The sequence below is a fragment of the Peromyscus eremicus genome, chromosome 13, assembly GCF_949786415.1.
Source record: "Peromyscus eremicus chromosome 13, PerEre_H2_v1, whole genome shotgun sequence".
Lineage (NCBI taxonomy): Eukaryota > Metazoa > Chordata > Mammalia > Rodentia > Cricetidae > Peromyscus > Peromyscus eremicus.
The window spans coordinates 61,438,907-61,583,085 of NC_081429.1; the positions used below are offsets into that span (position 1 = coordinate 61,438,907).

Here is a 144,179-nt window from a genome sequence, read left to right on the forward strand (position 1 = left end):
CTTTGGCAGCACAGGCTGTGTTTTTAACTTAACTGGAATTCACCAGTATTGGTATGTGAAATGAAAGCAAGTTTAAAAACAAAAACAGCTCTTATGTTCTTAAGTTTTAAAGAAATGTAAATTCACTTAAACAAACATACCATTTTCTTCCAAAAATATGTTCAATCCATTCACAATTTCTTGCCTGTTTCTTAACTTGTCATTCATCTCTATGATCTAAATTAGAAAGCGCAATTAAAATAGCTAACAAAGTTCTTAAAAAAATCAAGGAAGTCTAGCTTTAGTGATCACTGGGATTGCCAGTCACTATGTATTAAACATCTCTAAATAAATGCTACCCATAAAGTATTTGAATATTTAATCTCTTATTATCAGAGAACTATTGCCTTCAAGGAACAGCTACAAAGTTTAGGTTGGCTTCCAAAAGACTCAGCTTAAAATTTTTAAACATGTTCTAAAATGCGGTGTACAGCATGGGCTTCCTAGCCTGTGCCGCCCTTAGGATGGTTAGCGGTTCTAGGGTCTCTTATCATCATCAACGGGGGAGCAGAGGAGGCCTCTTCTCCACTTACCTTGCTTCAAGTACCTGTGGAACCTAAATGGAAACACCTGTAGGGTGTTGACGGCCTCATCAGTTCTCATGTGGATTTTGTTTCCACGGAGCCTTTACCCCCTTTTGTTTGGTTCCCTCAAACTCTCTGAATTTTCAAACGTAACTTCCCTAATAATTTAGGTAAAGTGTCCTCGATCTTATTTTGCACTTTTAGTACTTTTTATCAGCTTCTCCCAGTTAGTAGAAAACAAGCCTTCCCAGTTCTTCCAGGCCTCAGGCATTCTCTGATGAGGTCCTGCTGGTGGTGATAACGCAGTTTCTGTCTGTACCAATCCTCGAACTCACCGAACACTGGTGTACACTCTTGTCCCTATCCCCAAACCCGTTTTTTCTCCTGGGTGATTCCTATCAACCTTGTTCAACCACAGAGACTCTGGACTTAGGGAGCTTGCATGGGATCCACTTAGGCCCTCTGCATGTGTGTGACAGTTCTGTGGCTGGTCTGACTGTGAGGCTCCTAGCAGTGAGATCAGGACCTGTCCTTGGGGGTGCTTAGCTGGCTTTTGGGAACCAGTTCCCCATGCTGGATTACTTTGACAACCTTGATGCAGGCAGAGGAGCTCGGTCCTGCCTCAACTGGATGTGCCATGCTTTGTGCTCACACCCGTGGGAGGCCTGCCCCTTTCTGAATGGAGACAAAGAAGAGGCAGGAGGAGGGGGATGGGAGGAGGGGAGGGAGGGGAAACTGCGGTCGGTATGTAAAATAAATGAAAAAATTTAATTAATAAAAAAAGAAAAAAATGTTGGTTCAATAATTTCTTCGATAGGTCTCTTTGCAGTGGCAGTGCATGAACACCCCCTGTGCATGCACAGCACACATTTTATAACGTCACCAGAGCACTGGCATCCACTGTTTGGCCTCTCTAGAAGTAAGGTATGCCTTCTCACTGCACACCAAGTATGGCACTGGTGCCATTCAAAGAAGAGATGGATATACAACCGAAGATCGAGAATTTGCTACAATTTTGAGTCATACTTGAGGACAGTGGAAATCTAGATTCTCTGATAATTTAAAAATTTGTGAAGAAGGTGACCTAATTCAGAGGAATTTTAAGTACAACTAATAATATGGTTAAATTTTGCCTGGGGGAAAAAAATCCAAATCCTGAAGTATGTTCAAGATCAAGTAGAGAGAGTCACCTTACAGACTGTTAGAATGATCCTGGACTTTGGGATCAGGTTCACATCTGAACTTCAGAACTTAGCAGATGCCGTCTATCACAGCATAGTTGGAATGAGACCTTTTAACTCCTACTTTGAATTTTATTTTAGATAGTGGACTTCAGTGGTTCAGCAAGAAAAAAAATAGAATTAAAGAAATGGATGCAATATAGAGTTTATCCAAAAAAAAATAAAAAATAAAAAAAGGCTAAAGAAGCCGTGAGACTCTAAGGGACTCTGGGTTTACACAACAGGGCAGTGCCCCTCCACAGGCCGCATTTTCACCAGGAGCACTGGCATCACCCGGGAAGTTGTCATTCCTTAGTTTTGGTCCTGTCCCATGTGCCTACCCTCCCCCTCCCAATTTGGAACTCTGGATTTAACAAGCCCATTGCAAGAAGCCCAATATTGATAAGTACTGATACAAGATTTTAAAGTCCCGTAAGACTGTGACCCCCCAGTCAATTAAACAGATAAAGAAACCTAGAGTGGTGGCCTAAGAGTCACAGCTGGCTGCTGGCTTGTTAGCATTTCTGATCACAGTGAAGGTTTTGAATTACACACACACACACACACACACACACACACACACACACACACACACTAGCAGTGTATTGGGAATTAAATCCAGGGTCTAACATGTGTTGAGCTGTATTCATATGCCCACCCCTCTTTGTTTTAAACTTTTGGAGACAAGAGTCTTGCTAATTTGCTCAGGCTGGCCTTGAACTTGTTTTGTACCCAGCCAGACCTTGGGTTTTCAATCTTCTTGCTTCCTCTTCCTGAGTAACTGGGGTTACAGGCTTGGTAGCCCAGACCCAGCTTAAAGCTAACTTTTGATTATTCGTGCTAATGAATGTAAGAAGCTGTTGACAATCTCAAGCGTTTTCATTAGGCTCTGCAGTAAAAGTGACTATTTTCTGTTAATACCTCTCTCTGTTTCACTAATGATAACATCAACAGGAGAAATGGAGTGTGCACTCAATTCTCTTAATCCTCTGCACTTCCATTTTCTCATGTGTACAACTGGCTGGATAGCTTCACAGATCCTTAGGACTCCATGCACACTCTTTCCTTGGGTATCTAATCTATTTTTTGGAGGGGATGGGCATGTTGGGGATCAAATCCAGACTCTTGATCATTTGTGCATGTTAGGCAATGCTCTACACTGAGCTCCGTCCTTTTTTTTTTTTTTTAATATCCCGGTAAGTTAGCCCGCAGCGTTGGTGTCTCAGAGCATTTTCCGCTGCAGTTGGAACTGTCAAGAGTTAACCTATTTTGTATGTGTAAACCCTAAGCTCAATTTATTTACCCGCCCTCACTCCCCTTTTCCACCTTTCAAGAGAAGAGACTGGAGGGATCTTGCAAAAATATGAAAAAGGGAAAAACGTTTTATTTATGCTTTTAGTTAAGAAATGTAGGATGTAGAGGTATGGGTTCCAGTAACTGCAACCTAAGCCACAAAATTTATATAAAACCACAAGAAAAGCAATGATCTGTCCATCTGAATTGGGACCCAACACTTTTCACTATATAAATAACCTAAAACGCCATAGACATGCCTATACCATTCCTGGCTTCTGCTCTGGCAAAGTATTTGTACAAAAGGGACCCACAGGCCTCACCTCCAGCAGGCCTCACCTCCAGCAGGCCTCACCTCCAGCAGGCCTCACCTCCAGCAGGCCTCACCTCCAGCAGGCCTCACCCCCAGCAGGCCTCCATGTGGGCCTCTACACCCTGGCGGAACTGACATGCCTGTAAATAAAACATTTGGGCACCAACGGTGCTCTGGGAAAAGGACATTTGAAAGTCTTCCCTTTCTCTAGCCGAAGAATGAGTAATTTCGGACCTTTCTCTCTGGATCCTTCCACCCTGTCCTTACCTCCCCTTCTCCCAGCCTGCAGCCTGCAGCCGTTACCTGCATCCGGGGAGCCAGGGCCTCTCCGTTGCTGCCTGCTCCAGCCATGTTGTCCAGGGCTCGCGGGAGCTGCCGGGACTGAGGCAGGGCTCGTGGGGGGATGGGGAGCTCCTGGAGGGTGGGCTACAGGCGACAGGGCCGAGCGCCCAGAACAACACAACCCACTCCCATGTTAAAAGCAGGCCGCTCAACCACCCTGCTGCTCCAAAGTCAGAAAGATGTGGGCCCCAGCTCATTCGTGCAAAGCATTTGTCAAAGTGGAGCCCCCTACTGTAAAGTACTTGTACTTGGTGGACCCTAAGGCCTCTTTAGACCCATTTTTCATGGTAAGTCATCTGTTTAAGAATGCTCAACCTCAGGATTAGTGTTTAGAGTATCTGCAGTCCTAGACTGATGCACAAATGAGCTAATACAAAAACGAGTTTCTTCACTCAAGAGACTAGGTGTGGTAGGACCAATCTGACTTACTGAAAACGAATCTACTTTTTTTTGTTTAGGGCTGGTGTGCATGTATGATGCAATTTCTTCCTGTTTCTTGGTAAGCTGTTACCTCTCATTTTGCCCAATTAAAAAGGATTAACTTGGCTTGGATGATGGCTCCGGGTATGAGAATGTGAGTTCTGATCTGGAGCATCATCACTGCCTCAACACACACAACAGGGGAAGAAAAGCTGGGTTGGCAGCGTGGCCTGCACACCCAGCAATGGCCCGATAGCCTGGCAGAAAAATCAATGAGATCAATGTTCACCAGGAGACCCTGTTAGAGGAGATCAACGCAGAGACCAGTATTGCAGAAACATTGCCCTCCTCTTCCTGCCTCTGCATGTAGACAAACCCATACCAATGGGCACATACACCACAGACACATACAGTGTCAGCAAGATGCCCCAAACTTGCAAAGTGAGTTAGAGAGGTAGGTGTGAGGCAAGCAGTATTTGGGTCATGGGAAACCTAAGTTTGGTGGGGAAACAGACTGAGCAACAGGAATAACTCCAGGTATTATAACTTGTATATACATACAAAGATTAAGAATTTATAGATGGCCAGGTAGTGGTGGCGCACACCTTTAATCCCAGCACTCGGGAGGCAGAGCCAGGCGGATCTCTGTGAGTTTGAGGCCAGCCTGGTCTACAGAGTGAGTTCCAGGACAGGCACCAAAGCTACACAGAGAAACCCTGTCTCAAGAGAGAGAGAAAAAAAAAAGTATTTATAGATGACTTATGAGAACTGTAGATGGTGTGTGGAGACACCATACCCACTACAACATATCTTACTTTAGACACCAAATGCGCTCATTAAACAAATTGTGTTCTAATTTTTGGTAAAGTACTGGAACACTGACCTGGTTTGTGAATGAATACATGCGAGGGAAAAAAAAAGATTGTAACCTAATTTTTCTGTTAAAAATGTTGATCTTCCCGTGCATACTCTCTGACAAAAGCTAAAATATTCTCAAATTGGAGAGGCAGCAATAACTTATTGTGTCATGTTCTCATTCTCTACCTCTCCACCCTACTTTAAAACTGGGCAGAAAACTCCTTTATGATGTGCCAGCTGAGCTGTGATGGGTAAATTCTCTCTAAACAGCTAACCTCATAAGTCAGGTGCCCAAGAGCACACCTGTTCTCTCCTGTGGAGCTACAGCTTACAGTTAGTTTCAAGACTGGATATGAGAACAAAATCAATACTGCATTTTATTTATTTATATATTTTACAACTTTAAAACACTATACAAATAAGCTAGTAAATCTTCATTTATAAAATAATCATTTTGATACACGGTAATACAAAAATGGTTTAAAAACTAATTTCAACAGTAACTAATTGTCATAAGCTTAATCATGAAGTTTCTGGAAGATGGGTTAAATGGTGAAAAAATGGGCGGCCATGAACACATCCTTTAACTTCATCTCCAAACTGGCGCTTCATTGTATAGATAAGGTCTTGGATGTCCTCTCTTGGTAAGTACATGGGTAGCTGTCTTGACAGACGGACTGCTTCTCCCTGTGAAAAGAAAAGTGACATATTTCATCTCGATAGACCCTGAAGTAAAAACACATTATTCTGGAAGATAAAAACTGGATTTTATTGACTCAAAAAATATTTATTAAGCACCAACAATGCTTCAGATTCTGGAGATAAAGTAGTGGCCAATCTTCTTGTGAAATTTACATTTCAATGCAGAGAAACAGAAAACTGAGGAGACAAAAAAACTGTGAGTAAATACCATACACACAATGAACTGGGCAGTAGCAGCGACTGTGTAAATGGGACCGCTTACTCAGAGATGACATTTAGGCTTTTCAATTAACATGCAAATGTCATGAGCAAAGTAAAGCATTTCAGAGAAGGGAACGTTCTGTATGGGTGTGGCCCAGAGAGAAGGGGACCAGACGGAAGTTGACCAGGTCACCACCCTCCAGGACAGGAGCACTGGAGTTTTTCTGGATACATGGAGAAGGAACTAGAAATTACGGAAAGCCTGCCAAGTGTCTCACATGTCATGTAGCAGCCTGGCTGCAGTGGGAAATGGGGTTTGAGGCTGACGGCCACTGTGATGCTGGTGAGCGCTGTGGCTTCGGTGACAGAGCTGCCATGGACGTCTGCCTTTCAGGTGGTTGGTGGACCGGTTATGAGGCCTGCACAATCAAAGGGAACGTCCTCAGGTTTGGTATAGAAATGCTCATTTCCGATACAGGAAGAATGGCTTAGGGGAAAAGAATTATAAACAAAACTAGCTTCTTTTAGTATTAAAAAAAATTTGCTCCCCAGAGTTGTTGCATTTTAACATTATTCTCTTTAGTCACAGGTTCATCACCCTTCCAACCATTCTACCTCTGTATTCCAACAGAATCTGTATTTCCTTCCCTTTGATCTTTAACCTCTCCTTACTCTCAGACTCACAAGCCTCCCTGTAGCAGGAATCTTAAAAGTTCTTATTAATAAAAACAAATCCGGGCCAGGTACTGGGGTGAACACTGGAAGATCAGAGAGACAGAACAAGCCACAGCTAACCTCACCTGGCCAACTTCTCAGCTGATCTTGTTTCCTCAGACTGGAAGCCTCTGTGTCCTCATATCCGAATGGTTCTCAGCTGAACTGTGCTGCTAGAAGCCTGAAAGCTTAACCAGCCAAATGCTTCTAGTTTCTGGTCCTCACGCCTTATATACCTTTCTGCTTTCTACCACCACTCCCTGGGATTAAAGGCTCGCTTTCTGGAATTAAAGGCGTGAGTCACCATGCCTGGCCGTTTCCAATGTGGCCTTGAACTCACAGAGATCCAGAGGGATTTCTACCTCTGGAATGCTAGGATTAAAGGTGTGTGTGCCACCATTTTCTAGCCTTTGTATCTAGTGGCTGTTCTGTCTCTGACCCCAGATAAGTTTATTAGGGTGCACAATATTTTGGGGAACACCTCCCTGGAACATTTTTCCCTCCTGAGGTCGAGTAGTGAATGAACTCTTCAGAATCCAGCACTGGGGCTGACTTAGCAAGTTTTTGGAATACAGTGTGTTCAGGTTTCTTTCACCATATCCAACTTTCTAATTCTTAGTGCAGGGTAAATTCTACCAAACAATACTGGAGTCATGCCACTAACTGCTGTGGTCTGACCCAATACAAATGTCAGGTCTTAAGAACCCTCAGTGACACCTGGAGATTGTTCTGTTCCTCCTGGGACGGTCCTTTCTTTTACTGTACCTGTTCTCTTGGTTTCAGGTCTGTTACACTGTTTCCTTACCCCTTCACTCGCAGGAGGGAGTGTCTCATATACCTTCTCATTTACCTAAAACTGTTTCCTTTTAGCTAGCCTTGACAGTGTACACTTGTAATCCCAAGTGCTTGGGAGGTTGAGACAGGAAGACTGGTATGAGTTTGAGACCAGTCTGGGTTATATACCGAGGTCTTAAAACACACACACACATACACACACACACACACACACACACACACACACACACAAAAAAAAAAAAAAAAAAAAAAAACACCAAAAAAAGAAAAAAAAATTCATTCTTTTTTTCGGCTCTTGATACAGAGACCATTATGCATGTCTTTTCTAACGTTTCTCCATCACACTGGAATATTTACCAATCTCTTTTGGTTTTTCCAAACACGGTTTCTCTGTGTAGCCCTGGCTGTCACAGAACTCAGTCTACAGACCAGACTGGCTTCTAACTCAGAGATCCCCCTGCCTTTGTCTCCCAGATTCTGGGATTAAAAGTGTGTGCCTGGTCAACTTCTTTTTTGAAAGACCATTCCCCATAACAATCATACCTAGTTACTCCAATGTGGTTCAGATCAGCAAAACCATTTAAGTCTAGTCTCAATTGCTTTTTTCTCCATTATTTCTGAAACCTTATTTCTTGTCCACATGTTTTTTTTTTTTTTTTTTTTTCCTCTTAAGAAAAAGACTTCTTTGGAGGTCCCTGAAACCATCCATGCTGAATTGCCCTGGCAACAGGCTGGGAATTTCCACAAGACGAAGCTCCCAAGGGGTCAGCAGCGTTGGTCTGAATGTACTCTCCAGAGTCACGGGGACGGGCATGCCCTGTGTCTGAACACCACAGACAAGAAGGAGAGTGAAAACAAAGCCCAGGTTTGTTCTGAAAATAACACCAGCTGACTTTAACGAGGGACAAAAGTCGTGGTCCTTCATCGACACTGGGATGGGCTTAGCCCTCTTCTTTTAAGTTCTATTTCTGAGACAAGGTATGTGTCCTGGTTGTCTGCAAATCTGTGCTCCTCCTGCCTCAGAGGTCTGTTGAGTGCTGGGGGGGCAGGCCTGTCATCAAACCCACTTGCTCTAAACATTCTTTTTTTTAAACTGAATTTTGCAATTCTCATTTTGGTAGATGAGATAAAGTGTTATCAAACTAAAACTTCCATTTATTCAACAATTTAGTTCCATTTTTACAGTAATTTAGATATTTCTTTTCCTTTTGAAGAGCTCAGGAATTAGAATCTTAATACAATGTTTTAGACAAATAATATGGGATAAAAATTGAACAATTTGGAAACCATTTTGAGATTATGCATGAAATTAATAGAAGACAACCCTACAGAATGTTTTATAAATCAAAGTGCCTAAAAACTGCATTATAAGGATCTCTCACAGCATTTATCACAGTTCTATGCAGTGAAATATTTTTATTAAAATTTTAAAAATAGCAATTTGTGAAAACAAACGTTTTAGAATCTACTCTTTTAAACATTTACTACTGGGCTAAATGCGTGACACAGCCCTTTAATCCTAGCATAGGGTTAAAGAAGGAGGCAGAGGCAGCAGATCTCTGAGAACTCAAGGCCAATCTGGTCCACAGAGTGGGACTCTATCTCAAAACAAAACAAAAAGATTTGATGAAGAGCTGTAAAACTGAGGCCACCCATGTGAACAACGAGGCACACCTCCAGATAACTCGTCACCTTCCGAGGTCTGCACTCAGAGAGCTCCTTCGCATTTCTGTCCATTATGGCATTAAGAATTTCCTTTAAATCCATCACGCCATAGAAGGGCAGACACTTAGCCATGCCTTCTATTTCCAAGTAGTTTTCAGTACTGGAAACTCCTGAGAGAAAAAAAACAAAAACACACAGGGGCATAGTTAAGTTAGCTAAAATTCTATTCCAGAACATATCCACTGGAAACAAAAATCACTGTTAGAACATTTAGTGAGGACAGTTTTGTTCCTTCATGGAGAACAAATAATAATTTCCCAGAAGACTTCAATTAAGTCATAGGTGGTCAGTGACACCACGTGTGCTTTATATAATTTAATTTAATCTCAGTTCCTACTGGTCTTCTTCGAATTGCTTAGAACATTGCTTACTTTGGAGAGAGAATGAAGTCCCATGACATTTATTAAAATCATGGTGGTTTAAGTGTTTTATCAACTGCTGCCTGTACTTCAAGTCTAGCCCAATGGCCTTAGATCTACTTTAAAGACCTCAATTATTTTAACTTACCAAGAATAAAAACAGACACTGTATCTTGTTACTATAGAATTTCGGGAAATAAAAATGCTAGTGATTATTCAAAGATTCAACTAAGAAAATTGCAGAAATTGGTGTTATTTATTAAGCTGTATTAGGTAACTTAGTCATTAAAATGAAAGGCCACATGACCGGATGTGTAACTGGGTAGAACATCGCAACAGTGTATATTCCAAAGCATCATATTAGAGAACAGAAGGTACTCATCCTGTTTGAGTGACAGGATCCTTAATATGGAAATCAATATCATGTTACCCAGAACTGTGGAAACAACAGGAGTGTGGCAGAACTTGCAGGGTTGCAGATCTAGGGACCTGAATGATGTACTCTCTAACCTGTCCTAGTTTCAGGTCCAAATGGAGGATGCAACAGTGGCAGACGGAACAGTAGGAATGCTAATGTTCTTCCCAGGAAATAACTGAGGAAAGATGAGATACTGTATCATCAAGCACTAAAAGATGAGCTACAGAGTTTAATAAAGGGAGATGGAGTGAGTCTGAGAGCACAAGGTCCTCAAGAGGGACCCGAAATCACCAAGCAAGAGGAGGAGGACGCAGCAGACTCTAGTCCACCCTTAGCTATTTATACAAATGTGAAGAAAAGACACCTTCCAGCAACACAAACAGAGCGCTCTCTCTCTCTCTCCCCCCCCCCCCCACCATTCTTCACACTTCAAATTTTCCAATTAAAAGATACCAGAGGCCTCAAGGAAAAGCTCCCAGTTCAGGTCTGAATAGGAGGCTGGAGACTGGAAAAGGATTTGAACTTGTAGCCATGCTACTGCAGAGAACTAGGCTTACTTTTTGTTTGTGTGCTTGTGTTTTGGGACAGGTCTCTCTATGTAACCCAAGATGGCTTTAAACTCACTATATACATGAGGCTAGTCCCAAATGTGTGATCTGGACATGCAATCTCCATCTCAAGTATAAGCAGCTGGATCCATGGAGGCAAGGCATTCCCAGGAAGTGTCTTTACCTTCAAACTGAAAATCAAGTAAAATTTGAAGTTTGGAACATTGAAACATTTTTTTTTCCAGATATCCAGCTCTGTATTTCTGTACATTGTTGTTATTTATTTTCTTTCTAAAATTTATTGCTATTATTTTATGTGTCTGTTTTGTCTGCATGTATGTCTGTGCACCATATGAAACATGAAGATGACAAGGTTGTCGGATCCCCTGGAACTGCAGTTACAGATGGCAGTTACAGATGGCTGTGAGCGGCTCCGTGGATGCCCTGGAAAAGCAGCCAGTGCTCTTAACTGATGAGCCACCTCTCTGGCCCCCACTTACTGTCTTCTGTGCCTCTGTGAAAGGATTCCTTAAAAAAAAAAAAAAAAAAAAAAAAACCTTTCCTACATTTTGGGTGTGACAATTTAGGCTCTGGAGTCTCCCTGCATGGTAGCTGTGGCACTGGACAGGGGAAAAAGGGGAAGTAACAGATGGGCTAACCCAGGGGGCTAGGGCAGTATGGAAACTACAAAAAGACAGAGAAGGATCCCCAGCAAAGAATCCCCAAGGCAGATACATTCTTCTCAATCTATCTGGCAAAGCCATGGGATCCAGACATTCATGGGAGACAGCTGATGCTCCATGTCACTTGGCAAAACAAGTAAATACTTCTAAACAGCAAGAAATGGCCATTTTCATTAGACCATCCCATTATTCCACAAACTTGTTTTGTCGAAGAGCTCTGATTGCTGAGTAACACAAGAAGGCGGCTGGCTGCCATGTCAGAAGACAACAGGAAGTGCAGTGATCACCTCAGTGGCCCTCAGAAGGAAGTCCACTTCTGCACACCTGACAGCGACTTTCAGTGAAATGAAAATACACCCGAGAACTCTGAAAGCCAAATGCAGCTCTTGGGAAAAGGTCTTCAAGTCAGAGACAGTACGCCACATTACTGTACCTGGTATCAGTCTGATATTGAAGCCATTTGCTGTAAGACGAGGGTCACTCAGGTAAGTTGGTCCACTGCATCTCTGCTCAGCTGTTGACATTTTACGTAACACCTCTAAATAATGAGACCCATTAAAAAGACTGAAAAAGAAAGAGATTATGGTTCTTTATGTTAAATATTCAGATTGAAATAAGAGGATTCATGGGAGCTAATCCAAGGGTGTTTGGAAAAGTGTTACCATTCCTGGAAGTGCCGAGCTCTGTGAGAAAGCATCTGCCTTCTGTTAGCATTGTGTAAGAGACCCACTGTAGAGCAGGCCCAGAAAAGAGGAAGGGCAGATATAAAGGACAACTTGTCTCTTCCAAAATGTTACAAATTCAATGAGAAATGTAAACAGTAGTTCTCTAAATATAATACAAATTAAAACTTGACCCACAATAAATACCTTTAAAGTAGCTATCACAAATGAAAAGCACACCCTGAGTCAACAAGCTACTCAAGTAGTTATACTTAAAATCAAATGCTACTCGAGGTTTCTTCAACAACAAGAAGGTTAAATAGATTTTTTTCTTCCAAACACTGATAAATTTTTAGATCAAATCTTGGGAGAGATTCTTTCAGTAAGCACAGCGTGCTTGACAAAGGTGCCTCAGCAGAGTCACTACAAAAGAGGCCTACCACAGCAGAGAGGTCTACTTAGTCAGAAGAGTCACTACAAAAGGCTACCACAGCAGAGAGATCTACTTAGTCAGAAGAGTCACTACAAAAGAGGCCTACCACAGCAGAGAGGTCTACTTGGGTATACAACAAAATGCCAGGTGATGGTGCAGTATGTTGTTACAGATACATTCCCCTTGGAAAACAAATGAAGTCTCTCAATCACTCAGAATGCTGAGGACTCCACTGATGGTGAGAGCAGATGTCACAGAATGCTTTGGCTGTATTTCTAGCTTGCCTCACCAACTCTGAAATCAATCTGAAAGCTTGTGGTAAGGATGAAATGCAGGTTCCATGGGTCAGCAGTCTGTATTAGAATCCTGGGTGATCTTAACCATTTCCCCTTCCTGGGGCGATCCATGTGTGACCCTCTTAGGGTCTTCCTTTTTACCTAGCTTCTTTGGGGTTGTGGATTGTAGCCTGGTTATCCTTTGCTTTGTGGCTAACATTCACTTATAAGTGAGTACATACCGTGTTTGTCTTTCTGGGTCTGGGTTACCTCACTCAGGATGGCTTTTTCTAGTTCCATCCATTTGCCTACAAATTTTATGACATCTTGTTGTTTTTTTGTTTTTTTTTTTAAACCACTGAGTAATACTCCATTGTATAAATGTACCACATTTTCTTTATTCATTCTTCAGTTGAGGGACATCTAGGTTGTTTCCAGGTTCTGGATATTATGAAAAATGCTGCTATGAATATAGTTGAGCAAGTGTCCTTGTGGTATGATTGAGCATCTTTTGAGCATATGCCCAAGAGTGGTATTGCTCGGTCTTGAGGTAGATTGATTCCCAATTTTTCTGAGAAACTGCCATACTGATTTCCAGAGTGGCTGTACAAGTTTATACTCCTACCAGTAGTGGAGGAGAGTTCCCCCCACTCCACATCCTCTCCAACATAGGCTGCCATTAGCATTTTTGATCTTGGCCATTCTGACAGGTGTAAGATGGTATTGCAGAGTCATTTTGATTTGCATTTCCCCGATGGCTGGGTAAACTGGGAGTGGGAGGGTAGAGGAGGGGATGGGGGATGGGAACACGAGGGATCTAGTTGGAGGAGTGACAGAGAAGAAAAGCAATGAAAGAGATATCTTGATCTCTTGATATCTTGAGCCATTATGGGGTTAGGGAGGAACCTGGTGCTAGGGAAATTCTAGCTAAGGATGACCCCAGCTAAGACTACTAGCAACAGTGGAGAGGGTGCCTGAACTGGCCTACCTTGGTAATCAGATTGGTGAATGTACTAATTGTCATCATAGAGCCTTCATCCAGTAACTGATGGTAGTAGATACAGAGCCAAGCACCAGGCTGAGCTCCTGGAGTTCAGTTGAAGAGAGGGAAGAGGGATTATATGAGCAAGGGGGGCGGGTGTCAAGATCATGATAGGGAAAACCACAGAGACAGCTGACCCGAGCTAGTGGGAGCTAAGGGACTCCGGAATGACAGCTGGGGAACCTGCATACAACCAAACTAGACCCTCTGAATGTGGGTGACAGCTTGATCTGTTTGTGGGGCCCCTAGCAGTGGGACCAGGCCTGATACATGAACTGGCTTTTTGGAGCCCATTTCCTATGGTGGGATGCCTTGCTCAGCCACGGTGCAGCAGGGAGGGGCTTGGTTCCTGCCTCAACTTGGTATATCAGGGGGTTCGTTGTCTCCCTGAGGGAGGCCTTATACACTCTGGGGGGTAGATGGGGGTGGGGTGGGGGAAAGATGGGGAAAGAATCCTGGGTGTGTGGCTTCCTGACTGACTGAGTAAGCACACCTAAGAGCTGTCCTGTTTGTTAATGCATCTGTGAGGTGACGAACCAGCCCTGTAAGATCACAGCAGTTTCCCTCATCCAGTCAGGGCTCAGCAAACAGGAGCTGTCTGTTACATACACAGTTCACTTACTCCTTTCAGATGCAGGCTACACAACTGGCATCAGAATTCTGCTGAGAACACTGGATCCAGTCCATAACTACCCAGTCACTACAGTGAAGTACTCAGTTCAGGACTCCATTAGCAGAGCAGCATTAGCTGTGAAGGGGACCTTCGGAACCATACTTTTCTCAGTGTCGACACTTGGTCAAGAAAAGTTTGCTTCCCTTCAAGCATGGGCAAGAAAACAACAGCTTTTAATGCATCTCCCTAAACAACAGATGTCACTCAGAGAAACATGTTTAAGAAGCTGTATTTTAGACAGGGACAAGGTTTCTTGAAAAGTAAATGAAAATCTATAAATATCATTGAGAAAAGCAATTAAGTTACGAAATTAGATGTGTCCTGGCTGTTCATGAGGAAACAGGGAGAAACTGCTGTCAAGTTATGAGCAACTGCATCCAGGTCCTCCTTTGGTGAGCTTCCTGAGTCGGTCTCTAGAAATGCTGTGGATGGTCCTAGGTTTTTGTCATGTGGTCACTGCTGCCTTACTGAAAATGCAGACTGGACAATGTTCTCCTGTGTTCGCACCCTGTTGTTTTTCATTAGATGGCTATGTCCTCAACCTACCCACACACTGACACCGCTCTCTTTATTCCTGGTCCTTCCGAAGTTATCTAGTGATATACCCTATCGAGAACATTCTTACCAGCCTTTAAACTGCAGAGTTTTAGCTACTTTGTCCTAGTACATCAGTCTGTGTCAGACTAGAAACTAAGCATAAAAAAAAAAAATAGTTTACAGGTTGGTTATTACTCATTTGTACATAAAGCAAGTTACTCATAAAAGACAGATAAAAGAAGCACCCCATTTACAATGAAAAATACAACTAATTCAGGCAACAATCATCAGCTGATTATTAGATATTGGATAGAGAGGAAGTTGGGGAGTTTTGAGAGGGAGAATCACCTTCGTCCCACAGCTAGTGAACCGTGCAGGGGAGGTCTGAAGCACACCTTCCTCCTGGGAGCCAGCCCTACCTGCTGGAGAGCAGAACCTAAATCTCCCCGTCTTCCTGGGGTTAACTTCCGGCTAAAGACGGGAGGAGAGAGGTGAGCACCATATCAGGTGCTGGAGAGACGGCTCAGTGGTTAAGAGCACTGGCTGCTCTTCCAGAAAAGACTGGAGTTCAGTGTCTAGCACTCAAAGCTGGTTGTTCACAATGGCCTGTAACCGCAGTTTCAGGGGTCTGATGCCCTCTTCTGGCATTTAAAAGCACCTAATCATATGTGAGTTATACACACACACACACACACACACACACACACACACACACACACACAAAAAAAAAAAAAAAAAATTAAATAAATCTTAAAAAAAAAAAATCCCAAACCAAAAAACTCACTGCCAATCAGAAAGTAAAGAGATAAAAGAATATTCCAGTGATTGTTATATAGTAAATCAATCACACAATAAAAAATACAACCATATATAATATGTAGAACTTACATATAGAAATTAAATTCAAAATTATAAAACTAAAAGCAAAGCAAAACAAAACAAAACCCTTTGAAACAATGAGGAACAATTCTAAGCTATTATTATTGAGTAAGGTATTAAAAAGACATTTGTGATTAGGTTAGAAACTAATCATTTTTATGAGTATATGAAAGGACTAAGAGTAAGAATTATTCTCACATACTTTAATGAATGAAAGGAAAACCTGTCTGTGTACACACTTGTATATGGGCAGAAACAGGACGGGGCAAAGAACCTTGGCAATGACTGCTACAGGTACTCCCTGTGTAATTCCACTCTGGTGTATGTTTGACAATGTCACAGCAGTGTAATAGCAAAGACAGCCACAGCACTCTAGCTGTCAGTCACCCTAGAGAAGCCACAAAGGTACAGGAGAAACGAGCTTGGGATTCACTGAGTCAAGATGTGAGCCACTTATGCCTACTAGAAAAGAACTTTCAACTTTTAACATTAAACATCAAAAAGCCTCTTACTTCACCATACCTCTCTGTTAATATAATTGGATTTTCCAGTGGCTCTGCAGGCAGCTTATGATTCTCAAGAAGTCTCTTAAATAGCAGTGCTTCCTCCACTCTGTATGGGTTCAGTAACATGACATCTGTTCCGGACGCGACCAGCCATGCATCGGGAAACTTGAGACTGTGGATCAGGCAGATCTCATCCTTCTCTTCTAAGTCAACTTTCTTTTGTTTCTTAAAATTTGCTTTTAAGTTTTCCATAGAAAAGGGGACCTCTGCTATTTTAATATTTTCACTCTTCTTTTTTTCATTCTGGGACTGAAAGAGCTCATCAAGTTTCGGCTGATTAGATAATGAGGTTTTCAATTTGTGTTTTTGTGTCAAGCCCCATGCACTGGTGGCCTTTATCTTTTTCCGGCCATCTTTTAATGATACTTGTGGCTCCTGTTCAATAGCTTTCTTCATTTGATTATTGTATCGTTCCAAGTCTTTTTTAGCCTTTTCTTCATATCTAAGAACAGAGAGAAAACAGGACTAATGAGCTCAAATAAAAACATAATAATCTGAAGTAAATTTTATTAAGAATAATGAACTGTTATTCAATAATGACAAGGAAATGTGTATTAGAGCGACCCTCCTGTGTGTGCTTAAGATAAACTCCAAACAGAGCACAGAAATTGGCTTCTCAAAAGCAGTCAAAAGCAAATGGGAAGGACTTGCATTTGCATTTACGGAGCTCTTATCCAGCATTAGATGGTGGGAGCATCAGGAACTTAGCTAGAAGACAACACCAACCAGCCTGCGTCATCAGAACACAGATCCTTGCTTCCAGTACTTGAAATTGAGAGAAAATCCCATGTGTGGGAGCCCTCAGGAAACATTAAAAGGCTAATGAGCTGAACAGAGTTTCCAGCTGCTTCCAGTGCAGGGGAAACAGAGTCTGGTGTCTGAGTTACATGTGGGGCTTTGTAAACACAATGGGCTTCCAATTAAAACTAGAAGAGGGGCATATCATAGGAGGAAACACTCTACCCCCTAGAACTGAGTGAATCTCATCATCCTTCAATGCAAAACAAAATCCCACAAGCTCAAAGACATCTGAAGTGAACAGGCATCACCCATAATGGCCACTGCACAATTAAGTTACCACCCAAGAAGTAAAACAGAAAAATGTGAGTCATGGCCAAGGGGAGGAGAGGTCAGGAAAAGCCACCTTCAAAGAGACTCAGATTTATAATAAATAAGAAGTTTTGTATACATGTTTTGGGAGTCTGGGATGAGCAATAGAGAAAAACAGGGAACAGGAGGGCCTGAAGGGGAAAGCAGAATTTACATGTGCACATGGAAAGATGTGAAAAGCACAGAACTAAAAACAGTACCTAGATGGAACATTCTACAGAGCAGAAATAGAAACGACAGACAAGCCAGTGAACCTGAGGTAAGAGCTACAGAAATGACCACTGTGAGTAGAAAGAAAGGGGCCCAAGATCACTGAAGCAGCCTGGGGCTCGTGCACAAGCATCCCAACACGTGAAGTGTCAATCAAAAAAAAAAACAAAAAACAAAAAACAAACAAAAAAAACCTACACTTAATGACAAGTCAACAATCTACGAAACACAAGTCCAGGCAGGTTAAATGCAAACAAAGCCTGTCCGATACACCAGAAGCAAGCTGGTGAAAACCAAAGGTGAATTCCCCAAATCAGTCAGCCAGAAGGAAACCAAGAGGACAGTGCAACGCTGGCTGAATGTGCAGCTTCACATCTACCAACCACAAATGTCCTTCACAGGGATAATTGAACAAATACCTTCAGATAAAATAAGTTTTCTGCTAACATAACTGCACTCTTAAAAGAATAACATAAGCATGAAATCAATTACATCTGTGGGCTTTTAGGTTTATGTGAGACTGTGTGGTATTAACTTTAACTGAAGCATCATAAAAGGATGCATGATGTATTAAGCAAAGCAAGCAGGAGTATGAATTAGATGTTAAAATGTATTCACTCAAACCTTGAATACCTCTGCAACCGCTCTGAGGAAGACAGGAACAGGCAACAGGGGGCAGGGCAGATCTAATGCCAACAACGTCCATTATTATATTAAATCTAACTAAAGGACAGGATTCCTAGCTTTATGGGCTTTAAACAGTCACACTTTTACACAGGTAGCATGGAATGAAAAATGCATACACTACACAAACAGAAAGAGTAAGAAAAGGAGAGACTGACAACATTACATGAAGCAGATCGAAATGCCAAGTTATCGGAGTTGAAGGGGCCACTAGGGAGCCTGACACTCAAATGTGTGTGCCTTTCTTCTTCTGATCAGTGGCATAAACAGACTACAAGATGTCAGTGAAATGACAGATCTGAGCAACATTGCTAACCACTTCAACTTAAATGATTGGCAGAAACTCTGCTTCTTTATCTGTGAACACAGAACATTAACCAGGACAGGAAATATGATGAGCCAGACATGGCAAAAGGTGAGTGAAATCTAACTTTCTGTTCATGTTAAACTGGAAACCAAGTTTATTTTTAAAAGCCTCAAATATCTGAAAACTAACCAACACAGTAGCATTCACACTGGCCTCAGTGTCCAACAATTAGAGGTTGAATTAACAAACCTTATTATTCTTATAAAACTAGACATTACCACTTAAAAATGATGTGTCATGGAAATATTGTTGAAAAGTCAGAGATGTCAAATAGTTATTTAAAGTTTAAATACTGGTAAAACCAAGGTAATATAACAGAAATAAAAAAAAAAGTGTCTGCCTGTGGAGGTTGTTGGGATGAGGGAAATGCATGTTTTCATTGTGGTGGATATGTGTATTTCCAAAAATGCACTGAACTATACTGCCAAGATCTTTGCATTCCACTGTAGGTAAATGTTACCACTTTAAAGAATGATTTAAGAAAGTGCTGGGGAGCCAGACATGGCAGCATATGCCCACAGTCCAGGCACTTGGAAGGTAGATGAAGGAGAATCACAAGTTCAAGGCCAGATTATTCTATAGAACAATTTCATTCCAAAATCAAATAAATAATAAAAAGACTACACAATAAAGCCATTAAAATAGCAGACGGAGTAAAAAGCACACCATTTAATCCATCAGTTAATGTTAATTTTTTTATTCTCACTTAAAGTCATCAGGTGATACATAAATTCCAGTAAATCCAACATATCTAAACTATGTAACTCAACTTCAACAGTATAAACGATGGGTATTTCAAATTTATAGTGGAATAACAGTTAGAGGGCTTTCCTTTTTTCTCAGTTATAAAACGAGTTAAAGGAAGCTTCTAGAGCCAAAGGCAGTCCACCACAGTGGCAGTGCCAAGCACATTGTGAGGAACTGAGGTGCCTGGCTTCCACGCTCAGGCCTGGCTGACACTGGATGGCTCTACTTGAACACTCCACACGGATTCTGTCGCATGAGAATTAACTGCTCCTTGTTCACCTCAGGGAGCAGTGCCCAATGGACCCCAGAGAGCCTGGTGTCCTGCTTGGCATATTCCTGCTGCCTAGAAACCATGTAAACTTAGTGCCAAGTACTTTGTTCTGCCCCTCAGGGTATTCATTTATAGTATGTGGGCTGCGTACATCCACTGCCTAGCTCTGTAATCAGCATTGAGTTGCTTGGCACACTGTAAAAGGCGAGGCTTACTCTAAGTTGCGGTCAGGAAGCCTATGTGCTGGCTGGGGCTGTACTCGGTGGCAGAGTCCATGCTTAGCACACACAAGGCCAGGTTCAATCCCCAACACAACAAACACGAAAACAAAAAGACTACAGCTGGAATGAGACATCTGACCAAAAGTTGACAAGTTTTAAACTTGGTCCTAGAGAACTAAGGTTATTTCTGGTCCTGTAAGAAGCTGGTTTAGACTCTACAGAATGTTTCTTGTATGTATGTTATACAGTGAGGCCAAGAAACAACAGACTAAAACATAGTGTGCAGTTTATAGCCACAACATGTTTCTGAATAAAGAAATGCGAGATGTTAATTGGATAAGATTGCAAAAAATGTCTGTTTCATTGTAAACTGGGTGAACAATTAATCATTTACTTCTCATATTCATGCTTTTCAAAGTTATTTTTTTACAATTATACCTAGAACATGAACACATGGGTTAGTTACACAAAACACATGATCTTTAATAGTTTACTTTCACAGGCACTAGAAATAAGTCTATTTTTAGCTCTTAGACATCAGAACTCCAGACTTTTCCTATGGGGTGGAAAATGAGTTCAAGATAAAGGTCACCATTTGTAATTAATTATAATGTGCAAATTTTTGCATATGGTACTAATCTTTTGATTTATTCAAGAAGTCTATTTAATTAGTTCCTTTGGAAACATAAAAAGTTATGTCCAAAATAATACGAGGTAAATGTTAAGTAAGAGCAGATGCTACCTCTGTATTTAATGCCATTAAGGGACTTAGCAGCTTGAATGGAAAGTATCCACACTGACTTGACTAACCAGTCAGGTCAAATGATGTTTCTGAGACTAAAGGCTACATTGAATTATAAAGTTTTTTATCATTTCCAGTAACATCCAAATTGCTACATCACTTAGTTATTTTAAGTAGGAATATACTTATATATTGCAAATGAAAGCTCAAATTAAGACCCTTCTCTGAAGGATCTGAAGGGTCTCTGAAGGACCCTTCTCCTCTGAGTGGCAGGGGAGGTACACGGTTCACACCTGGATTCTAACCCACCAGAGGAAGGTAAGGAAAAAAGAGGACAAAAAAATCAGAAGAGACCTAAGCATCCCTATCCAGAGTCCACCCTACCTTCCCAGCAGACGCTGCAACTCTGGCCAGTCCTGGACTTGCCCCACCTTCCCATCTCTCTTCAGCACATCCTCACCTGTGCCAGAGTCTCTTCACTTCCTCAGCAGCACTGTGTGCTTTCTCCTGCGACAACTCCTTACAACCTTCCCGGTTAGTTTTATACAAGGAAGCCATTTTCTGTCCCATATATGGGACAGCTGCTAAGTCTTCTCCCAACTCTCCATATTTCCCTTTCCTTAAACGCATCAGTTCTATGATGAAGACTTCTACAGTTCTATGTAGAAGGCACCGAACAGAGGCCGACGATAAACAACGCTCACAGCGAGACTGTGGAGGACTCAGGCCTCCGTGCAGACAAGGAGACCTGACGATTGTCAGAGGCAGAGGGGATGGAGGACTCCAGGAAAGCAGTGTCTTCCAGACAACAGGAATGATTCAGATCTGAATTCAGAGACTGTGGAACATGCACAGGGCCCGCACAGGTTCAAGGCAGGTGGGGCCCAGCACTGAGAGAGGGGTGTGGACATGAACTATATCCACCTGTAAGGAAAAAATCAGTTTTCTCCGGTGTATATAAACCACACCTCAGGGTAGGTCCCATGCCCAGCAGTAGATGGTCAACACAAAACGGATTCTGTTTGGGCTTTTTGGGGGGGTCTTATTAGTCTTTTCCGTGCGTATTTTGGTTTCTGTTTTTGTGCTTTTGTGACTTGTGTATGTGTTTCTTGATTCTTTGTATTTTAAAGAGAGAGATAAAGAGAGACAGAGAGCATTAAGTTGGATGGGTATGGGGTGGAGATCACTGTGAGGAGTTGAGAAGAAACCATTACCAGAATACATTGTAGTAAAAAGTAAAATTTCAATAAAAAACTCATAAAATTCTATCATCACTAGACGGCAAACTGCAGAGGATTCTATTTATGAGTAGAAATGTATGTTATTTTTAACTGAAGCGACTAGCCAGAATACCCTTAACTAGTATTTCCTAAAGGAGGGAAGGAGATGGAAAGGAGGGAGGGAGGAAGAAAAAGGGGAGGAAATGTGAAGAGCAGGAGGGGAAGCTCTGCAGAAGGGTCCACCCCGGTGGTCGGGACGCAGGCCAGGTCCTCAGGAGAGGTGGAGGCCCCCTTTGTGACAGTGGGTACGGGAGCCAGGAGGGTCTATGGAGGTGGTCCTGGGGACAGAAGCCAGGGACTCACAGAAGGCAGGCGGTGCTCTGCCACTCAGCTGTACTCCCAGGTCTCCTCTTGGGTCACTTTCTATTCTTTGCAGAACTGAGGATTATAGAAAGAAAGCTGCGGGAGAACTAACAGGCCCGATCCAGTGGATCACGGTGCAAGGGCCCCGATCCAGTAGATCATGGTCCAAGGACCTCTGGCCCTGAAACCTAAACATTCTGCTTTTTAAAAAATCATTTGTGCGTCTGATTCCAAGACATCAGTATTTTCTAGGCACCTTTGTGTTTCTGGAACCCATGTCAATTGAACTGACTTAGAGCAAATGAAAACTGCCATTTACAACACAAAGTTTCATGTCACAGCTTAAAAGCCCCAATCACACTAACCCAGAAATCACTCTCTACACAGTAGACAAAGCCCTGTGCTGTAACAGCCATTACCTCGCCTGCTCCTCACAACAATGAGAGACAAACAACCAACAGCCAGCAGAGAATGGCTGTCTGCAGGTCCCAGGTGCAGTCCCTGAGGCCTGCTCTAAATGTATTCCATAACACTGCTAAAGAAAACTTCAGAGGAGGCTTGTTTGACAATTTGGGACTCACAGGCAGGATAATGTTGACTACCCTCTTCACGCCGCAGGCTGAGAGAAACTCCTGGTTCCTGAGTTTGCGCAGTGCCACACCCCCAGAAACCAGAAGTATGTTTGCTTTCTTAGACAACTTGACACAGGAGAACTACACACATTTATGGGGTACCATGTGAAGTTTCAAAGAACTCACTCATCTTTAAACTACATAACCGTATCATTTAGGTAAAACTGAAGACAACTGGAATTGTGTGAACCTATTTGTACAGTAGTCCAAAATAAGATTCTAAAAATCTGACATTTTATGAAATAATTAGTATTGTGAGCAGTGGCTATTTCATGTACTAAGTCGAATTGTTTAAAAAGTTATGAGGGGCTAGAGAGATGGCTCCATGGTTAAGAGCACCAGCTGCTCTTCCAGAGGACCTGGGCTTGATTCCCAGCACCCACATAGAGACTCACAATCCCAGGGGGTCTGACATCTTCTGGCTTCCATGGGCACTAGGCGTGCATGTGGCACACAGACATACATGCAGGCAAAGCATCTGTACATATGAAACGATGTTACAACAATTATATTATGGTTATTCCTAAAATATGAATGTATACCTTCATTTCTTAAGGATACATACACACATATTTATGAAGTTGATGTGCCTCAGACTGGCCTCAGAACCATGAGGGGAAGGAGGGATGATGGGGGAGCTATTCACAAAGCGGAACTGAGTATGGGATGATGGGATGAAATGGGGTAACAGGTTCACTGCATCTCACGCTGATAAACATTTGGAACAGAACAAGGCACAAACACACCCTCCCCTAAACACGATGTCATGTGTGTGATATTTAAGAAGAGAGCAAACATTTGATCTTTGCTGCTTTTAGTAACAGTTTTCTAATACAGCTCAGTATCTTACGTGTTAATAGTCATCACTATTATTTGTAACTGACAGTTTATTCCTAAAACTGAATTAATTGAAGACATGGAAAAGTTAACCAACTACTTCATTTATTTAGAATGAATTTTAAACCAGAAGTGATGGACTATATTTAAATATTTCTCCAGATATTTGACAGAGATTTGAAATAATTAGATAATAATAAGTGATTGGAAGTCTAATTTTATTCTTCATTTTCTGGTGGGCCAGATAATTCAAAATACAGCATTTTGCACTGATATACTGATATACATGTACAATTGCACATGATATACACCCATGCAGGGTGACGGCCATCGTCTTCACCAGAGCAGCTGTGACTGCTTGCTAGCGAGCCAAAGCTGAACCTGCTGACTGTCGACATTCCCTTATGGAGGAAGGAGTAGGAGGACCATCAGACCCTCACTGAGCCTCCAGACTGGCTTCCTTCACCTCTCAGCAGCTGTGTGCAGTTCTGACTTAACTGCATATGACGTCACTGTTTCAGGAGGTGGAAGGAATACAAAGGAATAAAGAACACAGAGGGTGGGAGGTGACCTGAAGGGGACATTCCATCTGTACAGCTATGCTGGAGTCAGACGTTTTGGTAGTGCAGCTAATTTGGGCCACTGATCCTCCTGTAAGTAAGCCTCATCCATGCTCTTGTAATTAAGCCCAATAAACTTACTGGTCCCCTGAGATGGACTTTGGTGGAACTGTACTTAGGTTTGGCTTTGGTGCCTTATAAGAAAGGGGATCCATGTTTGTTTATGTCTCCCAAGGGAAAAAGTTCCCACAAGTGCAAGCCAGCTAGAAATACGCATTCCATTGTTTTGGGACATATACTTACCTCTGGAGATACAAATAATATTTTAATCAGCTCAAATCACTTATTTACGTGCCCCAAACACTCACTACAATTTATAAATTGGCAACAGATAAAACTTAGATGCCACATATTACACTGAATATAGGCAGAAATGCAATAATCCGGTTCAGCACCTACAGCGCGGTCCTTCGTACTGTGTCTTATTTCAGGGACCGATTAAAAGGAGGAACAGGCAAAATATTTATAAAAACGACTCTAACACAAAAGCTTGAAAAAAAACCCTCTCCAGACTTCTTTAACATAAATAAAATAAAGAAAGGGGAGAGTCAAACTGAGACCAAAGAGGCTACAGCACACAATACATAAGGAAGTAGTAAACATGACAAATGTTTTCAAAACAAAAATTAAAAATAATATACCCCTATTCTCAAAAATAACAACAAAAAAATGATACCAAGAAAGATACTTTGGTCAAGCCAAGAAGCATTTTCTATTTTTGTTATTCATAAGTGTGAAGTTTAGAAAGCTTTTAACCTGTGAGTGATATAGAATGGAAACAGCTGAGCGTCGGGGCACAGGACGCTCTGGAAACTTACTTGAGTTTTTCCTCTTCACTCAGTGTCTCCCACAGTGCCTCAGCTTGAGCTGTTGCAGCCTCCAAACCTGTCTTGGGATTTTCTGCGAGGAACTGAGTGCGATGGTCCTGAATAAACAGGGCACTCGCTGACATGGGCTTCCGGACTGCTCGGTTGCTAATTAAGTCATAGGCTGTAAGCTGTCCAGATTTGTTATCTATCACATTGGATGTTTTGCTACAAGGACCATCACTGAGATCCTTTGGGCTAAGGGCTGGGTGACTATCATTGCTAACTTTACATGCTAAACTTTCCTGTGGCACTAAAATTTTCACAGGTTCTATATTCTCTCCAATCGCATTAAACACATTTCCCTTGCTCCAGTCATCTGAACAGATCTCCAGAGATTTCTCAGGAAATGCTTCTCCCCCATCTCCCCCACGTTCTTCTGTCCTGTTCCTGCCATTTTCTCCTTGGATATGCTCATTGGAACCTGCAAGGTTAGTCTTACTATATTTACTCTGGACATCCTCTGATGATAAATTATTCATGGGGATATTTTGAAATGTACTTCTAGTGTCCTTATTAATGCCAGAGTGCTCACTACTAAAATGACCACCACTGTGGTCATTTACATTTATCTGTTGATTTGAATAATGATTACTGTCTTTTCTAGATTCATCATTTTGGAAGTGAACAGCTGAAGTGTCAGCATTTGGATAATTATTTCCTGATGGTTCCATTTTATTTAAGAGCACATCTGTTTCTGCTGTTTCACAAGCGGCCATGTTGGCTGAGGAAACATCTACTTTGTTATTTTCACAAGACTCTGTACTTGGTAGTGGTCCATAGCAGGTCATCATCAGATTTTCAAGAGCAATTAAAACGGATTCCTAAGAATACAAATGAACATATATTAGGGGCACACTGGGAAAAAAGGACAATATCTAAAATAATAACAAAAATATAAAAAAGTCTTTTTAATAGGGGAGCAGTTAAGACTTGTATAAGTTTATAAATAGCATAAAGACATAAAAATTTTATTTGAAAAAAGTTACCTTATTCTGTAATAATACTTGACTTTTATCTGGTGTTAGATTTACATCCAGCTCAGCTGAAGGAACATCAATTTTCAGAAAGAAAATGGGATACAACCGAGTAGATTCCTTTAGGCACTTCAGATTATAATAACGTCGAATTAGCTAGAAATACATGCAATGAATAAAAGACAAAAGTGCCTTGTTATTACCAACTGTAAATGCTACCGAAAGTGTGAATTGACAAGTTAAGTAGATGTGACGAGGACAGTCCCACAGAGGCCCTGACCCTGCATGGAGCGCAGGCTCTCCTAAGATGTACACACTCAACGCACTTGGCGTCACAGTTAACCACAGCGCCATGGAGATCTGAAGGCCTAAGGTACAATGACCCCCTGCTACTTTCTGGTTACTTCCCTTCAGGATGTCATTTAATAGGTGTGGTGATACATGTACCATTCCAGTACTCAAAGCCAACCTGGACTAGTAGCAAGATCCTGTTTCAAAGGCATGAGCAAAAGAGTGAGTAAATAAATACTTTAAAAACCATCTAACATTTTCTTCTTCACTCATATTGGGGCTGATAATGTATCTTTGAGTTGTGAAAAGTAAATGAAACATAAGTAAAATACCTGCTTGATGAAAGGGATTTCATTTATTTTCATTTCCTTATTTTAAATCAAGTTCTTAGAAGTGGTCCCTAACAATCTGACAAATGACAGAGTTAAGGTTTTTAATTTTGGGGGCTGGGAAGATAGTTCAGCGATTAAGAGCACTGGCTGCTCTTCCAGAGGACCCAGATTCAGTCTCAGCACCCACATGGTGACTCAGAACCATCTGCAACTCCAGTCCCATGGAATCTGATGCCCTCTTCTGGCCTCCATAGGCACCAGGCACATAAAATAAAACTTAGAAAAAGAAAAAATTATTTAAAAGATATTAAATTCCTGATCTATATTTTTCTTCCTAAAAGTGATTACCTTTAATACATCTTTCTGATGTACTGGTCGACTATTAATAAAGATGAAACTTCTCTCTGGGGTTGAAAGACTTGTGGAACTGTGGTCTGCATCAAGCTTTGGAAAGAATCCACTTAGGTAAATCTATAATTGTGATACAGAAGTACAGAAGATGTAATGTCAACAATAACGTTCCAGAGGTCTGATTATATACAACATATTAGAAGGCATACAAAATAACACATGAGATTTGTAACTTCAGATCACATATATGCTGATAAGCATGACTTGAGAATTAATGCTGAGTAAATACTGAAGAGTACTAAATCAGGTTCTCTGCTCTAACTCATTTTGTAATTCATTTGTGAAAAAATCTTTATGAATGGCCCTAGTTTCAAATGTTTAACTATCATACTACAAGCACCCTTACCTCATTTTAAAATTTCCTTCTTCATACACTCATACAGTCACACACACACACACACACACACACACACACACACACACACACACACACCGCCCCTGCTTACTGGCTGTTTGTCTTTTTCCCTTCAACTATTATTTCCCACAAAAAACAGCTGTTTCTACCTTTGTTCTGAACATATATAAAGCTAATTGCACTGGGTTTTCATTGCTGTGTTTAAGGAAAAAAAAAAAAAAAACTTTTACATTGAATTAAATCCTTTATGGCTAAATACTGGCCATACACTATATGTTATCTTCACGAATGCTTACATAACTTCACCATGAAAATTTTCATGGTTATTTGCAAACACAGACTTTCCCTAGTCTAGAAACATATCAAGAAAAGGAAAAATCTGAAGTGTTGTGGAATATTGTTGAAGATGTGTTACATTCGTTTTTTGCTGTGGAACATTTGTTTAATGATGCAAAGATGTGCTGCAATCTTTTATGTTGCATTTGTTTAACTCTGTGAAGCTGTGATACTTTGCCTGCCTAAAACACCTGATGGTCTAATAAAGAGCTGAATGGCCAATAGCAAGGCAGGAGAAAGGATAGGTGGGGCTGGCAGACAGAGCGAATAAATAGGAGGAGAAATCTAGGCTCAAGGGAAGAAGGGAGGAGGAGGCCAGGGGCCAGCCACCCAGCCACCCAGTCACTCAGCCACACAGCCAGCCATAGAGTAAGGAGAGAAAGATACACAGAATAAAGAAAGGTAAAATGCCCAGAAGCAAAATGTAGTTAAAGAGAAACGGGATAATTTAAGTTAGAAAAGCTGGCTAGAAACAAACCAAGCTAAGCCCGAGCATTCATAAGTAAGAATAAGCCTCCATGTATTTATTTGGGAACTGGGTGGTAGGCCCCCAAAGATTAAAAAAAAAATCAACTACACTGAAGGGTACTAGAAAAAGTGACCAGAAAGAAAGAGTGATTTAAGGAACAAAGGCAGAGTATGCGCCTGCTTCTCCCTCCAGATAATCAACATAGCATAGAAAAAAAACTGTTAGATTTCATTGACTGTCCCTTCCTCCCCCTTTACATTCATGGGGTGTGTGTGTGTGTGTGTGTGTGTGTGTGTGTGTGTGTGTGTGTGTATACACGTGTACAAGCTTGTGTAGGCATATGTATATTCTGGCATGTAACTCATCTGAAACAAATCAGATGTGTTATGAACCCAATGAGCAGCTCTAATGGTAAACATCCAGCTTAGGTTAAGGAGAGCAAATATGTGAGTAAGGTGCTATTTATAGTCAAGCAGTAACCATGACGCCCCTTAACAACACAGCCTGTAGGCCGTCACCTATGTCTACGGCTATCCCTGCACTTGCAAGTAAGTGCTTAAGGAGTTGCTGTCCCAATTTTAGAACACTAAGTGCTTTACTGTCCCAGTGCCAATGTGCACCAATTTGAAAAAATAAATTAATAAATCTGGATAATCCATTACAAGATGATACCACTTAATTAACTGTAAAACTTCACAGCATTTGTAAATGGTTGTATAATTTACCAGGTAACACGAGCCTCTTCTTAAAGCTGGGCACTGGGAGAGTCTGGTTAGCCTCTGAAGGACTTACTGAGTATGTGGATTAAAGAAAAGACACAGATGAGGAGAGCAGAGAAAAGAGAAGAAGTTCCCCCGTGCCCTACACAGGAGACGAATGGAGAAAACGAGGTACAGCACAAAGCCAGTGGGCTCCTTCCTCACTCCTCCGGTTGCCATGGTGTAACCACTGTTACTTCTAGACACTGGGCTTTAAAAATGAAGATAATCTGGAAAACTAACGAAGCATGCGAAAGTTACATGGAGAGTCAAGTGGCCACAGTGTGTGCAATGCTATACAGACTAAACATCGGACTAGTCCATAGAAAAAGAACAAAAAAACCCAGGTCAGTTCAATAAAGAAATAAAGCCTGACAGACTATAGAGACTCTGTGCTTCCACTTAAAAAGGAAAACAAAAACCCCCTCAAAACACAGTAAATTCCATCCTCTCAGTTGCTCCTCATGTGGACCTCTCTTCTCCTCCAGCCTCCTTTACAAACCAGCATCTCTTTCCAGGCACTGTGTAGCACACCGTTAATCCAGCACTCAGGGGCAGTTTTGAGGCCTGCCTGATCCACACAGCAACAAGGGAATTTCCAGGCCAGATGGGACTATGGAGGGAGACCCTTCCTCAAGTAACAACAAACACCCAAACACACCGGCTTTTCTCTCAGTAACTAATGCAAGCTCGTTTGTTCTTGACTGTGTAGGCCTGACATCAATGACAACTCCTTTAAGAAGATCTACCAAATGAACTGCCTTCCAGCGCCTTCTGGACTGTCTGCCTCCTTTGTGACACCTGTGTTTCAGTCTGAGCCCTGTCCCTTTATTTTTGTCCTTAAGGAGGAGTGTGGTCCTCTAAGTTCCATGTTTAGTCCCCCTTTGCTCAATAATTAATTTCTAAGGAATTTCGTTCTCATCTCTAGTTCAAAGTTACCCATCACTGATACTAAGACAGCAATGTTGTAGTTATTTCTTGCATAAGTAGCTGTCACAGAAATGAATTTGCCACATTAAAATGTTGTAAGGTATTTTATCTCACTTTTACCCCACTGTCCAACCAACAACTTTTGTATTCTTTTTTTTTTTTGGTTTTTCAAGACAGGGTTTCTCTGTGTAGCTTTGCGCCTTTTCCTGGAACTCACTTGGTAGCCCAGGCTGGCCTCGAACTCACAGAGATCCGCCTGGCTCTGCCTCCCGAGTGCTGGGATTAAAGGCGTGCGCCACCACCGCCCGGCTTTTTTTTTTATATATCTTTTTTTTTTTTCCAAAGATTTATTTATTATGTATACAGTGTTCTGCTTGCATGTATCCCTGCAGGCCAGAAGAGGGCACCAGATCTCACTACAGATGGTTGTGAGCCACCATGTGGTTGCTGGGAATTGAACTCAGGACCTCTGGAAGAGCAGCCAGTGCTCTTAACCGCTGAGCCATCTCTCCAGCCCAACTTTTGTATTCTTTACCATGCTAGAGAGTCCATAGTCTGTCAGACAACTCTATTCTTTACCTTGAGTATAATAATGTAAGCCTGACTGATCTGCTAACCTAACCCTTATTTTTCTCTTTTTTTTCCAGTAAAGCTCCATAACATCATACATATCTAAATAACATACATTTCTAATGAAGTCATTTAAATATGCTGTTCAAGATAGTGGAACAAGTTCATGTGGAAATTCCCTCTCCTAAATGGGTGATACAATGTTTAAAGTAATTTCAAAAGAACTAACAGCATCAATGACAGACAAAGGTCAGTTGTGTGCAGACTCCTAACGGGAAGTGGGAGTTGAAGGAGGAGGCCCTGTGTGGGTTAGGATCAGAAATGGGATGCCTCATTTGGAAATTAAAATCCAGCAGAGGACTGAAATCAGTCTTTCCACTTGGAACATGAAGTTCACACAACACCTCCCTGGAAGAAAACAAAATGACTTACATATTGTGACCACTGTCTGCAGCCACTTGCCAGTGTCACAGGAAAGAACAGAGTCAACTCCAAAACCAGGACAAGGCCAGTCCAAGCTGGAGCCTGAAGTCTTAGATAGAGGCATGAACTACTAATATAACACCCAGTTTCAAACTGGGACTAGGGAAGAGGCAGGTGCTGGACTGTAGGAAGGAATTGTAACGGCAGAAACAGTGTCATCCACGATCTTGCAAATATGTTTCAAGCCACATAAAATAGCAGAGAATAAAACTCTTTTCTCTCAGAAAACAGAAATGATAGAACACGGTGGAAATGACTCTGGAATTACGTATTATAACACGGAATTTAAACCAAAAAAAAAAAAAAAAAAAAGCATCAACTAAGTCAGAAAGTAAGCAAGCAAGCATAGATAGTTATGAATAAAGTTTAGAAAAAACTGAAAATAAATCCCAAGTTCTGAAAAAAAGTACACAGTTTGAGGAATAACAATCAGGTGGTAAGACATTCACTCAGCTTGGAGCAGGGCTAAAAATATCCAAGAGAAGAAAGATGTCAAGAAGGACAACCTAAGAAGCTCTGACAGTTTACACCAGAAAGCATCTCACAAAAGCTGTTCAAGCAGGGGCAAAGGTGGCGTCACGACCCATAATGAAGATCCTTCCCAGGACCAAACACACAGAGAAACCTTTGTCACAAAAGGAGGAGATACATAGACACTCTGTATCCAAGGTTCCCAATGGCCAACACACCTGTCACTCCAGTCCAATGAAGGGAAACATGGTGGGGCAAATTTTACAAAGATAAGTGATGGGGAGCAGAATCACGTGAGAGGTGATAGCCAGTAGCAGTTGGGGAAACAAAAATTAGGATTGTTTTTGACCAAGGATGAGAAAATATCCAAAGAGATTCTGATACTGAACAAGTCTTCGAGCACACAAGCCAGAGTGTGGTGTGGTGATGAAGGATGCTGGAACAGAAACACAACAGCATGACACAAAACAGTAACAGGAGAGAGATCTGACTTTTCAATTACTTACAGACATTCCACAGTTAGTAGACATTCTCCAGCACTTGAACTAGAACATTATAAACACATGTATTATACATTCTTCCATGCAAAACTAATCATGCGAAGATAAGCAAAATTCCCGTCATCTATCAGAAATTACTTTCTACAAATCTGTCTCTCAAACCAAATCAAAACAAACAGTCAAACAAAACAAAACAAAACAAAAGTAAGCACAGATCTGATAATGTCTCAAAACAGAGTGAAAAAAATTACCCACTACAGGACTGACTCATGTGACTGACTCCCAGTCACACATCCAATCACAGCTAATGGAGGTCTATGTAACTGTTTTCCACACTTGAGTGTGGCATCTAAGGACTTTGAAAATATAGATCTGCCTCAGTTGACCTGAAAACAGGCCTTTGACACCAGTTTCTAACAAGCTTCCATGTGATGCCAACACTACCAGTTTGTAGATCATATCAGATCTACATCTACATCTACATCATGTATCTAGAGCATGAACACACACAGACAACCAAGTCCCAGGAAATTAGAGGGAACTCAGGGCAATTTAGATTTACCCTGAGCATCCCAACTTAGCCAACATAAGCAGCATAACACTAGAGACATCTCTTGTCTAAAGAAACTAAATAGTAACAATACATCTAAATCAATCACGGTTTAATTTTGTGCTTGAAATTTAAAAAAAAGAAAGGGAGATGACAGGTGGAGCAGATGGAGATGGATGGGTGGATGATGGATGGATAGATGATAGATAGATAGACAGACATATAAGGATCACCCAAGGGGAACCTGACAGCCAACAGCAGCCACAAACACACATTTACAGCTGAATTTCTCTCACACATCAAAAAGACAAAGAGAATCAGAAGCTTGGGACAGAAAGAAGACAGGGGGAGAAAATCAGAGATTTGGAGTAACAAGACATTCTAAGCAAATAACACTTGTCTCCTATGAAATAAATATTGTTTAAGGAGACAGTATTTTAAAAAACAAAAACTTATCTTTAGGACAATTCAAGCTTTTGAATCCACAAAAAACAACAAGAAGCTGTAAAACAACATTTAAATAAAATACTCTCGGAAACTGAATTTACCTTTCTAAGTAAAATAATCAGAAGAGTTTGAAGACACAGTGAGATCTACTAGAACACACAGAAAGAGAAAAACACTGAGAAAAATAAGAGGAGGGTCTAAGAAATAATTAGCTGAGAGAAAGAGAGAGAGAGAGAGAGAGAGAGACAGACAGAGAGAGAGAGACAGAGAGAGAGACAGAGACAGACAGAGAGAGAGACAGAGACAGAGAGAGACACACACAGAGAAACTGATAATGGATAGAAGTATAAACTCCATAGCTAAGAAAGAAATGTGTTTTTAAATTGAAAGCATCCACATTAAGTCCTTGGCACAATAATGAAACATAAAAGATCTTTATAAAACTTACAAATGGGAGAAGTAGGATGATAGGAGAAAAGAGGTGGTAAGAAGAGGTAACCAACCTTCCTCTACCAGAGGCCACCCCAGTACCCAGATCCCCAGGTAATGCCTCCCCCCCACACCCCCCCCATGGACCGCCAACACTCCCCCAGTGCCTGCCCAGCCTACTCCAACAGTCCTTCCTCTCACCTTCATTATATCCTGGCCCACAACTCCCATGGAAGCCCCCTTCTCCACCAGAGGCCACACCTGCCAGATTCTCAGGTAAGCATCCTGCCTATCCCCAACAGTCCTTCTTCACCTTATCATCTTATCCTGGCCCACACCTATGGCTGAAGGCCCTTGTTCCACCAGAGGCCACATTAACACCCAGAACCCCAGGATCCCTGGATAGACTAGAGGCCATCCAGGCCATCAGAAGAAGTCAAGACCCCAACTTTGGTGGAGACTGTCTAATTACCCACAGGCCACTCTGGCCAGAAAAAGAAACAGAAACCAAGGAACAAAACACCCACCCAACAAAGACAAACTCAGAAATCAGCACCTAGATCTATAATCACCCCAAACCCAGATGCCTAGACTCCAGTGTAAGAACATAATAACAGTCAGGGCAACATGGCACCATCAGAGCTCAGCCATCCCACTACAGCAAGCCCTGATTATTCCAACATAGCTGAAGCACAAGAAAATGACCTTAAACCATCTTCCTAAAGATGATAAAGGTCCTTAAAGAGGAAGTGAATATATCCCTTAAAGAAATTGAGGAAAACAAAGAAAATTGGAGGAAATGAATAAATGCCTTAAAGAAAGCCAAGAAAAAACAGTTGACGAAGGCAAATAAAACTGTTCAAGATCTGAAATTGGAAATAGAAACAAGAAAACACAAACTGAAGGAATTCTGGAGATGGAAAATCTAGGTAAATGAACAGGAACTACAGATACAAGCATCACCCACAAAATACAGGAGATGACAGAGAATCTCAGGCATTGAAGATATCATAGCAGAATGGATGGATACGTCGGTCGGTCAAAGAAAATGTTAAATCCAAAAAGTTCCTGACACAAAATATCCAGGAAATCTGGGACACTATGAAAAGACCAAACCTAAGAATAATAATAGAAGAATCCCAGCTCAAAGGCCTAGATAATAATTTTAACAAAATCATAGAAGAACATTTTCCTAACTTAAAGGAGATGCCTATAGAGATACAAGAAACATACAGAACACCAGATAGAGTAGACCAGAAAAGAAAGTTCCATCACCACATAGTTATCAAAACACTAAACAACAGAACAAAGAAAGAATATTAAAAGCTGCAGAAAAAAAGGCCAAGTAACATGTAAAGGCAGATCTGTCAGAATTACACCTGACTCTTCAATGGAGACTGTAAAAGCCAGAAGGTCCTGGACAAATGTGCTGCAGACCCTAAGAGACCATGGATGCCAGCCCAGACTACATAAGCATAGAGGATCTTTCCATCTTCTGATAATGTATATAAAGAATTAAAGCAAGCAAGCAGGCTGAATGAGCCATGAGGAGCAGCACTCCTCTGTGGCCTCTGCATAAGCTCCTGCCTCTAGGTCTCTGCCCTACTCAAGTTCCTGTCCTGATTTCCTTTGGTGATGAACTGTGATGTGGAAGCATAAGCTGAATAAACTCTCCGCCCACCCCCCTCAAAAAAAGAAGGGGTAACCAACACTAAAAGGATATGAAAAAGCCTCATAGAAATCAATTGTTCTATAACCTTATTAAAAATATAATCTGAAAAACAACAACAACAAAAAAAAACAACCCTTTGGAAGGAAATACCCTCCATGGATATGGATGATGTTCTTCCTGGAAGCCATGGGTTATTACACTACAATCGCAGTGCCAAGAATGGGACACCTCCATACTAGTGAGTGGTCAGAGAGGCCCCAGGGGCACCTAAACAACACAGACTAAGGCCACTGTTCTTGGTCACACTATGGTCACAGGACATAGAAATCAAGCTGCAGCTGAGCTGCAAGCTTCTTCCCTTGTCCAGCTGTCATGGTGCCAAGCTCCTATGCGGGTTGGGAGGGGGGTATTATTAACAGTATTACTAAGCTGTGATGTGGCTAGATATCACAATAACCTCAGAGGCAAGATGCACCCTCTAGTGCTATGCTGGCACGACTGGAAATGAGGTAAGTAACCACTTCCTGATTGTCTTTGAGGCCTATTCCACAAGAGGACACTCATGCCTGGCTCTGTGAACCTGGTCAGGGCCCTTGACTGGGGCCTCAAGAGGGAGTACTTTTGTGCTAAAAGGCCACACTGTCAAACTGCCGTCTAAGACTGGTTATACTCCTGGAGTGTGCTACATCTAGACCTCACCAAAGAAGCTGCCTTTTACAGTGGGGTAGTTAATGCAGAAACCCATAAAGATGCCAAGAATAAGTGACGGCAGTGCCTGGCCCTAAATGAAACCTCTGTATTAACCCCTCCAAGGCTCAGGGACACTGAACAATACTGGGCTTTGTACTGATTTCTTATAGTAATTAGAGTCTAAGTTTACAATTAATTGGGCCTTAGTAATTAATATTTCGACCAAAGATGGAGACAAATAAGCACATAAACACACAATAAACATCCCCTAGGCTGGGAGCAGAGTCCAGCGGCAGAAAGCTTGCCTCCAGTGAGGCCCTGGGTTAGATCTTAAGCACTGAAAAAAGAAAACTACATCTGAATTATGTTAAAGCCAGGCCTGGCAGCCCAAGTCTGCAATCCCAGCTACCAAAGGATGAGGTAGGAGGCCTGGAATCAAGGCTACAGAGTGCAGACCTACCCTGGGCAACTCAGCAAGACAGGACTGAAAAATAAAAACGGGGAAAAAAGGATTGGAGTAAAGCTCAGTACAATAGTGACTGTATCATATGTACAAGGCTCTAGGTTCAATGCCCAGAACAATGTCTCACCCACCAAACACACACACACACACACACACACACACACACACACACACACACTCACACACACACACACACACACAGGGAGCATCACCCACCAGTTCATAGAGCTCTGAGTTTGTATTCAGGATGAGAAAGAAACACAGGAAAAGCAAGATACTCTTTTCTTCGTAATGTACAGAGGAGATTATAAATAAAAAATTAATTAAAAAAAATCAATATAAATGAAAGGAAACCAGGGCTGGAATGTTAGCTTTGCATTTTGCTGTTTGTCTTACAACCACCCTAGAAGGAAACTGTAACAACTGCATTGGTTGTGAGAATTCCGAAATGCCGTTTTCACTGTGTACCTGAGATTCTTCACAGTGGTGCTGAACAGACATCATGTTGCCCATCACAGCAGTTCCCAGAACCGACATGAGAGCCATCCTGTGATCTGGTACTCTACTTTTCTGCCAAATAACTGCCTAAGGACAAGAAAACATAGATGTGTTTCGGTATGATTAAGATTTACTAAACTCAAAAACTTAACAGTGTTTCCATATTTAGCATTTATCTTCACTCTTTTCAATCTCATTCAGAAGAAACTCATGAGTTATGGTCTGAAAGAGCAAACCCTGGATTTGCATTTTAAGCTGTATAAGCAGAAACGTATAACCTGTTCAACCCCCCAGTCTTGTCCTTACAATTTTATAAAATACTAACTCTTTCTCTAAACTTCAGAATACATACTTGAAAATATATTAACAATTAAAATATGACACTTAGTAAGAGTTGTCCCCGTCCCCTGAGAACTGACAGCTGGGCTACAGGATTACTGTAAATAGTCAAACAGTTGTAAAAATCTTAGAAACAAAATGTACTTCAAAATGACTTTTGCAGTTACTAAATGTATACAGAGAACTTAAAATTAACTGAACCTCACGTAAACAAGCACTGCATAGTGACTAGACTACTTTATACTGCAGGCAGATCAAGAGACAGTCAAGAGACTAGACCAAAGATGGCTGTGTCCAATTACAGTTGAAAATACTTGAGAAATTGTCAGTATAGAAAACATTCATCCATCCAACAAATATTCACCCTGTCCCTTATGTCCTGATGAAATATGTGAAGAATCTTAGAGTAACCACTATTAGCATCCCAAGGACAGGAAGAGGGGGAGGGAGCTGGGGTGGTCACAGGGGTGTGAGGAGCAGGGGTGGTCACAGGGGTGTGAGGAGCAGGGGTGGTCACAGGGGTGTGAGGAGCAGGGGTGGTCACAGGGGTGTGAGGAGCGGTGGCAGGAGAGCCCTAAGCACAGAAGAGGCTTTTCAAGCAAGCAGTTCTTTCTCTGTGGCAACAAGGATGTGACCACTGAATTCAATGGTCAGGAGAGTGGTCACAGTTCTAAAAGTGCAAGCGAGGCATACTGTAGTGATTTGGGTAGAGGCAGACATCTCCACAGGAAGTCTGACTGTGATAGCAACAGACAGGGCAACACTGGAGGCCGAAAGATGGCACACTTGGCCGGGAGGAGGCAGAAGACACACATCAGCAAGTCGGAGTGGAGGCCTGAGGTATGTAAATCCATTGTGTGTGTGTGTGTGTGTGTGTGTGTGTGTGTGTGTGTGTGTGTGTGTGTGTATGTGTGTGTGTGTAGCACGTTTTAGAAGATATTATGACCTGAAAGATACATAAGAGAATTGCTGTGTGGCACCAAGCTTAGGTCATCTTTCATTGTCTCTGTTGTTCAGAAAGCAGAACCAGTATCAGAAAAAAAAAAGGTTTTGATAAACCAGGCTGCTAAAACCATATAAATTTTGCTTCCCAATCCAATCTAGAACTCTTGACAACTCGATAAACTTGTATACTCTTTGGAATTTTATTGCTGTTTCTGAAAACTGTAAAAAATGGGATCTATTATATACAGGGCAGGGGAAAAAGAGAGGCATGAATAAGGACAATGAGAGGAAGAGAAAGAGAAAGAGAAAGGGAAACAGAGAAGAGGAGAGAACAAAAATGTGTACCACAGCAGTTCAGTCAGGAGTCCACGCAGCCGAGAGCATGTCCTCCCGGCATCCTGTCTGGTAAAAACAGGAGGGAAGGAATGCTCTCTCGGTATCTCAAAGAGCAACCACACAGTAAGACAAACGACTCAAGAGTGTAAGGGGACTGTGCCCACTCGCAGGGTTGTGCTTACACCATCAGACAGCTACAATTAAGCAATAACTGAATGCTTGCTAGGCACCTCCAATCCATAAACTACTGTATATTTTCATAATCATTTCGGGTAGCTATTATCTTGAGATGAGTAAACCAAAGCTCAAAGAAACAGAGAGTAAGTCGTGGAACCAATTCTTTTACCACAATTTTTTCTGGCTTTAAACCCATTTTTTCATATTCCAATTTTTTTTTCTAGTCAAAGATATCAGTAATTTAGGAACCAACTTTAGACTTAATTAAGGATTCCCTCAAACAATAAAGTGTTGGACTGACAAATGCATTTTTGACAATTTCCACTCATGGCCACGTGATTTGCTATGGAATTTCCAATTACTGTTTTAATAAATTCATAAAAAAGCACAGGCAGCAAGCACATTGCTAACAGATGGAACAGCGTATGCAAAAGCTTGAAAGTGCAGAGTAGGCTGGAAATGAAGCTAGATGCACAAGAGCAAAATTATGAATGGCCTAGCACAGCATGCACGAGTTTGCAGTGCCTTATGGATATACTGGAACAATCTTAATTAAGAACGAAACATGACCACATGGGGACACTTTGCAAGACTGATTTAGTGAGAACTGCAGTTGGAATGAACACGACTTAAAGAAAAAGAAAACAAACCACTGCTATGGTATTTATCAGCGATTCCCAGCTTTGACAGGGAGCATGAGAAGTGAATGAATTCATTCACAAATGTTCCTGTAGATCTCTGGGAGCTGCGGTTTCTGCTGTACTGTCTGTGGTGTGGTTGCCTTCTGTTTGCCATTTATTCATTTACTTACTGATTTCAAAGGCAAGGAAGGCCCTTGTAAGCTGTGGAATTAACACTGAGAGAGAACAGAAGCAGCACAATGGTAGGAGGAAACAAGACAGCGAGGCGAGCTAAAGGACATGAGAGAGATGTCATGTGATGTCACTCCAAGTGCAGAAGGAAAGAAAACCTGTGGAGGCTGAAATGTCAGGAGCACAGTCAGCAAGACGGCACATCATTAGGGTAGATGTGGGTTGTTGGGGGGTGGGTGCAAAAGATGCACTCAGCTTGTTCAATGTGAATCCTTGATGTTAGGAGCAGCCTGGATTCCACTATGATCTGCTAAGGCAGTGATTTTCAACCCTTCAGGGCTTGAAAGACCCTTTCACAGGGGTCGCAAGACCATCAGAAAACATAGATATTTATATTACAATTCATAACAGTAGCAAAATTACAGTTATGACATAACAATGAAAATAACTTTATGGTTGGGGATCACTGTGGGGGAGCCTACCCATTTCTCTGTGGGAGGCACCCTTTCACTTTTTCTTCAGGTACTCTTGAGGAGGAAGGAGTGAGAAATATTTAGATAGAAGGATAGAGGGGAGAGACACATATAAAACACAGGATAGCCTTGGGAGGACCTGGATCCTTATCCACCGGCCCCTTCTGTCTCGTCAAAGGGCTATTTACAGGAATGCCAAGGGATGGAGCAAAGACCTCCCCCTAGCACAGCCAAGTGCAGACCCTTCCAATCACCTGGTAACCATGCACATGGTCAGTTCACCCCTTATGCGGCCAAGACATCCTCTAATGCTGCCCTGCTTGGTAAAGCAAGCTCAGATCTCACTAGGAAACCTCTGTGGGCCTCCTCAGATCACCACATGAGGAACTGTATTAAGGGGTTGCAGCATTAGGAAGGTTGAAAACCACTACACTAAGGATTTACCTGTTAAAGTTTCCTAGGGAAAAGGACCCTTGATAGTGACAATTAGCTTTGTTCGAATTAGTTATCAGCACTGGCTGCCCTACTCTGCACCTGTTGATAATTACAGACTTTGTCTGCTACTGGAGGAAATCTGAAGCATTCTTTGCTTTCTTCAAATAGAACAGTTTTATTGTGATATAATTTATTACAAAGTGTGCTTATAGATCTGCAGCATTTGCACCACAATTTTAGAAAATGTTATCATTCCAAATAGGAATGTCATACTCAGTGACTTCCTGTTCATTTCCCTATAACCACTACTCTCAACAAAGTTGCTCATGTCTTGAATGTTATATAAATAGAATCACACAGTGTATAGTGTTATGAAGACCTTGCACAGCATTCTGAAATTTCATGAATGGTATACGACCCCATCCTTTTCCAGTGGCATGCATCTGATGTATTCTCTCATAAATTTATGGTTATTTGGGTTGTTTCCATTTATTTGGGTTGTTTAGACCATTATGAATGGTGCTGTTATAAACACTGATTTTTTTTTTTTATTTTTATTTTTTTTTGGTTTTTTGAGACAGGGTTTCTCTGTGTAGCTTTGCGCCTTTCCTGGAACTCACTTGGTAGCCCAGGCTGGCATGGAACTCACAGAGATCCGCCTGGCTCTGCTTCCCGAGTGCTGGGATTAAAGGCGTGCGCCACCACCGCCCGGCTAACACTGATGTTTTTATGTGAACATGTTTTCATCTCTCTTGGATAAGTGCTGGGTCATATGGTACCTTTGTTCTGAGGGCTGATGTCTTAGTTAGGATTTCTATTGCTGTGAAGAGACACCATGACCACACTTATAAAGGAAAACACTTAACTGGGGTTTGCTTACAGGTTCAGAAGTTTAGTCCATTATCCTTATGGCTTGCAGGCAGACATGGTGCTGGGGAAGGAGCCTAGTGTTCTACATTGGGCCTGGCTTGGCTTCTTAAAGCCCAGTGACACACTTCCTCCAACAAGGCCACACCTACTCTGACAAGGCCACACCTCCCAATAGTGCCGCTCCCTGAGCCTGTGGAAGCCATTTTCATTTAAACCACCATGGCTGAATAGCATATAATCTCTATGTGCTTTAAGCCTCTAAAAAAGACAAAGAAATGCTGGCTGCTGCTGTTAGAGCCACTGGTTTTATATTAGCCACAGTGGTGACTTAAGGGACAATAAGCTAAATAACAGAAAGTAGATAAAAGATTCTGGACAGTCTGCATCTGTATGGGACTGAAACGCCCACACCAAAAGTTCCTGATAACAAAGAATCAACAACACACAAGGACTTTAGTCAGAAACTACATCAGCTCTCCAGCCCTGGCATGGAGGACCTGACTTCTTTCTGTCTCCTCTCCCTCTCCACCCTGCCTTCCTTCTTTAGGCTGGAGATCAAACACATGCTGGGCAAGTGCTGAGTCATGTTGTGAAGAAAACATTTCAGTCACTTGTATTTGAAATGTAACCATAAAGCTCGTGAGCGCTGCACTGTTGACCTTGGCATATATGAACGTGCTGCCTCATGTATAAATGCCAAGGTTCCTGTCTCAGTGCTAGATTTACTGAAATCACTACATCACATGACGTTAGGAAATGATTTTCTTTTTTCTTAATCACAATGTGTACACTGCTAGGAACCTGGGAACATCAAGTGACAGGCAATTTCTGTGTACCATCCAGGGAGTCAATTTAGGGGCACTGCCCAAACTTAGTATCAGGTGGCCTAGCAACAAATAGTGCAAACATCTGCTGAGAAGCAAAACCTCCATTCCTGCCCAGGCAATATTTGTTTTCAATACAGAATCTACTATTAAAGAAATAAACAATTAACTGCAATAAAAATTGACAATCCAGAGGACACTGAATCTCTACTCTTTTTTTTAAAATACCTTAGTTCTAGGTCATCCACCCTACTCTCTTACAGAGATAATCTTTTTACTTCCTCGAGTTATCCGTATATCTTTCCCTTAGGCTGAAAGCTTAACATATGCTAAAAATACACACACACAGCTCCATATGTTCTCTATCTAGGTCACACAAAGCTAGAGCATCTGGGTGTGCCAAGTAAGGATCTGATCTGGCCACTATGATGACTGTGCAAAAGCACCCATCAAGAATATATTATTACACACACTGTCCGAGGACTGTTCAGTCAGTCAGACGGATCTGTTCCCATCCCATGTGGTGATATATTGTGTATGCTAACAAACTTTTCCTGAAGATTAGAGAACAAATCAAGCCACTAGATTGAACATAGAGGCCAGGCAGTGGTGGCACACACCTTTAATCTTAGCACTCTGGAGGCAGACATCTGTCTGGATCTCTGTGAGTTCAAAGACACCCTGGACTACATGAGATTGACTCAGTTTAGGAGAGGAAACAGACCCAGGCAGTGGTGGCACACACCTTTAATCCCAATACTTGGGAGTCACACACCTTTAATTCCAGCACTTGAGGTCTCATGCCTTTGCTTTGGAAGCACACATGCCTTTAATTCCAGGAAGTGATGGCTGGGCAGAGAAAGGTATATAAGGCATGAGGAGACAGGAACTAGAGGGTCTTTCAGATTGAGGAGTTGGTGAAGTAAGAGGTGGTAGCTGTGGCTTGTTCCTTTGTCTCTCTGATGTGGTGATATACTGTGTACCCCAATATATTGTCAGCCTTAATAAGCTTATCTGGGGATCAGAGGACAGAATCAGCCACTAGATTAGACATAGAGGCTAGACAGTGATGGCACATACCCTTAATCCTATCACTCGGGAGGCAGAGATCAGTCTGGATCTCTGAGTTCAAGGCCACACTGGGAATAGAGCCAGGCGAGGTGGCACACTCCTTTAATCCTAACACAGAGATCTCATGTCTTTGCTTAGGAAGGACACAAGTCTTTAATCCTAGGAAGTAAGATGGCAGGGCAGAAGAAGGTATATAAGGCCTGAGGAAACAGGAACACATGCTCTTGAGACAGGGTTTCGCAGAGGTGAGAACTACTGGCTGGCTGCTCTACTCTCTGATCTTCCAGCTTTCAACCCAATATCTGGTTTCGGTTTTTTTTTTTTTTTTTTTTAATTAGTAAGACCTTTTAAGATTCATGTTACACTCTGATCTTTCAGTATTTACCCCAATATTCTGGCTCCAGGTTATTATTAAAAGACCTACTAGAAATTCATGCTACAGTCCCACTTCACTGACACACACTGTCTGAAGAAATGAAATCACAAGAGCATTTATAGAGCAAGCTTCAACAGCAAAGAAAATTAAATTAAGACCAGATAAACAATTTAAATAGACTATAACCTTTAGGGAACTAGAAGCAGTCATTAAAAGTATCCCAACCAAAAAAAGCCCAGGGCCAGATTGATTTAGCATAGAATTCTACCAGAATTTCCAAAAAGAGCTAATACCAGTACTCCTCAAATTGTTTCACACAATAGAAACAGAAGGAATATTGCCAAACTCTTTATGAGGCTATAGTTACCCTGATATCCAAACCATACAAAGATGCAACAAAGAAAGAGAATTTCAGACCAATCTCCCTCATGAACATTGATGCAAAAATACTCAATAAAATACTGGCAAACTGAATCCAAGAACACATTAAAAAAAAAAAAAAATCACCCACCCTGATCAAGAAGGCTTCATCCCAGAGATGCAGGGGTGGTTCAACATATGAAAATCTGTCAATGTAATACACCATATAAACAAACTGAAAGAAAAAACCACATGATCATCTCATTAGATGTTAAAAAGGCCTTTGACAAAATCCAACACCCCTTCATGGTAAAGGTCTTGGAGAGATCAGGAATACAAGGAACATTCCTAAACATAATAAAGGCAATTTACAGCAAGCCAACACCAAATTAAATGGAGAGAAACTCAAAGCAATTCCACTAAAACCAGGAACAAGACAAAGACAAGGCTGTCCGCTCTCCCCATATTTATTCAGTATAGTACTTGAAGTTCTAGCTAGAGCAATAAGACAACAAAAGGAGATCAAGGGGATGCAAATTGGAATGGAAGAAGTCAAACTTTCACTATTTGCAGATGATATGATAGTATACATAAGTGACCCCAAAAATTTTACCAGGGAACACCTGATAAACACCTGCAGAAATGTGGAGGGATACAAGATTAAGTAAAAAAAAAAAAAAAAAAAAAAAAATCAGTAGCTCTCCTATATACAATGGGCCAAGAAAGAAAGCAGAAAACATCACCCATCCTTTACAATAGCCACAAATAATAAATGGGGTAACTCTAACCAAGCAAGTGAAAGATATTTATGACAAGAACTTTAAGTCTTTGAAGAAAGAAATTGAAAAAGATATCAGAAAATGGAAAGATCTTCCATGCTCATGGATAGGTAGAACCAACGTAATAAAAATGGCAATCTTACCAAAAGCAATCTACACATTCAATGAAATCCCCATGAAAATACCAACACAATCATTCACAGACCTTGAAACAATAACACTCAACTTCATATGGATAAACATACCCAGGATAATAAAACAATCCTGTACAATAAAGCAACTTCTGGAGGCATCACCATCTCTGACTTCAAGCTCTACTATAGAGCTATAGTAATAAAAACAGCTTGGTATTGGCATAAAAACGGACATGTGGATCAATGGAATCGAATTGAAGACCCTGACATTAATCCACACACCTATGAACACCTGATTTTTGACAAAGAAGCCAAAATTGTACAATGGAAAATGGAGTATATAAAATACTGGATATTTTAGGAGAAAGGACATAAAATAATAGTTACCTGGCACTTCCCAGCTTCAAATGTGCTCATAACTATGTGAAATGGACTCTGACTGGAAATGCATTCTATGCTCTCCCTGGACCACTAAGTCTGCAGTTTTAATAAGATCCCTATGCAATTCATAAAGTATAATACCATCTGTCAGACGCATGGGCACTGATACAGGAGGCCAAGAGGGAAAGTGGTAGTGTAACTACCAGGTGACATGAAGATTAGTGATCATGGGCCACTGACATTGCTCAGTGGGTAAAGGTGCTTGCCACCAAACCCAAGGACCTGAATTCAATCCCCAGAATTCACACGGCAGGAGAAAATTGATTCTTCTAAGTTGTCCTCTGACCTATACACATACACACAATAAATAAATGTAAAGAAAGAGACTAGTGATTATAAATCTAAAGTGGTACTAGATAGCATGGGTGCTGTACTGGCACGGAGATGATAAGCGCGTGGTTTTAAACATATCTGGTTAGTCACACATGTATTTAAGTGGGAAAGGAGCAGAAGTCAGACAGGGCACAAGGGAAGGATGATAACAGTGCCCCACGTAGCTTTACAGAAAATAAGGGTAGCTAAAAAAAACAGGAAGAAAAGAGAATGGTCTGAGCTGAGTCTGGGACACACGGCTGGTACTCCAACCCTGAAGAAGTAGAGGCAGGGGAATAGGAAATTGGAGTCCTAGTCTGAATTTCATGGTGAGACTCTGTACTACAAAACCCCAAGAATGTTTTGGAAATAGCAATGAGACAAAATGATTTAAAGAATATGTGAAATAAACCAGTCACCACTAGAAAGGGCTGGAGGGGATGAAGAGTCCTCAAGGAGAGTCAGATTTCAGTTACAGCAAAATGGTGACCAGAGACAGGTAAAGGGCATAGAGATTACACCTCATGTTGGCTATGAAGGAAGGCATTTCAGGAAAGGGAAGTGTGAGGGAACTAGAAGACAGTGACTGGTATATAAGGAGGGGCCCAGGGAGGTCAGGGATGAGTGTAGAAACCCGTCTCCTGTGCTGTCTGACACACACAGGAATAGAAACAGCGACCCATTCAAGAATGGCTTCAGGGAGGAAGCTGCGGTGGTGTATCCAGAGTCTACAGTTCCGGGAATGCTGTCAGGGAGGAAGCTGCAGTGGTGTATCCAGAGTCTACAGTTCCAGGAGTGCTGTCAGGGAGGAAGCTGTGGTGGTGTATCCAGAGTCTACAGTTCCGGGAGTGCTATCTGCCACTGCACATCAAGACAGGTGCACTACAAGCAAAGGCTCACTACTGATGTCGGAGAGTGAAGATCCAGAGGCAGCCTCACACCCATGGCTGCTGGCTTTTGTAGTTGTTTTTATTGACTCTTTACTCTTTGCTCCTTGAGGACCCACCACCAGCTCCCAAATAATACACACAGCAGTGTATTCTTTCTTATGAAGGTCCAGCCTTAGCTTGGCTTGTTTCTAGCCAGCTTTTCTTAACTTAAATTATCCTGTCTTCTCTATACATTTCTTTACTTCTTACTCCATGGCTTGCTGTGTATCTGAGTGGCTGGCTCATAATGTCCTCCTCCTCTTCTCCTTTTCTTGCTCTCCTCTTCTCTTTTTCTTCTATTTATTCGCTCTGTCTGCCAGCCCCACCTATTCCTCTCTCCTGCCTGCTATTGGCCATTCAGCTCTCTATTAAACCAATCAGGTGTTTTAGACAGGCAAAGTAACACAGCTTCACAGAATTAAACAAATGCAACATAAAAGAATGCAACACATCTTTGCATCATTGTACAAATGTTCCACAGCATAAACAAATGTAACACATCTTCAACTAATATTCCACAATAGGCTTTAACTGAGGGCATCACTGATGGCCTCTGGAAAGCCCTCAAGTGACATCAGATAGTTTCCTGCTTACAGGGACTTTTGTCAAAGATGTTTCCACTCTCCCCTTACCATCTGATGCCAGTACAGAAATGAATTCCTATCGGGAATAAGGTTTAAATTTATTCTCTTTAATTCTTTAATCAAATGGGCTTTAATCAAACCTGAGTATGACTCCAGAATATTTTTACAACAGTTAAGCTCTGTTGTCTGTTATCTGTTCAGAGCAAGAGAGAAGTTCTGTACAGGGGTAATACTATCTCCATACACCAACCTACAACATACATCTGAGTATCAGTGCCAACTCGGCCAGTGCATGTGCTAAAGACTCAGCTTTTGTGCCTAACTCCAAGCCCGATTCTAAATTACATCTGTATATCCGGCCTGAAATCGTCCTTTCCTCCTCTCAACTTCCACAGGATGTAAACATCATTCAAGCTCCCACTTCCTTTCACCTATGTAAGTGTCCATACACTTTCACAGTGTAACTCCTCTCTTCAGAATGAGCACTGTCACACAACTTGCAGAGTCAACACGGAGCTGGGAGGGAGGGAAAAACCACAGCGGGGAGAATGAACACTGCGTTCACAATCCGGAGGTTTCAACTTCAGCTTGTCCTTTTCAGTAGCTAAAATTTAACGCACTGGGTAATTTACTTAAACTCTTGGGTCATCTAATGATAAAACGGAATGGTACAAGATTAAAAACACTATCTGCTTAAAGATTTGGGCCAGAAGAAAAAAAAATTCGTGGTCATTTTAAGTTTAAAGATCTAAGAATCCTCTTAACTCTTACTGTTTTATGACTGGATATATGAAGACTCAGAAGAATTTCTAAGTTCTAAAAGTATTATATTACAATGTTGCAAGACATAAAATGTATCAAGATGTGGATATCTGCTTAGAGCATGGTGGTGCACACCTTTAATATAACACTCAAAAGGCAGAGGCTGGCTGATCTCTAAGTTTGAGGCCAGCCTGGTCTGCAGATACAGTTTCAGAACAGTCAACCTTAGGCAGTGAAGGACAGAAAGCTGGTGAAGATGTAATAGAACAAGGGGGCCATGTTCCAGCCCCAGCAAACAACAAAACTTGCCAGCTTTGGCCATGTGGTTCTGACTTTAGTAGCAAGGATAGGAAAAAGGCATTATGGAACCCTCCTCTGAGAATAAGGAAAGCCAGTGAGGCCAGACATGTGTTTAAGGATGTCCCTGAATTTGGAGGCCTAGAGAGGCCATTAGGTGAAGCTGTGAAGTTGAAGCCTGGATTGCCTTGGAGACACCAGAGCCCTGGGATACCTGCCCGAGGAGAGATGGTTGTTGTGGAATTTTTTGATCGTACGCCGGAGGCTTGCCAATAAAGTTAAACCATGAATCAGGGAGCAGAGCCAGCGACTAGCCGACTGGAATTGGCCACAGAGAAGCACAGGAAGAAAGGGCAGGGACTTGAGTTTGGAGCTTCTTTTTGGTTATGGGATGGGGGAAGAGTGCAGTGTCTCCAGCCAAAAAGCAAGGTCAGCTAGTTGCTACTCAACCTCTCTGTGCTAGCAGGTTTTCACCCCAGCTTTTGACTCTTGAGTCTTATTGATAAATAGAACAATACACTTAATTTAAACCTACATATTGTGGCTGTGGCAGAGCCAGGGCCACAGGACCAGAGCCCCACCAGGACGTGGCCTAAGTGGCGGGGTGCAGCGTTGACTGTGGGGCCATGGGGATGCATACGATAATTAAAATATCAGTAGATTCATGTGCAGCTGCTAAGTTGACATAAAAACACCAAGCTGCAAACAGGGAGTGGAACCAGGCTAAGTGTTGGGGAATATTATTCCAAGGTGTGTTACTTTTGTTTATGTTGCATTTGTTTAACTCTGTGAAGCTGTGTTACTTTGCCTGTCTAAAACACCTGACGATCTAATAAAGAACTGAACAGCCAATAGCAAGGCAGGAGAAAGGATAGGCGGGGCTGGCAGGCAGAGAGAATATATAGAAGGAGAAATCTGGAAAGGAGCTAGAGAAGGAAGAGGACATCAGGGGCCAGCTACACAGCTACACAGCAAGCCACAAAGTAGGAGTAAGATTTACAAAAATAAGCCGGGCGGTGGTGGCGCACGCCTTTAATCCCAGCACTCGGGAGGCAGAGCCAGGCGGATCTCTGTGAGTTCGAGGCCAGCCTGGGCTACCAAGTGAGTTCCAGGAAAGGCGCAAAGCTACACAGAGAAACCCTGTCTCAAAAAACCAAAAAAACCAAAAAAGAAAAAAAAAAAGATTTACAAAAATAAGAGAACAGAAAAAGCCCAGAGACAAAAGGTAGATGGGATAAGTTAAGGAAAGCTGGCAAGAAACCAGCCAAGGTGAGGCTAGGCATTCACAAGTAATAATAAGCCTCCGTGTGTGATTTATTTGGGGGCTGGGTGGTGGGCCCCCCCAAAAGAGCAGAAACAACCAACACCTAAGAAAAAGAGTTTGTAGTCAACAAAGCTGAAAGGAACTGGAGATCTGAAGAACATGGAGACATCAGAGCATCAGACATGGAGATGAAGAGTTTGGAGTTTGCCCAGCTGGTTTTCAGTCTTACTTTGGTCCAATATTTCCTCACTATGCTCCCTTCTCTAAATTTTGGAATAGTAATAAATGTGCAATAATGTGTGTGTGTGTGTGTGTGTGTGTGTGTATGTGTGTGTGTGTGTGTGTGTGTGTTAGAAGTATGTGATCTGTTTTTTGATTTTGATTTTATAGAGATTACATTTATAGAAATTATAGTTATAAGATTACATGAATCTCAGAAAAGACTTTGAACTTTGGACTTTTAAACATTGTTGAGAATATGATAGACTATGGGGACTTCTGAAGTTGGACTAAATGCATTTTGCGTTATGATATGGGGGCTAAACGGGGGCGGAATGTGATAGCTTGAATGTAGTTGGCTCCCATAAGCATATTTGGGAGTGGCATTATTAGGAGGTATAGCTTTTGTTGGAGTAGGGTGTGGCCATATTATAGGATGTGTGTTACTGTGGGGCAGGCTTTGAGTTTTCCTATATTTAAGATACGCCCAGTATCTCAATTCACTTCCTGTTGCCTGTGGATTAAAATGTAGAATTCTCAGCTCCTTTTCCAGCACCATGTCTGCCTGCATGCCACCGTGTCCCACCATGATTATAATGGACTAAACCTCTGAACTGTAAGCAATCTAATTAAATGTTTTCTTTCATAAGAGTTGCTGTGGTCATAGTATTTCTTCATAGCAACAGACACCCTAACTAAGCCAAAAACATTTATGGATAATTCATTTAATTTACCACCTTGACCTATGTACTCCAGACAGACACTCACCATTTTCCCAGAGACAGCTGCTGCTGAACAGGGAGGTGGAATGCAAATGAAGTATAAACCACAACTTTGAGTACACAGAAAGTGCTCTGCAGGAGTTGGGGACACTCAAGTTCACTATGGAGCAATAGAGGAGTTCAGGGACGATTACCAGCATAGACAAATACCACAAGTCAGAAATCAATTATGTATTTAATACATATGTCTTGCACCTTTGCTACATAAGATTTTATAGAACCTAGCAGAAAAATAAAGGAAATGTAAGAAATATGAAAACTATGTAAGAAGAGGGATTAGGTTACTCATTGTTATTGGTCTTAGTTTAATTCAAAGATCTTTTTCTAAAGGAAAAAAAAGGAATATAATATAGGAATGATAGGAAAAAGGGGTAGATTATTGGATCTAATTTAAACCAACAAACAACTATTAATCTCAAAATATTTTACATTGGTATGGATTTTGGTTTACTGATACAAATTTAAAGTTTTTTTTTTATACTGTATGCATGTTTTTACTCTTATTTGGGGTATTGTGCTTATATGGCTCATTTAAAAATACAATGTATAATTAAAAAATATAGGTTAGTAGTTAGTCACCTATTACAATCAAACTTTTAGTCATGTTAGGTATGTTTTCAAGGTCAAACAGAGATATATTTTAGACAGACCAGTGGTCTTCAAGAACTTCAGAGATCTACAGAATATGGCATTTAAGATGTTTTCATAATATAAAGCTTTTTACGACAATGAGACATGTCTGCTCCTGGCAGCACCAACTTACTTCAGAGAAGATGATGGGCATCAAAGAACCTTCAAATGGAGTTTGCTCTCTTTGTGGCAAAAGTTAGCCATGGGGCAAGAAACTGCCCTTGCCTCAACTGCTGACAGTATACTGTCTAAATTGGACAAGAAGGAAACTCTCCTTTGTAATGGCTAAAAACCCTTAATCATTTAAATCAAATTCAGCTGTTGCAGTATATGTGGGCTACAAATAAAACCAAATTCAGGGCCTGGAATGTACTCAGTGGTAGAGTACTTGATCGATCTATATCTATCTATCTATCTATCTATCTATCTATCTATCTATCTATCTATATGTATCTGTGTATATATGTATATATATCACACAATAAACAAATAAAACAAAAAAGGAAGAAAGAAAAGAAAAAAGAAACGAAACCCTGGGTTCTATCACCACAAATGTAAAAACTAAACAAAAATTAAATTCAAAATAAAATTTAAAGACACAAACATATTTAAAGAAAGCATTTGCAAGGTAGGCTGCCACCTGTGGAACCTTTCCAATTCTCTTGGGTCCCTCACATGAAACTCACACCCCACCCCAATCACAGGCCACCCCTGCCAGAAGACCAGGTAAGCTGCTTACCCTATCCCCAGTTACCCTCCCCAGCACCATATCCCAGCCACCAGCTCAGGAAGACACACTCTGCTGGACCAGGGGCCACACAGGCCACCAGAATTCCAGGCAGTCTTCCTGACAACAGAACTCCTCCACCCTCTTGGTGCTCCATCCCCAACAATATCCCCAGTTCTCTCACCCCTCCTTGTTACCCTGTAACAGCCTCCAACTCTAGCAGAGACTCCCTGGTGGATCAGAGGCACACAGGCTACCCTAACTCCTGCTCCTAATTTGTGTGGAGAACCCATGTTTAAGGAGAGACCATGTCAGCCAACAGAAGTCCACCCCCAAACTTGGGTAACGACCCCCTGCTGAACCACAGGCCACTCTGGCCAGAAGATCAGAGAGGAAATAGAAACTAAGGAACAAAATACCTCTCTACCTATCCAACAAAGACAAACCCAGAAATTGGCACCTAGACCTATAATCACCACAAACCTAGATGCTGAGACTCCAGTATAAGAACATAGTAACAGTCAGGGCAATATGTCACCACCAGAGCCAACTACCCGACCACAGCAGGCCCTGAATATTCCAACACAGCTGAAACCCAAGAAAAAGACCTTCAAACTCACGTTATGAAGATGGCACAGGTCCTTCCTTATTCGCTTCTTCTTTAAGGACCTCTATTGTCCTGGTAAAGTTGGCCTTAAGAAGTGACTAGCTGGGCAGTCATGGTGCACACCTTTAACCCCACCATTTGGGAGGCAGAGGCAGGCAGATCTCTGAGTTCAAGGACAGCCTAGTCTACAGAGCGAGCTCCAGGACAGGCAGAAGAAAGCGGGGGGTGGGAGGGGAGATTGAATACATCTCTTAAAGAAATTAATTGAGAAAAAGATTAAAAAAAAAAAAGAAATTGGAGGAAATTAGTAAATCCCTTAAAGAAAACCAAGAAAAAACAAAGAAACAGTCAAAGAAAATGAATAAAACTGTTCAAGACCTGAAAATGGAAATAGAAGCAATAAAGAAAACACAAACTGAGGGAATTCTAGAAATGGAAAATCTAGTAAGTGAACAGGAACCACAGATCCAACCATCACCAACAGAATACAAGAGCTGGAAGAGAGAATCTCAGGCATTGAAGATATGATAGAAGAATAGATACATTGGCCAAAGAAAATGTTAAATCTAAAAAATTCCCGACACAAAACATCCAGAAAATCTGGGACACTTATGAAAATACTAAACCTAAGATTAGGAATAGAAGAGGAATCCCAGCTCAAAGGCCTAGAAAATAATTTTAACAAAATCATAGAAGAAAAACTTCCTAACCTAAAGAAGGACTTACCTATAATAAAAGGCAAAAGAAGCTTACAGAACACCAAACAGATTGGAACAGATAAGAAAGTCTCCTACCATATAATAATTGATATCACTGTAAGACCTGCTCTTTTCTGAAGGGAAACAGATCTGGAGGAGAAAAGAGGTGGGGGGCGGTTAGGAGGAAGAGAGGCTACAGTTGGGATGTATTGTATGTGTGAGAAGAATTTTTTTTTTTTTTTTTTTTTTTTTGGTTTTTCGAGACAGGGTTTCTCTGTGTAGCTTTGCACCTTTCCTGGAACTCACTTGGTAGCCCAGGCTGGCCTCGAACTCACAGAGATCCGCCTGGCTCTGCCTCCCGAGTGCTGGGATTAAAGGCGTGCGCCACCACCGCCCGGCTGAGAAGAATTTTTTAAAAGGAAGAAAAAAGTATTCACAAATCAGCAATAATAAAGTGGAATAGCCCTCATTAGAAATCATGAATATAACATATTTTAAAGTAGTGATTTACATATTATTTCTATTCATATGCAATAATCAGGGATTCCAATGTTATCAGACTAAAAAAAGCCTTTTTAATTTCGAGAAAAAAATAATTTATAGGAAAACACATGGAGCAGGACGGCACAGGCATTTAGCTCTTATGACTAAACCTCACAACTGTAGTGCTCATGTCAGAACGGCTCTAGCAATTCTCCAAACAATATCGACTTTAAATAAACTCGCTGAACCCACTTTGGCCATCTCATTATTCAATACGCTTTCAAGGAACGTGGTGATGAAAGAAGAAGAATACTTCTCTCTAACATAACCATACTGGCAAGAACATCAACATTATCAGTATTCAGAGAATGTCTTGGCAGCTTAAACCTTCATAAAAAGAGGGAACACCAGCTAATCCAAGTTATCAAAATAGCAAGAGTACTTCTCATATTATGTGCAATATGATTATTTGCTTCTAACGCAGAAAAAGTAAACACATTAATATCATTATACTCAAATTTTAGACACAGACAAATTTCTCCACAGAAAAACAGGGATGAAAGTAAGCGTGTTTAAAAGAACAGCCGGCAGAAGAGCAGGGCTCAGTGTGCAGATTTAGGGAACATGTCAGTACCCTGTGGAAGGCCTAACAGTGTGTTTTCACATTTTTTTGAAGCATACTACAGTACTATTTTTAAAAAGGAGAGGAGTTGAGTATACTGATGGAAACAGGTTTGAAGGCGGGAAGCTTACTCCATGCAGTTACAGTCCATGATCATGGTTATAATATCTGCAATTTTACTATTAGACTTGGGGTAATTACCTACTACATTCATGGTGTGACATGCTCAACACACATGCTAGCATCTGAGATGCTCCTGAAATGACTGAAGGCCACAGAGGGACCTGAATTTGCTTCAAGCAATTTCTGATGCTGTGCTCCCCACCAATCAATAAAATATAGCATATTATAAAAATATTGCTTTCCATTCTCAGAAGAAAATGCCTATTCTGATAATTCAACACTGGCTGAGAAAACTGCATAAACCTGAAAACTCAGAATACATATTCCCAATTCTAAATGAGTAAGAGCTCTTCATATGATCAAATTTTTCTGTTATGCTCACTTTCACCTTCCAGTTTTTACCTCTCCTTTATTCTCTCTTCAAATTATTATCTTTGGTTGTATTCACGCTTATTTTATGAACATGTAATTATTTTCCCTCTGTGTATCTTAACTTTTTAATCAGCTCTCCCTTCTGGACTACGTTTCTCTTGACCTTGATCTTTTCTTAACGTGGAGACATTTAACTTCTAATTACTAAATGTCCTCTGGATCGGAGGTCACAGGGTTATTTTAGCAGGATGAGCCTCCATCCATCAACGAACCGAGGAGCCTCAGCACAGCGGAGCTGGAACAGTCTCAAGGTATCATCTGGTAGAGCCCTTTGCCAGCAGGAACAGGTGGCTGACTCTTCTCAATTTTTTCTTTTTTAAGATGACTAAAGATTTTGATCATAAACATTTTACATGGCATAAAGATAAAGATTCTGTTGACAAGTTTGTAAAAACTGAAATAAGACTGGAGCAAATGTATTTAGGAATATATATGTACATACATATATGTATGTAACAATAAAAAAAATGAGGGGTATAGAGAGAATTTGAAAGGAGGAAAGGGAAGATGAAATAATATAATTATACTATAATACTGAAATATTATACTAAAAGATAATTTTAAAGGTTGTGGTTGAACACAGTCACTCACTAAAGTATCTGAAAGAATTCCGTTATCGTTCTGAGCTTCAAGCTCCTCATACAAACACGGGTAATACTGTTTACTCCATTTCCTCAAGGACTCTAAAGCATGAAGAGGAACTGCACAAGGTAAAACGGGAAGAGAACACAGGAAAGTGTGGAGAACTGGCACTCCAAGGAACGGCAGGCTCTCCACCCCACCTCGACCCTTACCGCTGTGCAACTCTAAGCGACACATTAACGTTCTGAGTTCAGGCCACAGGGTAACTGCAGATCAGTACACTGCCAACTCATCTGCGTGCACAGTGAGGACGGCACAGACTGAGGCACCTGGTGCCCACAGATCATGGCGTCCTGCAGATATGCACGAAGTATTAAGTCCCCGTTCCCCATCTACCACTGTGTGATCTGCTCTGCGTCCACTGACTGTTCCAATGTGCTCATGTGGAATAAAGGAGAGCGAATGTCCAGAAAGGATAGAAAGCTTTCTTTCCCCCATGATTTGTTACACAAGACAAATCCCTTTACTTAATTGGTCTTGCTTTGAAAAACAGAAGGGAATGAGCTAGAGTGGCCTTTAGAAAATCTTAAGCAACTCTGGAAGCTGAGAGATGTCGCTCCATGGTGAGGTCTCAAAGGGGGAAGAAAGGCTATCCTTTACCCCAGAGCTGTTCCTAATTGAAAGTCTGTGGGAATCACTGACGGCAGGTGATATAAAGTGTAAGGTTTGGAAGTCTAATAGACTTCCCATAAGTCTTCAGTGCTCTTTTAACATTAAAGACAAAGCTGAAAGAACATGGACCAAATTTTTTGAGGGTTAAAAAGGAAAAAAAAGCTATATAAATTCATCTTTGAGCTTGTAAAAAAAATACTTCAAACTGCACAAGTAAACAAAAGAAAATTATTTCTCATAACTAAGAAAGTTGGGAAAGCTGAGATCAAGATACTAACAGAGTCTGCTTCTGATGAAGGCCGACTCCTTCTCCCTGTCCACTGGTGAAGATGCAAACGGCCAATCTAGGAGGACTTTTCCCCATCACCTAATCACCTCCACTGTCTTCACATTGGTGATAAGATTCTCCACAAACAAAGTAGGGTTGTGGGATATGACAAATGTCCACTCCATGGCATGCATGTAACTGATTTATACAGGATATAACATCTCTTCATTGTATTGCTATAAAAATTTCTTACACAATATAAGAATGCTTACCTTATTATGTACAAAAACAATCCTTGTGCCAGGTTTAAGGACACCATAGCTTATGAGGAGATCCTGTACATTTTTTAGCTCATCTTTACACTTTTTAGCAGTTGAGTAAAATTGCTTTCTCACAGGGAGATTCTTAAACAACTTCAGAGCAGTTACAGTAGTACCTGTTGGCAGACAAGAGGAAAGCATTTTAGATGTGGAAGAAACTGCAAATCTCTAAACAATCAGTAATCAACCCCTTCTATTATTAAGAACAATCCTCTTCCAAGTATGGAGGTCCAAAGAAGGGTCATGTCTGTAAACTAACACCTTGTGAGATTCTCCTGCTCATGACCCACTGACTGAACAAGAGTAATTTTAATACTGCAGAGGAACACAGCGTCACTAGAATGTAATCTTAAGAATCTGCTGATAGTCAAACCATCTGGAGATGTTGGTTACTCTGCATTTTAAGGTACAATATATATGTGATATGAGACTATACAGAATGTGTAATAACCTTTATCATGCCACTAAAATATTTACCTAAAACATCACCTAGTTATCTTGTTTAACTTACCTCATCTTCAAAAGCAAACATTCAGAACAGAGCAATTAGTCAGGTGTGGTGAAACATTCCTGTCATCCAAGCAAGGAGGAAGCTGAATAGGGTTAGAGGACTGTGGCAAGTACAAGGCCAGCCTAGACTACATTGTGGGTTGGTCTTGAAAAACCCAAACCAGTGGTTTACCTATCTGCTTTTGCGCCAGTACTGCACTGTTGTCTGTCCCCAGCGCTCTACAGGACAATCTGAAGACAGGCACTGTGAGACCTCCAACACTGGCTTGTTTGTTTTTTTCTCAGGACTGATGTGGCCACTCAGGGTCTTCTGTGCATTGATATGAACTTTCTAGCTTTGTGACCAACGTCAATGGAATTCTAGTGGGGACTACACTGGGTCTGCAGAAGCATGTTTGCTTTTTTAATTTTTATTTTATACGTATGGGTGTTTTGACTGCGTGGATGTCTGTGTCCCTTATAACCAGAGTTAGGGAAGGTTGAGAGCTGTGATGTGGATACTGGGTAGGAACCGAACCTGGATCCTCTGGAAGAACAGACAGTACTCTTAAAAATGGAGCCCTCTCTCCAGCTCTTGGTGTTTTAAAAAGTACTGGATACCATCTATTTCATCTATTTCAGACTTATCTTAGCCTCATTTAACTTTCGGAGACGAGGTCTTAATAAATTACCCAAGCTGGCCTTGAACTCACTGTATGGAACAGAAGCCTTGAATTGTGATCCTTCTGCCCCAGGCTCCCAAACAGCTGGGACTGCACACCTGTGCCACCAGGCCTAACAGCTGGGACTGCACACCTGTGCCACCAGGTCTAACAGCTGGGACTGCACACCTGAACTCGGACTGGGGAACTCTCGCAAGGCCCCACTCCTAGATGGGCAATCAATGGTCGTTAAGAGGGAGCCTCGGTCTTCCCCAGGGATGAGTCCCATGATGGATTATCTAAACCTAATTGGTCAGCCTTAAACATACATAAATGAGCAACATTAAATGGTCTCAGAGGTGGAGACACACACACACACAAAGGTCATGAAGTTGAGAAGGGAAGTCACAAGAGGAGTTGGAGGAGTGGAAATGATGTAAATATAGTACTCATATATGAAATTCTCAAACAAAATAATAAATATTTTAAAAAGGAAAAAATTTGATAGACAAAGAATCTTAAAAGCTAATGTGATAATTAAATAGATTAGTGACATAAAGCGATATATGAAGGAATAGCTTAGGGCTTGATGTTTTCAACACTTATTGATAACACAAGTTAACTGGAAAAATTGGGGGAGGGTGAAGGATAACGCACACAGGGTCCTTCATAACCTGGGCCATTTCCCTTCCTACCAATCTCCTTTCTTGTATTCCTCTAGCACATATGATTTATTTCTATCTCAGTCTTTGTAAATGTTCTTTCCCCAAACCCATGTACACTAACTCCACTATCAACTTTCATATCACAGTCTAAATATCACATGCTTATAGAATCTTCTCAAATAGCCTACTAAAGGATGCTTCTTCCAAATGTTTATTTCTTCTTGCAAATGATCACTGTTTAAAACACCTTTCCCCTGCCTTCTATCTGATCCCTGGCTTCATCTTAACCTGGCTGGGTCTCCACAGCAGCGCTGGCTTCACTTGGTTTCATTAGGGATCACACTGTCAGGTGTTGTTTGTGGAGGACTCCAACACTGCTACATGCTGCCTGGCCTCCTGTGATGGCTGGTCTTGGTTGTCAACTCAACTACATATGGACTGACTAAAACCAAACATCTGAGTACATCGAGTGGATTTTTTTCTTCACTGAATTTCCTATTTGAAGTAGGAAAACTCATCATAAATTTGTGTCTTTTGAGACAGGAAGATCAACTTTAAATCTGGACCACACCTTCTGATGGGAACCAATATGAAGGAGGCTCTTGCTCTTTGCCTGCCTGCACTCACTCTCAAGGGCACTTTCATTCCTTCACTGGTATAAGAGCCTACTTCTTCAGGATTCTGGCGTGTGCTGAAGACTAGCTGAAAAATCCAGCCTGCTGGACTAAACTGCAAAATACTTGGATTTTATATCAGGAGATATCAACTCTGGAAATACTCAGACCATAATCTCTAAGCCACTCTAATAAATCTCATACATATATCCTATGAGTTCCGTTTTTCTGGAAAACTCCAACGAATACACCTCCCAAGAAATATGGGAGATGCTTCTGTGACCCTTGTAACTCCTCCATCCAACATGTTTAAAAACCAGCATCATGGGGGCTGCCAAGATTCTACCAGCACAAGCTGTCCCTGGGCCACCCAAGAACACAGCCATTGCAGTTGTTTAGTGCCTTGCCAACTGGGCTTGGATAGTCAGAGTGAGCAAGGGCCCTAGGCCTCTTCTAAAAAGCCCTGGGAAGCCTTTAAGATGAACTTCATTTGCTGCCTTGTTAGTTTCTTAGTCTTTCCTGGGCTGCTGGTCTTTTAGTTAGTGCTAACCTTCCTAGTAAGCATGCCATTCTAGGCCAAAACATTCAATATAGTGTTTTTCTGGCCACACTGCAAGGTGTACAATTCTTTTTCCCTCTCCTATTGTTACCATTTCTCAGTGTAAATACAGATAAACGTTGCCACTGCCTGAAATCTGTGTTCCCTTCAGTTTTCCTCTGCCATATAAACTGTTGACCACCTTTAAACTCAACTCTCCACAGAATCTCAGGGCATGGGAATAAGGAAACCAAATTTTTGGCCAGTGTATTACACAGATGGTATTAAATTCAACTGCCAATAGAGAATCACATCTGAAACAACACGATCACCATCTTTACTGTATGTACTCTGTTTTTCTTAGTATTGACTTCTAATTACATGTATGTGTGTGTCTGTGGATGGACAGATGCAGGTGAGTGCAGGTGCTTGAGGCCAGAGAAAGGCACTGGATCCTTGGAGCAGTTGTGAGTACCATGTGGGTGCTGACAACTCAGGTCCTCTGCAGGAGCAGTAAATAATCTTAACTGCTGAACCATCTAGATTTCTATCAGCATTCTGGTTTTCATTCCTCGAAGACCACTTACAACATTCTAGACTTTGTCTAGCACAATCCTCCAAATGTTTCAAAACTCCTCAGAACCAATTCTAAAACTTTTTGCTTGCCAGGCATAGTGATGGTGATTACCCTGTCTCTCATCACCAACTTTCTGGGATAGGGGTTTTCTATGACCATAACAACATGTGTAAGCCAACCAACTTAGAAAGATTAAAACTTGACTTTAACTCTTCAATGGAGATTTTAGTCCACGGACAGCTGGTCCAGGGGTTCTGGACTTGTGGAGAGCTGTGCATCTTGGTGCACGTGTCTTGGCACCTAGGAAGCAAAGCGAGATGATGACGGGATGGGAAAGGGCATGCCTCTAATGACTGGAAGACCTCTTACTAGTGAACAAGTCTTTTAACAGGGAGACATTCAAGATCTTAACTATGTCACCTTTCTAGTGAATTATTTGGATATAGCAGTTTTATACTTCTAGAATTTTCATTTGGTTCTTCCATACTTTCCACTTAGCATACAAACTCTCAACTGTTTTTAATGGTATAGGATTTTCTTCAAAAAATTTAGTTAGAGCGTTCTTTCTAGAAGTTCTCATCTGTTAATACAAATATCTGGCTCATCTCTGATTTGCTGTACTTTCTAATGGTATGGCTCTTAATTTTCCTTCTTCATGTCCTTTAACACTTTTATTTTATTTGCATATAGAAGAACCACGTTTGCTGAAGATGATAGTATTTTCACCAAGGGAAACCCTGTGTACCTGTCAAACAGGGGTAGCAATCTGGGCTGCAGCTAAGTCACCCCGGGCTTAACGATGGAATCAGGTCCTCTTCCTCCAGCAACTCTGAAAGCTCTTTGTGTAGTCAGTCTCACTTCTCCACTGCCCAGTCAGCCAAGGTCCTGAGATTCAGTGTGCAGGTGAATGAGCTCTAATGAGGGTCACACACGCCAGCCTGTCAGCTCAGTGCACAGGAGGCCACGGGAAGTTCTGGTGGTTTTCCCCAGTGTTACTCATGACTCTATCTACGGCAGGTTGCCACGTACACATCCAGTCTCAGTTAGTCATGCCAGCAGCAGTGATTATCAGTTACGTCTTGTCCAGGAAGGGGTAGTCTTCTCTTAAACTTGGTTCATTTAAGGTTTTCTAAGACATATTTCTTCAGTAAATTTATCCCGTTATGGCCATAGAGAAATGGTCTATTCTCCACACGTCATTCTCCCGCTGAAAGGTCACACTCCTGTGCCTTCTTCCCCTAACCCATCAGCTTCACACTTGAATGTCACTGTCTCTGAAAAATCTCACTGACCATCCTCTAGGTGTTCAGCAGTTTCATTTTACTGTCATTACTTATTTACTCATCTGTTTCCTACTAATCCTTGATTCCTAAATATCAACGTACGGACATTATTACAATGTGAGCAGGACGGAGGAAGGCAGGCGGACAGAAATCAATGCCCCCAGATATGCAAGTTTATGAAAACAAAGTATTATTTGTTGACTTTTAAATATATATTATGCTCTAAATACCACATTATACCTAACCTACAGATTCATAAATTACTTTTCCATCTTAAAAAGGCCCAAGTAAATTAAGAGTCACAAGTAATAAAAAAAAAATTATATGTTTTAATACAACTTACCACTTGGCAGTGGTGGCTCATGCCTTTAACCCCAGCACTTGGGAGGCAGAGGCAGGTAGATCTCTGTGAGTTTGAGGCCAGTCTGGACAGTCTAGGACAGCCAGGGTTACACAAAGAAACCCTATATCAAAAAAATTAATAAAAAATAAATAGATAAATAAAAATCTTACAGATGAAAATAATTTTTTTAATTTCAAATGAAATGTTTGAATTTGAATGTTGAAATGTCCTTAAAAACAAAGGTGCCAAGTAATACTGGCTAACAGGGAGGAGGCTCCAGTGCACTATTGTACTTTACAAGACAACGGCTTGGCTCGCTGACTTTAGCACATTCTTCAGACACCAGAATTAAACTTCAGCCCCGCAATGTGCTCCATTATAGTTTTATATGACCCTATGTTATGCCACTTAGGATGGCAGCTACTTGTACTTCTAATGTAAAGGTGGGTGCTGAATTGTCAGAAAGTATTCTAAACTAATGAACCAAGTTCCACTGTTCTGTTAAGAAAAACAAAATTGCAGTCCATGTACACAATTCCACAGAGCAGTGATCTACAGCAAGGGTCTCTCACGGCATGGAACGGAATACTCTTTTTAAAAGCATTTGTTCTGGAGCATCAGCTAGAAGCATAAAACTAGGGGAACATAAAGAGACGACAACCGCCGGGCGGTGGTGGCACACGCCTTTAATCTCAGCACTCGGGAGGCAGAGCCAGGCGGATCTCTGTGAGTTCGAGGCCAGCCTGGGCTACCACCTGGGCTACCAAGTGAGTTCCAGGAGAGGCGCAAAGCTACACAGAGAAACCCTGTCTCGAAAAAACCAAAAAAAAAAAAAAAAAAAAAAAAAAGAGACGACAACCACAGATAACTCAGTCACCCTTGAAAGTAAGACTTGAAAAGCTGGAGAGTTAAAGGAAGGCAGGGATAGCGGCTGGAGAGACGGTCCATGTTAACACTGAAAAGTGACTATTTCCTGCATTCCTTCACGTCTGTGTGCCCATCCTTTTAAAATTAGCCAATTGTTAAAGACTGTAGGTGGCCCTGGTAAATAGAGAGAAGAAGATGCAGTCACCACCTGCCTTAGAACAAAACCAAGTGCACTTCCTGTCTGTGTGACTGCTCTAAGTGCACTTCCTGCTGGTGTGACTGCTCTAAGTGCACTTCTTCCTGCTGGTGTGACTGCTCTAAGTGCACTTCTTCCTGCTGGTGTGACTGCTCTAAGTGCACTTCCTGTCTGTGTGACTGCTCTAAGTGCACTTCCTGCCGGTGTGACTGCTCTAAGTGCACTTCCTGTCTGTGTGACTGCTCTAAGTGCACTTCCTGTCTGTGTGACTGCTCTAAGTGCACTTCCTGCTGGTGTGACTGCTCTAAGTGCACTTCCTGCTGGTGTGACTGCTCTAAGTGCACTTCCTGCCGGTGTGCTTGCTTGATTTCCGTGTTTAGTGCACCCTCCTGATCAAAAGTACAGTTCCGCCTTCCAAAGGGGACCGGGGGACTGTACTGGTCTTGCAGAGGACCAGAGTTGAGGTGCCAGCACCCACATCAGGTGGCTCACAACTCCTGTAACTTAACTACAGCTCTGGCCAATCAGACAGCCTCTCCTGGGCCCTGCAGGAACCCATAAAAAAGTGGGAGACATTTATACATACAGACACACACATACAGGCACCCACAATTAAAAATAAATATTTTTTTTAAAGAAAAGAAAGAAAACCAGGTATAATGTTTAAGAGTGTAATGAAGAGATGGGAAGAGCAACTATGATAACATTTATTAAAAGAATAATCACTTTAAATGGCTACAACAATCCATAAAACAAGTATCTGTACCCAAAGGCAGAAAAGGCATTTTCAGTAAACCACTTTTAAATAGGTACAACTTTTCCAGTGTCTAATTGAGATTTTATTGGAGGTTGTCCCTATACCTACATGTGCCATCTGCAGGTGCCATCTGACCAGATGATATGAAGAATAACTGCTAAGGGCATTCACGTCACAGCAGAGATTAATCTACAAGAACCTTAAATGCACAGGTATAAAGTAGGATGGTTGAACTGTAGTTTTATCTTACATAGAAAACATTTAAATGGAAGCTAATGACAGCTGGTGAAATATGAGTCTGCGATTCAGTCGCTCACAAACCATCAACACGAAGCAATGTAACTGCAAGAGCACTTTTATTATGCACAGAGTTGTATAATTTGTCTATGTAAAACAATCTGAAATTAAGACTTTTGGGTTTTTTTGCTGCTGTTAACTAAGCAATCAAGTATAGTTAGGTGGAAAAAGTGAGTTACAAAAAGTCATACTGATTTTGTAACTATTGACCTTTCAAGTGTGCTGTTTCTTGAGTTATGAAATAAGCTAATGAAAATAAGATGTATTTACTGACTACAAAACTTCCTTAACACGCACACCCAATTTTACTTACTGAAGGTAGAAGACTGACGTCAGTAGAAAAAGAAAAATCAACCAGTAAAAGGGCAAAGATCAGATGGAGTCCTCACTTAAAGGATTGTTATTTCATAGTTCCCATGGAGATGAACACAGAAAAGCATGAGAAGTATGAGTGATACAGAGCCACTGGCCACCCAGATCAGATCGGCAACCACTGAGATAAAAATAAATACTTTTAAGTTTTATAAGGTGACTGGGTTACTTCACAGCACTCACTAGGAGGCACTCAATGCCGTCCAGTGGTTTCCTAACATGAACTTGTAAGATCTAGGCTCAGAGGGTTTCTAAAGAGGGAACATATTTAAAAAGTAAAATAAAATTAGACTTAATTTTTTTAACATATATTGAAAAGATAATCTATTATTTAAACTAAAATATATAATTTTTATTATATATCAAACAGTAGTGATTATAGATGAGTTCATTGTTATTGACTATGAACAAGTGAGGTGTAAATGAGTGTGTTTTCTTAGAATTTCCTATTAAGGCCGGGCAGTGGTGGCACACGCCTTTAATCCTAGCACGCAGGAGGCAGAGGCAGGTGAATCTCTTTGAGTTCAAGGCCAGCCTGGTCTACAAAGTGAGTGAAAAACAAAAACAAAAACAAAAACAAAAACAAAAAATTTCCTATTACTCCTTTTTTCCTCTGTGGCTACAAAAATATAAATTCCTAATGAGCAAAAGTAATCACAAACTATGCTGACAATTTCCAAAATTATGGGCAGAGTAAGAGGACTTACCAGAACTAAGAAAGTAAATTACATAAAGACTGAAGTCATTATTTTAAAAGTAAATACAGTAATTTAACATTAGAACGGGAGGGATGAAACCACAAAAAATATAGTACTTTGATCAATTAAAACATGGAGCCACAAAGTTAAACTAAAATCAACAATCTCGATGGGAGGGAGGGACAACAGCAAATACCCCACAAGTCCCTCAGAGCCAGGGAGTCTCTGGACTCCATTCTCAAGAGCAGCCACCTTTGAATCATCTCAACTGTGACCATCCATTCTGGGAAAAAGGGGATTTTGTGAACTCAGACTAAAGAGACCATTTTCTACCTTAGAATTAGTTTTTAGAAAACTTACAAATACCAAGTAAAATTACTTACAGATGTGTACAAAACAATACAGAATAATAGGAACAATGGCTGGTAATTCTTTATCTTAGAATAACAACACAGAGTGAAGAATCGGACGGGTGTCAGATCGGGCTGTGGTGGAGCTGAACAGTGATATTTACCTCCATGAGGCCGATGTAGACGTTCCCACTAATACGTATGTTGTCAACTTATTTCATCAGAGTATCTCTGGGTTACAGTTCATCACAACATTTTAGGAGCTTCAGTCAAATCCTCTCCGTCATCTGTACAGACGGCACAGGTGGCCCACAGCAAGACAACTGCTGTTACTGCAGGTCACTCAGCCACCCAGCCCCAACTTGCTCCTCTTTGGGATGACTCTGCTTGCTTCAAAGATAACCAGACTTTATCAAGACCAACCCAAAACACCGAGTCAATTCTAGACAAAATTCTTTTTGAAAAAAAAATTATAATAGTTGAGACAGGAAAGAATGTTTAAAGCTACTCACTTACCTTGACCAAGATGTGAAGGCTTCTGAGAAAGTATGTGGCCACTGCCATCTAAAACATACTGGGTGCTAAAGTCATCATCAGCTGTCCTTGTTGTGACTACCACCTGGAAACAACAAACCAAAGAACTTCCTTCAGACTAACAGATGACCCCTCTCTCCCTCCTTTCTTAATCTTTTTTTTCCTTTGACACGGAATCTTGCTAGGTAGTTTAGACTAGTCTCAAACTCAAGATTTACATGCCTCTTTCTGAGTGCTGGGATCACAGGAATGTATCACTGCAGCCCACCAAAGCAATCACTAGTCTATGGCAATGAAGACAATTGTCACAGAGCTGGCTTGGTAAGCAATGTCTACAGCTCTAGAATTTGGGAGTCTAAGGCAGGAGAACTGCTGAGTTCCAGACCAGGTTGGGATACAGAGTGGAGACCCAGTCTCAGAAGAACAAAGCAAAACAAACAAAAAAATTATCACTTATTAAGTTAATATTGAAGAAGATATTACTTGGTAATTCTTTTTTAAAGATTTATTTTATTTTAATTAAGTGAATGTGTGTGTACGTGCAGGTGTGTGTGTGTGTGCATGTGTGTGATTATGAACACATGTGTGCAGGTTCCTTAGGAGGCCAGAGGCTTCAGATCCCCTGGAGATGAAGTTAGCAGGGGGCTGTGAACCTCCAGGTGGGTGCTGGAACTGAACTCAGGTTCTCCAGAAGAACAGTACACAATCTTAACTATTAAGCTGTGGCTCCAGTCCCTTGCTTGCTAAATTACTTTGAATACTTAACTGGTAGTAATTTTTGGAGTTATACTTTGAAACAGAATAGCCTGTGGTTTGTTTGTTTGTTTTTCAAGACAGGGTTTCTCTGTGTAGCCCTGGCTCTCTTGGAACTGGCTTTGTAGACCAGGCTGGCTTCTGTCTCCCGAGTACTGGGACTAAAGGCGTGAGCCACAGGGCTGCCTGTGATTTTTTTTTTTTATGTTGCAAATGAATTAATGTTTGAGCATTTTGATTAAAATACAAACCAGTATACTTCAAACGGCCATTTGTATGTAAGATTCACAAATGTAAAAGAAAATACTTTGATTGTACCAAGAGGATCTGTGTTTTAATAATTTCCATAAATTTTATGGACAAATGAATAACTGTTTAGTAATCATTTCCTTCTCCTTATGTATTTGATACAAAACAACAAATTTGTACTTCAATTTATAGTTTCAAATAGTAAAATTCAAAATATATACACAAATATCTACGGATATTTTTCTTAAATTCAAATTTAAAACTCAGTGTTTAAGTATAAATTTTTCATCAACTAAAAAAGTCAGCATTAAGCATATGAGCACAGGAGAGCACCAAAATATCTCCTTATGATGTCAGATGTGGAAATGGAAATTTAAGAATTCTGTACTTTTTTGAACTACCCATATCTCACATCCTGTTTACCAACCTGGCAGGAAACACAGCCTTGATGAAAAGAAAATGAAAAATAGACAAAAAGCAATGGTGAAGAGTAGGGATACTGTCAGGAAAGCAAGATGGACTGAGAGAGCAGTCCTGTGATAAGCAGTGGTAACCCACAATTAGGAGTCATCTCTCCTGGCTCTCCTTGGACCAGCATAATAGAACCTACAAAAATCCAGCTGCATTGCTGGGGCTGCTCTAGGTCCATTAGGGTCTGTATGTGATGGTTCTATCACCTGTCCTCAGTAGATTTATTGGTGGCATATGCTCTGTGGAGCACATGGGCACCATGTGTTGGTACCAGTGTATCACTGACACCATCATCACCACCATAGCCCCATCACACCTCACTTCATCTCTCTCTCTCTCTCTCTCTCTCTCTCTCTCTCTCTCTCTCTCTCTTTCTCTCTCTCTGGTATCATAGATAGATGCTAGATTGATAAATAAATAGATGATAGAGAGAGAGCTTTTTTAGTTTGAAGAACTAGTGGAGACTACTAGATCTGAAATGTTTATCCAACTTTTACTAGGGATACTTGGTGTGATAACTGTTAAAAAAATGGAAACAAAGGACTGTTACCTAAGACAAAAGATATGTGCTTCTGTGTATCCCAACTGTTCCACTTTGCTCAAAATCCATTCTATAGGTTGATGATGCGTAACTTTAATCCTGACCTTCCCTGTCACGTCCGCCCCAAGTCTACAACAGCCAGTGCATTATTGGTTTTGTTTACCCAAAACAAAAGGACAGTAAGTGGTAGAGATTTTTTTCTGTTTTATTATTCCACAATTGCCCCTTTAAAAATAATTCTCCATTTAAACAACTGCTTCTCCAAAATGCCAAGGTCAATTGAATTCTATTTCTATTCTCCAAAGAGCTGGCCATCTGATGTAACGCTGTGTCACTGAGCAAAGGCAGCCCTGGGACTCGGAGTTCCAGTACAAACCCTGCCAGTGGCTTCTAGATGCTCCTGAAAAAATGATCACACTCATCTCCAGGGAGGGTGATGATAAGATGAAGATGCTAATGCTTTAAAAGGTTACATGAGACTTTGCTTTACCCACTTCTAAGCCTCTTCTGTGACAATAATGTGTCTATGCTTTAAACATATCAGTGAACAGTAAATACACAACAACCAAGACAAAGCTACCGTTTAGAGGAAGGAAGCAGGGTTTTGGTGCTCGGGATATTAACACTTATGTTAAACTGAAAACAGCACACCATGGTTTCCAACAATAAAATTCATGAATGTCAGTTTATAGGGCACTATGAAAATTTGTTCATATGGAAGATGCTCTGTGAGACATGGTAAGACAGTGAAGAAAACACATACAATCATGTTTTACAAATTCATGAAATACAGCGTTTTTCAGAGGAAGGAATTGGATTTCAAGGGTTCATTTCATCATGTGACCCTATGTCCCGGGCAGGAAACCTCTTCTCGGACAGGCACAGGTTCACAACGCATTAGCTGTGCAGCAGAAGCCCGTGACTGGACTAACTCCATAATCAGGAGTGTCTCTCATAGCACACACAATCACTGGTGATTCTTACCAGAGACACTGAGCAGCTGTGGAAGAGAGTGAGTTCAGTGATGTCAAGATTTTAAGTCAACAACTTTTAGAATTCTTCAGAGGACCCTGAAGATTGTGTGCTCTGTTATTACAAGTGGGTCTAATTATAAAATTAACACTAAAAAGCATTTAAACCCTATGTAAGCACAGTTTCCCCCCCCCGCAGGATTTAGATGACATGTAAACAAAATTACTCAGGAAACATCCTGGCAATCCAAATAAAAGTTTTCCTGACACCAATTCATTTAAGGCAATGGTGATAAACCTGATTGTTTTTTTTTACTGAGGGAGGTGGAGCTGGCTTTTTTATGGTTTCAAGACTTGAATCCACTGAGCTACACCACCGGTGTGGCCTGACTTCTGGATGAGTGAATGTCCGAGCATGGAAACATGAGTCTGGAAACTAAGAGAAAGCCTTCATGATTGAGGGGAAGTCCGAACTTCTGCCTGAACGACTAAAATGCCCTTCTCTTTCTGGAGGTTGACATGTCTGCCTGCCTGGCCATGCACAGACATACACTAATGAATGTCCTCTGATTTCCACACTTCTAGAAGCTTTGATGTGGGGAGGCCAGCAAGAGAAGAGCTGGCTGTACCCTCTTCAAAGCGGTTCTATTGTCTGTAATGAGACTACATTTAGGAAGCAGGATATTTCAACTGCTCCAGAAATCCCCAACCCTACTCGCCCTGAAGTTCTACCATCATGGTTGTGAACAACACAAGAAGCGCCTGATGCTGAAGAAAGCTGGTTTTATTAGCTTGCCATCAGTCTCACAGCGGAGGCTGCTTCTTGCCCCTTTACAGCTCTCCTAGCTTCTGAGTCTACCTCTCTAAGCATGGGGCTCATAAAACCCTAGAGATCCTGTGTTATCTCTCTACAGAATGACATGTAATGAATGGGACTCCTGAGAGTAATACCAACCCCACTGTAACACTCTAACAATCGTTCATGGATGACTAACAAATATGCATGCTACCAGAGGACAATGGCTATCAACTTGAAAGAACAAGACAAAAAACAATGAACTTGGCTACAGAATGAAGAACTCTGATGAAAATTAGGAGGAATTTGCCTATAAATGATGACAAAGTTTCAGAAAAGATTTCCCAACATGAGGAGTGTAGATAAACTTCCAAGTCTGCAGACTGGGCAGTAGGAATCTTAAAGCAGGGACCCTGGGCAGTGCACTAAGGTCCACAACATAAAATCAAGCCTAGTCATTTCATATCTAAAGACTCCATGACAAAACAATGCATGCTGAAAAGTCTGATCTGTATCAAGTTAAGAATAGGTAGAACTGACTTGTGCCAACTAGTCAGAAAGCAGTTATCTTTGAGGAATGTTAACCAGGATGGGCATAAAGAACCTTCTGAAACAATAGAAAATGCCTTTATTTTTATCTAGAGTATATATAAGACTTAACTGTTCTCTGCACACACAAATGTAAACACACATATATTCATGAAAGTTTATAATAGATTGTAAAGGGAGAGTCTTAAAGTTTTTAAGATAAATTAACACAGCATTGCAATATGTAAATTGTAATTGTTCAAAAGATTTAAAGTTTTCTATTATTGTGATACTTTGATAATTCCTTGGTAATTTTGATGAGTAAAATTATTTCAACTATTTGTACTTGAGGCCTTTTGAATATCTCAAAAATAAAAGACGAAAGTGATAAAGAGATGCGAATGTTGAGTGAACTTAATTAATCTAAGAAAAGAAACAAGCAAGCAAGATAGTAACCAACAGACAAGCAAAACTACCATCTGAAGTCAGATCCGCAGTGAAAAGGTGGGAAGTCACACTTAGACTAAGTACAGGGCTGCCACCTAGCAGGCAAAGCCGGTACGACCTCTGGAAGGTCGGACACATCTTCAGAAAACAGACACATCAAAACACATTTCCTGACAACATTCTCAAAATATAAAGTTTAAATCTTATCTGCTAGTTTAGACAGCAGCTAACTGATCAAATATTCATGCTCTAAAATAGCCAATCAAAGCTCAGCACTAGTCCTGAGAAGCCCTGAGGTCTCAAGTGCTTTTCTATTTTACCATTGTGCTTTCTGTACTCGCTCCAAAGCTGCAGGTTGCCACGTCCGTTCTCCAGAAGAAAGATGGGCAACTCCCAGTTGTACCCTCATTTACTCTTTTCTAAATAAAGCCAAGTGCTGAGTAAAAGAAAGGACAAAGCATGTGGTGTGTGAGGTTTTGGGTAGAGGTTCAGGAGTGCACTGAAGGATTTCCTCCTCCAATGAGCTCTGAGCATCTGGAGTCCAGGAAGGGAGACCTAGGCCTCTTTGTTTTAACAGCAGAATTTCCCACTGAAGCTTCATCACCTCTGCAATGTTTCTCTGGCCTACACAGACAGACAGACAGACAGACACAGACACAAACACAGACACACACATACATACACACACACACACACACACACACACACACACACACACACACACACACACACGAGAAGGAAAGACTACAGTGAATCTGGAGATACAACAATGCTGACACCAGGCTCCTAAACATACATCCAAAGACCAGAGAGGACAGGGCAGTATCTCACGTTCATGCCACTTTTCCTAAACACTAGGTTAAATACCATTACTTTCTGGCACTTGACCATTCTTACCTAAGTAGGGCCTTGCAGCCTTAGCACGAGTGAAATGGGGAAAACTTTAGTAATTAAAGGGACCCTCACAGTTACTGCCACCCTCACCAGCACACAGACACCTTCACACAATAACAGCCCCAACACCTACACAGTAACATAAAGGAGGCTAGTCAAGTCTTACAATCAAAAACCACCTAAGTAACAGGAACAAGAGACTGAGGTTACAGTAGTTATAAAATCTGTAGCCAAAGCAGTGCAAGACAATTGAGCGTGCCAGACACTGAAGCATGGGGTCTAAAGAAATTACAAGTGCCACCCAGCAGTCAGATGACTAAAGTTGCAGGATCCACTCTGGTCCTAGGTATCACATTGACAAGTCAATTCACAGCTGCACAACTCAATCTCATCACCTATATTTACCAAAGTGGGATTTCCACAGTGTGTTCCAGACTTAAAACACAAACTCAGTGGCATGCCTTTTAAGAAAAGGATCTCATGATTAAGCAGGTGCAGGAAAGTATATATACTATAGATTACCTTTAGAGTCGCAATCTTATTTTAGGATGGATAAAGGCTCTAAAAAGTGCTACAGTTAAATGTTAGACTTTTTAAATACAACCTGTCCAAGCTAATGGTCTACTAAACAACCTCCTCTAATGAATAATAATACCACAAAACACATGTTACTACTTCTCACAATACTAAAGACAAAATTATCATATGAAATACCAAGGCTACTTCACCAAGAGCTGTGATGGCAAGGACCTAAACAAGTCCCTGAATACCTGTGATCAGAGCATCCGTTTTCACAGCAACCAGAAGGTAGCAGCAACCAAGAATCCAACAGCAAATGAATGCATGAATAAAATGTACACACACTGATATATCTCACTGCTTTACCCAGGCTAGCCTCTCGGGCACTAGAATTACAGGAATAAACACACCTGGTTTAGGAAATCCTTTAACAACATAACAAACACAAACCTTGAAAAAATTATATGAAGTGCAATAAGCCAGCCACAAAAGGTCTAATGTTTCCACTTTTATAAGGTACCTGTGACATCAATTTAGAGATAGAAAGTAGAATGGTAGCTGCCAGACACAGGAGGAGAGAAAAGAAGAAAGGGGGCTTTTTTCAGTGGGTACTGAGTTGTAACTTGGGAAGACGAAAATAACCTAGAAATGGATAGTTGGTAAGTGTGTAATAATGTGAACAACGTACCTAACACCACTGAACTGTTGTTAAAAATTTAACTATATTTTACCACAAATTAAAAATAATAAAGCTAATCTGACAATGAATTGGTTTTCTCTCAATTCTAATATTTGATCATTATGAAATTAATAAAGTAGTCAACATAAATTTCCTTACCTCTGCAACATTACAAATTGACCCCAAGGCTTCACCCCGAAAACCATAGGTTGTCAGATTCTCCAGGTCTTCGTGACTGTTTATCTTCGAGGTGTAGTACTTCACTGCCATCACAGGTACATCCATAGCCTTGATGCCTTCACCATTGTCCCGAACCTCGATTTTGTCAAACCCATAGTTCTCCTATCGGAAGTTAGGAACACTTTCAGTTCATAAAAACATTACACTGCAATCAATTTAGAAGCGCAAATTAAACAATCTGGCTATTTGACACTTTAAAGGAAAGATAACACTATGCAAACAGGAGTTTCTATTCCTTAGCTCTGCTAATCCCCAGGTACGGTACAATGAGCAAGGTGCTTGTTTTCTCTGGACCTCGACTCAACTACAACACAAGGAGGCCAAGCTAATCTCCTGAGGGTTCTATGAACTTCTTTACTAGCACAGATATCTGTGGTCATTTATATTTCTACTTAAATTAAAAGTTCTGACAGAGCTTTTATGTACATCATCCCCCAAATGAAATAAAACACTACCACCAGCAAAAACCCACCTGCTCTACTCAGCAAGAATCCAGCAACCACTCTTATTTAGTCTGATTTTTTATCTAGTTTTTCCCTTGTTGCTTTCATAAAAAATTTTAAGTATTTAGTACCTTATAATTTTCTAAATTTTTCATTATAAATATCATCAAACAGAAAACTGTTGAGAAAATATATCTAACTTGATAATCTCTTTTAAATTTGAAAATTAAGAAAGCAAACTCCATTCATATCTTACTTCTACGATACTGAGCTGCACATATACAAGAGACCTTACTTTCTATGAACATCACATTCCAAACACAGTCACCAACTGTCATCAGCCTCGCTCTGAAAAGCTCTGCAGACATCACCACACTACAAAGGGAAAAATCTTCTGGGATTTATACTGACTCCATATTATACAATGATATCACACTTTCAATAACCTAAAATCATATAATACCTTGTCAGCATTTTTAAAAATAAACTATGCATACAAAGCATTGTCAGTAAATACCTAAGATTTCAGCTCTCATACAGCTCTCAATCTAAAACTAATCTGACATTCTGGAAACAGCATGTCTGCTACATTTTATTAAACAACAGACAAAAAACATCAACCAGAGAAATATAAATCTTGCAACATAAATAACTCCATGAATCTGAATATAATAAGAACACAAAAATTCCCATGAATGTTTAAAATAGTATCAGCTTATGTCCAGAATCAGAATAAAACAGGCCTAAGTATATATATCAGACCCAGTGAAGAAGTTTACTTAGAAATCCTATAAAGTAGATGAGTAGATATGACTAAGTACAGCATTAATTTACTTCTATAAGAATGTTTCCATTGTTTTGTTGACAGATGGAGGCAGATAAAGAGATCCACGGCCAGGCACCAGGCTGAGTTCCGGGAATCCAATTGATGAGAGAGAGGAGAGATACTGCAGGCAAAGGACGTCGAGATCATGATGGGAGGACGTATAGAGATGACTGGTCACAGTACTGGAAGCCCATGAACTGTGGATTGGTGGCTGTGGAGCCCCCATGGGACTGGACTAGGCCCTCTGGACACGGAAGACAGTTGTTTGGCTTGAACTGTTTGGGAGGCACCCAGGCAGGGGGATAGGGATCTGTCCCTGGTCTATGGGCAGCTTCTGGGAATCGAGTGCCTATGGTGTGACACCTTGCACAGCCTTGGTGCAGTGGGAAGGGGCTTGGACCTGCCTAGGCTCAGTGTGCTGGGCTCTGCTGACTCCCCATGGGAGATCTCTTTTTAGGGGATGTGGGGATGCAGGGTGGCTTAGGAAAGAGGGCTGGGGGGTGGGAAGAGGGGGGTGTGTGTCTGTGGATAGCATGAGTAGAAAATTTCTTAATAAAGAAAAAAACAAAACAAAACAATTTTTCTTCCAGAGACACTTAAGAACAAGACACACATTTCAAGAAACAAACAAAACTTTTCTGGTTTTTTTTTTGAGGAAAAGGTAAAGACCTACAGGAAGTAAGAATGAGATGTATCTTTGCCTCCATAGGAGTCTTAGATGATATCTGTCAGATATAAGGACAGACACTTGTACTTATTGTTACCTATACTCTCTCTAATCAGACTGATTATACAAAATACCTAAGAAAAATAATCACTCTTTGGTTTTAATTCAATAAACTGTTTTTCACATTTTAAGCACATACAATATTATTTAAAGCAGAGGTTCTCAACCTTCCTAATGCTGTGACCCTTTAATACAGTTCCTCATCTTGTGGTGACCCCGAACCATGAACTTATTTTTGTTGCTACTTCATAACTGTAATTTTGCTACTGTTATGAATCATAATGTAAACATCTGATATAGAGGATATCTGATATGCGACCCATGACCCACAGGTTGAGAGCTGCTGATTTAAAGGCACAATTGGGCAGACATTCTGCAATTATGCTCCGTGGTACAGCGGCGGTGGCAGCAGTTGTATACACTCTCTGGATGTACTGCAGCGTGTGTATGTACACTCTCAAGCCTCACTTATAATCTGAAACTGTAAGAGTGGAGCTTAGTAACCACCTGACAGAGCCCCCAACCTAACCTGATGTACCCCATACACCCTGGACATAGGTGAGAAACCTTAAGTTAGGAACACTTTATTTCAATCTCATTTTCACTACTAGCTAATGAAGTGACTTAGGAAAGTTTTGGGAACATCAACTTTTTGTAAAATGGTCAATGAAATTTTTATGAGAAGTGCTTGAGATTTACGATAACAACCTGAATTTTAACTGATAATAAGTAAAAGAGTATCCCTGTCAGGATTATGATGTTACAGTACTTGCAATAACACAAATATCTGATAATTAGATTTTAAAAATCATATTCTTACGTTCAGTAATATAAACTTATGTTCCTGGTATATAGCAGGTAACAGACAGGTAGGGAGAACACAAAAATATAGGGTCTAACTCTATGAGCTTGAAATTTAAAATGAGGGGGAAAACATTCAAACTAACTGCAATATGTTACAAACACTGTTGGTGCTTCCTAAACTTTTCCCATCCATAATTTCTTTTCACCCACCAAAGTTGTACACAATTTCTGGTATACAGATATATAAAATAGGGATACAAACACAATACTTAATAATTGAAATAATACCTTGTTATACATATAATTTTACCATTTATTAAAGATGAATACATATTTGCACACTGATGTGATCGGTGGAACTGCTTGCTTATTTTTTACATAATTATATCATGGAGGAACATTTGCTATTTTAGCACAGGACATTTTCAAAGCTCTAAGGTTTGATCTGATTCTATAACTGTCAATGTTAATAACACACTTTTTGTTTATGTATGTTGTATAAAACTGCATAAATACATTCAGGGCCTATGGTGATTTGAATTAGAATGGCCCGCATAGGCTCATATTTAGGAAGAACAAGAAGTGTGGCCTTTTTGGAGGACGTGTGTCTCTTGGGGTGAGCTTCAGGCCCAGCTTCTTTCTCTGCCTCCAACTTGTGGATCAGGATGTAGCTCTCAGCTCCTTCTCTAGCACCATGCTTGCCTGCATGCCACCATGTTCCTTGCCATGATAATAATAGGCTCACCTCTGAAACTTGCCCCAACTACATGCTTTCTAAATTGCCTACATCATGGTGTCCCTTCACAACAATAGAAAAGTAACGTAGACACAAATTGGTACCAGGGACTGGGGTATTGCTGTGACAGACCTGATCGTGCTGCTTCTTGGAGATATATGGAAAACACTGGGACCTTGGATAGGAAAGCTGTTGAATGCTGAACACAAATTTAATGGGCCATCCTAGTACAATCTTGGAAGACAGTAGTGCTGAAAGCAATCTGGACTATAGAGGCCTAGCTCAAGAAGGGAGGGGAACTGGGCTAGAGACCATTCTTGCGATATGTTGGCAAAGAATGCAGCTGCTTTTTGCCCTTGTCCTAAGAATCTCCTGCAGGCTAAATTGAAGAGTTTGGGATTATTGTCCTTAGTAGAGGAGATTTTTCAAGACAGCCTAGGATGATTCTGTCGTGTGGTTATTAGTGACTGATATGCAGATCTTCACTGTAGAGGAGCAAGCAGAGCAAACAGAAATATAAATGCATTTTGATGATCAAATGAGCACCAGGGAATATAAGGTCATGTTGAAGCATTGGTTTGTGTGGAAAAAGATTGGGGGTGGGGAGGTCTCAGGGCAAGACCCCACCCCGTTAACCCTGCAAACTGTGGAAAGAAAAGGCCTAGGAACTGAAGGAATGTTATGCAACAAAGAAAAACATCAACAAATCAAACCTTCTGCAAATGTAATCCAAAGAGCAGGAGTAAAGGGGCTATGGAATCTTCCCCCTTGGTCTTGCTCAGACCAGACGGGGAGTGAGTCCCTGCATGGAGGCCCAGACAGGAAAGACTGGATTGTGTTGAAGACTCTAGGATGTTGAAGATACCAGAACCCTGAGATGTCTGAGGAGAGCTGCATTCAGGGGCAGAACCAGCTCAAGAGAGAAGTGTGTTGCAGACCACAAAGCTGAAGGAGTGGGAAATCTGAAGAGCCATCTGTGCCTGTGATACTGGACACAGAGCTGTAGGATTTGGACTTTGCCCTACTGGTTTCCTCATTACACACTCTCCTACCTTAGAGTGGCCCCATATGTTCTGTGCCATCGTATGTTAGAAGTATATAATGTGATTTTGATTTTACAGGGGGTTACAGTTAAGAGACTGCCTTAAATGTCAGAAGAAACTTCGGACTTTTAAGGTGTTGAGACTGTGAAAGACTATGAGGACTTTTGAAGTTGAAGTAAATGTATCTTGTATTATGATATGGCTACAAGCTTCTGGGGACCTGCGATGGCTATTCTTGGTCGTCAACTTGATGATATCTGGACTGAACTATAATCCAGAAATGGAGGGCACACTTGTGATCTGGATCTTGAGACTACATGCCTTTGATTTGGATCTTGAGGCGGGAAGACACACCTTTACTCTGGGCCACACCTTCTGCTGGAAGCCTATATGAGGACAAGGGAAGAAGGAAGGGTGTGTGTTCGTTATTCTCCTGCTTGTCCTCACCTTGTCAGCACATCCATTCCTTCACTGTCACTGGAGTCTACTTCTTCAGGATTCCAGCATATACAGAAGAAGCTTTGTGGGCCTGAGCAACGACTGGATTCTTGGACTTTCTATTTACAGCTAGCCATTGTTGAACTGCAGCCTACAAATCATCCCAATAAATTCCCATTTATATGTGTGTGTGCATATATATGAGAGAGAGAGAGAGAGAGAAAGGGAAAGGGAGAGAGAGAGAGAGAGAGAGAGAGAGAGAGAGAGAGAGAGATTCATTCTATAAGTTTTGTGACTCTAGGGAACCCTGACTAAAACAGGACCAGAGAGTGAAATATGGTGTTTTGAATGGGAATGACCCTCATAGGTTCATATATGAATGCTTAATGGCACTAGTAGGTGGGACCTATTTGGAGAAAAACTAGGAGGTGTGGCCTTGGGGGATGTGTGTCTCAGAAGGTAGCCTTTGGTACCATTCCCAATCAGTATTCTTTGACTCCTACTTGAGGATAAGGATGTAGGCTCTTTGCTACTGCTCCAGTGCCACGCCTGCCTGCTGCCTGGCCATGATGGTCACAGACTCACCCTCTGAAACTGTAAACTCACCCTCAACTAAATGCTTTCTCTTGTAAGTTCCCTTGTTTACGGTGTAACTTCAAAAGAAAAGTAACGAAGACAGGGCCATTTCAGAGACTATTAGAAAGGATATGCTAATCCCAACCCAAAATTCATGTAATGATTTTTTTTTTATGAAATTTAAGTCACTAGCTAAAACAGCAAATTTAAAAACCTAATATCCTAGCGTGGTATAGTAATTTGAAAATAAAGAGATTTACATGCTTACCTGCTGAGGAATGATGGTAGGAAAATATTTAAAGTCTTTGTTTTCATAATTGAATGCATATGTGTCTACGAGAGCAGAGAACTTAGCATGTACAGTAAGAATAATTCATAGCATGCAACAGTCTGAATTCACGGTGAGGTGCTGCAGGCATGTCCTGGCAGCATGCACACCGTGAGGTGTGTGCTGTGTGTTCAGAAACTGGATTTAGGGCATATAAATAACCAAGGACACACATTAAAAGAAAATAGACATTCAACTGAGTGTTTGGGTGAAAGACCCCTATCTAGCGAAAGTTTTCTTCTGTGATTTCCTTTAGTGTTACTATAGTCTTGGTTTAAATTACAATCTACTCTTTAAAATGAGTTCAAAAATGCCCAATGCCTGGGAAAGAAAAGAAAGCAACAATGTAACAGGACAATCTGTCAGGCCCACTTCGCTCTACAGGCATTTGTTTCACAGGGACACTCACTCACCAGTTTAACTTCCACGCTGGTGGCTCCAGCATCCAAGGAGTTTTCAATGAGCTCTTTCACGACACTGACCACCGACGTGATTATCTGAGAACTGGACAGGAGGCGGACTGTCGCTGCAGGCAACTGTTTCATCCTCGCTCTCAGCAGAGCAGCTACAACAGAATCACGAGGTGTAAAACAGGAACAGGACTTACCGGCAGACAGTAATAACAGACGACATGGCAGAGCCCACTGTGTTTAGCCATTATGTACGCAAGGCTTGACTGTAAGCTCACTCAGTATGAGATAATTAATTCCTTACCAGTATCCTTAGAATCAGGAACCATTACCATCTCCATTTTGTAAGATTACTGAGCTACGCAAGAGGAAACTAAGCTCCTTCAGTTGTTAAAACACAGGGTCAAGATTTTGATACAAGAAGTCCTAAAACATATGTAATTAGTTACCTCCCACAAGTGTACAACCACCCAAACAGCTCTAAAAATAAGTCCAGGAGACTTTCAGATAAGATGGCAGACTGGAAGCTCCCTCCATGTGACTGGGGAAGTAGAGAAAGACTTTCAGGTAAGATGGCAGACTGGAAGCTCCCTCTGGCAGCACCAGAGTAAGGAAAAAATAGACCAGACATGGAAGAAGCTAGAGGGAGACACGGAAAGGAGGAAGTGGTTAAAAAAAAAAGAATAAGACCATTTGTTTTGAACAACAAAATAGTAAAAATAAAAAAATATTTAAGTGATTAAAGATTTAAGTAACTAAGACAGGACAGTCTATGTGCAAAGAGAGAAAGAGAAGAGCTTTGGAGTTCACACAGGTAATGACAGGGCAGCTTGCCAAGTGCAGAGGAGAAGCTGGGCAACACTGAGAAGTACTCCCAGCCAGAGGCAGCAGTACAGTGCTGCCCACAGCAGGGGGGGAGGAGGCAGGAGACCCATCCAAACCCAGATTCTCCTCCTGAAATGGACTAGGTTTGAGCCAACAAGAGAGCGCCACTCACCAAGACTCTCTATGATACCCGGGAAAGATACAAAACCAACAGATGCACAAATCACAACACAGAAAATAGTAGAAATAAAAGAAACATGACTCCTCCAAAAGATCACACTGAAAGGCTTGGGTTTGAGGTTCACAGGGGACCCTGAGGCAGACTGTCCTTTTGGGTAAGAGATTCATTCATAGAATTAACACCCTGGAAAGACAGCATGGCAGGCATGCCTATGAGAATTCAGACCCACAAGGCACAGGGGGTCCTTTCTTACAGCGCTGCTTAGACAAATCATCTAAATTTTAAAAAATCAACAAAGAAACTTGATAGTTAAACTATACCACACATCTAATGGTTCATCTCTGTACACAAAATACACTATCCAACAGACACAGAGTACATATTCTTAGCAGCCCATGGAACCTTTGCTAAAATAGACAGCACCGTCAGCCACAAACTGAGATTTAAAAAATCAAATCATCTCTTGTCTTTTCAGACAGCAATGGAAGAAAATTAGAAATCAGCAGCAGGTAAAACAAAAGAGGCCATAAAGGTACTTGGAAACTGAATGGTACATTCTAGAATGACCAGCTGGCAGAGAGGAAAGTTTTTAATTTTCTAGAATCAAATGAAAACAAGTTACTAGAACCTTTGGGATATAAATAGAACCATTTTCAAAAGAAAATTGAGAGCTTTGAGTGCTTACATTAAAAAAGCAGCGAGCTCTCAAGTAACCAACAAATGATGTGCCTCAATGTCTTAGAAAAAACAGAACAAACCAAACCCAAAGGTAGTAGAGAGCAAATAATAAAGACCAGGGCAGCAGCTGATAAAAGGCTGTAAAAGAGCAATACGCAAAGTCAAAAGTTGTTAATCTAAAAAAATAAGTAAGGTTGACAAAGCCCTAGCCAAACTAAAACAAAGAAAAGATTGAATCAATAATGTTAGAAATGAAAAGGTCATGTGACAAGAGTCCAGTGGAGCCCAGAGGGTCATTAGGTTAGATTCTGAATAAGAATGCCCACCCCCCCATGGTGTCAAACATTTGAACACCTGTTCCCCAGCTGGTGGTTTCAAGCTACTCTGACCCTCATCTACCTATGATGTAAATTATGGTCTTTGTGACTGCCTTTTAAGCACTGTATGTTGGAATTCCTGGCCACTCCCCCAGCTACATGACCGCACACGCGCAGTTCAGATGGTTAGTCATTCCAGGGCTTGATGTCCTATGTAATTCCTGCGCTAGGCCTAAGCACATTCTCTTCTGTTCCTCCTTCCCTAATAAAGACTGATAGTGGGTTTTGTCGTGTCTCTAGGCTTTTCTCACATGTTAACAGCACCGCTTAATGAATAACATTGCGCCGCCACATAAAAACCAACACTGTATCCCCAAATTTAAGCACCAAGAGGCAGGTATGAGCCATCATAAAAAAGGACTAAAATTTTTAATTGGCTTAATCAAAGTGATTGTCAGTAACTACCTAACATGGATCATTTCATCACCACATGGGTGCTAGGAACTGAACCCAGGTCCTCTACAAGAGCAGCAAATGTTCTTAACCTCTGAGCCATCTCTCCAGCCCAGGGAAAGAGATCCTATGGGAAGGGGAAGGAGGTAAAATGGAAGAACAAGTGTCATGAAAGCAGAAGCATTAACTAATGGAGGGAGGGAACCAAAAAATGAGCAAGAATTGGGAATCGGGGAGGAGAAGAATAAGAACAAAGAACACATGTATGAACGAAAACGCCATAACAAAACCCACTGCTCTCATGCAAACTTAACAAATAAATAAGACAGAAAGTCCACAAATGGCTTAAGTGGGAGAGAACTGTCTTTCTACTTCTTTCTCCAAGGGTTTTGAGTATAACCAACATGTACAATTCCTATTTCTGTCCTATTAAATTCCAACCATCTGCTGGAGTCACCAGCTCAAACTCAAGTTATTCCCATCCGATTAATCAAGCAATCAAACCCACATGGAATGAGTTCCAGTTCTCACATTCTTCTATCTTCACACTCAGCCCCTCCCTTATGAAATCTAGCACCCAGACACTGTTCTAAGCTCTTCATATATGAATTGACTTTAATCTAAGTGTGAAAAGGAGACACTGTGCAAGCATTCATGATTATCACCATTTAAGATGTGCATGTTATAAATGTGAACGTTCTCAAGGTCAAAGAGCTGCTTATGTTGGCCTTCCCTCCACCTGACCCACAAAAAAGGACAAAAAGCCAGGAAGTAACTAGGAAGGTTCGTATACATGATTTCCTGATGACGTATCACAAGATGTGCAGAAGCACAAACTTGGTCATAGTTCACTACAACTTGACCCAAATGTACTCCAAAGACACCTGCCTTACAGCTGCTCAACCTCAGGCTGATCCACTTTCCTCAGCAGTCATAGCACCCCATTCACTAAGGTCTGCTGAACTCATCTCACTGATGTCGTTACAAACTTCCCTTGGCCTCAACTCTGCAAATAATACACGCCATTAATCTTGGAAGGTGTTTTTCAGGTAATAAAGAGGAATAAAAACAAATGACTGAGTGGTTGGGCATGATTACTTCTCAAAAGTTAGATTGAAATTTTTACTTTCAATCTATTTCCTTAAATGTCCTGGTCCAAACTCATTATATCAGATCGCTGAGTCATTGAAGGCAGTAGAATCATGGAGACAAATGAATTTTAAAGACTTAAAAAAAAAAAATCACCATTTAGCTGTCAATAATTGAAGAATGGTAAGAACTGCTGAATAATATATATATAAAATGTATGATGTGCCTGGCTAGCAATGACCACATGATGCTGACAACTTGGAATGTGGATAATGATTCAATCATGTGACTCAACAGCTTGACTGACATGTCATTAGTCATGCAAATGTTTTGAAGCTCTATAATGCCTTTTTAGACCATTGAGCTTTTTTGGATTGGCTCTCAAGACTCTAGAATCACTTTTAATACAAATTAGTCAGGCCCGAGACATGTCAAATAACTATCTTCTGCATTACTAGGCATTACTGTCTCTAACCATGTTGTGAAAAGTCTCTGTGCAGGTATTACAGGCTCTTCATATGATGAACCAAAACAGAAACAACAAAAACAAAATCCCCAAAACTTAAAATGAAAATCCCATTACTTAAAAGACACACAGGGGGACTTTTGCTGTTGGTATGTAGCCCTGCCAGCTTGAAATTCATGGAGTAGGCCAGGTCAGCCTCAAACTTGCAGAGATTTGTGCCTCTTCAGTGCTAGAACTACAAATGTACATGTAGCAAGGAGGGAGCTTTCTATCTGCCTTAATTTATGCCTAACTTCAGAAAATATTTTGGGACGATAATGATTAGCTTGACAACATGTAACTCCTCTAGAATGTTAAGTTTTGTTTTTGGTTTTGTTTTTCAAAAAATCTTTGGAAAAAAAAAAACAAACTCAGCCAAGTGGTGGTGGCACACGCCTTTAATCCCAGCACTCGGGAGGCAGAGGCAGGTGGATCTCTGTGAGTTCGAGGCCAGCCTGGTCTCCAAAGCGAGTTCCAGGAAAGGCGCAAAGCTACACAGAGAAACCCTGTCTCGAAAAAAAAAAAAAAAAAAAAAAAAATTAAACCTCTAAGTCATTCCACATGACTAACTACATGTTCATATGATGAACTGAACCCACAGAATCTAGTTTTAAGCAAAATGATAACACAAAGCTCGGAACCAAAAGGTCAGTTTATGGTTCTTTCTCAGGCAACGTAAAGCCAGCTGTCATGTAACTGTGCAGCAAGGGGGTGGAAGGTGGCATTGTAACATTTTTATCTATGAAATTCTAGGAAGAGGCTAACCTGGGTTCTTACAATTCACAGGCCTTTTTTGCTACACATAAGGAAGGCAAAGCTGCTTGGCACAGCAGAAAAACAGACCAAAGGCCCAAACCCAGGTCTTAGGATCATTACTAAGTTTGAAGCAAACGCAAATTCCTCTGCACAAACAAGTTATCACCTATAAAAACAGAGATAACTCCTTGCTGGTTGTTGCAAGGATCAAATAAAAAAGTACATATAAAAACAGGCATGGTGGGGGGGCTGAAGAGATGGCTCAGTGGTTAAGAGCACTTGACTGCTCTTCCAGAGGCCCTGAGTTCAATTCCCAGCAACCACATGATGGCTCACAACTATCTGTAAATGAGATCAGATTCCTTCTTCTGGTATACACATAAAATACATGAATAAATAAATCTTAAAAAAAAAAAAGGCACGGTGGAGGCACAGGAGAGGATGGAGGATGACACAGTGAAACCAATTACTTTGTGTTTTAGCAAAGAAGAAAATAACTAGGCACAGTGGCACATACATAGCTATCTATAATCCTAGGCCTTGCGAGGCCGAGGAAGATGAAGCATTCAAAGCAGCCTGGGCTTAATAGCAAGATCCTACTGGGGGGAGCAGAATGTCATTTAAATGGTAAAGTCCTAAAAATACAATTATTATTATTTTGTTTATCAACTTCCTGGTGTGCAGTACTTTGTTCTAACAGCTGGAACAAAGACACCAACTCTTTTCCACCTCCCTTTGTCTATCCAGCCTCCCTACAAGCAAGAACTAGCCAAAACCTTCCCTTAGCACTCCCTTCCAGCAGTCTTCTCCTTTTCCATGGGACCAAGCTTGAGGAAGTACCCTTACTGTTACAAATTCCCTGTCGGCACATCATCTCTAAAACCGTTGCCAAGTAGCTTATAGCTACAACCACCTTTACAGAATTCTTCTACTCTATTCAGCAGTGAACTCTGAAGGAATAAACTATTTCCTTGGGACCTATGCTGCATTTTTCTTTGGTTTGGTACTTAGGACCAAACCAGGGTCTTGCATATGACAGGTAAGTGCTGTACCATTGCTACATCCCCAGTGAAGAGCCATACTCCTTTACTTCCCAGATATTACCATCTATCTGTCTCTGATATCTTTGTCTTTCTTGGCTTTCTTCTCAGGAAGGTGAGCATCCCCCAACATCTCTCCCCTTTTCTTAGGTAACTTAACACTCCAACCTAAATCTGTATGGTCATGTGATCTTGCTCTTCCCAAGACGGGCATTTCTAACAGTAACTGTCCCTGCTGCCTCAGGTAAGCATCTGTAAAACAGGCCTTATTTATCATCCCTCCTCCCTCACGCTTGCCAATTAGCTTTGCTGCCTCTATTGGTGGCCACGACAGTCAGTCAAGAACTTGCCTTGGTTAGCGAACTCTGTTTGTAACCCACTATCCAGCTTCCTCTTAATCCATCACTTCCAGCATCAGCCCCAACAATCCTTTCCCATCACTCACTGGAATGACACTTCTCTCTCCCACACTCCTTAAGTTCTTGGCTTGCATCAGGCAAAGGATGCTTGTCAAAACCTTATCCTAAATTACATAACCTTTAGACTGCAAGTTGCCACAGTCTCAACTCCCTCCATCTGTATGTTTAATTTTACACTGGCCTCCATACTATCTCCCACCCCAGTGTACCTCCTACCAACTTCTTCCTGGACTCTAGGGCCTGATTTATCTTCCCTCTAAATATAGATGGCCTAAGAAACAGAATAAATTTTATCGTATCTCAGAATCTTCCTATAATTCCTGTTTGCTAATAAAATTAATAGACAACAAAAGAACTTCATAGGCTCTTTTATAACCCTCAACACACTCCCATTCCTCTACTACAAATGGAATTGAAGAGCTTGACACCTTGCATAAGATCACAATCTTCCTTTCATGGTCTTCCCCTGTCCTTCCTAACTTTCTTAGGATGATACTCTTCCCAGAACTTCTGGTCGGCCCCTTAGTATTTCCCCTCTGAATGACTTCAATAACTACCTAATTGATGTCCGGACTTGAATATTTATAAGTTGTTTCTATAATTTAAATATTTTTGTTATTCTAATTTTTTTGAAGATTTTTTCAATTGCTGAGCATGTTAAGTCCAAATTCCCTACTACCCTATCTTTCTAATTTCATCCCATTTTCCAGATGTGTACTAAGCAGGCCATCCTACACAATGTGGCTCCCTTAACCTCAATGTGGCAGGATTCCCTGGGTCCCATGGCACCTTCTTCCTGAGATGCCTTGTGCCAGTCCTAAAGTTCTTCTCTATTCTAGTCTCCTTACCTTTAGCTACCAACAGATTGGGCAGTCCTTCCTTGTTTTTGATTTAAACCCATAAAAGGCTATTTTATTTATACGGCCCTTCCTCTTGGCTCTGGAATGTGGCATATTAGGAATGTGCACTGAAGACCTCTTTTGAAAAACAGAAGGGTGATGCCAGGTTTACATGTCAGCACTGACACCTGCATTGTCAGAATAGGATTCATGTCTACTGAAGGAGATCAACACTGCTGTTTAAGTGTGCTATGAACAGAAAGTCAGTTAAGAGAAACTGATGTATCTACAAAAAGAAAGAGATTCGAGAACTTAGAATTTAGGGAGAAAACAACACATTTTAAACCCAGTCCAACTGTTCCATAGAACCAAAACAAGTACTAGATACTACACATCCGTGCAAGCATTCTGCCAACTTAAAATGTTTTCCAGTTACTTCTGAAATAAATATCACAAACTTTTATAAATACAAATCACTAAGGCAAAGAAAATGCAATTTCAACGATGATTCGGAAGAAAATGGATTAATCAAGTTACTTTCCTCTCCTTCCTCAATGAGACGAACTTCTGGTATTAACATTTCTTTAGGATGTACTACACGTGGCTTTCATCGGGGATAAACACAAATCGACAGATTTTGCGAAAACACACAGCACTACAAGCCGCTACCCTCTCTAGCAAGACGAAACTTTCAGGTCTTGCACACCAAGGGTCTGTGTAAGGAGCTCCCACTACTGCCTAGCAGAAACCCGGGAGAATGGGCACACGTGCGCGCGCTCGCGCGCCTCGCAGGAACGCCCCTGACCCCGGGAGGCGGCTGCAGCCTCCCCGAGCATCACCGGGCGTGCTCGATCGCCGTGACACTACCTTGTGGCTCGCGCGAGGTAAGGCATTCACCACGCACCGCGGCGTGCAGTCAGCAAGCGCTCGGGAGCGGGGCCTACTTTGCGGGACGCCTGCAGGGTCGCAGCGCGCGCGCGCGCTCGGCGGGACGGGCGCTCGCGCGCCTCTTGGCCCCGCCCACCGCTGGAGGCGGGACCGGCGCGTTCGGCAGCCAATCGGCCGCTGATTTGGCAGGCTTCCGGAAGCGGCGCCGCGCAGCAGCGGCGCTCCGGCGTGAGGACGTACTGTCGCTGTCGCGGGGCTGGTCCGGCGACGTGCGGGCCGCCGGGAGCTGGCGGCAGGTAAGCTCGAAGGCTCAGGGGAGCTGCGGGGCGGCCGGCCGGCCTGCGGCAGAGCGGGTTTCCGCTGCGAGCTGGGCTCGCTCGCTGCGCAGGCCCGGGGGCCGCGGGTGCTCTTCGCGGTCGTCGTGCCCACCGGGCTGCTGAGGGATGCGCGGCTGCGAGCCGGGCGATGCGAGCTTGCGATGGCTGTGCGCGGGCGGGGAAGGCCCGGCCCGGGTGGGAAATTCTTTGTCTGCCGCACACCTGCTGGGAAGGGTTTTTCTAGGCTGGCCTAAGTGGCCATTTGAGGCCTGCTTCCAGCGTTTTTTACATTCTGTGTGATGTTCGAAGTATTAACATTTTAAAAGGCCTTATAGAAGCCGGGTTTTTATAGAAGCAAGATTTGCGCGAGACTTTCCCAAAGTAATTTTCATCGTTGCCTATTTCCGTAGATCTTGAGAAGCCGAAAGAACATTGCACTCCAGAAACACTTGCTTAGCAGGGTGAAAATCCCTTTCTGCAAATTCTGCAATAGAAGAAAGAGTTCTATGTGCTTTTGAATGGGAGGAGAAATGTTCTAGCAATTTTCCCTCTCTCAGACAATACCCATTTCAGTTTGATTGTAACAAACTAAAGTCGTAGACCCCAGTAAATTTTATGCTCACCACGATGGCTGAGCACTAATACCAGTTCTTACGTGTTTTTTCCTGAACATTAGAGGAGGGGAAAGCCGATGAGGGGTGACATAAAGAAAAACTAATTGGAGAGTTTGGCTAAAGAAATGATGAGAAAGATTCATGGCTTTAACCTAGTTGTGTTACAATCCGAGCTCCTAACCACGTAAAGCTTTCTTTCACATTACACAGACAGCTTGTTAGTTCTAGGTTCACTATTTAAAAGGAAGCACCTAGCGAGACAGTAGTGTCTTACACTTGTACCCCACCATTTGGAGGCTAAAGCAGGAGTACCTGTGAGTCTGACCTTGTGGGGAAAAAAAGGTTAAAATGTTCCATTACTTGTTAGCATCTGGCCACTAAGACTGGTTGGGTCGGTTCTTCCCCCACCTTTTCAAAGTATTAATTCTATTGGTGATTACCATGTTTGGCAAAACTAGCCACACAGAGGAATATAAATAGTATATGGAAAACTAATTAAAGGGAACAAAAACAAAAAGATGATCATCTGAAAATACAAAATGGGCTAGACTACCGGAGGAGGAAGTGGGGAGAGCAGGAGAGGGAAATAGGAGGGATTGGCCTTGAACACGGTATAGGCATGTGTGGAAATACTGCAAGGAAACCTGCTGACTTGCACAATTTAAAACTAGTAATTAGTTTATTCTGTTTATGTATTTAGCTCCTGGCTTTCATTCCACTTGCAATATATATCATATATTTTTTGTTAAAGAATTTTGAGATAGGGTCTTGCTATGTGGCCCAGGCTGACCTCAACTTTTGGCAGTCTTCCTGAGTGCTGGGATTACAGGAGTGTACCAACACACTTGGATCCAGTTTGAGTTTTCTTTCCTATTACTTCCTTTTGTAAAACTGACAGGCTAGAAAACAGGCTTTAGAAAAAGAAACCATACAGATAAGTTTTGTCTGCCTGACTGAATTGTCAGTCAGTGAGGATTCCTTATTGCTTATATCAGCATCTGTAGACAGTGTATGTTGAAAGTGTATGTTCCACGTCAGAATGAGGAATTGTGGGTATTTAGGTTTCCAGCTCATAGCATTGTTGATTTGTTTCTTTCCTACAGCGCAAACATGAATGTTGGAGTTGCCCACAGTGAGGTGAACCCCAATACTCGTGTAATGAACAGCCGTGGTATGTGGCTGACATATGCTTTGGGAGTTGGCCTGCTTCATGTTGTATTACTCAGCATCCCCTTCTTCAGTGTTCCTGTTGCTTGGACTTTAACAAACATAATACATAATCTGGTAAGAATTCCGTCTTATTTTAAACATGTAAAATCTAAGGTTCTGTGTTTGTCCCGGTGTGGGGAGAGCAGCAATGAAATGCTGTTGAATGAGTACAGATCTTTAGTTTGGAAAGATGAGAAATGTTGTGGAGATAAATGACTGGTGTTTTCATAACAACATGAAGGTTTGTAAAACATTGTAAATAAAACTGTAACTTAGTGGTGTTTGGAAGGTGCCTAGCTCTTCAGTCCTGGGAATTGAACTCAAGGCCCTGCGCGTGCCAGGTAAGCTCTACTGAACTACACCTCCAGCCCAATGCCTTAGAGATTTTGTTAACAACTCTATATTCTATGCTATAGAAGTCCTATTCAAGCCGGGCGGTGGTGGCACACGCCTTTAATCCCAGGACTGGGGAGGCAGAGGCAGGCAGATCTTTGTGAGTTCCAGGCCAGCCTGGGCTATAGAGTGAGTTCCAGGACAGGCACCAAAACTACACAGAGAAACTCTGTCTCGAAAACAAACAAACAAACAAACAAACAAACAAAAAAAGAGTCCTATTTAAAATGTACATGTCCATACTCAGCCTGCAAACATAAACAAATGTGTAATTCAGTGGCTTGAGAGACTGTGAGTTAATTTTGAAGAATTTTAATGTTGGTTAGGATTTTTTTTTCTATCACACTGTAACATTAGGCCTTTTTCTAAGAATTTCTTCTCCCATTGTTTGCCATTTGAATAAAAATTACAACATTTTAATTTGGCTTATTATATATTGATTCACTAGAATACTTGAACATTAATTGTTTTATGTTTAATTGAAGTCTAATAAAGATCTTTGGTTTGAATCCTTGCAATGTCTCTCTAAATTGCTTAACTATACCTTCTTTATAAACATTTTACACTTAAGCACATTCAGCATCTTATGGTACATTAAATATTTCTTACTGATTTTCACACTCTTGTATTAGCAGTATGTATTAGCATTAGAGATTATTACAGACTTCATTGATTACTGAGCATATTATTCATCCTTGGAAATTGACTGTTAGGGGAAAAAACTCACACAACACCCTGACTTTTCTTAACTTTGAAGTACTTACTAATGTAGAATGGAAAGGGAAAGATGCAGATAATGTAGAACTTTAACTGAATCCAAATTGATTGTATACTTGTTAGAGAGGAGAACAAAAAAAGTAGAAGAAATAGGTTTTTATATGTTATGGTTAATTTATATATAAATGTAGTTGAAGTTGATGATCAGGATAATGTGTTTGTGGAAATAAGTATCATTTAAGTGATGGACTCTGGTAGAGCATTGCTGTTGTATTTACTTGTTTGAGAGATGGAATCACCCATGGAGGTAGCATACACCTTTAATCTCAGCACTAGCTGAACAGAGACAGGTGGATCTCTGTGAGTTCAAGGCCAGCCTGGTCTACATATCAAGTCTCTACACAGAGAGACCCTGTTTTTTTTTGTTTCTTTGTTTAAAAAAGAGGGAAAGATGGAATCTCACCATGTTGCCTAAGATGGCTTTGAACTACTTGGTTCAAATAATCTTCCCACCTTATCTTCCCACATATCAAGTTCTCTACACAGAGAGACCCTGGTTTTTTGTTTGGTTGGTTTTGTTTGTTTGTTTAAAAAAGAGGGAAAGATGGAATCTCACCATGTTGCCTAAGATGGCTTTGAACTACTTGGTTCAAATAATCTTCCTACCTCATCTTCCCAAGTAAGTAGGACTAAAGGTGCGTACCACCAATGGTGAATAGTTTTTAAATAGTGATTTCTAGAAATACTTGACATTGGTTGTCTCCTTTTGACTAGAACTCTTGTTTTGGCTTCCGTGGGATCATTTTGTCCTTGGTATACCTCTGGTTGTCTTCCTTATTGCCTCTTATAGGGTCTTCTTTTTATCTGTCCTTTAATCACTCGTGGTCCCCCCCCTTTTTTTTAATCTTTTTTATGCTCTGTATTCTATATAGATCATTCTGCCTACCTGTACTTTCAGTTTATATCTGTAGAAAGATGCTTGTATTTAGATCACCTTGAAGAAAGCAAGCAAACAGCACACAAAATCATGGTCCTGACTTAACTCTCAGCACATATAGTCTTCTCCTCTGCCTTCCTTCCAGAGTTCATCTAAAGGCTTTACTGCCTACTGGACTACTGAATTTCAAAGGTAAAGCAATATAATGTCACCCTGATCTTTCCATGAGCAAAGCGGGCACTAGTAATAGCCACTCCAAGAGAGTTAGGCAGAAGCCTGGCCCTGTTCAAGTAGGGGATATGGTCACTTTTGCATTATGTAAGTGCTTTTTCCTATGTAAGCCTTGTTTACTATTTCACTATTTACTTGCCTCTAGCCTCATTTCTTTATCAGATAATTATTACAGTAGTGTTCCTCTTCATATGGCTCTTTTCTACCCTCCCCTATTCAGACTTGACTTAGAAATACTTTTTAAATGTGTATCTACACATGGCCTGTTTGTAAGTCCTTCAAGGATTCTCCTTTGTGTTTATGGTAAAATCCTAAGCTCTTTGTGTGGCATAATTAATAATTATTAAGTACAGAGACAGAAAGTCTATCTCTGGTCATCTAGCCCCTGATTGAAATACAGGCTGTGTTTCACAGTTTGGAAAAACAATACTGTTGTTATGTTTTTGCCTTGGCTTCAGGCTTTCTCTTCCTGTTCCTCACTCTGCCTAGATGATTCCTGTCCAGCAGAACTACTTGAGTTTCACATCCTCTGGGAATCTGTAGGATCCTCTGCATTCTATTATATGTTCAGCATAGTTTTATAATTACTTTGGATTTTGAAACAGGCTCTTACTCTGTTCCCAGGCTGGCTTTGAACTCTTGGCATTCATCATGTTTCAATTTTTCAAGTGCTGGGATTTCAGGGCGCGTGTGTGTGTGTGTGTGTGTGTGTGTGTGTGTGTGTGTGTGTGTGTGTGTTTTGCGGGAATTGACCCGTAACCATACACATGCTATGCAGACACCATCACAGAGCTAAATACACACCAGTGCAGACTTTATTATTTTCCACTGAGCGGGGTAAACTTTTGAGTATCACATTTTAAACACTGGTGAGTTCAGTGTGGTTTGAAGAAAATAGCAAAAGGATTGTTCTTTTTCCTATATTCTCACAGATAATAAGTTATGGAATAGTTTTTTTTTCCCTTATAAAACAGTAATAGTTACTCAAAAATTATTTTTAACCTCTTTTATTATGTTTAAGATAAAAACCACATCCACATACATTAAAGCAAAATAAAATTATATTGTCTATTAACTAGTGCAGAAGACTATAGAAAATTTTTACAATTCATGAGTTTTAATCCATTTTCCCAGTTTGTCTCTGATTATCTTGTTGATTTTGTTTTTCTTAATATTTTACAATTTATGAAAAACTTTCCTTTCTGGTTTTCAGTTTTGGGTGCTTGGATGAACCTAGGGTGGTTTTTAGCATATGCATGCCAGGTGCTTCACCAAGCCACAGCAGCTTTAGTGACAAATGATCTATACACCAAAATCTGCCTATTTTAAACATGTAGTTGAATTAAACTTTTCAAGTTTTTCTGAAAATTGTATACATGAATACTGTTATTTACACTGTTTCCACCCCTTGCCCCCACCAACTTCTCCTATTCCCTCTTAAATTCATGACCTTTTTAACTCTTGGAGGGAGTATTATCACCCCCAAATGGCAGAACTAGGTCTAAATTTTTGAGAGGTTAAATACTCTTGATTTAAAGACACACATTTTCTGTTTCACTATCCCTTTTAGCCTATGTGAAAGTGGCTTCCTTTTATAATGTAAACCACCTTGGCTTAATGTCATCCTGCAGTGTGTCCAATACTTGCTCTATTCTAGGTCCTATTCCTCATGTATAACACAATCATTGCACTGAAATCTATGCATGCACATAAATAGGAGGTTAATTATCAATACAGTTCATTGCTCTGGGATCCATGCATGCACGTAAGTGAGGTTAACTATTACTAATGAAGTTTAATTAAGAAGTGGTCTCTGAAACTGAGCCATCATGGATGAGGGAATTGGAGTGGTGACATCCAAGCTTTAACCTGAACAAAAACAGAGACCATATACTTTGAGTGTTCTGGCTGTGATTTGGATAGCAGTTTCTGTCCTACCTCACATTACTTCTTTTTGTGTCTCATCATCCCTCAGAAGACTGGATTTTTCCAAGACTAGAGATCCAGCTTGCTCAGTTTTGTGTGCATACATGTTCTAGGTCCTCTACACATAAACCACTCACTAAATGTTAAGTATTCTGGAATGTGCATCCGTTCCTCAATAGCTTAGGTATTGTTGAATAATTTTTTTCTGTCCAAATTACCATTTCATTACACATTTTAAAGGTTTTTAAAATCAATGTACAAAATAATAAGTTTCATTGTGGCATTTTCTAGAGTATGAATACTGATGCCGTGTTCCTATTATCCCCACCCTGTACCCCACCAGCCATCCCATTTCTCCCCAACAACCTCCTCTGCTTTCACGTTGCTAAGTGTACATTCCTAATATGAGAGAAAATACGCATATCTTGTCATTTTCCCCACCCCCTTGTAGTAGCCCTCTTTCATCCCTTTCTCCCTCTCAGCCCTTCCTCTTCCCTCATCCCTTTCCTACTTCCTTCATGTTCTACATATGTGTATATACTTAGAGCTAATGTCTGCTGCATGCCAGAAAACATGCAATGTTCTATCTTCCTCTCATTCCTCTCGTTACTCCTTCCCTAAAGGATTTACCTTGTTTTTGTCAGTTAGATGCAGAACACACACACGCACATATACACACACTGACACACACGTTTGTTTACTCATTAGTAGTGAATAAAACTCTTAAGGGGTACAAATACACATTTTCTCTATTCATTACTTTGTTGATGAGCATTTAGGCTTGTTCCTTTGCTGTTGTGAACAGTGCAATAATAATAAACATAGATGTAGTGTATGCTAACATTTATTTTATGGAAACATGTTACTTTTGATTCCCCTTGTATTGGTTTTAACCAAATAATAGTTATGTACCCCAGAAAGCTTTATACTACATAGATACTGACTATAATTTTTCACTATTACACGAAAACCTAACTTGTCCTTAATTTAAATCATATACTCACCAACAACCTAGAGCCATCATGATACATACATACTTGTAAGGATAAACTGTGTTTGATACCCTCTGTTGCTTGCTTTTCAGGGGATGTATGTGTTTTTGCATGCAGTGAAAGGAACGCCTTTTGAAACTCCCGATCAGGGTAGAGCAAGGCTCCTAACCCACTGGGAACAGCTCGACTATGGAGTACAGTTTACATCTTCTCGGAAATTTTTCACAATTTCTCCAATAATTCTGTAAGTGGTAGAAAAGTTAAGATATAATGGATTGGATAGGAGAAAAGTGTTTATTTATCAGATTTAATTGAATTTCAAAACAGTGTTTTATTAAGAATTTTTATCAGTAAGTAGCTGCCACAAGTAGAGTCATAAGGCACAGGCATAATTTTTAGCAAGTTGATAACAAACCAGTTTTACTTGAATCAATATAGCTAGAAGCACTACTGTTCATCAATGAATCTTAACATTCTAAGCTTCATAAATCAAATACATTGTGTCTTTGTTTCTTATAAGGAAATTATAAACATCCCATCATTCTGTGTTACATGTCAGATTAATCATCCTAAGCCATGATTTGATGATGATGATGATGATGATGATGATGATAATTTTATTGGCTACTCATCTCTGTTCAGATGGCTTAGGACAAGCTTCTTGAAAAAAGACTGGTTTACAAACATCGAGGTCAGACTTCAGTTATGAGACTGACCTGCATTGAATCCTGTATGATCTAATATGCTTGGTGTGCTTGCATGTACAATTCTGACAATGGCTGGGGATGTAGCTCAGTGGGAGAGGGCTTGCTCAGCATGTACAGGCCATGAGTTTGATTCCTAGCCTCACATAAAACCAGGCATGGTAGTGCACACTTTTACTCCCAGCTCTCAGGGGGTCAAGACAGGAAGTTCAACAACTTGTCTACACCTGCACAGCCAGTTGAAGGCTGTCCTGAGCTACATGCAGCTTTTATCAATGCCTCATACCCAGCCCCTCCCCCCAAAATCTAACTAATGGTACCTGACTTAATCTTGAGGCTCTAAGAGATAAGTCAGATAATTATTTGTAAAGCATCTATTGGAATCTGGTGTCTGCTTTCCTCCCAGTACCTACATCATTATTCCCTCCATTTGAATATTTTATCCTACCCAATTTCTACCTAAGTATTTCTTGAATGTTTTGTGTATAGTCCTGTTTTTGTCCTTTTGGTCAAATTGATTCTAAATGAAATACCATCTTCTTTTTTCTCCCTTGGCTCTATGTAGGCGTAATTGAGAAATAGAAATGCATATTTTCCCTTTTAAGAGTTCATAAGTACATAGATTGCTAACACTATAGCATACAGCTTCATACATAAAACTACATCCATGATAGAATCAATGCAATCTAGAGTAAGGGAAAAGATTTCCTAAGAGAGATAAGTTTTAGATAGATGTTTTCATAAGTGAGGACATTTTCAAGAGAGAGGATCATAAAGCAATAGACCTTTTCCTTTCATGTTTATCAGATTTTATGGGTTTCATCCCATGTAAAATTAAACTCAAAAGGAAAATGTCTTTTTAATTAACAAAAGTAAATGTAATAGCAGGAAAGACAGTTAGACGTCCTTAGTACAGGTGTGGGCTGTATTGGTTTTAAGCTATATGACATTGGCCTTGCACGTGCAGAGACACTACAGCTAGGATATTTCTGGCCCTTGTTGGCTTTGTTTTGGCCATTTTCTCAAAACCCTTAGGTTTCTGTAAAACATAGAAGATTGCAGTTTAATATACATAAAAATCCTTGACATACAATGAATTTTCAATTAGAGATATACCAGAAAGTCAAGTAAGATCTATCTATATACAGTCTTTCTGGTTTTTAAAATATAATTTTGACCCACAGCTATGATTTCAAACATTCTGATTAAATTCCCTGCATAGTGTATCATTTAGGCCATCGGTATAGTATTGATTTTTTTTTTTTCTTTTTGTGGCCCTGCGTCAAACCCAGGGTGCCCTGAAGTCTTAAGTTAGTTACTTACATCACCAGCCCTGATCATTTTCAAATGTACTTCCATATTTGCTTTAATTTGTCAGGTAGGTGTGACATGCTGTTACCACAGATTTTTGGATAAAGAAACAGACTCAAGCCAGCTGGGTGGGTAGCACATCATTTATCCAAGGACTATGGAGGCAAATGGGTTCAAGGACAGCCTGGTCTACATAACAAGTTCTAGACCAGCTAGAACTACTTAGAGCCCATCTCAAAAGAAAGAAAAAAGGGACAGATTCCAATCTATTAGATTGGTAAAGATCTTCTGGCTATTTTGAATCAAGAGCCTGGATTAAACAGAAACTTCTGTCTTCTGTTGCAGGTCTCTTTCTAATGTAAACCTTAGCAAATAAACTGTTTTATGCTGATTCTACCTGGAATTGCATTTACTTAGAATTGTCTAGGTTATTTTAAGAGTAGGGCAATTTTCATATACTCCATTCACATGTTACTAATTTCCATTAAAAGAAAGTGTGATAAGGTAAAAACATGCCAAGATGTATCCTTTCCTTCTGCCAGATTATAAATTAAACAGGCATTAGCAACAAGTCAGTCAGCTTACTGAATACAATGGACAATGCCCTTCTGTTCAGTGGTGAAAGTATAAAACAGTTTTCAAGTCTGTGAAAGCATGAAGAAAGATTTTGCAGCAAAAATTGAGAAATAGTGGCTATAGAGAATGTCCACTAGTTAAAAGCACTGCTCTTCCAGAGGAGCTGGGTTCAATGCCCAACACCCTCATGGCAGGTCACAGCTGTCTGTAATACCATTTACAAGGTGGGAAGACTGGTAGGTACCAGGCATGCACGTGGTACACAGACATATATACAGGTAAAACACTCATGCACATTAAGTAGTTTTTAAATATTTTTTTTTTTAGTTGAGGAATATGGTTTAAGTGGAAGATTACAGAATTTCTTACACTAGAAAGTTCTGAAAAAGACGTGTACAATCTTCTGACAGATGTTTTTACTTGGAGGTAACTGTTCTTTTCTAACCATATTATACAAAATGTCTCCCTTTGTGAGACTATAAAGTTAGAGGAAAAGATTTTTTTTTTAAGGATTTTTTTTTTAAAGATTTATTTATTTATTATGTGTACAGCATGTATTACTGCAGGCCAGAAGAGGGTACCAGATCTCATTACAGATGGTTGTGAGCCACCATGTGGTTGCTGGGAATTGAACTCAGGACCTCTGAAAGAACAGTCCATGCTCTTAACCTCTGAGCCATCTCTCCAGCCCCCGGAAAAGATCTTTTTCAGGGTTCCAGTTAGACTGGTTATAGACTGCTCTGCTATAGCAAGATGATAACATCAGAAGGGCAACTGAATATGTGCTTCTCTCAAAGATGCTGATCCATGTATGTGCGGAAAAGCTAGTCTCCAAAGCTCTGCCACAGAATACCTTGGGAATGCAGCAGGTGCTTAAAACCAGATCTTTTCTTTAGAACTGCACTGAATACAGATCTACACTTGACATCTCATAGGTGTATGGAACCTATTTGAAAGCCGTCTGCTTTCAAGGATGCTAAACATCAGCTTGCTTCTATGCACACTGCAGAAATGTAAGATGTGCACCTCATTTTTGAAACTCCAGATCAAAATGTTTTGATTTAGTATCAAAATTATTTTATTTTTATGCATTTGTGTTTAGTGGTCCCTTTTTATAATATTTTTCAATTCTAGGTAATTTCATTTTGGGATGCTATGTGTATTCTAACTTTTTATCTCTGCAGATACTTTCTGGCAAGTTTCTATACGAAGTATGATCCAACTCACTTCATCCTAAACACAGCTTCTCTCCTGAGTGTACTTATTCCCAAAATGCCACAGCTGCATGGTGTTCGGATCTTTGGAATTAATAAGTATTGAAATGTTTCTGCAACTGAACAAAACTCTTACAGCTACTGTGTTCCCAGTAAGGAAAGAGTAGTGAACTGCACTGTTTCTGTGATAATGTGAAATAAGAGGTATTTACATTGGAGGGCCAAATACTGGTCCTTCATAGCCTGTCTTGAGGTGCAGAATTCCACTAAGGGATGCCTCTGTCTAATGTGCTTGGTATATTTCCGAGAGAGGCTTTACAGGCAGGCTGGGCAGGCCCAGCTTAGAAGTTGATGGCAGTACAATGAGGGTACAGTAACTAAATCCAAGGAAATGAGGGGTTTATAAGAAACTAGGACCAGCTTGTAGTGAATGGGCATTCATTATGTTAGGGAAAGAAAACTCAATGATCTATTCATAGTTTAAGCAGACTTCTATAAAGCAGAATCATCTGTATACGAGTTTTTATTACTGTATATGACTTTATATGACATACATCCTCTTATTTTATACAAGCCCCTTTCTACTTTATATGTATGCTCTTTTGGTTTTTCTAGCTAAGTATTGTGTGTTGATAAATGAGGTCATGTTTGTATTTATTATATTACAGAGTTTGTGAAGGTTCACCTTCATGACTCTTGATAGAAGACAGGCAAGGCTCTGAGTCAACATTCTCATTTTGGAACAAAGTGGGTTTTACTGCTTTTCCAGAAGCAAAGCTGCTACACCAATTAAGAGAATAACTTATTTTAAGTAGTTCAGGTTTTGGGTAGCTTAAAGATAATTGTTTATTTGGTTGTGCAAATTAGTAAAGTCTGTCATTTTTCAGAAAAGGAAATGCAAAATGGAGTGACCTGCTTTGGGCAGAACTATTTCTCCAGCAGTAGAACTGAAGCAATGGATTCTCTGTTAGCAAGTCAGAATAAAAGATAACATTGTCTGGTCTTAGTTTCCTGCTCTTGATCCCCACAGTTTGCCTATTAATATGTCCTTTAAATGTGTGAGTCTTTGTGTAAACAACCCCAAATGGTACCTATATCCACAGCAACAACTATATTGAATTCTTGTGATGTGGGGAAGCTTCCTATGTTGCTAGCATTAATTGTATGAAATTACTACTATGAGAAATATATTTCTAAAATGTTATAAGATAAAGCTGAAAAACTCAGTAACATAAGATTGAAAACAGTTGTAGACCAACTTATAAGTCAATTTGTGGCAATAAACAGACTTAAGGGTAGAGATCATTGTTTCCTATTTCAAAAGTACTGAGTTTAAAAATCAGTTGTATGATGCCTTTGTATGTTTGTCTTTACTTGTGTATTTTTCAATTACTGGTAATTGATGCTTTAATAAAAAGTTTTCCTTGGTGTAAGATTATTTTAAAAATTTCCAAGACAGTCATCAAAACTACATTGACACTTCAGATTTATTTTTAAACAATTGAATTTGTAAAGTCAACTAAAAAATGTTCCTCTGTTTAACTTCATTTTTAAAAACTTACATTTTTACACATATTTAGAAAAAATCTGCCCCATGTTTTCTGTGCTTTCTACTTTCAATGCTTTAAAACTATTTACTCATAGCTGTATGGGCCTGCCCAGTTATGCTATTTTAGTGCTGCAGAGTCTGAACAAGAAAAGCCTGTTCTTCGCTGGAAGTGCACACAGTGTATAGGTACTTCAGGAAGTAAAGAATGCCATCGAGGTAAGGGTATGGGATGTGTGGACACCTGCTTCATCTAAGGAGTGGAAGGTACAGCGGTCTAGAGAAAATTGCCAATAGGAGTAGTAACAGATGCCGAGATTCCTAAACACCAGAGACATGTTTGCAGTAGAGGCAGGGAAAAGCAAGGAGAATGGCGTTTGCAGTAGAGGCAGGGAAAAGCAAGGAGAATGGCAACCATGAGTATCCCAGCAGTAAGGCACAGCACGGGCTGGGTTACAAGGCGTTCAAAATCAAAAATAAGCGGATTTTATTCTTAGCATGACAAAGCTACACAGAAGATGGAAGGGACGCATTGTATTTAAAGCTCACTGCTGTTGAAATGAGCCAGAGAATAGAAAACAGGAAGAATAGTTGGGAAACCACTGCAGCCAGGCAGTTCAGACTGAGAAGTAGTGAACGAAATGAGCTACTGGTAAGAGTTGTGCCTTGTGGATGTGCTGATGAATGTTGGAAAGCAGAAAATGAAGTGATTTAGTATTTGGTCTGAATACTAGGTGAATGGCTGTGTTAAACTTGAAAAAATGCCATTTTTATAAATGTATACTTTATTAATCTGGATGTGGTAGTTTATGCCTGTGATCTCAGCACCAACAAGGCTAGGGGAGGAGGCTGCTGCAAGTGCAAGGCCATCCCGCCTTAACAACAAAACTTAATTAACTCTAATGAAGTCAGGACACATACTGGCGACTTAGTGATGAGCCGCTAGATCTTTCAAAAATTTTCCTTACAATTGTGTGGGTTTGTGAGTGTAGTGCCTGTAGAGGCCAGTAGAGGGTGTTCCATTTCCTGAAGCTTGAGTTCCAAGGGATTTTGAGTTGCCTGACTTGGGTTCTGGGAACAGAACTTGGAGGTGCACCTTTTAGTGCTACACCACCTCTCCAGCCTGTCAGTGCATCTTAAGTGAGGTAGGTTTTACTGTGGGGCCCTGGTAATGGTTTTCTGTTGTCCTTTTTTAAGGTGGTTGCTGCCTTTTAAGCACAGCTGACTGAATCAGCAGCTGCAACTCTGCTGCTATTAGCAGTGGTTAGGCCTCAAGGGCTGGAGCTGGCTGCTCCCACTCTTGCAGAGCTATGAAGGGAACTTAATTAAACCTCTTCCCCTCTAAAAAAAAGTCAAGATTCAAAGGTTAAGATAGAATTCTGCTCTTCAGAGGCTGAATAGCAAGTAGTTCACCTCCTCTCCTTGCTAATCTCCTCGCCCCTCCCTACCAGCCTCCTGACCGCAGGGGAATTTTATTTAATCAAACACATCTTTGCGTCATTAAACAAACATTTAAGAGCATAAACAAAAGTAACACACCTTGAAATAATATCCTTCAAAGTTTTCTATTTCCTTCATGCTAATTTTCATTGCTGTATGTTTTTTCCAAGCTGACTCCTTTGTTTTTGACATGCCACAGTCCTTTTTGGGTTTTAGGTGGTGTTACTGTCTCCCAAACTAGATTCTAAGGGAACATAACAACAACTACTTAAAAGGATCTGTGAATCAGCCTAATAAATATGTTAGAAAAGTACTTAAGACTGGAATTCAGTCCCCTATATCAGCTCAAATAAGCACTGATGACTACTCCTCCAGTAAGTTCTGATTTAACAGTAATAGAAGACAGCATAACCCATTTTATAATGAAGTTATGAGTTGTTTATATTGAGCCAAACCCCTAATCTTTATGCCACAAAACTCTTAGCTACTTGTTTAAACTTAATAGTCTTGAATAAGCATTACTAAAGCTGTTACATTTTCCATAAAATACAGTCCCACATTTCTCCCACTTTCAGTGACTTCTTTAAGTTCTACTTTGATTTTATTGTGTAGAATGCAAGGTAAATACAAGAGGGGATGAGATGAGAGGTGCCTATAATACTACCGTCTCCTACATGCTTTTTTTTTTTTTTTAATGCAATATGTTACCACTTCAAATATTTTGATTTGATCATTGGTTTACTTTGTGGAACAAAAACCTCACATCTTCAGCATGAGCTGTCAAGTGATGGTTTCCCTTTTCATACACTTAACAAAATGGATTCATTAAACCAAAAGCTAAGAGTTTTTCTTATCAAAATATTTTGTTAATTTTGGCGTATCTTAATCTAACTGAAGTTTGAGTCATTATTACACAGCATATTAATTGTGTCTCTTACATTAATATATATTATCAGTAAATATGACCCCCAATTCTCTTATCCTATTCCGAATAAAAATAAATGGAATATAACTTAACAAATTTAATATCCTTTTAACAGAATAGAAAGTAAGTTGCAAAACTATGTCTGTGATCAATGATTCTCAACCTGTAGGTCATGACCCATCAGCGATCAAAAGACGCTTTCACAGAGGCCACATATCAGATATCCTGCATATCAGATATTTACATTCTGATTCATAATGGCAATAAAATTACAGTTATGAACAGCAACGAAGTAATTTTATGATTGGGGAATCACCACAACATGAGGAACTGTATTAAAGGGTTGTAGCATTAAGAAAGTTGAGAACCACTGTCTTAGTATATGTTGATGTGAGAATTTGGAACAGGTTGAGGACTGGTAAGTCAGGCTTAAGTAAAGGGACCTAAAAGTAAGTGGGTTATGGGGGTCATGCTTATGAGGGAAGATTTTTTTTGTCTAGTCAAAAAAAAATGTGCTATAGATTTTTCCTTTTGGTTCTAATTAAAAATGACTAAGCAAGTATTTTTACATGTATCTCAATTTTTCACTTGTCCATGAATGAGTACATAAACATTATAAATACCAAATTCAGAATATTGAATACTTGGGGGATAAGTATGCATACTGCTTCAGCTTTATCAAGTAATGTTTTCTCTCTTAAATGGGTGTTGGGCTTAGAGACTTTTTTTTTCCTCAGTACTTTTTCAGTAACATAACATAGTTACAAAGTGTTAGTAAAAATAAATGTGAGCCAGATGTGGTAGCTACATGCCTGTGGTCTGAGCACTTGAGGTAGAGTAATATGGTCCACACAAAGAGTTCCAGGCCATCCAGGCCTACATAGTATGACTTTGTCTCAAAGTACAGAAAACTTGAGGGCTTTCTCTGTGTGTGGTTTATTCCATATTATGACTTATTATCCAACCCTTGATAAACAACTATGGAGGAGCTCACCTACAGTTCCAAGGATTTGGGCCTTGTTTTGTTTCTTAGATAAGGCCTCTGTAGTTAGTGCCGAAGTATAGATCCCCTGCTTCAAACTCTGAATGCTGACACTACGAGTGTGCACCATTATGCCTGCTAAGTTTCTCTATAATTTTAAACTTAGCATGTAAGCTAGATTGTCTTTGTCTTTCCATTTTGCATAAGTATATATTTATTAAAAATCTCAAATATAAGAATTACAATTAGAAAATAAATCATTAACATTCTAAAATGAATAAAATGACTTTTTTCCACTTAAGCAGCTCTAGATTTTTATTAGTCTTACTTTGCAGAACACATTTTTGAAGTATTTTGTATTATGGTTGACCATATATTATCAACAGGATAAATATGCGTTTTTTCTTCATCTTTTAGTTTTCAAATATGTGAACAAAAATTAGACAAAGTATTAGCTATTTTCTGAGAAAATACAGCAATCCTTTGAAACAGATATTCCTCCTCTCTTGAATTCTCATCCAACTATATACTTCTCTCATTGCATTGTTAGCATAGAGGAAGGGTAGAGACCCACTCTCTCTCCCTTCCCTTTTACAACCACACATGGACCCTACACACTTAGGGAGTAGAGCTTCCTCAAAAGTTAAATTTGTGTGATCCAGCAGCTCTGCTTTTGTGGGATGGTATGGATTTAAAGGCTCCTCTAGAGGCTGGTGCTAAAGGCTTGCTTGTGATAGATGATGTTATTAGGAGATGGAGCCTTTGAGTATGGCACTGGAGTCACATCTCTTGCTGGACCCATTCTCTTTGATTCTCAGCTGTCATGGGGTGAGCATGGTCTACCATGTGCTCCCATCTTGGTTATCCACCTGATCAAAATCCTAAAGGAAATGGAGCCAGCCCTTCATGAACTCTACCTGAAGTGTTTTTGGTGACAATGGTGAAAACCTTACAAACATGGTATATATCTGAAAGAAGTAAAAGCAGGAGTGCAGATGCATGGACATTCATGTTCACAGCAGCATCTTCACAATAGCCAAAAGATGAATGAATAAAACAACATACACACAATGGAAAGTGATTCTACCTTTAAAAGGAAATTTTGATATATGGGAGACACAGATTAACCTCAAAGACAATATGAAATAATAGTAACAATATTGCCAAGGTTAAAGTATTAAGGTTTAATAGGTACCAGATTATATTGGGAAGATAAATTTTGGAGGTCAATGGTAGTGAATACAGAGCAATATGAGTGTTCTTTAGATCTCTTCATTTAAAAACAGTTAAAATGATAAGCTATGTTGAGGGAGATCAGCTCCCTCTTTTTCCCCCAGGCTACTCTTGAGGAGGAGAAAGTGAGAAATATGTCGATAGAAGTATAGAGGAGAGAGACAGTTAGAAAACACAAAATAGCTTGGGAGGGCCTGAATCCTAATCCACCGGCCCCTTCTGTCTCTACTAATGGGCTTTTTAAAGGAATGCCAAGGGGTAGAGCAAAAGACCTCCCCCCAGCACAGCCTAGGGTAGACCATTCCAGACACCTGGTGACCATGCACATGGTCAAGCCATCCTCTAATGCAGCCCTACTGTGCAAAGCAAGCTCAGATCTCACTAGAAAACCTTTGTGGGCTCCCACACTATGTATGCTATATCTTTTGCCACAAGAGATAGCGTGAAGGTCAAGTTGTAAAATAAGCATATCTCAGCAAACAAAATGAAAGAAAAAGATCTGCCAAAAATGAGACCAGACTGACAGTACTGCCTTGAGTAGGATTTTCTTTTCACATCAAAGATGGTACTTAGTAACAAAAACTGGAAAGGAGAAAGGCCATAGATTGCATGACAAATTTACAAAAGGTATATGACTCAAGTGGGAAGTAATTCCTTTTTTACTGCTTTCATTCTCTGCATATAATCTGGATTTGACCTTCACTGTGATTTGTTCAACACAAAGTGAGAGACCGACTCAACTATCCTAGCTTCAGCATCGTTATATTTTCCATAAGTTAATACATTATTAGTACTAATGGCTTTTAAACAGTAGTTCTCTAGCAGTTTGTGATGTGTGACTCAGTAACCTAGGGTGCAGTTACTTCTAAGCGAAGGCTTGTAAAGGAATCGGATGATCCTGCCAGGCTATGGCTGTGGCACATCACTCAACCTTCTCTAAGTTACTCTGTACTTACTGTGCATTTCCATTTCACTACTTTTTAATTGCCTATTACCTGTCTTTTGCTAATAGACTTTGAGAAGGTTGTAGATGTAATTCTAAACAGTCTTATTAAATAAATAAAAAAAAAACACAGAGCCTAATAAAAAGTTAAAAGCCCAGAGATCAAGCATTAGTCAAGAGCTAAGACCACCTTATCTTACCACTCACTGTTGTCCTTCCCCTGAGAGAGAGAGACCTTCTTCCTTTGCCCCTTTCATTGCCTTTTCTGCCTTCTCATTGGCTGTAAACCCAACCACATGACTTCCTCATCACTGCCTGTCTATACAGACCTCCAGGTCTCTATGGTTGGTACTAAGATTAAAGGCGTGTGTCATCATGCTGGCTGTATTCTTGAACACACAGAGATTCAGCCTGCCATGTGATCAGATTAAGGGCTTGTGCTGCCACTACCAGACTTCTGCTTAATGGCTTGCTCTTAGCTCTGATCCCCAGGCAACTTAATTAACATACAAATAAAATCACATTTCAGCACAAATAAAATATCACCATATTAGGTGGTTCTAAAGTTTTTAGCTCTCACAACTAAGAAAGTACCTTCCACAAAGGGAAAGTAACGATAAATGTGTGATAAAGTGAAATCTAGGCAGGTCTACAGGAGTGAGTGTTTGTAGTCACAAGTACTATGAAGGCTGAAGAAGAAATTGCTAAAGTCCAGGGGTTAAGAGCCAGCTGAACAACACAGCAAGAACCCAAATCACTTACATATGTATAATATTTCATATATGTGCACACTTCTTAGTGGAACACACTTAAGGAATAAGTATTGCAAGAATCTTCCTGTTAAATTCATCTGAAGGTTACAAATGAGTTTGTATTTTGGCATTTAAGCAAAAAGGGTCCAGAATCAAGATTGCCCTAGCCCAATTCTAATGTTAGTCTGCTGCACTTACTCTGTGACTTTAAAATCATCCAAATTTTGTAACCGAATTACCTGTAAAATGAGGACATTAAGCACAGTACCTAATGGATGTCCTGAGCATTAGTAGGCTGGCACAAAAATGTTACCTTATTGTTACACATCAAAGAAAAATGTCTCATTTTAAAAAAATGAGCTCGATATTGTAATTATGAATTTGTTTGTACCCGTTCCTAGGGTGTAGTCTGTTGGTCTGTGATAAGATTTACTTACTTTTGTTTTTGTTTTTTTTTTTTTTTTCACTCAGACCTTCACACTCTGCAAGGCAAAGATGTGTATGCTGCCACTTCCCAACCTTGCATCTTAAAGCCTTTGCTTGCTACAGTTTTAAAGTTTGGTAGGGAGAAGAAAGACTAGAGATATATCCATGCAAGCTTAATTAAATTCACAAACCAAGTCAACAAAAACAAGACGATGCAAAAATTAGTACATGCTACACAGAAGGTTGAGTACATGGGGCTATAGAATGCAACACAATATTTTTTTTTTTAATGTTCACAACTTATTTGGCTGACTTTGTGATAACAGAATGAGCCAGCCACAGGTGTTTCCCTTGGAATGGAAAGCGGGAGCGAAGGTTTAGACTACAACCACAAACACTTCCATCCTCTGGGAATCCAGTGCTAATTCTGCCGGTGTTCTGATTTCTGATGAAAACACTCTTTCCCCACGAAAGTGGGAGGTTTCTCAGGTCACTACCTGTAGGTCTGGTGACATTTTCCCTAAAACAGGATGACAATGTCCCTATCCTTTTTCTCACGGTGGCACCAAAGGAAAGGCAGGACTCTTTCCTAAAATGTAGCGTCGTGTGGACGCAGTGCAGTCAACTGAATTCGGACCCCTCTTCATAAGCCGCCGTCAGTGTGACCTGTAGAAGCCTTGGTGCTCACAAACCTGGCAAGAACGCGGGAGGGCAAGCTGGAAGGCTCAAGACGTCCTGAAGCATTTCTTTACCAAGCGGCTCTCCAGCCATAGGAAACACCGCGCCCGAGAACTGTGTCGCTGCCCGGTGGCGTCACTTCCGGGCGTCTGCGCTCCGAGCAGATGCCCGCAGCTTCCCAAGGTGGATGGTATTGCACAGGTCTTGCCTCAGAGGCTTTTTAAAAAGTAGAACTGGTCGCAGCTCCTCTACAGTTCTCCGCCGACAGCGACTCCATAGCTTCCGAGCCAGCTGTTTCCAGCTGTGCTGCCCAAATTGAGGAACTCTAATTCGTCTGAAGTGGCTGTGGGAGCTCACGACTCGAATCTGCGAATAGTTCACTCCGTCCTGGTTCTGCAGGTCCGCTTTCCCAGCTGAGACGTTGGCTTTGGTTTCTCACCCCAGTTTTGCTCATTCCACACATGCTTTGCAGTGTGCAAATGCTAGGGTGTTTATATATAGATTGCTATCTTCTGGGGGTGGTGGGGTAGGGGAGAAGGATTTAGAAAGAAGGTTGGGGTAATGAACCTATTACAAGAAAATGGAGATGTGATTCCAAACATTGGATAAAAGTATCTGCAGTTGTTTTGGCCGAGATGCATTTCATTTAGAATGAGCTTTATGGGAGGACTTATTTTCAAACCACAAAATTAAATTTTGAGTGGTGTGCGTATATTTTAAAAAGCTGAACTAAGTGCTGTACGTTCTGTTTTGGAGAGGAGGCCCAGGAAACGGGAGGTCTTTTTTTGTTTTGTTTTTATCTGTTCTATTTGCCATGAATTTAAAATTTTTTTAACTTCGTTTTAAATAGGACTATCCACACAACCATTGTACTGTAACATTAACTGTTGTATAACGTGAATGTCGAGCATTGTTTACCCCAATGCCTCAACCCAGAAGTGTTCCAAATTTCAATAATTTTTTTAATTTTGGGATGTGTCATATACATGACATATCTGAGGATGAGACCCAAAGCTAAACGTGGAATTCGTGTTTGTTTGCATCCTATGAACATAGCCAAGGCAATTTTACGTCATATTTTAGTGTTTCTTGTGTTTCCACTAGCCCTGAGTCAGGTGAGTAGAGTGACTTAGATTTTCACTTTAGGGACGATCAGCTTGGAGTATTAATAACTTTGTATGTTTCTCACTTTCTTTTTTTTTTTTTTTTTTTTTTTTTGGTTTTTCGAGACAGGGTTTCTCTGTGTAGTTTTGCGCCTTTCCTGAAACTCACTTGGTAGTCCAGGCTGGCCTCGAACTCACAGAGATACACCTGGCTCTGTCTCCCGAGTGCTGGGATTAAAGGCGTGCGCCACCACCGCCCGGCCTCACTTTCTTCTTGTAAAATCTAATTAATTTATATTGAATGATTTATGGGGCCTTTATAAGATTTTGATAACTTTTACTAATATTCTTATAACTTTGTAAGAATGAATACTTAAAAAATAAATATTCACTATTTTAAGTCAATGAATTAATCGCAAATGACAATTCCATGTAATGTTTCTGTAATTCTTTCCTAGGAATCATTTGTAGAGTAGAAAGTATGCTAATATTAAGTAAGACAGCAGGAGTTTTTTCCAAACCACCAAAGAGTAACATTTTTGGACTTTTAAGAAGTCTTAGTGTTTGCCCTGGAAGACTTTTTTGTCATAAACTGGTCCTGGGAATTGAAACCAGCTGTGATGATACAGCAGCTGCTGTAGTGGATGAAGCTGGACATGTGTTGGGAGAAGCAATGCATTCCCAGACCGAGGTTCATTTAAAGTAAGTAGAAACTATTTTGGTCATTCCCTGTTGTTGTTGTTGTTTGTTTGTTTTTAAAGAAAAATGAAACCATTCTTTTGCATTTATCATGTATAAAAGTCAAATTTTAGTAGTTAAATTCTTACTCTTAGTGTAAAAACCACTAAATTCTGCAATATACATAGCCATGCCTTGTGGTACAGGCCTTCAATACCAGCACTTCCACAGCAGAGGCAGGTTGATGTGAGTTCCAGGTCAGCCATTGCCACTTAGACTTTATCTCAAAACAAACAAACAAAAAGCCTGCTGTAGAAATATCTCATACCTCGCCCTGGCTTTTAAGACATTCCACAGGCCATAGTAGGATCTCAACTTTTGCCAGTCCTGACGACAGAAAGAAGGAAAGCTCATTCCCAGTACTTACTTCCAATGATTTTTCTTTGGTGTGCCTTTTTCCCCTGTGTGTATGTTTTGTGGTCTCAACAGCAGTCCCAGGAAAGCATCACCTGATGGTTGAGGGAAAAAACAAACTATTCTCATTTACACATATAATTCACATGAGTACTTAAAACATTGTTGTATTAAAGCTTAGAAGGTTTATAAACCCAACTGTTGGCAGAGGACCACAGGACAGGTGACTTAAATAATTGGACTGGATATAAAGTGCAAAATATACCCAGCTTTAGCCAGTTGTCACTCAAGAATGTAAGACTTAAGTATCAGAATTTTCAAAACAAAGTGAAAATCCACATCTTAAATGTAATCTCTAGTGCTGCAGGCCGCAGGAATATATCATAAGAACTCAGCTGGTTATGGCAAAGTCACTATCTGGAGGGATCAGGGAATTCCTCCAGAGGAAGCCAAATCCCAAGGAGTATTTGGTGTTACTTGGCTTCTTATATATAAGCTGTATTCTGTTATGAAAATCATGTGTGCCTTCATAGTTTTCCCAATTGACTTTTTCCTAAGAAGGACTAACAGTGTGGACTGATCACCTTCTGGACATACACATTCCAGGTATTTGGAGAACAGCCTCAGGAAAGGCTTTCTCTGGAATCAGATTATCTCTCTTAGCCACTTTCAAGGACTACAGGAAACACCACCGAGGTGGGCCCCAACTTCCTAGGACTAACGGTGATAACCACCCACAGGCAAGTCTCCTGACTTAAGGTAAATTCCACAAGGAGACACCGCCCAGGTGGTCGCCCAATTTCCGAGGACTAACAATGATAACAGCCCACATACAAGTCTCCTGACTTAAGGTAAATTCTACAAGGAGACACCGCCTAAGAGAGGTGGGCATTAAGTAATAGCTTTACACAATTTAGCTCCGACCCTCCCTTTATATACCGGGACTTCCAGGGCAGAGACACAGAGAAGAGAAAAGAGAATGGAAGAACTAGATGGGTAAGAACTTGAGAGGAACAAACTAAGATGGGGAAGAACTAGATTGAAGGGCTAGAAGAGAGGACTAGAGGAACGAGATGGAAGATGAGGAAGAGCCAGATGGAGAAGAACAAGATGAGGAAGAGCCAGATGAGAGAGAAGGAGACGGAAGAGGAGCTGATAGGGGAAAGAACTAGGTAGATGAGAACCTAGAAGGGACAGAACTAGTTGAAGGAATTAAGATAGAACCTAGAGGGGGACAGTAGATAAATATAGAGAAATCAAGCAAGAAAGGAGCTAAACATGAGAGCAGAATAGAAGCTGAGTAGAGAGAGAACTATCACAGAATTAATAAAGTGTATGAACTAGGAGTCTCATGTACATAGATTCATTTCTTTTCATCAAAGATTAATTATCAGCTGGTTGTAGATTCTTCCTGGACCCTGGGAGGGTACTATCGAGGAGCTGGACCCCCATAGTCCCTGATACTCTAGATTTTTTTTTATATATATATATATAAATGATTGGCTAATTCAAAACACATTGAAATACATCTGCAAGTTATCAGTTTCCAGCATTTGAAGAATGAAAAAATGTCTGGTATTAGTATTGTCTCACTAATGTTAGGCAGGTTCTTTTTCCTCTGATTTCTTTTTCATATCCATAAACAAAAATAGCTTCCTTAGTGAACTGGGGATAATTTATGGGGAAAATAGAGCCTCAAACAACACACTGGGAAATGAACTAGAAGGTCCTTTCATCATTTGATGCTCACAGAGCTACAGAGAGCAAATCCATTTGATATGGTAAGTTATTCAGGCAAAGATCAAATGGATTTGCTACCAGTGTTGGGGTCAGGGCTCAGTGTTTCCAGGTTCTTGGCCTCTTTTCCAAAGAATTGAAAAGGACGCACATAGATTCACAAAAGAAGCAAAATGATAGTGCAGATCGTAAATGGATATGCTGTCAAGATTGGTAACGGGACACATGATTAAGAGTTCTCAGACCCTGACTCTTGTTCAGGACTTTTATGAAATTCAAGGGAGGGATTGACTACTCAGGGACAGAATTTGGGTGCTTCTTTAATTTGTTTAATAGATTAGGTCATATACTCATTTTTCCCATTGTGCATGTCCCCTTCCATAATGCATCTGATTTAATCACATGCATGCCCCGTTATGCATAGGCATAAGATGATAAATAGAAGATTCTCCATAAAATGTTATTAGAGGACACAGTTTTGCCTTACTGCGCATGCATCCAAACTAGTTCAGGCTGGCTCAGCCTTCTATTCTTATTCTGTGATGTTGGGGATACATATGAATAAAAACTGTCTAAATTTGATTGTTATAGGGCCAGGGAAATGTCTACCGTTGTTCATAGACGGAAGTACATATAACCCCATGCAGGTTGGGTAGGGAGTGGTTGCTAAGTGCATTGTTTGGAGAAGAGTGTGTGTGCATAGTGGGTACAGGTAAAGTAACTAGGCTAGTGTGCATAATCCACAATCAAGGGGCAGGGACCCAAGGTAATCAACCGTCTACTATGCTTGCCTGCCTCAGGCTGATGTGTACTTTTATATTCTGGTTTAGTACTATACATTGAGACAATATATATTTTCAGCTTTCTTATTTATAAAATCTGGATCATCATGATAGCATGTGTTAAATATGAATAAATATGAATTCTTTTAGAGCACCTGCTGCAGTTAATAAAAATTGAGCCATTACGAACAACACTTCTGTTACTATAAAGACAGATAGTGAACAGGTCATTGCTAAGTAATGTGGGAAGTGTGATGATAAAGTGCTGCTTGCTAGTGTATCCTCTTCCAGACCTCTTCACTTCCTCTCCACTTCACATCCAAGTCAGTCATCCAGTGGTGGTAAACATAACCCTCAAATACTGCTAGAGATAGTTCTCTCTTTACTCACTAACTTAATTTAATTCTACATTGTCCCTTGCCTACACTCCAAATTTAAATGATTTCCTTATGTCTACGTTACCTTTCTTCCTTAATCACCTGCACTCTCTATACAAATTAAAATATGACTAGAAAATGTGTTCTCATTAATTATTTGAGAATAAGGCCATAGTTTTACTCATTATTTATCTTTATTGCTTAGCATAATTTCTAAAAATTAAATACCAAAGAAGGCATGGAATGGATATATAAGACACAAGGAAAAAGTGAGTAGGAAAAAAGGACTTGAATTCAAACCCTCAAATTCCAATCAAGTAAATATTTTGAGTTGGAAAATAACAGTCAACAACAAATTGCTTTCTAGTGTTTTCTGACATCACAATCTGCAGTGGTCTCTAAGAATCAGAAGATACAGCTAGAAAAGTAAAGAGGCTTGAATGTGGTGGTGTCGGTGAGAATGTTATTAAACTAAACATTAAGTGTGGAGACAAAGGTAAAAAAATGAATATTGAAGGGACATTGAGATGGCTCATTAGTAAAGAAAGCCCCTTGCTGACCTGAGTTCAATCCCTGGACCCCCAAATGGTAGAAGGAGGACACTGACTCATGCAGGCAGTCAGCTGACCTCCTCCACATGCACCACCCTCCATAAATAAATAAAAATGTAATCTAAGAAATGAGCCTTGAAACTGAAATTATTCTAAGAGTATTGTTGCTACTAACAGAGAATAGGAATATCAAATAAATATATTTAAATAAGTTTTTAAAATTTTGTTACAAAACACACTTATTGATTTCCTTATATCCTCATTCCCTGAAAAAAAATATGTGTATATATAGTATATATATATATATACAATATATACATATATATATTGTTGTAACTAAATATTCATTGAATATTGTGAAGATTTTTATTTCTGTGTATAGAAACCATCCTACATGGTCTTGCAATGTCAAATATTTTAAAATGATGTTTTGATGTCAGAGGTGAATTTTACAGACCTGTGAAATTGCTTCCCAGACTGTAAACCAGTTAAAAGTTACAGTATCTGTTGTTGGCCATGTTTTGTCCCTGTCCCATTGGTCCTTCCATGCTGGAGACTGAATGCGAGACCCTGAGTAAATTAGGCAGGTGCTTTACCCTGGAGCTTCATTCCCAACCTTCCCTGCTGATTCTTAGCTAGGTATTTGGAGTGATCATTCACTGTCCTACACAGACCAAAAATGTCCACTGCCAACTCTAAGCACTAGATTCCCAAACTTTATTTTAGGATTGCAAGCTATCTCCTGTCCTGGTCTGACCTCAAGTGCAGTGTGTTTAAAAATAAACTCACCTTCACAAAACTGTCTTCATATTTCTCACTGTTTATATTTTTTTTCTCCCCGTCATCCCTAGCAAATATGAGTCATCTTTGATGCCTGGGACCCTCATATTCTTGTATCCAGTTTTTTTTTGGTTTTTTTTGGTTTTTGTTTTTGGTTTTTTTGTTTTTTTTTTTTTTTTGATTTTTTGATTTTTTTGAGACAGGGTTTCTCTGTGTAGCTTTGCGCCTTTCCTGGAACTCACTTGGTAGCTCAGGCTGGCCTCGAACTCACAGAGATCCGCCTGGCTATGCCTCCCGAGTGCTGGGATTAAAGGCGTGCGCCACCACCACCCGGCTGTATCCAGTTTAATATACTTTAGTCAAATAACTCTTGCATTTAATTTCTAAAATTCTCTCCTCAAGATTAATGAGAGCTAAATACAGTTTTATCCTGCCCTTCTTTTGTTCATGACCTCTTTGGAATTCTTTATGAGTGTCCTGGTGACCTCATTCATCAGAAATAAACCATTTTGAACACAGCATGAAAATACTGAACTCTTATCAGTCTTGCATTATAAAGCACACAGTGTTAACATACATAATAATATAATGGTTCATTTGTAAGAATGCCTTCAGATGTAACATTGTTTTCCTCCTTTCCCAATTTTTTTAAAAACTGTCTTTTTTTTTTTTTTTTTTTCCCCCAGAACAGGTGGGATTGTTCCTCCAGTAGCTCAACAGCTTCACAGAGAAAATATTCAGCGAATAGTAGAAGAAACTCTTTCTGCTGGTAGACTCTCTCCACAAGACCTCTCAGCGGTGGCAACTACCATCAAACCAGGGCTGGCCCTAAGCCTGGGCGTAGGCTTATCATTCAGCTTACAGCTAGTAAATCAGTTTAAAAAGCCATTCATTCCTATTCATCATATGGAGGCTCATGCACTTACAATTAGGCTAACCAATAAAGTAGAATTTCCTTTTCTAGTTCTTTTGATTTCTGGAGGTCACTGTCTGTTGGCATTAGTCCGAGGTGTGTCGGATTTTCTGCTTCTCGGGAAGTCTTTGGACATAGCACCAGGTGACATGCTTGACAAGGTACTGCTTCAGAAGTCATTTCTTTTGGCTCTTTCAGTTGAATAGCAGTAAACAAACTGGTCACCTAGGGAATTCTGAACAATGCCTGATTAGACTGAAAAACTTTTTAAAAACTACTGCAAAAGGCTGGGTATGGGTAGCAGGGTAGACTAAAATTTAAGGCCAACTTTGGCTATTTAATAAGTTTGAGGCAATCCTGGGCCATGTAGCAAGGTCTTGTCTCAAAAAAGTGCTGGAATCCTAGCACTTTTAATTAGACTTTTAATCCTAGCTTTTGAGGCAGAGGCATGTAGATCTCTGTGAGTTCGAGGCCAGTCTAGTCCACATACTGAGCTCCAAGAGTTGTAATAACTTTTTTTTTTCTTTTAGATAGGGTTCCATTCTGTAACCCATGCTGGGCTCAAAACTCATAGTGATTCTCCTGCTTCAGCCTTCCATGTGCTGGGATTACAAGTATGAATTACCACTATGTCCATCTCAATTTTGTAATATTTAGCCATTTAATAAAATGGTAAGAATTTTACATCTATATGTAAAAGCTCAAATACTTTGTAGTTATTGCTATATAGTTAGTCAAATACTTCTTGTGAAAGTGTTTGGGAAACTTAGCACTATAAGCATGCTGTAAAAATATAAGGATATATAGTGATTAGGAGCAGGACATTGTACATGCCTTTAATCCCAGCACTTGGGAGGCAGAGGCAGGTGGATCACTATGAGTTCAAGGTCTGCTTGGTCTACATAGTGAGTTGCAGGCCAACTGGGGCTATATAGTGAGACCCTGTGAGGGAAAAGTAAAGATTAACATGGAATCAGAGTCCAGTGCATAATTGCTAACATCACAACAGATTTTCTTTGAGTAGTATGGAGCCTACTGCATATACAAAACGGCTGAAATGATGGAGGGAAAGAATGAGTCAGATTCTTATTTTCAAAGTTCACCATTAAATAACCATCCTCAACTTCAGTTTTCTGACCCCAGTATAAGAGGGAAAAGCTAGGGTGGCAGCACTTAGACACTGCTGTTCAGCTGCGAGAGAAGACTGGCCTGATTTCCTGAAATTAGCCATAGTCCATGTATTCACTCAAGATTTTTAAAGTAATTTTTGAATTTATTATCTTTATATCTTATGATTTCAAAATGTATAGCCTGTGACTCATTTAAGAATATATTTTTTAATGTCACTTATTACATATATTGACGCTGACCCTTTATCCCTGATTAAAGCTAACTTGGTCATAGTGGGTAATCTTTTTCTTAATTAATTTATGATCAAAATATATTGTATGAAAAAATTTTAAATGTTTGTTTTTAATAGGTGGCAAGAAGACTTTCTTTAATCAAACATCCAGAATATTCTACGATGAGTGGTGGGAAGGCTATAGAACATTTGGCCAAACAAGGAAATAGATTCCATTTTACTATCAATCCTCCCATGCAGAATGCTAAAAATTGCGATTTTTCTTTTACGGGACTTCAGCATGTTATTGATAAGCTAATAACGCGCAAGGAGAAAGAAGAAGGCATTGAGAAGGGGCAAATCCTGTCTTCAGCTGCAGACGTTGCTGCTGCGGTGCAGCATACAACAGCGCGCCACCTTGCGATGAGAACACATCGTGCTATTCTGTTTTGCAAGCAAAAGGATCTGTTACCTCCAGCTAACGCAGTATTAGTAAGCTTTGTCGTCTCTCCTGCTAGTAATGGGACGCTTTCCAGCACGTTGCTTACCCCCAGGAATCTAGTTGACTTTATTCAGGATGAGTAGGTCGTTGTGTCTCATAATGGACAATGTAGAACAATATAGAATAAAAGTGATGTATAACCATTGTGAAGGAAGACATAACATCTTTATGGAGCATCTCTACAGCCTATGTAGAAAAAAAAATCCCAGGCTACATTTTCTCTTTGAACTCTAAAGAGGGTTTACAATAAAGAAACCAGAATAACCCTTGTGATTACTATTTTTAGAGGAGGAGGCTGCTATCTTCCATCTTTTAATGAAATCCCATTAAATATGCTTACAAGACTTGATAATCTTCCTACTTAATAGGTCTTAAATCTTTGAAAATTATAAACTAAGGAAATGTCTAAATCTGGCAATTTATAAAATCGAATATTAAAAATGAATATTAAAGATAATGGTTTATTAAGAGCTGGGTAGCTCAATGATAAAAGTGCAAAATGCAGTCTAAAATATTGGTGTATTATGATTGCAAATGTTGCAGAGACACTTTCTGGTACTATGAAAGTATTTAAAATGCTAGCAATGAATACATGCTGGCTTAAAATTGTGATTATTATCTCCAAATTTTTATTCTGCAAATATATCACTAAATATATTAAGTGATATATTACTTAACCTCAATTAGTTTCTTGTTGGATAAAGCTGGGTTTTTTCCCCCAAGTTTATTAAGAGCTTGGTTCATATCCATGTGTGATAGCTGTTAATACTCCTCTTCCCAATTCTTTCAGGTTGTATCTGGAGGTGTTGCAAGTAACTTGTATATCCGAAGAGCGTTGGAAATTGTAGCAGATGCAACACAATGCACTTTGTTGTGTCCTCCTCCAAGACTGTGCACTGATAATGGCATTATGATTGCATGGTAATCCACAAGAGAATATGTGATTTACTTGTAATCATGTAAATAGTCATTACCAACTTACCATACTATATTTTCATCCTTCAGATCTTGAGGCTGTTTCAATGTTTTATTATTACTATTATTATTATTATTATTATTATTATTATTATTCAGGAATGGGATTGAAAGATTACGTGCTGGCTTGGGCATTTTACATGATGTAGAAGACATCCGATATGAACCAAAGTACGTAGTACCATTTATTGTGTTTATACAAATTACATTATAAAAGAAAAAGAAAGTATGTTTTTTATATATTATAAAAGAAAAAGGAGTATGTTTTTTATATATGAAGTTTTTGTTGACATTCTGGTGGTACATTAAGGACAATGACTGGTTTTCATGAATATACTTGAGAAATAGTTGATAAGAAATATTTCTGCTACAGAATCAAATTATAAAAATTTTAGCGGGCCATATATGAACCATGGCCTGTTTCTACAGGCCATGAATAATGGTGATACAACGTCTTATTTCTTACTAGAAAAGAACACTTTTCAGGGCTGGAGAGATGGCTTGGGAGTTAAGAGTGCTCCCTGCTCTTACAGAGGACCTGGGTTCTGTTTCCAGTATCTACATGGCAACTAACAGCCACACTAACTCCAGTTCTAGGGGATCCAACACCCTGATTTCCATGGGCTCCTGAATGCATACATACATGCACTCGGGCACATATGCATACACATAAAGTATTTTTAATAAAAGAAAAGCCATCGGCATGAGCTGTACTTTTGTATTGTCTAGCATTGTCTAAGGACGGTTGGTGTGTTAGCAAACTTGAGGGAAACATGAAGATAACATTCAGATTGTACTGTGCTCCTACAGGAATCGATGGGAATGAGCCAGAAGGCAGCTCTTCACTGTAAGCCTTATGTCCTCTCTCTAACCACAGTTCCAAGAGCAGTTTTTTAATTTGCTATCAAGTTCTGTTCAAGTTAGTCAGGGAATAATTTAGGACAATTACATTCCATAACTTGACATAAGTATATTTGAACATTATTTCTTCTGATATTTTGCACTTCTCAGCACCAGAGTTGTGCTTCAGGAACCACTGATTGTTGATATCATTTGTGAATGGCCAAAGTTGAGGGTAGTGTCTGAAAGAATCACTTACATTGCTGCTTATCAGATGATACTGGCTGGTCCAGTTGTGCCTCCTTGTGGCAGGGTCTGGGCTGGCGATGATGGCTTTATCCAGCTGGGGTCAGGTCAGAGTCTTAACCTTGAGCAGTATCATAGAAAAGCAGGAATTTGAGGTTTCACTTTATTTACTAAGGAAGAATAGATAAAGTGGGTAGGAAGTGAAGAGCTCTCCGGTCTAGAAGAGCAAGGGCAAGTTGAAAAGGACAGAGCAACTTGTGAACTCTGAGAAGTCATGGAAACCTAGGAAAGTGCAAACACAAACAAATGTAGACTGGACTTTATGTGTTTAGTGCTATTTCCATTTTGACCTTTGTAAAAGATTATGACATCTTTTGTTGTATTTTATGTTTGATTTTAAGGGTTATTTTTCCATTTGCTTTTTTGTTGTTTGAGAGTTTGTGGAATCCAAGTTTTTGCGTGTGCTTAAACAGAAACACTACCATTGAACCTTTGAACTATATATCCCCAGCTTCCACTTTGTTTTAAACTTACTAATTTACAGTCCTTTGGAGCAGTAGAAATTGCAAATATACCTCAAAATTAAAGTTTCTTATGAATAGGGTAGTGTCGTGCATTGTCCCATTTGTATCTGTGTAAGAATCCTCGTCACCTATGCCGACTCTCCATTACTTCCACCATTGTCCAGACTCCAAGCAGATCATATGCAAAAGTTGTGACAGGTTGTGACTCAAGCATAAAGTCATGTGACCTCTGATTTTCATGCAGATGTCCTCTTGGAGTAGACATATCCAAAGAAGTTGCAGAAGCTGCCATAAAAGTACCACGATTAAAAATGACAATTTGATTGGTGATTATCAAAGGTCTCTACAGGTAATATCTCAAATAATAAGTTTTAAGTTTTTGATATCAAATTATATAAATATGTTCATTAGGCTTCAAGACTTTTTATGCATGTGTGTATGCATATTCCTGGAGGGCACATGTGTGTGCAGGGGTACCTATGTGAGTGTATGGTAGCAAGGAGTCATTCACAGTTCAGGTGTTAACTCTCAGGAATGCTGTCAACCTCCTTTGAGACCAGGCTTCTCATTGTCTTGGAGCTTTACCAATTAGACTAGAGGACATTGACCAGGGATCCTCAGCAAGATGCTGTCCCCACCACCCTAGCACGGGATTACAAGTTTACACTGCCGTGCCTGGTAGTTTTACGTACTTTCTGGAGATTGAACTTGGGACCATGCGTGCAAGTACATTACCTCCTGAGTTATCTCACCAGGCCCAAGACTCTTTTAAAATTCCTTTTCTTTTTTTTTTTTTTTAATCTTTTCTTCTGAAAGATAATAACTGCATGTTACAGTTTTTCGAAAGAGAATGGCTTATTATCAAAAACCAGTGAAATCAAAGGATGAAGAACTGACTGATGTTGGCAGGTGGGAAAAAAAATATCCTTGAGAGAAATACAGTGGTTCTTTTGATTCCTGGCCCTGTATCATGGATCCTAAGTCATTTTCACTTTTCTCAGGAGAGTAGAAGCTAGTTTTTGACCGCTACTACAGTAGACTGACTTCTTCAATGAGAGCAGTTTTAAAATCAAGCCAGGTCTCAGCTGTATCTAATCACAGACTCCTGAGTTATGACAGAACTTGACCAACAGAATATGGACTTTACTGGCTAAGTAAATTTTTAGGTGTCATGCTCTGAAGACTATATGCTTTTAATTTTTGTCTAATTGGGCCACATACTTTCACACCCAATATTTTTTTAAATTATATTTACTAAGATGAAAATAAATGGGATGAGAAAGGTTTGTTTTAGATAATTTTCTCTGAACCTTGGTATTGTAGATACTGTAAATTTATTTATTTTTTTTTTTTTGGTCTAAAGTAACTATATCCATTTGGGGCTGTAAGCACAGTCTTACTGGGGCTGGAGAGAGGGCCCAGTGGTTAAGAGCACTTCTTGTTCTTGCAGAGGACCCCAGCATCCACATGGCAGCTCCCAAGTGTCCAGAACTCCAGTTCCAATGGATCCAGCATCCTTTTCTGACCTCCTAGGGCACCAAACATGCATGTGGAACACAAACATAAATGCAAGCAAAACACTCATACACGTAACATTTTAAAAATTGATAATAAATCTTAATTTGTTTAAAGGAAAAATGTTGCTATGTCTACTGATTTTGCCATGAGATGTTTCTATATACTGGACCAAGTTGTTAATTTTGTGAACTTTCTAGTCTTTGGTGACATGTTTTATTGAAAAGCTAGAGAAGGTAAAGATAAAAAATTTAGCATAGAAAAAACTTTTTTTTCAGGTGCCTCACTTTAGAGTATTCCAATAGTAGAATTACAGGCATATACCACCATTCTTATCTAGAATGGAAACGTCTCTTATTTTAGTCCTATTTTAAGCTAGCTTCTCAGAAAGTTCCATAAGCAATTCTTTAGTTCAATTTATGATCACCTACTTTCTCCTAGAAATGGAGCAACTGGAAACAGCCATTACTTAAAATAGCTTTTTATTCTTTGTTATTAGTTTGCTGTTGTATAATAGGATTGGTAAAGAAGTAACAGGTAAAAGCAACAACTAGTTCAGGAATTCACATTTTACATTTGGATTTGCATTTTGTATATGTGATTATAAATTAACAAACTCCTTTCATGTGACTACTGCTGTCAGGACATATAAATTATAGAAGAAAATTTATGAAAATTTATATTATGAATATACTCATAATCTGTGTTTTGAAAATGTTAAAAGTTGTTCCAAGTGCTATAATCATGCACGTATGTCAAAATTACTAATTATTTCATGATACAAGTAAGGGGAAAGTATAGCTAAAGAAAATGTGTGAACCCTAGACAGCAGCCATGTCTCTAATCCTTGAATACTTGGCTTTGAGAAGGTTGGGATAAGGGAGCAACACTGAATTCTGTTGATGAACACATGCCAAATTTACCTTACAGTGAAGCAAAGGTAAATTAGCTTAGTGGGTCACTGAAATCAAATGGGGGTTTGTTTGTTGTTTTGTATTCTTTTGTTTTTGAGACAGTCTCACTCTGTGGCCCAGGCTTGTCTAGGACTCACTATATAGCTCACACTGGTCTTGAACTCTTAGCAAGCCTCCTGCATGAACCTCCCACATCCTTGATTACAGCACATCTGGTAATGCTCAGTATGTCCTCGAGGCTTTTTTGTATATAATTTTTAAAAGAAAACAATACAATAATAAAAATTAATTTTGAAGAGTTGAGGGTATCCTCCCCATGTTCAGAGAGCTATGCCAGAGAGGAAGCAGAAAGACTGCAAGAATCAGAGGGGATGGATGACTCTACGGGAACAGTGGCCTCCAAACACAACAGACTGATGTACATATGTGCTCAGAGAGATGTGGCAGCATGCATGGGGCCTGCACAGGTCCGAGCCAGATAGAGTCCCAGTGCAGAGAGGGGAAGTGGACATGAACTCACATCTGAACCAAGAAGTTCTCTCCAACTGATAATCCATTTGCATAGGAAAAATTAGTTTTCTCCAACGGAGTTTCACTGGGTGTGTTAACCACACTTCAGGATAGGTCCCGTGCCCAGCAGTAGATGGTCAACACAAAATGGACTCAATGGCATATTTGTAGACTTTCTGTCTCATGTTGGTTTGATTGGGCATTTTTGTTTGTTTGTTTTGTTTTACTGGTCTTTTGCTTATATATTGTGGATCCAATTTTATGTTTTTATAGGTTTGTGTGTGTTTGTTTCTTGTGTTTACTTTTTTAAAAAGTTCTGGTTTGTTTGGAGTTTTTGTTGTTATTTGCCTATTTGTTTCCTAATAAGAAAAAGGGTGTGGAGGTGGGTGGGAAGATCTGGAGGAGTTGGGGAGACTATGGTTAGACTATATTGTATTCAAGATTTTTTTCAGCAAAATAAATATTTTAAAGAGTTGGCAGTGATTCTTTGGGAGAAATACTGTAAGTTGTCAGGATGGTAGAATAGTCTGGTTAAGCTAAGTTACTCAGGAAGTGCCTGTGGTTGTTTGTAAAATATCTTGAGCCCACCTGAAGCTACATCAAGGCTTGGTTGTTCATGGTAGAGGCTTAATAATAACTTCAAGAGTTACCCTTAATGACACTGAAAAAATGATAGTTTCCTACCATTTGATTCATTTCTTTCTAATATTAAACATACATTTTCCTACATTTCCTATTATAATCCATCAGAAAATAGCAGCTCGGAGCAATTGATAAAACTTAGATTTAAATATTTAATAATATATTTTATTTTTGCAGTTTTGCAGTGATTAAGAACACAGATGAGCTCTGTGAAAGCCTTAAGTGAGGGTGGCTACCACCATCATGACCATTATTATAACAACTGTTTGTTAATATGTATGGTCAATGCTTACTGCAGCCCAGGTAGATCGTGAATTACAGAAAGACCTTCAGAGTATATGGAGGCAAAGTGAATAGAGAAAAGGGATGGAGAAGTGAAAGAATAAGTGAAGCCTTGCTTGCATTGATCGTGTCTGTCTACTGCTGTAAAGGACCAATATCAAAGTTTGCACCCATTAATATGGAACTTTTGAGCAACTACCTCATATAGTTTATTGTTGATTGTTTTTTGCTCTTTTGGGGGGCCTGCCACGCAGCTCCCAAATAAATCACACACAGAGACGTATTCTTAATCATAAATGTCTGGCCTTAGCTTGGCTTGTTGCTAGCCAGCTTTAATTAACTTTAAATTATCCCATCTACCTTTTGCCTCTGGACTTTTTCCATTCTCTTACTTCTGTAAATCTTACTCTTACTCTGTGGCTGGCTGGGTGGCTGGTCCCTGGAGTTCTCCTCCTTCTGTGGCTACTTCTTCTCTTAGATTTCTCTATTAATTCTTTCTGCCTGCCAGCTCTGCCTATCCTTTCTCCCGCCTTGCTATTGGCCATTCAGTTCTTTATTAGACCATCAGGTGTTTTACACAGGCACAGTAACACAGCTTCACAGTGTTAAACAAATGCAACATAAACAAAAGTAACACACCTTAAAATATTTTACAACAATAGTTCTCAGCCACAAGAATGCCCTTATCAAATGCAGAGTAAAGGCACTTTCTGTAGATAATGGGACAGCGCTAGTGGCTACACATTTAATCACACTCCCTTATGTACCTGATGGGTGGTGATTCCAGATGTTAGATTGAGTATTTAGACATTATACATTGCACGTTTCATAAGCCTCGCACTTTGGTAATACTTAAAGTATTGTAATAAGTGTTAGCATGCTCTTTAACTCAGCATACCAACTCAAAAATGTTTCTAACTCTTGAAACATATATAGATATAGATACACATGTACATATATACATATATATTATCTACTCATGACAGTTGATAAATGACAGGTATAAATGCAGTCATTCTATATAAAAATTCTACTTATTTTTTGAAGCAATAACTCAAACCTGATATTAAATTCCATGTGAATTTAAGATCTGTTCTGTATTAATATAAAGAACTTCCATTCAAACAACAACATAGACTCCATTCCCTGAAAGACCACTCAAGAATCTTTTCATGTTCAAATGCTTTTATTATTATTATTATTATTAGCTTTCTGTGGGCTCTGTGTTGGCTTTCTGCTCACGTTTCCCAAGGTTGTTCAAACACACTATTCTTGGTCTTGATACATTTATGATATCTGATGAAATTCCAGATGAAAAAGAGAAAATGTTATGGGAAACAGTGGCCTGTTTTGTTGTTTTGAAGAGCCCCATGAAGTTAGTTACAGGGGGTATTAAAGTCAGAGAATCTCTCGGTTGGATTTTAGGCCTTGTTTTTCTTCGATGCTCTTTCCCTGGAAGTAAGAGGCCACAGTTAAATGTCTCTCAAGTCAAGGGCCTAAGTATAATATGAGTACTTATTATTTTCTTTGCCTAACTAAAACGCATACCTGCTTTCTACAGAAACTCCTGAATAAATGTTTCTTTTCTCTCTCTTTAAAGAAATTTTATTTGTGTGTGTGAATGTATTCAGTATGTAGGTGCCCACTGAGGCCAGAAGAGGGTGTCACATTCCTCAGAGTTTAAATCACATGTGGCTGTGAGCTACACATGGATGCTGTGAACTAAACTCAGGTCTTCTAGAAGAGCAGCATTTGCTCTCGCCCACTGGGCCATCCTCCAAGCCTGCATTCCTCTTCTTATTTTCCTGCTCTCTTTCTGACTGGTTATATCATAGACGTTTATTATTTATTATACTTTGTCATGGGCCCTTTCTAAGGTTGGCAGATTTAAGCATGTGCATGAAAATAAGTAATTTGTGTTTATTCCCTGTTAAATACCTAACAAGGTCTTGGATAGGTGGCTCAGCTGTTAATAGCATGCAGTGCTATTGCAGAGCTCATGCTCTGTCCCCAGCATACACATCAGGCAGTACACAACCTCCTGTAACTCCATCTCCACTGGCATCTGACACTTGTGCACATGTCCCATATAGACACACAGTACACAGTATGAAAAGATACTTTAAAAAATAAAATAGAAAGGAGTTAAAATATTGTAAGATCTAGACTCTCAGTTCCTCATACCTAGACTACCCAACTGTCAACTACCAACTGAGCCCAAACTGTCAAGTATCAATGGAAACAATGTGGCCTTTGGTGTAAAAATTTCAGAATAATTGTACATGAAATTTTACAAGAGCAATGCTGTGGGATGTTCTGTATGGCAAATATGTTGCTAATTAGTCAATAAATAAAACACTGATTGGCCATTGGCTAGGCAGGAAGTGTAGGCGGGACAAGGAGGAGAATAAAGCTGGGAAGTGGAAGGCTGAGTCAGAGAGACACTGCCAGCCGCCACGATGACAAACAGCATGTGAAGATGCCGGTAAGCCACGAGCCATGTGGCAAGGTATAGATTAATAGAAATGGATTAATTTAAGCTGTAAGAACAGTTAGCAAGAAGCCTGCCACAGCCATACAGTTTGTAACCAATATAAGTCTCTGTGTTTACTTGGTTGGGTCTGAGGCTGTGGGACTGGCAGGTGAGAGAGATTTGCCCTGACTGTGGGCCAGGCAAGAAAACTCTAGCTACAGAGCAAGATTGCTTAAGACGTATTTAGATGGTGCCTTATTCCTATTTGACCTGGAAATAACAGAGAAAGATCTTTTAATTTTTGTTGTTGCTATGTGTGTATGGCAACAGGTGTGGAGGTCAGAGCTAACAGACAACCTGTGGGAATTAATTCTCTCCTACCACATAGGTTCTGAGGTTCAAACTCAGGTAATTAAGTTTATTGGCAAGTGCTCTTACCCACTGTACCATCCTGCCAGAGAAATCTTTGGCAACTGATAGTAGGGAAAGACCTTAAATGATTAATACAGGCTTATAAAGGGAAGGTGTCTTCTGTGTGTGAAATTGCAAACCAGATGTTTCCTCTAGGATTGTCTCCACATTTTGAATTATTAAAGATAGAGTGTGAGCTGGTTTGTCATCTTGACACAGACCTAGACATAACTGAGAAAAGGGAACCACAGTTGAGAAAATGCTTCCATAACACTGGCCTGTAGGCAAGCATATTGGTGTTTTCTTGATTTATGATTGATGTGGGAGGGCTCTGCCCTTTGTGGCTGTTGCTACCACCCTGGCAAGGTGGTCCTGGGATGTATAAGAAAGTAAACTTGAAGCTGGGCAGTGGTGGCGCATGCCTTTAATCCCAGCACTCGGGAGGCAGAGGAAGGCGGATCTCTGTGAGTTCGAGAATAGCCTGGTCTCCAAAGCGAGTTCCAGGAAAGGCGCAAAGCTACACAGAGAAACCCTGTCTTGAAAAAACCAAAAAAAAAAAAAGAAAGTAAACTTGAGTAAGCCAGAAATTGGTTCTTGTCCATGGCCTCTGCATCAGTTCCTGCCTTGAGTTCCTGCCCTGATTTCCCTGGATGAGGGGCTGTAAGATGAGATAAATCCTTTTCATCCTAAATTGGCTTTGGTCATGGTATTTGTTTATCACAGCAGTAGAAAGCCTAAGGTAGAATTACAGCCTGCCACGTCTGGCAAGCATTAAAGAAATAAAAGAAAAATTAATTACCTTTTTTAAAGACAGGAATTATAGATGGTCCTCCATTCTTTTCCAGACTAAAAGGAAAAAAAAAAAAAACCAGATAATTAAATGAAGACATTCATGAAAGCCATGAATAAACAAAGATTTTAGGTGCCACGTTCAGGAGCCTAATGGTCTTAGTCATACCTGTATAAACTGCATGCCATCTGCAGCTGCCATGTGTCTGATCACTTACTTACTCATTTCAAACATTAACTATACCTAAAAGGGAGTATTAACTACATTTGAAGTGATGGAAAGACAGGACCCAAACTGGACTTTGAGGAAAATAAAATTGAATAGAAGCACAATTTCCATTTCCCACAGAGTTGTGGGAATGTGCAAAGTACAAATCATTTGTACTAAAGTAAATTTATGAAACAATGAAATTAATTTAACATAAATTATTAGAATTAAAGTTCAGATTGTGTTTTATATTCATATAATTTATTTGGGATTTTTAGTTTTCAAAGGATTCTTGAAATAGACTTATCTTTTTCTATACTTAAAACTGATTTATATAACTATAATATGCTTTTGGGTCTTATTCCCTCCTTGTATCCGAGTAATAATATATCTTGAGTAGCTCTTCCATGAATGTTTTCCTACTTGGAAAGAGTCATAATTCAGCTTTGTGTATGGAAGCAGAGAATATAGTCTACAGTAAGGTTTTTTTCACTCCCTATCTTAAAGACTTAGGTTATAATGAAACTATAACATTGAGACAAAATCATCTGAGCAAAATGCCTGACAGAAACTAAAACTTCAGCCACTGTGTCATTTTAGCCCTGTTTCCTTCCATGAAGCTTGGCTTGGCCTTGGGTCAGAAGTATGGGAAATCCATTTGGAGTGAAGATTATTTTGTCTTTCCTGATTAGTTCAGATGTCTTCTAATTTATCTCCAGGTTAATAAAGAACAGATTCCTGAGTCAGGCATAGAGTTTATCAGTCCCCCCAAAACGTGTAAAGTTGAAATAACCCCGTCTACACAGGACCCCAAAATCCGGTTCTTCTCTCCACACCACAGCCTGTTACTGAACTGAGATTAAAACGGGTTTTGACCTGGACACAATCATCATGCATCTCCAGTCCCAGTTACTGAAGAGGCAGAGGAAGCAGGGAGATTGGAGCTGGACCACATAGCAAAGCACTGTTTCTAAAATAAATAAGGTGGGGCCCTGTGATTGGGAAGGATGACTAACTTGGAGGGGCACGAGTGTCCCCACCTTGATTAGGTTAGGGGTTATGTTGACAAGTTATCTTTGAGTGTAAGTGTCTGCTATCATCGGGAGCCCTCTGACCCTTGAATTCAAAGACCCCAATTTTCCTCTCAGCTGAAGCTGCAGGGTACTGAAGTACTAGCACTTGTCTTCTTAATCAGTGACAGCAGGGCAGTGGACCCTGACGCTAACAGAGAAACCAGTAAGTTAGAACTGGCTGTATTAGAACCTCTGCTGGGAGAGAAAAATAAGTGGGTAACCTTAAAAACAACCGATGTGTCCATGCTCCCAGGGAGAGGATGAGGTGTGGTACTGGCATTTTCCCTAGGCCCATCATGACATGGAGAATATGGAGGAGCTTGTTTATCAGTTCTGGGAGAGATGTTGGAAAGGCAGCTGATAAGATGTGCTGCTTCCTGATGAGCTGAAGGACAGTGACTACCTGCTACATGGCTATGAACCACCTATGCCTCTTTTTATGCTTGAATTAAAGCACATTCATCCACACAGATACTGGCAACATTTGGATATCTACTTGGTTTATCTTTTGGGGAATTATGATTGCCAGAACAAATGTGTATTTCATGACCCCTATACACAAGGAGGCGATTGAGGGGATGTTCTTGTGAGTACAGTGTTCCGTCTCAGCTCATTTCTGTAGACTTAACAATTCACAGAAAGCCCCACACTTCAAACCTGACTACCTGGTGGTTGCTCTGCTGACTATGGGGAGCTTCATCCCCACAGAAGGCTAATGGAAAGCCATGACTTCTGAAGTTCCAGATGGCCTCTGTTCATCCACCTCTCCATCATCCATGTCCTGAGCATGCCTTCCTTCTCTGTGTGACAACAGGACTGGTTTGCCATTCCTCAGCACTGGCCTCCAGGAGCAGGGCTGTTCCTGGGATTTGGCTTGAGAAGCCGTGTGCTCACCTGTACTTCACTGTTGCTGAGGGCTTTGTGGAGCCACATGGCAAGTCAGGCTGCTGCTTCTCATGGCTCTTGTTCTCTGCCCTTTATGCTGCTTGGCTTTCTAAGCACTTTTCAAGAAAATATGGGTCCAATCTCATCGGATTGTCCACATCCAGGTGGTACAGCTGTGACTCATTTCTATAGGATCTCTGACCTCAGTAATTTTTGCAGACTCTGAAGTGGCTATGCTCATGAGTCCTTTCTGAACTGCTCCACCTGCCAGGTGGAGGAGGAACTTCCTAAATGGTGCGTGCGTGTGTGTGTGTGTGTGTGTGTGTGTGTGTGTGTGTGTGTGTGTGTAACAGAGAGGAAGAGAGAGAGAGAGAGAGAGGGGGGGGGGGAGGGAGAGGGAGAGGGAGAGGGAGAGGGAGAGAGAGAGAGAGAGAGAGAGAGAGAGAGAGAGAGAGAGAGAGAGAGAGAGAGAGAGAGAGTCTCCCAGGCCTGTAACTCACCCAATAGAATGGACTGGCTGGCCAGGGAGCTCTGGGGCCGCCTTGTTTCCTTCCCAGTGCTAGGACTGCAGACAAGTACCACCAAGCCTAGCCACTAGTGCATTTATTTATTTATGTTGATAAATTGACAGGAAGAGCCTGTTTTGGGTTCTGTTGTAGTTGTTGTTGTTTTTCTGTTTCTGGAAGAAACCTCTGAGAATTCAGCACCTACCATGCTTCACAGCTCACTCTCCCAGTCTCTAGTAACACCTTCCATTTCTACTCTGTAAAGTGTGCCCAACAGCAAGGTAGCTGCCCTCTAGTGAGCATAGCAGGAGCAGTGCTTTAAAGCTCAGTTGAGATTTTACCCTCTCGCTGAACTATTTTAAAGAAGAAGAAAACAAAAACAGACTGACAGTCTTCAGAAATTCTGGTGGTTGTTTTTCTGAAGGAAACTCCTCCTCCTCCATTTTCATCCTAACTTTGAAACAGGACCTTCTATTTTGTAGTGCACTTTTCAGAAACAATATAACAAATCGGATCTTGCCTGGGCCTAGATCTGCTTACTTACCAAAGAATAAATCAACTAACGTTTCCATAGCCCCAGCTTATTCCCAGGCTGTAATAAAGTGACTTTCACTGTTTTTCCTCAGTGAAACAAGGCATTAAAGTGAGGAAAGAAACTTAGCACTTAACAGAACCTTGCTGGCTAGGTATTTTGATGCAGAGATAAACCAAAAAGCAAGATATTTGGCATTCAAAACTAAAGAAAACAGGCTTTGTCAATGAACATTCAAGGTTAAGTTTACACTGGTATACAGAGGCATGCATGTCAAGAGTTTTACATGCTGGACCCCCTAAAATCTCCCAAAAACTGTACTGATAATGCCGCTACTGTCATTTATAAAGGCGCAATACCTTAAGGAAGGAAGTCCCACATTTTGCTGCATTTGGAACTCCTTCAGGAAGGCGGGGTTAATCTTCGCGTCTCTGCTGATGTTATTCATTATGCGCAGGAACTGGTTAGGTTTGTTCCTGCATTCCTTTAGCAGGATGCGGAAAGCATGTGCATTGTAAGTCAGGTAGCCAAGGGCACAAGAACATGCTGTGCGAACCTGAAATAAAAAACTTTTTGCATTTTTTCCTAATATTTTATTATGATAAAATATAACTGGCATAAAATTTGCTATTTTGACCATTTTAAATTACACGAGTCACCAGAGTTAAATATATTTATATGCACTTTTTAAACATAATTTTGGGTTCAAGTCTCGGTATCCATCTTGAATTTTTAATAAATGTATGGGTTGAGTGTGTCATGTAGGTAGCATATGTAGAATTTCTCTATTTCAAAATAGGTTTATCACAATTTTATAAGAAGAAACTTCTTAAGCAATGGGCTCTGAAGGTTCAGGGATAAATTGCACAAGTGATGGAAAGTGACGACAGAAAACAGTGCCTTCTGTACAGCAAGGCAGCTCAGCATATAAACACAGTAGTTTCAAAAGCATACACACAGTCTGTGTGAGAGCAACCCAAACCAAATCCCAGCAAACAAATGGGAGTTAGGCATACAACCCTACTCATAGCCACAGAGCTACTGGCAATTGTGAGCTGCTGGGATAGGGGGAGACAGTTTTAAGAATGTAGCCCCTCTCCACTATTGCTAGTAGCCTAAGCTTGGGTCATCCCTGTGGATTCCAGGGAATTTCCTACCCCGGTAATCAGGTTGGTGAGTACCCTGTCATCATAGAGCCTTAATCTAGTAACTAATGGAAGCAGATGCAGAGATCCACAGCCAAGCACCAGGCCAAGCTCCGGGAGTCCAGTCAAAGAGAGAGAAGAGGGATCCTGGGAGCAAGGGGGGTCAATATCATGATGGGAAAATCTACAGAGACAACTAAACCAAGCTTGTGGGAACTCACAAACTTTAGACTGACAGCTGTGGAGCCTGCGTTGGACTGAACTAGGCCCTCTGCATACAAAAGACAGTGTGTAGCTTGGTCTGTTTGAGGGGCCCCTGGCAGTGGGATCAGGATCTGTCCTTGGTGGCTGGCTTTTTGGAGCCCATTTCCTATGGCGGGATACTTTGCCCAGCCTTGATACAGGGGGGAGGGGCTTGGTCCTGCCTCAACTGAATGTACCAGACTTTGCTGACTCCTCATAGGAGGCTTTATCCTTTCAGAGGAGGGGATGGAGAGTGGATGGGGGAGGGAGGCTGGGGGGAGCAGGAGGAAGAAGGAGAGGGGGATCTGTGGTTGCTATGTAAAATGAATAAAAAAAAATTTTTCTTAAAAAAAAAAAAAAAAATGTAGCCCCTGGTAAGTCAACCACACTCCAGTGGAAGATAACACATTCAGGGTCTTTTGAACAGCATAAATTGGTCTTGATGGACTTTAAAAAGGACTCAAAGTTGTGTGAGTAGGGGAGTGGGAATGGGTGAGGGAGAAGTTGGAGGGATGAAGAGGTGAATGTGATGAAAACACTTGGTGTGGTATTCTCAAGAAAACTAATAAAAATTATCTAGCCCAGAGCTCTAATTAGCTCCTTTTTAAGAAAATGTATGTTGGACCTGAGCTCAGGTCCCAGGACTCACACCAGGCAACCACCTGGAACTTCAAGTCCAGGGGATCCAACACCCTCTTCTGCCCTCTACAGGAACTTGGATTCACATGCACAAACCTACACAGACACACACATTATTAAAAATAAACCTTAAGATAATTTCCGCAAACAAGAATATCAGATACGGATGTAAACAGAAATCCATCATCAGGTAGGGGCATAATTGGTGCATGCCAGGTAACTCATTCCACTTCCAGGCCTCATCCTCTGCCCATATTTTTACAGAATACTGTTAATTGCCACTGGTTTCTGGTCGCTGTTCACAATATCTGTGAACACACTTGATTTCATTTTAGGATTACCTAGAATATTAAAAAATGAAAATAAAAAGATTCACTCACTTGCTAAGTAACCAATTCTTGTGAGATACTTTCTAAATATTTTAATTATAAATTTCTGTATCATCACAGTATATGTATAGACTGAATATAATATGATGCCCTTCACACATCTGCATGTCATCCTTTCACAAGGCACATTCTGAATCTCTGTGTAACCCAGATGGCTTTGAAGTAGGAGGAATTCTCCTGTCTCAGCCTCCTGAGTGCTGAGATTACTGGCATAAACTATGACATGAGGTTGTGTTGGGAGCCATGTGGCCTAGTTTTGGATCAGCATATGAACGCTTGTCCAATGGGTCTCTGCAGGGCAAAGCCCGGGGAGACAGTCTCTCACTCAGCAAGGACCAATGGGCCTCAGGACAGTGTAGAATACTGTAGTACCACATGCCCTGCATACTCTCTTCTCTCTCATAATGTTGATGATTCTCTTGGTGGTTTTTAGTTTTACTTTGTTAGTCATGCATGGGACAGATGTAATTATTCCCAGAAACCCATTTTTTTCTCAAATATTTTCCCCTAAAATTCTTTGGGAACTGATGCTTCTCAGGTTTCTTATCTGGAAACACCAGCTGTCACTCCAGACCCTGGGGGCCTCTCTGATTCAGTGCTGACAGAATCAGAGGTAATAAAAGTTACTGGGCACATATAAGGAAGCAGCACAGGTGACAACCACATCTCCCAATGCTGGGAACAAACATTAAGAATGGTGTGGCATGCTGGAAAAGGAGTGTCTTATCAAAGTTCACCCTTTATGGAGAGGTTTAGGCATGTAGGACCCTTGTGTAGGACAAGGGACCAATTAAAGAAATACAAGCTAACTGTATGCAAGCAGCTTATGGCAAATCACCCTTATTTTTGTAAATATGCTTTGTTAAGTTGTTGTTCTTCAGAATGTATGCCTATGTCTATCACCTTTTAGCTCTGTAAGGACAAGATGTGCCTGGCTGGATATGTAGCCAAGCTAGCAAAATACTGAGCATTGTTTTTGGTTTAAGAGTTGTTTTGATTTAAAAGTTGGGATAAACATGTTCCTTTTGAAGTATAAATAAAGATGGCCGCCACTTGCATGAAACTCATCTGGTGGTCAGACTTTTCTTTGCACCAATGCCGCTTCCCCATCTCAGGACCTGAACCCAGCTGAGGCAGGACTCCAACACTTTTGTAGATTCAAGCTTGATTTTATAATTAAAACAATTCATTTCACAGTTTTGTTTTTGTATTTTAGCTCCGAGATTAATTTGGATGGATTTAAACATCTTAATAAGAATGATACTAAAGAGTGTCTTCTTTCTCTGCTGTCTGTCTGCTGTGAGGAAACTGATCAGAAGGCATGTAGGGAAAAGGGGCTGGCTAAAGAAACCCACCCTGATCCTGGAGCCCAGAACTAGGGAAAGATGGCTCAGATAAGACCAGTGAAAGAAACACAGTTTGGCTCAATTTAGAGCCATTTCTGCCCCTGGCCAACTGACTTGTGAAACCAGCCAATCACAGAGCAGGACAGTAAGATCCTGGCCCCCGAGCTCAGGACCAGGGAAAGAAACACAGTCTGAGTTTGGGACCTGAGCCAGAGAAATGAACACTTTATCCCCAAACCCAGAACCAAGGAAACATGCCCTGACTCTGAAACTAGTGCCAAGGAAACACTCTTGGTCCCTAGAATCAGAGTCAGTGAAAGAAATGTGCCTTGGCCTTAGAGGTAGTGTCAAAAAGCCAAGAAAGACCAGTGAAAGAAACAGTTTGGCCCTGAAGTCAGGGCCATCTCTGCCCCTTGCCCACAAAACTGGCCAATTCCTGGGAAAAAAAAAAATTAACCAATCACTGGTTGACTCCTCCCCCAAGACATCCTATATAAACCGCCCTGCCTGGTCAGTTGTGAGCTGTTCTCTCCATCCTGGTAGAGACAGCTACTCTCCTGGACTCCTTCTCAAATAAATCTCTCTCAAAGGAGTTTTGGGTGTGAAGATCTTCATTCACTGGTGTAGAGAAGACCCTTGCTGAGACGTCCCTCAGTGGACAGAACAAGGAGGGGCTGAACAGAAGATCCTTGCTGAGATGTCCCTCAGTGGACAGAGCAAGGGGGAGCTGAAAGAGCTGAAAAAGTAACACGTTTCTCCTGAGCCGGAGGAGATTGCTATATTTCTGCAATTTCTTAGGCCAGAGAAGCAGAGCTCTGCTAGGAAGCCCCCTTAAGTGGGAGCCAGCCGAGCAAAGCTCAGCTGTAGCGGCTCTCCCGGAGAGGAGCAGGATTGCTACATCCTGTGGGGAGACCATCCCCCATCACACCAGGTAGAGCCTGACTCCCCAACAGTCAGGATACGCTTCCCTGCTGAAGCAGTCCTAGGCCTGACTCTCCCGAGCAGTCAGGAAAAACTTCCCTTCCAGGGCTGAGCTGTCTCTTTGCAGCTCCAGCCATGAGAGCTGTCCTAAGCAGCTCAAGGTGTTGCCTGACTCCCCAAGTAGTGAGGATATCTTTCCCAGAGTTGCAAAATTCACCTTTTGGTGCCAAAACCTGGGACCAAACCCACAGAGTTGCAACAAATTTACTTACAATGTGTGCAGGTATACATACAGATTTGCTCAGTGGCTTTCCACCCATTTATCAACAATGGTAATCATCCGTTTCCCTTTTCTGTGCTGATTTCTGTAAATTAAAAAAAAAAACCTCTCTCCTCTTTCTTTCTCTCCTTTCCCCCCCCCCCCCTCTCTCTCTCTCTCTCTCTCTCTCTCTCTCTCTCTGTCCATCCCCATGGAGACCAGAAAAGGGCATTGGATCTTCTGGAACTGGAGTTACAGGCAGTTGTGAGCCATCCAATAAGGGTGCTGGGAGCCAAACTGGGGTCTTCTTCAAGAGCAGTACATGCTCTTAACCATCTCTCCAGCCCCATAGTTTTAAAATCTTTAATCATAGTTGTTCTATACTGCTTTTTTAAGAATCTGTTTAGATGTCAGAGTTAAAATAAATGCATGCTCACCAGCAAAAAGAAAAAAAAATCAATGAAATGATTACTAATGATGTTCTGATATTCTGCTATACTTGTAGACAGGAGTCTAGCATAATTGCCATCAGAGAGGCTCCATCCAGCAACTGATGGAAACAGATGCAGAGATCCACAGCCAAACATTAGGCAGAGCTTGGGGAATCCTGCAGAAGGTGGGGAGGAAGGATTGTTGGAGCCAGAGGGGTCAAGAGCACCACAAGAAAACCCACAGAATCAACTAACCTGGGTGCATAGGAACTCACAGAGTCTGAAGCAATAATTAGAGAGCCTGCATGGGTCTGACCTAGGCCCTCTGCACATATGTTACAGTTGTGTAGCTTGGTCTTCTTGTGGAACTCCTAACAGTAGAAGCAAAGGCTGTCTCTGACTCTTTTGCATGCCTTTGGGACTCTTTTCCTCCCACTGGGTTGCCTCATCCTGTTGCAGGATATTCGATCACACTGTGGACACCAAGACTGCATTATTTACTGCTTCTAGCTGTGGTGTGGCTTAGCCCTAGCACATACCTTTATTCCAAGAGCCTTCTGCTTGAATATTGTGAAAAGGATCAAATAAAATCAACCTTAGGTCAAGAGGCAGAGCGAGCAACCAATTGAGAGGAAATAACCATAGAGATTAAGAGGGAATCAGGAGGACAAAGAGAGATTTGCACAGGAAGTAGAAGGGAGGGACATCCTGTTGGAGGAGTTTTGTTTGAGATGGGTCAGAAAAAGCTCTTTTTCTGGGATGAAAACAGTGGAGGAGGAAGCAGCTGTCTGCTTTCTCTGCCTCTCTGAGCTAGCAGGTTTTCACCTCAGCATCTGGCTCCTGAGTCTTTATTGATAAAATAGAATGATAGAAGACTTAGTTGAAAACAATATTGTCCAGCCTTAATATGAGGGGAGGTACTTAGTCTTATTATTGATATGCCGTGTTCAGTTGATATCCCTGAGAGGGCCGCCCTTTTATGAGGGGGAAAAGGAGGAGTAGATGGGGAGAGAGGGACTGGGAGGAGAGAAGGAAGGAAAATTGTGGTCAGGATGTAATATAATTACAATTACAATTATAATTAATTAGAATTAAAAAATGTAATTTTGTGGGAAATCAGAATTGTAGATGTCAGGTATGATTAATACTGGAAAGTTCATCTATTTTCTAGTTATTATGAATTATGTACTATCCCAAGGGAAAAAACATCCTCTTATGTGAGAGAAGCAAATTTCATTATTTGTAACACATTCAATTTTACGATTAGCCTTTTGTTTTTACCTCTTCTCTTCCTGAGTACAGGTGGTAGCATAGCCGTTGGACTGTCCCTAGTGTCAGAAAAGCGGCTGGAATACCAGCTCTAGAGTGAGCCAGACTAGCTATTAAATTACCTAGAATTAAAACAAAGAAAAGCTCCTATATTATCTAAAGCTGATAACACATATGTTGCTCTTCGTTCACTTGTACACTGTATTTTTAAAAGTTTGAGCTACAAAACTTGCCTGTTAAATGAAGCAAGAAAAAAAAGGAACATGTACATGTAAATGCGGAATGATTGTTCATGTAGTCGATTGATTTTCTGTCACACATACTAAAACTTACACAGGTCTATGTAAGAATGACAAATTTTTAAAGATGGAAGCTTTCTGATTTTCAAACTTTAAAAATACATTCAGTCTGTTTTTCAGTTGTTCAGCTTTTATAAAGTTTATTAAGTTTATGTGTATAAATGTTTTCCCTGAATTTATGTCTGTACATGATATGCATTTCTTCCAGATTAAGAAAATTAATAGTTGAAAGCAAATATAATATGGCATTTCTTGTAGCAAAAAAATCATGAATCAAAATTTAAAACTTCTACTATCACATTTCTTTCCAAGACCCCTTTTTCTGTCTAGTGTCCAAAAGTTTTCACTTGTCTCCCTTTTTAAACAGATAGACTCCAAAACATGCTTCTCTCATAGAGCAACTGGCTAAGTTAATAATATATTTGATCTTTTGTTTATTTTGCTAGTAGTCACAAACTATCATTCTGAAACTGTTTATGTAGCTGTGAGTGGTAGTTCAGTTAAATATTATTTATCACCTATTGCTAAAAGTATGGGTAAGCTTGCACAGATAACATTTTGTCAAGAGAACTAGTGAACCATTTTTCTTGGCTCTGTTGTCTCTCTTTCTCTTTCTTTCTTTCTTCTTTCTTTCTTTTTCTTTCTTTTCTTTCTTTCTTTCTTTCTTTTCTTTCTTTTCTTTCTTTCTTTCTTTTCTTTCTTCTTTCTTTCTTTTTTCTTTCTTTCTTTCTTTCTTTCTTTCTTTCTTTCTTTCTTTCTTTCTTTCTTTCTTTCTTTCTTTTTTCAGAGCTGAGGACTGAACCCTGGGCCTTGCGCTTGCTAGGCAAGCGCTCTACCACTGAGCTAAATCCTCAACCCCTGTATTTCTTTTTGTTTGTTTGTTTGTTTTTTGAGACAGGGTCTCTCTACATAACCCTGGCTGTCCTAGAACTCATTATGTAGACCACATTCATCTCAAACTCACAGAGATCCAACTGCCTCTGCCTCCAGAGAGCTGGAATTAAAGGCATGAATTTGTCTCAGCAGTTAAGAACACCTGTTGTTCTTATAGAAGACCTTGGTTCAATTCCCAGTGCCCACATGATGGCTCACAACCATCTATAACCCCAGTCCCAGTGGATACAACACCCTCTTCTGGCCTCCATGGGCAAAAGGCACACAGTAATACACATACATACATGCAGGCGAAACACTCATACAAAAATAATATAATAAATATAGCTAAAAATTTTTCAAGAACTCTTAAATAATAACAGAATGTATATGATTCAAAAGAAACACAAAGCATATCAATGTTAATCTGACACTACTACTGAAAATCAGAGTGTAAATTTTTTCTTGGTAATGCATAATTGAATTCTTACTTTATAGTCTAGAAAATCATTAGAAGTTTGAAATAATAATTAGGAAAGCAAAAGGGCTGTGTTGAGAGTTTCTGCATTCCTGTTCAGCAAGCAGGGTGGATGCCCATTGCCCCATGCAGGCTGCGGAGTAGATGCCATGCCCATTGCTCTATGCAGACATGTACTTTCAAGCAGCATCATTTGAAACAATGCAACAGGGTATCAGACATATTTTACTATTGGTGAGATTCCAATTTAAAATATTTTTGTGATCTATCTTGAACACAAATCCATGTTCCTTTGTGTAGATGCCATTATGGGTTTTTATTTTTATTTTTATTTTGTTTTCTTAGCTATTCCTTACCTGCCAGGACAATAGTAGGAATGTGGACTGAATACAGACTGTCAACTAAAATAGTAACACCTCTTGCAGACAAAGTAATATGGTCCACATCTATAATGACTTTAGCTAATACAATAATCTAAAAGAAAATGAAACAAAAAACAAGAATTGGTAAATATTTGATACTTAGATTCTCTTAATCATTTATGATTTGGGTGCATTTAAAATGGTAACATTTGGTGGGCTCCAATAAAAGAGATTTGATAGATGGGAGGCAAGAGTTCAAGTACTCCCCCCACAAATGCTCATAGCAATGACCACAATGGCCACATTGTTCTTTCTGCAGTTTTTGCAGCATTTGACCTTGAATTTGAAGAGAAATACTTCACAAGGCTGTAGGACAGAGAGGCTCTGAAGAGTAAGCATAAGACAGAGAGGAGCCTAAATACAGCTACAGGTGGAAGGAGCCATGCCATCAGCTGACAGCCCACAATTAGACCTGTTTTCCACCGAACCATATGTCTCCACATAGTTGTTATCTGTTTACATGATGTGATTAAAACACTTGCCTATGGCAGGCATCAGATGTAACTTGAAAAATTCTATATAAATAAAGAAGTTCTAACAATGGACTTTTTATGAGGTAGAAGGGCTAATGTGCAGAATACCAAATTTCATAAATTAATAAACATTTTTCTGAATCCCCAGTAAGGAAGTGTTCACTAAGACAATGTACTTGCCAGTGTGAAATCTTATGCTCTGTGTACCTGAAATGCTGCCATTGCCTTCTCTGTTTCAACCTTGGATCGAAGAAAAGGCTCAAAAATAGATAAGGTTAGCATTCCACTTTCCAGTATTAAGTACTGTTGAAAACGATTGTTGAAGGCAAAAAGAGTTAGTGCATAACCTGCTCTCAGGCAAATGTCCTGGAAAGAGGAGAAATGCCAATCAGTTTCATTTGCTTCATTACAGGTTGCTTGCCAGAAGATAAAGGACATCAGAATACTCAAATCCTTCCTTTTCTTGTAATTCTTTCTGTAGCAAGTTATTGTCTATTAAAAATACATTTCATTCTTATCAAGTAGAGAAATAAGACATTGTTGGGGAAAATTTTTAAAGAAAAATAATTGCCTCATATTAGCTGTCTGGAGAAATCGCTCTTTACCGTGCAGCATTTCCAAAGCCTCAGTGTTCTCTGGGTAAGAAATGCATAACAGGGGATTGGGAGGGCATGCAATTAAGTGAAAGGTTCGATTCAGGACAGAGATTCCACCAAACATTAAATTTGTGCATGTCAGGAACACGTAGGCAACTATGAAAAATTTGGAACTGTATTATCACACCATTAGAAACTCATAACAAAAAAAGCGTTTATAGATTCTCTTAAATAATAAGCTTGGATGTTGCCATGGAGAATACTTGATCATAACTGGTTGTGTTTTCTTAGAACCATTTCCCCTAGGTGATCACGCTGAGGTATGTGAAGACCCTACCTTTTCTTTGGAGTGAAGAAGATAAAGGACATCAGAATACTCAAATCCTTCCTTTTCTTGTAATTCTTTCTGTAGCAACTCATTCCCTAGGACGATGCATGCCAAAGAAAATGCCACTTCAACCTAAATATGTGGTTTTCAGAAATTATGTTTCATTCATGCATTACTGAAGAATGTATTCATTATTTAAATATTTATACAAGCTAGATTATGGGAATATAATTATAAAGTGTTTTAAAGCACAATGTGTTGACTATAATTCTTTGACTACTGTTAAAGAGTAACACAGTTTCTGGAGGACTGTCCCTCATAAATTTTAATGATCAGGAAATACCCATCTCCTCTGTGACCAGATATCATCGCACATCTCCTGAGGGTGCTGGGGGGCATGTCCTAGGGACAGCAAGGCATGCACAGAGGTGCTATCATAATCTTACATATGTATTTGTATCCCTCCCACATCTAAATATAACTTTTAAATGTTTACTGGCGTGGGTTAAAAAGCTGTTTTAAGTTGCTAATGATCACAGAGCTATCAAACTGTAAAGGACTGCCTAAGAATTTAAGCAAAGTTTTATAAACATAGAATCAAGGAATAGTCTTTTTCTTCTAGTTTTAGAGTCATTTAACTTGCATTTATCTTCCATTAGGATGATGAACCATGTCCATTGCTGGACTTAACGGGCAGCTTTTAAAAGTGCTGTACCGTGCCTGCCTATGAAAAAATGTTAAGAATTGGAAATATTCTATCCACTGTAGAGTTTAATTTTCAGGAAAATGACTGAAACTATTTATGTTATAGTTTAACACCATTGAAAAATAAATTGAATTATAAATGGATAAAAATAGAAGTTTTCCCATGAAACACATTTAAATATAAATGTATTTTATATGGCATTTCCATAGTCTTATGAAATATACTTATATCTTAAAAGTTTATATAATTTTATTTGTAATTCAAACCAAAAATGATTTGTAGCTTCTGCTTCCCTTTATTTCCCCACTAAACTCTTGCAATAAAATCATCCCTTTTGTCTCCTGAAAGGCCAAATATCTTATGACATCTTTTCTGATAATGTTCCTGTAAAAGGAAATATTACTATTCACTTACACATTAATCTCCTGTATTTTTCTATTTCTTATATCCTGAGAGGCCAAATAACTTATCTTTTTTTTTTTACAATATATCTATAAAAGGAAGTGTTACTATTCACTAACACATTATTCTATATTTTTCATTTTCCTCATCACTAACGGAGCCCTGGCAAACTATGAGAAGAAAATGTATTTTTAATTTTCTATAAATGTATGTTATATTTTCCTGCTTAGCCACCAATAGAATTTCTGAATTTCTATGGCTTTGGTAAAAGGGTTTGAATTGATGCTGGCTTATTGAAGGCATTTTACTAGTGGGAGAAAGAGTGACTAACTCTGAAAGACCGTAAAGTAATTCATCTGGGAGCACTGATTAACAGTCAACCCATGCATGCTATGTTGATGGGTATTCCCTTGTTCTTGAGAAACAGGGCCCTTCTTCCCACACAATTTTAACAATCACTGAGGAGGTGGGAAGCTGTTCTCTGAATACACAGTGAATGGCTAAGGAAAATAATTAGAGTAAGTGCATAAGAATTTCCTATCATATTTGAAGAAATTAATATTTACTACATCAATATTTTCTTCTTAAAAGTTTTAGAACTTTGTTTTAAAAGTTAAATCGTTATGCTTGTAAACCTGCATAATCTAAGATACAAATTATTCTTAAAATATTACATTTACTATGTCAGAAAACATTTAAAACTTTAATCCATACCTTAATGTTAGTAGAAGGGTGACTTCTTAGTAGCTGAATAAGTACAGGAAAGGCATTCTCCTCCACAACGAACCGTTGACTCATGGCATTGCTTGTGTGGGCCACACCTGTGAAGCTCTCATAGGTCAATGAGGTCATGTTTTTATTTCATCTTGTAAATTGTAGAGTCAAACTTAGCTTGACTTTGGTTTATAAACTATCTTAAGGTAATATGGCTAACAAATTTTAAAAACAGTGTATATTGACACTATTTTAATACCCCCTTTGATTTTTTAATGGGCAGAATGAATAAACATGGGAGATTCATTGTTAGAATTATAGATGGTTTTATAATAAGAGACATAGCACATAAATTTGAAAAATGCTACATTACTAAAGAATAACAGCTATCCTTATTTAAAAACATTATATTCTGGTACTCAAGTTTATAGTCATTGTTTTCTATTAAAAGTTTTTTTTAATCTACAAAAATGACTAATCACTGAGTTAAAATTTCCAGCTTTCTTAAATTGCATATACTAAAAAAAATTTTCTTTATAATAAAATAATTCTATATTTTAAATTGTAATCTAATATCAGGAGAGAACTCAATCTCATTTTTGTGAATATGTATAAACAATTTAATTTTATTTTGCTAAGGAGTGCCATTTCATATATAGTAGTTTTATATACTTAAATATAGAATAATATAGTTATATATACACTATATAGATATAAATATAGTAAGCTTATGTACTTAAATAAAAATACAAATTTAGGTATCTCTGAACAGTGACACCCACATATTGTTATTTGGACAGTTCACATTAACTAGGGGGAGTAGAATGAACAACACCCATTTAATCCATTTTATTTTCTCTCCTTCACCACTCACATATTAAGACAGTTGTTGTTGGGGGATGATCAAGCAATACACATATATACATATATGTGTGTGTGTGTGTGTATATATATATATATATATATATATATATATATTATATATATTGTGGAATATTTGTTTACACTGTGAAAATGTGTCTTTGTCAAGGTGCCTTCTGATTTATTTAATAAAGAGCTGAATGGCCAATAGCTAGTCAGGAAGAGGTTAGATAGGACTTTCAGGGACAGAGAGGACTCTGAAAAGAAGAAAGGCAGAGTCACCAGCCAGACACAGAAAGGAAACAGGAGGTGCAAGATGGAAGAGAGGTGATGCCAAGTAACAGAACATAGATTAATATAAATGGGTTAATTTACATTTTAAGAGTTAGTAGGACAAGCCTAAGCTAAAGGCCAAGCTTTCATAATTAATAGTAAGTCTCCATGTCATTATTTGCATGCTGGCAGTTGGGTCAAGAAAGCTTGCTACATATGGTGTCCAATGTAGGGGCACAAATTTCCACATAGGACCTGAGAAAGCTTTTTGAAAAGTTCCAAACATGCAAATAGGGAGCCAGATGCAGCTTCTTAATCCCACAGTCTCTTAGATGGGCCATGGTGTACACTGATATAGCTCCCAGTCACTGCCTGTTGGCTTGAGTCAGCCAGTGCCATGTGCTCAACTACACAGTGGGGTTTAAGGCTTGGCTCACAAGGACAGAGAAGGCTGCAGGTGCTCAGTAAAGTGGTCCAGACTGAGAAAACCTTTAAACAGATACAGTAAAAAAAATGGGTATACACAGTCATAGAAAAAATAAATAGTTTAAAAGTAATAAAGTATTTAAAGAAAGAGTAAGTAATATACAAAGAATAAGCCATGCAGGATGGGAAATACACAGGGCATCTGTATCCTGTATGGTGCTTTGCTGACTTTATTTTTTTTTTAATGCTGAGAGAATGGCAGCTTCGGAGAGACATGGGATTGTGAAAGGAACTGCTGAATTAAACCAGCCTTGATACTTTAGAGATATCTTGGTTTCAGAATGGAAATCAGGAAATGTGTTGCATTAGGGAAGAGGTTGTGCTTTGTTTCTACAGGAAGCAAAAAGCTATGGATTCATTCAAAGTTAAAAGAGATCAGATTTGACCAGAGGAGAACTTATGAGGATCCTGGCTACAGACATGAGGGAGGAAGACAAGAAAGACTACAGAACAGGCGACATGTATGCTGATCCCTCTGTATGGGAACAGCTCTGAGACTGAGTGAGATATGATAAATCTTATTGACTACAGAGTCCTCATGACTTATTATTAGATGTCATCCTTTCATATGCAATTGATTGAAGTTTGCAATAGATTGAAGTTTGGTTACACAGTCCAAACAAACTTATAAAGTTAACAGATGCCTTTTACCTGCTCAAACATAAAACAAAAAATTATCTTTAGCTGACTTATACTCACCGCACATTCCATACTTGTTTTAATGCAGATACATATGTTACCTTTTTAAGTTCATGTGTCTTCAGAACAAAAGAGCCAGATACCAATGAAAACAAGTAGCCCAGCTGATGCAGCCTCTCAGAATGCCTCTGTTACAGTTTCCTCAAAATTCTGCATCCAGAACATCTTCAAAGCTGCTAGCTGAGATGGTCCAACCTCACAGACTACTCCAGCCAGGACTTCAGATAAGCTCTACACTTTGCCATCACACAGAAACTAAACAAAAAATAATACAGCTA

At 40.2% G+C, this 144,179-nt stretch overlaps 4 protein-coding genes across 12 annotated transcripts in view; 2 read left to right on the forward strand and 2 right to left on the reverse strand.

Annotated features, from left to right (window-relative positions):
• Positions 1-5,452: 5,452 nt before the first annotated feature.
• Pms1 (PMS1 homolog 1, mismatch repair system component) lies at positions 5,453-87,165 on the reverse strand. The gene is made up of 13 exons (XM_059278333.1): positions 87,059-87,165; positions 79,093-79,244; positions 72,678-72,860; positions 65,653-65,755; positions 56,381-56,544; positions 36,714-36,830; positions 27,060-27,182; positions 26,101-26,244; positions 25,064-25,935; positions 16,178-16,663; positions 11,588-11,718; positions 9,096-9,256; positions 5,453-5,696 (listed from the first exon to the last, which is right to left on the reverse strand). Exons 2-13 carry the CDS (start codon positions 79,222-79,224, stop codon positions 5,532-5,534), a joined length of 2,781 nt encoding a protein of 926 aa, XP_059134316.1. The 5' UTR covers positions 79,225-79,244; positions 87,059-87,165; the 3' UTR covers positions 5,453-5,531.
• A 106-nt stretch (positions 87,166-87,271) lies between these two features.
• Positions 87,272-99,653, forward strand: Ormdl1 (ORMDL sphingolipid biosynthesis regulator 1). Its single transcript, XM_059278345.1, has 4 exons — positions 87,272-87,375; positions 89,114-89,294; positions 94,508-94,659; positions 98,191-99,653. Exons 2-4 carry the CDS (start codon positions 89,121-89,123, stop codon positions 98,324-98,326), a joined length of 462 nt encoding a protein of 153 aa, XP_059134328.1. The 5' UTR covers positions 87,272-87,375; positions 89,114-89,120; the 3' UTR covers positions 98,327-99,653.
• A 7,629-nt stretch (positions 99,654-107,282) lies between these two features.
• On the forward strand, positions 107,283-122,230 carry Osgepl1 (O-sialoglycoprotein endopeptidase like 1). 4 transcript variants are annotated; one of them, XR_009382548.1, is made up of 9 exons: positions 107,285-108,260; positions 108,707-108,950; positions 114,254-114,641; positions 115,961-116,314; positions 117,115-117,245; positions 117,399-117,470; positions 119,154-119,258; positions 119,911-120,063; positions 120,360-122,225. XR_009382548.1 is itself a non-coding variant. In XM_059278165.1 (8 exons), the coding sequence occupies exons 2-7, from the start codon at positions 108,730-108,732 to the stop codon at positions 119,230-119,232; spliced, it is 1,083 nt and encodes a 360-aa protein (XP_059134148.1). In that variant the 5' UTR covers positions 107,283-108,260; positions 108,707-108,729; the 3' UTR covers positions 119,233-119,258; positions 120,360-122,230. The 4 variants fall into 4 exon arrangements, 3 of the variants coding, with proteins under 3 accessions (XP_059134148.1, XP_059134146.1, XP_059134147.1); XM_059278165.1 differs by lacking the exon at positions 119,911-120,063 and having other exon boundaries at positions 107,283-108,260; positions 116,123-116,314; positions 120,360-122,230; XM_059278163.1 differs by lacking the exon at positions 119,911-120,063 and having other exon boundaries at positions 120,360-122,221.
• Positions 122,231-123,939: 1,709 nt separating this feature from the next.
• Positions 123,940-144,179, reverse strand: part of Ankar (ankyrin and armadillo repeat containing) — a 67,146-nt gene continuing 46,906 nt past the window's right edge. For 5 of the 6 annotated variants that reach the window (XM_059278021.1, XM_059278022.1, XM_059278018.1 and 2 more), the window contains 8 exons: positions 141,583-141,689; positions 139,770-139,892; positions 139,044-139,202; positions 138,298-138,415; positions 136,304-136,413; positions 130,009-130,205; positions 126,456-126,502; positions 123,940-124,224 (listed from right to left, as the gene is read on the reverse strand). In XM_059278021.1, coding sequence (XP_059134004.1) covers positions 123,977-124,224; positions 126,456-126,502; positions 130,009-130,205; positions 136,304-136,413; positions 138,298-138,415; positions 139,044-139,202; positions 139,770-139,892; positions 141,583-141,689 — 1,109 coding nt within the window. In that variant the 3' untranslated portion in view covers positions 123,940-123,976. Of the gene's footprint in view, positions 124,225-126,455; positions 126,503-130,008; positions 130,206-131,608; positions 132,018-136,303; positions 136,414-138,297; positions 138,416-139,043; positions 139,203-139,769; positions 139,893-141,582; positions 141,690-144,179 lie in introns of those variants that run through there. The other variant, XM_059278023.1, reaches the window with a different exon arrangement.

What these genes read in the sequence shown, in the direction of transcription:
- Pms1 (XM_059278333.1), bottom strand. Translation starts at nt 79,224, where the DNA reads ATGAAACAGTTGCCTGCAGCGACAGTCCGCCTCCTGTCCAGTTCTCAG. An exon ending in AAGTATTATTACAGAATAAG is followed by an intron (nt 25,936 to 26,100) that starts GTAACTTTTTTC and finishes TTGTATTCTTAG; the next exon opens with GAATCCGTTTTAATTGCTCT. An exon ending in AGTGAAGAGGAAAAACTCAA is followed by an intron (nt 16,664 to 25,063) that starts GTAAGTTTCCAG and finishes CTCTGTTCTTAG; the next exon opens with ATATGAAGAAAAGGCTAAAA.
- Osgepl1 (XM_059278163.1), top strand. Translation starts at nt 108,730, where the DNA reads ATGCTAATATTAAGTAAGACAGCAGGAGTTTTTTCCAAACCACCAAAG. An exon ending in CTCCAGCTAACGCAGTATTA is followed by an intron (nt 116,315 to 117,114) that starts GTAAGCTTTGTC and finishes CAATTCTTTCAG; the next exon opens with GTTGTATCTGGAGGTGTTGC. An exon ending in AATGGCATTATGATTGCATG is followed by an intron (nt 117,246 to 117,398) that starts GTAATCCACAAG and finishes ATTATTATTCAG; the next exon opens with GAATGGGATTGAAAGATTAC.
- Ormdl1 (XM_059278345.1), top strand. Translation starts at nt 89,121, where the DNA reads ATGAATGTTGGAGTTGCCCACAGTGAGGTGAACCCCAATACTCGTGTA. An exon ending in CAAACATAATACATAATCTG is followed by an intron (nt 89,295 to 94,507) that starts GTAAGAATTCCG and finishes CTTGCTTTTCAG; the next exon opens with GGGATGTATGTGTTTTTGCA. An exon ending in ACAATTTCTCCAATAATTCT is followed by an intron (nt 94,660 to 98,190) that starts GTAAGTGGTAGA and finishes TTATCTCTGCAG; the next exon opens with ATACTTTCTGGCAAGTTTCT.